The 144,179-nt window shown below is 43.0% G+C and overlaps 2 protein-coding genes across 7 annotated transcripts; one reads left to right on the top strand and one right to left on the bottom strand.

Annotated features, from left to right (window-relative positions):
• Positions 1-60,538: 60,538 nt before the first annotated feature.
• On the top strand, positions 60,539-63,518 carry wu:fj16a03 (uncharacterized protein LOC335475 homolog). Its single transcript, XM_039738721.1, has 3 exons — positions 60,539-60,724; positions 61,006-61,104; positions 63,311-63,518. Exons 1-3 carry the CDS (start codon positions 60,562-60,564, stop codon positions 63,394-63,396), a joined length of 348 nt encoding a protein of 115 aa, XP_039594655.1. The 5' UTR covers positions 60,539-60,561; the 3' UTR covers positions 63,397-63,518.
• A 2,816-nt stretch (positions 63,519-66,334) lies between these two features.
• Positions 66,335-116,615, bottom strand: LOC120516597 (echinoderm microtubule-associated protein-like 4). Of its 6 annotated transcripts, none has more exons than XM_039738381.1 (24): positions 116,151-116,615; positions 94,492-94,674; positions 94,084-94,213; positions 92,706-92,894; positions 90,898-91,029; positions 90,767-90,792; positions 90,528-90,557; positions 89,883-90,006; positions 89,647-89,796; positions 88,211-88,280; positions 87,267-87,377; positions 84,064-84,159; positions 83,822-83,956; positions 83,524-83,659; positions 82,700-82,851; positions 82,366-82,491; positions 82,145-82,276; positions 81,988-82,055; positions 81,722-81,810; positions 71,822-71,919; positions 71,636-71,723; positions 71,368-71,466; positions 68,752-68,882; positions 66,335-68,467 (listed from the first exon to the last, which is right to left on the bottom strand). In XM_039738381.1, exons 1-24 carry the CDS (start codon positions 116,173-116,175, stop codon positions 68,033-68,035), a joined length of 2,955 nt encoding a protein of 984 aa, XP_039594315.1. In that variant the 5' UTR covers positions 116,176-116,615; the 3' UTR covers positions 66,335-68,032. The 6 variants fall into 6 exon arrangements, with proteins under 6 accessions (XP_039594315.1, XP_039594314.1, XP_039594310.1 ...); XM_039738380.1 differs by lacking the exon at positions 116,151-116,615 and adding an exon at positions 95,292-95,477; XM_039738376.1 differs by lacking the exon at positions 116,151-116,615 and adding an exon at positions 94,912-95,149.
• Positions 116,616-144,179: the final 27,564 nt, after the last annotated feature.

Genomic DNA, 144,179 nt, shown 5'->3' with positions numbered 1-144,179 from the left:
CTAATTGCGTCCAAATAGGGCCATATTGGAATATGGTTTTCTTCTGTAAATAATCAGGAAACAACATTTTAATGAGCAGGATCCAATCTGGGAAGGGCTATGTAATACACACGAACAAATTAGAGCATGATTAGAGTCCATACTTTCTTTGAAAGTCTTATGTTTTCACCCACCCACAATGCAATACCAAGATGGCGTTTTCAGAAGTATACGCCTCTGGAGAGCATTGTCAGTAGTTTTTGGTGTTTAAAAATGCCAGGGTAGTATGAACGAATGGGGAAAGTAGAGACTGATGTCTGAGGTAATAGTAGTATAGACACAGCTTTAGGGTTTTTATGTAAGAAGGGGGATTTTGAAATTAGCCTTAGCCTTAACTGGCAGCCAATGGAAAAACAATGGAAGAACAGAAGTGATGTGATTATACTTTCTAGTTCTTATAAAAAGACAGAAAGCAAGGGAGAAATTTCACATTTTACAGAGAGGATGGGAGTATGCGCTGATTATTCGTTACCGCACCCACCACACAACAAACTACCTGAATTGGGACCCAAGTGCAGCGGGTGACACCTCCGCACCACCCTGCAACAGTGGGAGTTTTTTTATGTTGGCTGGAGTGCCAATCCTGCCACCAACCACCAAGTTTTCCCTGTAAATTGGAGGACCTGCTAGCAGCGCTGGATGCAGATTAACGTCATATCCAGGACGGAGCAATTGCAGGAGTTCAATAACAAACTGAACACTTATTAAACAACAACAACCCCCCCATCACTCTCCCAAATACAAACCAGAATTACTAAAGAGGTGGAAAACTTCTGAAAAAGAGCAGTCCCAGTCCCAAATGGGTATTATGCAGCGATTCCACTAGCGATTCTTCACACACTTCTGCTGTATTCTCTGTTAGTTTTTGTATCCGCATCATTTTGAAGGAACCGAAAGCTGCATATAAAAGAGATTGAAGAGCCTGTGAATAGCGCACTGCAGTAGTCAATTCTACTAGAAATACACACCTGAATAAAGTTCTCATGTCTCTCCGTCTTCTTAATTTTCGAATTGCAATTTGTTGAGCAAAGCAGAAGCCAGTACTGGCTGGGATGCCAACCTATCACTGTGCGCCCATGCCAGGTTTGGTCCATTGTGGATTTGCCAGTTAAACTAACACACGTGACTTTGTGATGCTGGAGGGTAGCAGAGGAAAAGCCCAAGCAAACAGGGAGACGGCGACCAAAGATATCATTTGAACCCAGGTCCTTGGAGCCGTGAAGCACTGCACCGCAGAGTCACCACATAGTACTCTGGTAGTTTTTCTTTTTTTTTCCCTTCTAAGAACAAAAGTGCAGCCTTACAGATATCAAAAAAGCTTTTGATTCCATTTAGCCCTGAGAGCTAAATTAGTACATTCTGAAAAATTGATACGCAAGCAGAATCACTCCAGTCAGAAAATAAATGAATAATTTAAAGACAAATGGGCGACGGACATCAAGGATATCTTTAGAAGAGTAAAGTGCACAAGTGATGAGATATCGTGTGCGGCGAGCATGAAGAGGACTTTGATCAATGCAGAAATCGGAGGTAAGGTGGGCTGCCAGAATGGGGTTTAGTGGTCTAGAAAGAGTTTGGGGATGATGACTGGTCACCTCTGGATCCAAGTGGACTGTGATTGAATGTTGTATTTCACAAGAGACTGGCTGAGCTGGGCAAGATTACGTAACCTGTTGAGATCCAAACTCATGTCCAAGTTTACTGTCATGCAAACACACTACACTGAAATTCTTCCTGGCATGAATTCTAATAGTGAGAGTAACACGTTACTAACAAAACAACAGCATACACAGATACATACTGTGCTCATATAAGGCACTGCAGGTCCCCACAGGGAAATGTTGGGGTGCCAACCTGGTTGTTTCTGTTTAATTCAGTCACAAAACAAAATAAAATAAAAGGGCCGCTACACACGCCACTATAAAGAACTGAAACAAAGAAAGCCATCTGGCTCTGATGACGTCTTCGACTAAGTTTTTAGGAGCTTTGCTCTTTGGTGCAGGTGGTGCAGAACTGACCACTTCCTTACGGCACCCATGCTCTTTAAAGGCGGCAGACCAGAAGGGGCGGAATCACTGGGCGTCTTCTCGGGTGCCTTAGAACAGGCATGTCAAACTCGCTACCATTAGTGGGCCGCTTCCACTGCCAGGGCCGCACTGTAACAAATACTATTATAAAATTAAGTTACCGTAGCTTTCTTTCCAATACTGAAAACTTTAAAAAATGTATCACTTAAAGTTTAAAGAAAAGCAATTTATTTCCATACAATCTCCGAACAACAGCGTACAATTGGAGTCTTAGCCTCTTAGCTAGGTCCTTATATTATTATATTATATTCATTGCTTATATAGGAGTCTTACAGTGTGAGATCGATTTCTTTTGTCCCGACACTTGGCATCTCTTGTTAGTAACTAGTTCGTCAATATCAGGCTGGAAATCTTGTGCAACTACAGCTTTTATGAGGGATAAAAGGTGCTCGAGAGTCAGTCTTGAGGAATGTGGGGTTTTGGTAGCTTTCATTAACGAAAACAGTTACTCACAAAGGTAAATGCTTCCAAACATAGACAGTACTCTCGATGCCAACTTACAGATCTGCACATACGAGGGTGGCAGGTAAGCATACAAGCCTGGCACACCAACTTTGTTGTATTTTGCCTTCAGAAAAGAATCTGACTGCAGTTCAATCAACTCAATTTGGATATTCTCAGGCACATTCTCAACGTTATAAGAAAACGGCGCAAAGTCCTGTTTGTGTGAACTGAAATCACGAAAACGCTCACTGAATTCATTGCTCAGTAATTCAAGTTGGGAAACAAATCCTCCAAAAATCAAATTTTACTTTACTAAGTTTACTTCAAAGTTTATATTTTAAAATAGGCCGATATGCAGAAAGCCCCCTGACCTACACTAATTATACAAACTCAAAAACACAAAAATATGTTAATAAACAACTCACCAACTTCTCGCATCCTCTTCAGATCTTCAGCTGTAGTCTGCACTAACTGTTCGTTACAATACTAGCACAAAATGACATAAAACTAGAGCAAAAAAATGTGAAAATATGTGAGCTATTACTACTCGTGATGGTCAGTGCTGCCCAGTGGCCAGTCTCAGCAGCCCAGCCAGTAGTGTAGCCTGCCAGGCTGCTGAAGCCTAGCACTTCAGTTGCAACATCGCGGCTCATTAACTTTGGTCAAGGCTCGTGAGAGTCATGCCTAGGGTATCAAGGAGCTGACGGCGTAGCTGCAATTATACTAGCAAATGATGTTTCCGGTACCGTAATGCCATGGGAAAACACACTTTTGTCACAAGGCGGAAGTAAGAAAAGTCAATAAGTAACGCCAAAGATGCAGAATGATTCAATCACAAACGATAGTAATCATTTCGTACAAGTTTAGTGCTAACTAGGATCTGTCATGCGGGCCGCGTGTTTGACATGCCTGCCTTAGAGGAAAGAAAAGAGGAGAAGGTTAGCACAGGCGCCCCCTCTCGACCCGGGGTGGTAGAGCCCAGAAGTTGATCGCTGATCACGTGACAATATACAGTCGGGCTTGAAAGGTAAGTGAATCCTTCAGAATTTTCCATATGCTGCTCTAAAACATCGTCAGATTTTCACACACATCCTCAGAGTAGATACGCAGAAGCCAACTAAAGAAATTGGACAAAAATATCATACTTGGTCATTAATTATTATTTTTTTTTTATTTAGGAAAGTCACCCAGTATTATGTTATCTGTAAGTGGCAACAGTCTGGGGACCTGGCAGGCAGTTTGAAGGTGAGATTAGAGTCCGGTGTTGTCAATCAGTGTGAATGGGCCCCCTGTTTAGGGTTCTGTCAAAAGTTTCATCTTCCAACATATCTGTGTGGTATCAGTCTATCATGCCACAGATAAAGGACACTTCAGAGGACCTCCGAAAAAGAATTGTTGATGCTCATCGTACTGGGAAAGGCTACCAAACCATCTCTAAAGAGTTTGAACTGCACCGATCTACAGTCCGGCAGATTGTGCACAAATGGAGGAAGTTTAAGACTATTGTTACTCACCACCGAGTGGTCGACCAACAATGATCACTCCAAGGGTAAAGCGTGTGATTGTCCGCGAAGTCACAAAAGAGCCAAGGGTAACTTCTAAGTAACTCAAAGCCTCTCTGACGTTAGTTAATGTTCATGTTCTTGAGTCAAGAGAACACCAAACAACAGTGGTGTGCATGGCCGGGTTGCAAGGAGAAGGCCACTGCTTTGCTTCCCAAGCTAATGGAGTAATGCTTTATGGACAGTTGAGACCAAAACAGAACTCTTTGGTTCAAATGAGAAGCGTTAGGTTTGGAGAAACAGCATGAGAACCTCATGCCATCTGTGAAACACGGTGGTGGTGGTATCACGCTTCAGGTCTGTTTTGCTACATCTGGGCCAGGACAGCTTGCCATTGTGGACAGGAAAATGAATTCTGAATGATACCAGTGAATTCTAAAGGGAAATGTCAGGACCACATCCGGCCGTGGGCTGCATCTCAAGAGAAATTGGGTCATGCAGCAAGACAACGAGCCCAAGCAGATAAGTCCTTCTACCAAAGAGTGGCTGGATTGGCCAAGTCAAAGTCCTGACCCTAACCCAACAGAAATGCCGTGGAAGGACCCAAAGTGTGCAGATCGTTTGAGAAACCCGCAAGCCCCTGTGCAGGACTGATCAAGGCAACGTTTAGTTGCAGTTATTATGGCTAAAAGGGGGTCTCGCCAAATACTAAAATCAAACACTCACAAAATTTTGTCACTCACAGATATGTAATATTGGGTGATTTTTGTCAAAAAATAACTGACCAAGTGTGATATTTCGGTCTCATTTATTTAGTTGCGCTTTCCATGTCTACTTGTAGCATGTGTGTGAAAATCTGATGATGTTTTAAATCATATTTATGCAGGGATATGGAAAATTCTGAAGGGGTGGCTAACTTTCAAGCACCACTGTGTATAATGTATACAGTATATGTATGTTTTGTCCTTTGTAGGGTCCCAGGGTGATCTCCCGATTCTCACTTTCCGTCTTTTCACTACACAGACTTTAGCAGAATGCCCCAAATTCCAGCTATAGGCCTTGCACATTTACTCCCACCACCTTCATCATCATCAGCGTTGAGTGCTATTGTAGTTAAATACTTGCCCCGTTATTTTACATCTATAACCCGTAAATGCCACAGGGGCTGGATGGGCATCCTGGTCAGAAGAGGGTATGGTTTCTTACCCGGACAGGGAAGAGAAAGGGATCAGACCAGGAAGAGAGGGCCAGATATGATGGACAGACAGCCCACCAGAACTGGAAAATGTCACTGGGGACAGTTTACTCCCCAAGCACGTTAGATGGCAGCAGCCCTGGACAACAGTACCCAGTATGGAACCAGTAGAGTATGCTGGGAAGTGTAATCTGACAACACAGCCCTGCTGGAACCCCTGGGTACTGCAAGGAAGCCCTGTATGACCCGGAAGTACTTCCATCGGGTGGTGGTCCTGGCACGAGAAGTATTCCTGGGTCCTTAATAAGAGGGACCATACTCCCTTGTCCAGGTGAGTCGGAACTGGGAAGATGAAAGGCAACACACAATTGGAGGAGGGCAGTGTGGTGGTAAGAGTTGGAAGGAGAGAGAGATTATTGTGAAATGTGGAGAGAGAAACCTGTGCTTGTGCTACTGTAGAAGGAATTTGGGTTGAATAAGTCATCCTTTTTTTGCACCCGGGATCCTTGGTGTGTTCATGTTGGGGGGTTTTGAGCCGTTGACGCCCTTGTTTTCCTTCATAAACTGTAGACAAGAACCAGAGCAGGCAGAAGAGGAAGGTACACATTTTATTCGTAGATTAACCTACGGTTTCAAATTGTGCTCAAAATAGAAGCAGAGTAAAACAAGGGTGACAACAATACCAGTGCAACTGGGATAATAAGCAGTACATCTTGCTTACTTTGGCTACCAGATGTCTCTCCGTCTTAGTATGTTGATTGGTCTCTGGTGTGATGAGGTCCAGCATGGCTTTTGGATGGAACGGTAAAGACACAGCATGCAACCCCTCCATGGACTTGATAGCAGAGACCAGCAGCATTGCCATCTGCATGAAGATTGCAGCAGAGACAACAACATGCCTCTCTGTCAGCCTCGATTGAAGTCCATCCTGATGGTCCTTGACGTGCCTCTTGTATCAGTGGGGTTGTATTGCATCAGCTCCCTCTCAGGCACGACTCAGCCCCCAATTCTATCCCTGGCCTTTCATTTCAGCCTTCTGCACTCCTACAGGATATCTTCTTGGAAGGGGAATGGATGTGCATGTTTCTAAAACTTGTCCTTCTTTGGAAAGCTCATAGCATCTACCTGTACTGCTAAATCTGTGCTTCTAACGTCCCAGAGAGTCAAAGCAGCAGCTTCACACTCAGCAGGGGCGCAGGTTGTAGCAAAGCACTCTTGTTCAGTTGGCTCCAATCAGACTGATGCAGACCCTTCGGCTCCTCAGGCACAAATCGCACACCCCAAAGTTCTTATTTGATCTAGCAGGGTCATACATGTGACAGAGAAGCAACTGGCCTGTTCAGCCTCCCTTCAAACATTGTTTTAAAAACCAAAAGTTTGGCTCTTGAGCATGGGAGAGGTACATAGTGCTGGTACACATTACCTGTTTTGCTCTCCACTACAATATTTACTAATACCTATATATACATATATACTGCTCACAAAAATTAAAGGAACACTTTTTTATTGGGCCTGGCATGAAATCAGTTAAACCTGTCTGAAAATTTTCTGGTTGGTTAAGCAGCTGAGGTCATTGTTAATCACTTTCAGCTGTATTGGTGTTCATGGACTTAACGACAGGTGCACTAAAGTGGCAACAATTAGAAAACCCTCAAAACAGGACTGGTTTTACATGTGGAGGTCATTTCAAGTTTCTCCCTCTTGATCTTTTTTGGCTGGTTTTCCACTCGTGCTAGTTTTGGCTTGAGTAATTATCTCTACTGGCAGTATGAGGCGATTCCTTAACCCTACAGAAGTTGCACTGGTTGTCCAACTTCTCCAGGATGGCACATCCACACGTGCTGCAGCAAGAAGGTTTAATGTGTCTCCCAGCACAATCTCCAGAACATGGAGGAGATTTCAGGAGACTGGCTGTTATTCTCGGAGAGCTGGACAGGGCCGTAGAAGGTCCTCAACCCATCAGCAGGACCGATACCTGCTCCTTTGTGCAAGGCGGAACAGGCTGAGCACTGCTCGTGCCCTACAGAATGACCTCCAGAGGGCCACTGGTGTGAATGTCTCTACCCAAACAATCAGGAACAGACTTCATGAAGATGGCCTGAGGGCCCGACGTCCTGTAGTGGGCCCTGTGCTCACTGCCCAGCACCGTGGAGCTCGACTGGCATTTGCTCAAGAACACCAGAATTGGCAAGTCCGCCACTGGCCCTGTACTTTTACAGACGAGAGCAGGTTCACCCTGAGCAGCTGTGATAGACGTGAAAGAGTCTGGAGAAGACAAGGAGAACGATATGCTGCCTGCAACGTCGTTCAACATGACAGGTTTGGTGGTGGGTCAGTGATGGTCTGGGGAGGCATATCCATGGAGGGACGCACAGACATCTACTGCGTAGGAAATGGTGCTCTGACTGCCATAAGGTATCGAGATGAAATCCTTGAACCCATTGTCAGACCCTACACTGGTGCAGTAGGTCCTGGTTTCCTCCTAATGCATGACAATGCCCGGCCTCATGTGGCAAGAGTATGCAGGCAGTACCTGGAGGATGAAGGAATTGAAACAATTGAATGGCCTTCACGATCCCCTGACTTAAACCCAATAGAACATCTGTGGGACATTATGTTTCGGTCCATTAGGCGCCGCCAGGTTGCTCCTCAGACTGTACAACAGCTCAGGGATGCCCTCATACAGATCTGGGAGGAAATGCCACAAGACACCATCCGTCGTCTCATTAGGAGCATGCCCCGACGTTGTCAAGCATGCATACAAGCTCGTGGGGGCCACACAAGATACTGAAAAGCATTTTGAGTAGCAGAAATTAAGTTTTTGAAAAAATGGACTAGCCTGCCACATCTTCATTTCACTCTGATTTTAGGGTGTCTACACAATTGAGCCCTCTGTAGGCAGAAAACTTTTATTTCCATTAAAAGACTTGGCATCCTTTTGTTCCTAAGACATTGCCCTGTCGTTATTTGTATAGATATCCAACTTCATATTGAGATCTGATGTATCTAATGTGTTTCTTTAAAGTGTTCCTTTAATTTTTGTGAGCAGTTTATATATATATATATCCATCCATCCATCCATCCATATTCCAACCCGCTGAATTCGAATAGGGTCACGGGGGTCTGCTGGAGCCAATCCCAGCCAACACAGGGTACAAGGCAGAAACCAATATACCATACCATATATATATATATATGTAAATAAAAAATAAAAGTTTTCTGCCTACAGAGGGCTCAATTGTGTAGACACCCTAAAATCAGAGTGAAATGAAGATGTGGCAGGCTAGTCCATTTTTTCAAAAACTTAATTTCTGCTACTCAAAATGCTTTTCAGTATCTTGTGTGGCCCCACGAGCTTGTATGCATGCTTGACAACATCGGGGCATGCTCCTAATGAGACGACGGATGGTGTCTTGTGGCATTTCCTCCCAGATCTGTATGAGGGCATCCCTGAGCTGTTGTACAGTCTGAGGAGCAACCTGGCGGCGCCTAATGGACCGAAACATAATGTCCCACAGATGTTCTATTGGGTTTAAGTCAGGGGATCGTGAAGGCCATTCAATTGTTTCAATTGTATATATAATTATATATATATATATAAAATCTTGATCTTTGTTTATCTGCGAATGAATTAGAAGAAGAAGCACTAGATGGCAGTAGAGAGACAGCTAAAACATAGGCATTGCATTAAGAATCTCCTCCAGGCTTATACTACTGAAGACTGTAGTACGCCAGTCACACCTCAAAACACAGACATTCAAACTAAACAAATTGTTGTGCTTTAAATTAACTAAAGAGATCTTCAGTTAGATCTTGATCTTTGTTTGTCCGCGAATTCCACGCATGCGTAGATCACCTTCCAGTTTAGTACGTTGTTGTTACTCACGGATGTCAACAATGTGCCGGAATAACGAAAGGGGTGGTGGACAGTGTTACGCTGGTTAGCTCCTGAGGCCTGGTTAGAGAATGAGATTGCCGAAGATAAAAGGTACGTGCCTACGTGACATATGAATGAAAGAAAGACAGTGGGTAAAATGAATGACAACATAACAGCACGTTTTGGAAATAATTATTGTTATGTTGTAGCCGGCGAGTGCCGCGCGTCTCACAGTTGTACCGTGGCTTGCCCACATGTCAGTGAAGTGATCCTATGTGTCCCTCTTTTATAACCATTGCTCCGTGTGTATTGCCTTACTCTTTGGATTGCCACAAAGCAACCTGCGAGATTGGAGAAAGGTTGAGAAGAGATCGTGAGAGGAAACGACAGCGTCGTGAAAACGAGACGGACTGTGAACGGACAGAAGCAGAAATTCTCCTACACCAGCACATAATTACTATTCGGACAGTGATTCCGAGTAGGCCGTTCCTATCGAATCAATGTCCAAGGGTTTTCTTTTGTAATTTTGTTTCCCTTATAAAAAATCATAATGCTGTGCGACGAAGGGCCCAGTTCATGACTGGCAGCCGCGTTTAAACAGGGAGCACTTCATAGACAACTTTAACACGTAGCGTAGTTAGCGTATATATATATATATATATATATATATATATATATATATATATATATATATATATATATATATATTAGCAGCTGGAGATCCACAAAGGGAGCAAATGAATCACGTATCATAAAGTAGTTTTTATTCCTGAGCTTTCAGCCCCTACCAGGAGCCTTAATCAGAGGATAATGCTGAAACATACAAGACTCAAAGGCAATATACAGTATAGCAAAATTAGGTAGGGGTGGGATATTAACCCAGCATATGCAAACTTAAGAAGAACATATTCATAATAAATAAAACGTTACGACCAATACCCCCCCCCCTTTTTTTTTTTGAAAGAATATGACGAGCAGACACCGCAGCAGGTTAACCTTTACACAGTACAGATTGTGTACAGACACATCACAGGTCGGCTGTGCAAAGTACACTTAGTGCTCTGAGCTCTGTGCTCCATCATCATTCACTTACTGTAGACAGCACTTTTAAAATGACTGCCAACATCAGGTCGCTGCCCCCCAGTCCTGAGCTGGATACTTGGGAGACTTTGTCCCTCCTCAGTTACTAGAGACTGGGCAGTGCAGCCTTGTGGCTCAGATGTGGGACTTTCAAGTGCAAGGCTGCCTGATTAATGCCAGCTTTGGACTCACAGGATGTCAAATGTAAACAGAAACAGACTGTAGCTTTGTGCTCAGAGAAGCATGGTGGCACACTGTATTCTCTTTGGGTTTCCCTCTGTTTAGCAGTATAATATAAAAGTGTTCATAACAGATACTTTCATCCATAAGGTTCTTTTAATACTGGTGGACAGGTTAATACTGGAAATGGGTAAATTATTAGATTTCATTTACATGCACACCCCACAATACTCTATCGTCACTGATTCTCATCACAGACAGCAGTGGCTGAGGCCTGCGACCTTAGCTTCAGTATCTCAGCGATGGCCGAAGCTGGCAACCTTGGCTTCAGTATCTCAGCGATGGCCGAAGCTGGCAACCTTGGCTTCAGTATCTCAGCGATGGCCGAAGCTGGCAACCTTGGCTTCAGTATCTCAGCGATGGCCGAAGCTGGCAACCTTGGCTTCAGTATCTGAGCAATGGCAGAGGCTGGCAACATTAGCTTCAGTATCTCAGCGATGGCCGTGGCTGGCGACCTTAACTTCAGTATCTCAGTGATGTCAGAGTCTTGCAACCTTAGCTTCAGTATCTGAGTGATGGCCAAGACTGGCGACCTTAGCTTCAATATCTCTGCAATGGCAGAGGTTGGCTACCTCAGCTTCAGTACCTTAACAAGGGACAGAAATCTCTGCTCACAACCCCCACTTCTGTTGGGACGTCCAAATCGCTACCCCTTGACAGGCTGCATTTTCAAAACGACCTCAGCAAAGGCCAGAAGTTGACTCAAGGGCGTTGCTCCTGCTGGGACTTTCCTTTGAAATGGCTGCACAGATCTAGTAGTTGAGCACAGCTTGCACCTGAACAAACATGTAAGACTTGCTCTAGCAATGGCCAGGAGGTTGTCCTGCTTGATTACCTTTATCCTTTGGTTTCCTGATCACTGCCTTTGAAAGAGCTAAACAGATAGCGATCATTCGAACAAGCACAGCTCGCCATTATATTCATTTCCGGTGCGGATGATATCTATAAATGAGGCAAGTTTCATGGAGATAACATTCAAATGTTAATGTTATCATTACTTATATTTATTGGCAAAGAAATCAGGCCTCAAATACTAGAAGCGAAAAGCAGAAGAAAAGATACAACCTGAACATTTCAAGTTGGCGTCCTTCCAGCGCGCTTCACTTACTGTATGTGTAACTGGCTGAGAGATATCCGTGCAGTTTAAAGAGTCCATTCGTCTTAATCCAACTGAGTCATTTTTTAACAGTATGCATCACCATGGTGCAGCCTTCGCTGTCCTCTCCTTCATTGGGGTGCATTTTCATTTTGTAGGTGGCGCTGTACTTTTGTCCCGGGACAGCATGGTGTTTCTGTGTGACTTCAGATCTGCCTGTGCCACCTGTCTCTCATATCAACGCTGTGTTCTCAAATCAAAATCTGCATGTCATCCCAGCCGTTTAAGCGCCATATGACATCTGTCTCACGTCTTACTCTCTCGAGAGCTGCGTCAAGCCAATAGAGGTGACTTCTTTAAGGTGACGGCTTGATGGCTTGATATCAGTCAAAAAAAAAAAAAAAAGAAAAACAACTAAGAGTCTCCCTTGATTTTGTTACCTGTCAACCTGAACTTATTTTAAGCTAATCTATATACAGTCGACCCTTGATATACGACTGGCCTGACGTGTGAACAACTTGATTTACAACCAAAATTTTTGCTTTGATTTACAACCAACATCTTGCGTTACGACCCGAATGCAGTCACGTGTATCCGCTTGTGCGATCGTAAATAAACAGCCGAGAGTGTTCGTAAGCATCAGTCGGAGCCCAGATACATGTGTTTGTAGACGTAATTTGGTCAGTGCAGTGATTTATCTATATATATATAATTCACTAAGACCATGGCAAGCAAGACACATAATTGCTAAAGAAGGAAGAGAAGGTAACGAAGGTAAAGAAAGTGATTGTTAAGGGATGTTAGCTAGCGGGCTGGCGCGGCACATGATGATGTCATCAGGCTGAGTCAGCACCGGCTTGCCTTGGAGTGGATTATTACAGCAGTTCACGACACGACCAGCTTTGAACTGAGTGCTCGACTACTGTCATTATTAACTTGTGAAACAGCGATCATAATCGAAATGAAGAAGGAAATTGTGCGGAAATATGAGAGTGGTGTTCGTGTGACCGATCTCGATAATATGTATAGCATGTCGAACTCCACCATCTCGACAATTTTACAAAGAAAAGATTTGCATAAGGAGGCTCCTTCTACACAATAACCACCTTCCGTTTCATTCTCCTCCTCCTCCCTTCCTGCAGCCCAAAGATGTCAAATTAAATGGTGAGTACAGTATGAAATTGTTGTTTCTGGTAGGCTAGACACTTTTTATAACTTTTTGGTTAGTACATTAGAAAAATTATTGGTGTTGTGGTAAATTATGCGCATTATACAACCCTTTTTTATTATGAAAAGGTTAAGTAAGTGTTGCTGTGGGAGGTTCAGAGCACATTATGGGTATTTCCATTATTTCTTATGGGAAAAATAGTCTGGACTTTGTTTCAGTATACTGCTGCTGGATTATGTGAATTTCCCCTTGGGATTAATAAAGTATCTATCTATCTATCTAACTTGAGTTACAACTAGCCCTCACGAACGAGTTGAGTTCATAAGTCAAGGGTCCACTGTATATCTATAAAATCCAATGTATGTCTGTCTGTATGTCTGTCCGCTTCTCACGAGAGAACAATTTAACAGATTGAGATTAGGTTTTTTTTTCCTATAATTTGCTTGAACATTTTACGACTTCTCATCGTATCATAGTTCAGTTGCAGTACCGATTTATTTGCGCGAATCGAAGGGAGAGGCTGTGGGCCGAGGGGAGGAAGAGGCGGGACTTTAGGAGTAGGGAGCCAGGCATGGCCTTCTTCATTCACTCGCCAGCCTGTGTTCGAGTCGCTCTACATCTCACCATGTGATGCAGCTTGCCTTGCCTCCGCTTAGCCAGCGATATATCATCTAGAGATTGTTAAGGAGTAACGTTTGATGTTTTTGAGAGAGAGAGAGAGAGATCAGAGCTACGTGTGTTTTAGGGGGTATCTGCTCATTGGTAGACGTATCACGGCCACGTGCTCTTCTCACCACGCGGGGGACGCTCTCTCGTCAGAGCTAAACACAATCAGATATACAGTGCCAACGTTTGACGATGCAGCGTACCTACCTTCCGTTTGGCCAGAATTACATTTTTAATTTTTTTTATTAAATTTTAAACTTTGTTCTGTTTCACTACTACGAGGGCAGAGCCACGGGGGGCAGCTAGTTATGAGATAAAAGTTAAACAACAACATTTCCAAAAGCCCCTATTTGACGTCGTCTTACAAGCATACGAGGTCTGGCTATTGAATAACGAGACTGACACAATGACTGACTTTTATTTATATAATGCAAACGTTTTTCATATCGAGATCCTTACGCTAAATTTTCCACGCAGTGTCTTTGTCAATGTTTATGGTTTCGGCTATCATTCAGACACTGAGTCGCTGGTCTTTCCGAACCACCTGGCTAATTTTTTCTATATTTTCTTTGGTTGAAAGCTCGACCAGGGCGCTCATCATCTTCCATGTTCTCATGTCCTTCAATGAATCTTTTGTGCCACTCAGACACATGTGTGCACGAGACATGCAGTCTTCCTCATAAGCCTCAGTAAGCATTTGAAAAGATTCTGTTGCTGTTGTGTTCAATTTTACTAAAAATCTCTAATTGAAATGCTGCTCAACTTTTAAACTTAGTGTGATTCCAGCACACAATTGCATTAAATGGTGGCTGACAATCAACTAAATGGCAGATAAGAAGACAGGTTTAAACCTGCTTGACAAGTGGTCATAATCAGTTCTCACTGCTTTGTTTAAGAGACAGGAACACAGTCTCGTTATTTAATAGACAGACCTCATATACACACTGGTTAGTTTATCACAGATTAAACATATACATTCTAACAGATAACATTTGTTCTTAACGTTTGCTTTACATTTGCATATTTTTCCCCAGTGTTCCTGTCTGCATCCCAGAATTCAACATTCCTTTCACAAGCAGTGTAATTCCCGTTAATCCGTTTAGCTGAAAAACAGATTAAACAGACCACTTATCTGAAATGTTCTCAAGCTTAGTCTACAGCGTCTTCAAAAACATTTCCATCTCTCACTAGCTCTTGTCTTCATTCACAGTTCAGCCATTGCAGCACCCCCATCCCCGGGTTTTCCCAGACAATATGATGCCATTGTCTGTAAAAAAATGCATTTAAACGAAATACAAAACTGAAATATCCCAATGACTTAGGAAATACTTTTCTCATTATTTTGTTGAAGCTCCTTTGGCAGCAATTCTAGCCTGTAGTCTTAAGGGGTCTGAAGTTTCACATGTCTGGCTTTGGTGATTTTCGGTCCTTCTTCTCTGCAGATCCTCCCAAGTCAGGCTGGACGGCCACAGCCAGTGAACAGTTAATTCAAGGTTCCTGGGTTCAGGTTCGGGTTCAGATGCAGGCTCTGGTGTGGCCACTCAACAACTTCCACATACAGTAGCTGTCCCTATGCCACTCCTTTGTTGTTTCTGCCCTGATGGAAGGTGAATCTTCAGTCTAGTCTGAGATCCTGATCATTCTGGAGCAGGTTCTCATTTAGGATATTTCTATACTTTGCTCCAATCAGCTTTCCCTCAACCCTGACACGTCTCACAGTCCTGGGTGATGCCCCCCCACCATTGGAATGGTCTTGCAGTGCCTGGTTTCCTCCAAATGTGACCCTTAGCATTAAGGCCAAACTGTTCACTCTTGGTTTCACCAGACCAGATAATCTTGATTCTCATAGTGTCAGGATCCTTTAGGTGCCTTTTTTGAAACACTAGGTAGGATTTCAAGTGTTCTTTGGCCATTGTGCCATAAGGCCTAGATTAGTGGAGTGCTGCAGTGATGGATATCCTTCTGGTAGTTTCTCCGATCTCCAAACAAGTAACTGCCAAAGTGACAATTGGGTTCTTAGTCACCTCTCTTACCAGGGCCCCTCTTTCCTGATTTCTCTGTTTTGCTGTACAACCAGCTCTAGGAAGAGTCAAAGTTGTTCAAAACTTAATTCAGTTTGTAAATTATGGTGGTCTCTGTGCTCTTGCAAACCCTTCAATGCTACAGAAAAGTTTTTGGAGCCTTCAGCAGATCTTTGTCTCGACACAGTCCTGTCTTGAAGCTCTGCAGGAATTCCTTTGACCTCCTGTCTTGTTTGTTGCTCTGATACACAATGTCAGTTGTGGGACCTTCCATGGACAGCCGTGTGACTTTACTAATCGTGTGCAATCAATGAATTTACCACTGGTGGACTCCGAGCAAACATCTCCGCGATGATCAACAGAATGGGATACAACCGAACCAAGGTTCAAGGGTCATAGCAAAGGGGTCTGACTACTTGTGTCGATGTCATATTTCAGTTTTTTATTTTTAGTTAGTTTGCAAAATTTTCTACAATCTTTTCACTTTGTCATTCTGGAATTTTGAGTGTAGTTTGATTAAAGGTGAATTATGGAACAAGATGGTCCACTGTGGCTACCCTAAACGGGAGCAGCCGAAAGAAGAAGAAGAAGTTTGGTTAAAAGTAAATTTAAGGCTGGAATGTAACCAAATGTATCAAAAGTCAGAATACTTTGTACCTCTGTATGATCCTACACAATTATATTATGTGCTGCAGTCCTAGTGGGGCAGCAAAGAGAGAGAGAAAAATAAAGAAATGATCCGGCGCACATGCGACCAACACTGCCTTACTACTAAACCACCACAAGTACAGAAGCACACCAGCAGAAGCAAAAATTGAGTTACAAGAGAATTGTTATTATCCAGTAAAATAAGGAATTGGACACAACAAACAAACCCCCGTATACATAGTACCGCACTATGGCACTTCCACAACCCCACACGAATCACGAAACAAAACATTCAACAACAAACACCACTAACACACAAATGTAAGAAAAAAATGAATGAAACCAGAAGGAGTAGAGTTGGCGAAGGTGGACAAGTTAAAATACTTTGGATCAACAGTACAGAGTAACAGGGTTTGTGGAAGAGAAGTGAAGACGAGAGTGCAAGGAGGGTGGAGTAGAGTGTCAGGAGTGATTTGTGACAGACGGGTATCAGCAAGAGTGAAAGGGAAGGTCTACAGGACGGTAGTGAGACCAGCTATGGTATATTGGCTGTAGACGGTGGCACAGAAGACAGAGCTGGAGGTGGCAGAGTTAAAGATGTTAAGATTTGCTTTGGGTGTGACGACGATGGACAGGATTAGAAATGAGGACATTAGAGGGTCAGCTCGGGTGGGACGGTTTGGAGACAAAGTCAGAGAGGCAAGATTGTGTTGGTTTGGACATGTGCAGAGGAGAGATGAGGGGTATATTGGGAGAAGGATATTAAAGATAGAGGAGAAGAGGAAGGCCTACGAGAAGGTTTATGGATGTGGTGAGAGAGGACATGAAGGTGATGGGGGTAACACAGCAAGATGACGAGGACAAGAAGATATGGAAAAAGATGATCCGCTGTGGTGACCCCTAACGGGAGTAGCCGAAAGAAGATGAATCATTTAAATGCTCACCATTAGGCATGGTCATCTACAGTCCATTATGGCATGGATACGCCAAGCCGTACCTTCTGTTCTGGTAAACGTAATCCTACATAGTCCCTTATGCTAGCCCGTTGGATCCTCTCCCGAATGACTTCACCACATTCATAAGAAAAGGAAAATGATTCTTACAGAAATGAACCGGGGTTCACCTGACTTCTTCCAACCAGTTGAGTAGCTTTCCCTTTGGCCTTTTTATGTGGCGTCTGCTTTCTCTTTTGGGTCTGGCGCTCTCTTCTCCTCCTTCACGAAAGATTAACATATGGTCGGCTCCTCCCTCTACAATTTGTTTGGCCCTCCAAGCCAAGCACTCCCTTCCCCATGGACCATTGGCCGGCCTGGCACATTCAGCCATTGCACCATTAACAGGACTAGGGAAAGGTACAAACTACCAGTGACACCCACACATATCCATGATAACTATTACAACTTTCTGAAGGCCCTGCACATATAGATTTTCCATTAAAAATGCTTAAATGGCCTCGGTAGGTTTCATAAAGTTATTACTGTCACATGGTCAACTTGCATCAGTATGACACATGGTATGGATTTTCACACTGGAGCAGGTCCTGATGTCCCATTCACATATCCTATAGTTTTCTCACCCACTTATACAGTTCAGGGTTGTGGGCAGCCGGTGCCTATCCCAGGGGCACTGGGTACAAGGTGCGGCAATTCAATGAAAGTAATGCAGATGGTATATTCGGGAATTCCAGCACACTCTCACCACCTCAGGGCGGTGCATCCTTTTGAGCTAAAGTGTGATTTCACCAGGACCATCTACTAGATGGTTTTGGCACAAATTCATCTCTCTCTGTACAGGATGGTAGAACAACAGCAGACAGAAGACCAACCAAGATGAGATGAGAAGCTGAGGAGATACAGTATGTGCCAGGGTAGGGCGACTGGTGAAACCAGTAATAAGTATCTTGACGTCAATTGCGTGACTGCTCAACCCGTAAGTGTCAGTTCGTTCTGAAATTTGAATTACAACTCTCTGCGGCTGAGGCTATTTATATCTCTTATATGACAGAACTGACATTTTGATGTGACCCAGGACTTAAGTAATGAGGTGGGAGACAACAAGGTGTTCACATCTTCCCTAAACAAATGCCAACCATCTCTTTACTGAACCTGTTTAATCCAGTTTACTGGGCATCCCAAACCAGATCTGGGCACATTCACTCAGTACAGGAGTCACCAGCCTGCCTAAACTTCATATGTTTGGCCTATGGAGAAACCTCACACAGAGGAGATGCAGACTCCACGCAGACCCTGACCAGCCTGGGATTTGAACCAGGATCTGTGAGGCAGAAGCTGTAACCGCTGCACTGCCACCTCTCGTCCATCTCAGTCAATGACAGCATGGACACTGTGTTTGAAGGATAATGGGTTTCGCTTATTTCTGGTCACTAGAGACACGTTACTCACTAAGCCAACACCTCTCACCTGCCCAACATGGGTGCCCACATTTCCTGAGGACATCTCCTAATACTGCGGGGACCTGAGCAGAATCCGGAGACCAGTATGACGATCGTTGGACGTAAGAGGCACAGTGAGGGCACACTGGTTCAGGAGATCCTGTTGTCTCTCCCAGCTGAGGTGTGCGCCACCAGCCCACTGCTTGTACTGTCGACTGGCAGCTTCAGCATCAGGATACGTGAGCAGGGATGAAAGAACGTTACATAAGCAGCCGCCCACCGGCAGAAACCATCTGCCACTGCTGTTTACATTGAGTTCACAATCAGCCAGGCCTTTAGCGTGTTTGCATTTAATTAAGGAAGGAGGCAGAAGTACAAGGGAAGTGCTTGTGTTTCAGTCTTACGCCAGCCATGGATTGGAAAAATAACGGGCAAGGAGTGGCAAACAGCCCTCCCGTATGTTCTGTGCTCTTTTAGAAGTATGAGGGAATGGTAATGTCTTGAATGAATGGTGGAGATCTTCAAAGAGGGCGATGCCGGTGGACCTTCATGGAGGGTCTTCCCCTGCCTCGTGCAGGCCTGGACTGAATTCTTCCTTGTTTCCTTGATGGAAGGTGTCCCTATTGTTTATCTGAATTCTTTACCAAGTTTCTCTGCTTCCGGCCGGCTGGGGGCTTCACGTAGAGTCCAAGGAGGCGGTAAACACCTTCATGATTCACAAGTGACTCTTTATTAGAGACGTTGAAATTCCGTCTGACATTTTGGAAGAGAAAGCAGTAGGCAGAGCACAGGAGCAGCAGGAACTGGACATGATGCTGTGGTCGATGGGAGACCCAATTGTCTTTGTAAATCCTGGCCATTCTTCTGAGTGCTTCAAAGGGCAACTTAAGTGTTGGAAAATCCTCAGCCGGTTTTAAAATACTAAGGCCTTACTTAACGCAGAGGTCAAGTAGTTCCAAGGGAGAAAGTGTGGCTAACGGTGGGTTTTCAAAAATCCTCTTTCTGCCACCCGTTCTCTTCTCGACTGAGAGACTAAACATGGAGAAACAACCTAATGGAACCTCCTGGGCTCCTCCTAACCAGTGAGAAAAACCATAAGAGGGGCACAATGGCCTATGGACTAACTCTACAGACATCTGAAGAGGCAGAGGGTTTAGGAGCAGACACTGGCATGGCGCATTGCCGCACCCACCACATGACAAACCAACTCAGGATCCCAGATTAGGACCCGAGTGCAGCCATGCAACAGGTGACACCTCAGCATCACACTAGACTGGCCTTACAATGGCGTCCACCTCATCCTCTTGATACAAGCCTGCAATGGTGCCCACTGGGCCCTTCAGACTAACTCCACCGTGGTCCCTACACAATCCTGTAAATTACATTTACAATGGTGCCCACCCAGTAATACTCCAGTCAGCCCACCAGCTCCTGCACGCAAAGTTTACAATGGTGCCCACCCAGTGTTTTACAATAACTGCCCACCAAATCCTGTGCAGGAACTCCCTAAAGGTGCTCACCCAGCCCGTTACACCGACTCCACAATGGTGCCCATCCAACCATTTATACTTGTACAAAGGTGCTCACCAGCTCTACAGTGATGCCCACCTACTTCTGGAGCAAAGCGTACATTTTTGCCCAGCCAATATGAAGACTAATTCTGCACTGGTGCCTACCCCACTCCTTGAATTGGCGTTATATTTTGCCCACCCAGCCTTCCAGCAGCCACAACACCCACTCTTCAGAACAGGAGACCCCCTAATCCAAAGCATATTTCAGCCTGGCCAGTACTTGGATGGCAGACCATCTGGGAAACACTTGAGATGGTCCTGGAAGATGGACCACCCGTTTACCAATGCCCCAGTGCAGTGATGGGGACACCATGCTGTACAAATGGCGCTGTCCTCCAGATTAGACATAAAACTGAGGTCCTGACTCACTGTGGTTATAAAGGAACCCTGGGCACACCTCAAAAAAAGAGTAGGGTGTTTCCCAAAGTCCTGGCTAAATCGCCCATCACAACATTACCCGTCCTGGCCCCCCTAATCATCCCCTGGTCTTGAATTGCCTGACTGTTTATCGCACCCTTTCACCACCTATTAGCTAACGTGTGGCGAGTGTACTGGCACAAGAATGGCTGCTATCACATCATCCAGCAGGTGGACTCTACACCCTTGTGGTACCTCATGTCTACGCAAAGCTCTTTGAGAAGGTTAGAAAAGCACTATATGAATTACTGGTACAAGCTAGCATGACAATAGTGCCACCCCATCCTTTGAACTAAGTCCACAGCAATGCACAACTGACAATATGGACTAACATCTCAATGGTATCCATGTCCACCTAACCCTTCTGTGGTGTCCACCTACCACTTTACACCAATGCTACAATGGTGCCCATCCAGCTTTTGAGCCAACTCTGCCATGCTGTCCACAACTCTGTTGTGGTGCCCACCTGATCATTGAATTTACTCCACAATGCTGCTTTACCAATCCTTTGAACTAACACTACAGCGCCCATGCACTAATTCCATGGTGGTGCCACACTGAGCTCGCCAAATGAAGCCAAATTTGAGGGGCTTAACCCCCCACCCATCGTTAAAAGACTTTTGCACTCAGTGTAGGATTCCATACCAAGTGGCATTGTGTGGTACCAACGATTAAACTACAGAAGGTCCAGCTGTGACTGAGAGTGAGGTGTTGATCAAGACAAAGCTGTGCCCTGCGATACCCACCGCTGGCAGTACTGGGTACAGAATCGCAATCTGGTAAACTCAGTGCTGCCCTCTAGTGCAGGGCAATTTCAGTTGGGCCAGACTTTCAAACCAAGACACTTTCAGCAGCGGGTAAACAGCAGGTAATGACAACTTCAATCAACACAAATGAGCAGATTGAAAAGCAAGTCATGTTTATTCATTGTTTCCCTTTTACATTTGGTCACATTTGGCACATCAAAAATGTATAAAATAAAACAACAGAAAAGCTACAAATGAACCTAATCTGAGGTACTAGCGATACCTTTTTTTCCCCACTTTTGAAATAAAACAATAAACAATTTGCTCACATCTGACCAGGCACATTTCAAAGTGCACAGAATCAAAAAAGTGCACAGAATTAGCAGTAACATCGGCTTCCCTTTTGAAATCTGAGATCCTCCCCCAATTGAAATGGGTGGTCATGACAGACAAGGGATTTTTTTTTTCTTCACAGAATTTAAACTGTTTCACTCCCACGGTTTTAATCACTCAGAGATTACATTTGAGTTCCACAACACAGAGAGCCTCTCCTGGTGAAATTGTTTCCCAGCCTGAGTAAATATTTAAGAGCAAAGCACCAGGTACGGCGTGAAAGTGGATTGGTACATTTATTGTAAAATGTCTTTGTACAGAGTTTTTAGGTGTCAAATAATTAATCATTAATTATAATTAATATTACTATTTTTTACTAAATCTAATTTCCCGCGGTGGGCTGGCGCCCTGCCCGGGGTTTGTTTCCTGCCTTGCGCCCTGTGTTGGCTGAGATTGGCAATCCAGCAGACCCCTGTGACCCTGTAGTTTGGATATAGCGGGTTGGATAATCGATGGATGGATCTTATTTTCCATGTGTCTTTGTTGATGAGCTCACGTTGATGAATTTATTGGTAACAGAACATTCAGCGCGCACGCCGAAACGACTTAAGTAACGACTAACAAAGTGTCATTTCTGATCCCATTTTAACAAAGTTTACTGTCCGCCGTCAATCACTGAGCAGCCCACTATAACGACGGTAATACAGGGTGGTCCAGATCTAATTATGCAGATCCAGATCGTCTGGATGACTTTGTTCCAGTTCGGCACGAAGACGATTGTTCAAGTCGTCAGTTCGCACACGTCTCGATGGTCCAGGATTTTTCGGGTGATTTTCTATGTAATAAACTTAATAAGTTATAGCGTAATGAAAATTGCATAATTAGATCTGCACCACCCTATAGACCTGAGACCGTAAAACGCAGACTTCGTCACATCGCTGTGCGTGGCGATACAGCGGGAAGGCCACGTGTCTACTGACGGAAAGGTAGGCATTTTGCATGGAGTACGAGTTAAAACAGAAACGGCATGAAAAGATGCGCGAACACAAGGAGATCGGTGACAATCACACCTTAGTGTGCCGCGACAAATCGGAAAGGACAACTGAATTCCACGGGGCACAGATATCTTCATAACAGTAAGGTAACCATCCGTCCCCGTTTTCCGGAGACAGTCCCCTTTTTCGCACAACTGTCCCCACTCATAAATATGTCCCCGTTTTAAGCTGGTTCACTGTTTTGAATGTATCTCATCACCACGATAATTTGAACTCGGCGCGCGTGCGCAGTGTTTTGACGGCGGTTATGCTTTTACCGCATCCTGCAACTTTGGCGAGAGATCATGTGATAAGCTTTCGCTTTGTACTCTGTAGTGTTTAGAGTCCGCTACTCGTAATCTGTAGATTCTAAGAGAGGCACGCCGTGCTCTGCCTCTGTCTGTGGCTGTGTCCACGCGTGGCCTGTTTCTGGATGCGAGAGCAGCGTGGCGGCTCTTTTCTTCCACCTGTCGTTTCTGCATTTTGGAGCGGTGATCCCTGTGATTCAACATGCGTGCTAAAAGGAAGTGTCAGTGCAATGGCGGGCTTCAGCGTGAATTTTCGTATTTGCGTCCGACCCAACCCTTCTGTTGTGATCTGCAGCGTGTGCGACTCAAAGTTTTCCATCGGTAGTGGTGGGAGAAGTTCAATCACGGAATACGAGGGGAGTAGTCTACCCCCACCCCCCGTCCCTGGATTGGCCCAAAAAATTATGGTCACCTTACATAACAGGAGACCTATGACGGGCAGTGGAATTTCAAATGCTTACCTTTTGTTCTGATGACCTGTTGCGTCATATTCAGCCTTCAGTTATTTATTCCGGCATAAGTATAACCAGCCTCTCGTTGAAATTCACGGCCGTCCAGTCAGCTGCGCCGTGTACTTTTTTTTCCCGCCCGCGCGTCTACAAGTCTGACGTCATTTTCGCCGCGACTCCCTCGCGCCAAGCGCGGGATATAAACCCGCCTTTATAGAGCTCAGGGATATGCGAAGGGGAGCCCGCAGCAACATACACGTTAACGGCGCATCCGCTTAACAGTAACAAATATGCCGTTTGCATCTGTTATAATATAATTAGTCTAATGTTCCGATGATTTCATTCGCAACTGGGGAACTAAGTATAGTAATCATAATCGCCAAGACCCATTTTTGGTTGCATTTGAGACCGTGTTAGTTGCAGTCTGGAGTTCGGGCTGAGTCGCTCGAAGGTCGCTTCTGGGCCGCCATTTGAATAGGCCTGCTTTAGACTTAACTCCACGGTGGTGCCCCACTGAGCTCAGCAAATGAAGCCGACTTTGAGGGGATTACCCCCAGTTACTAAACGACTTTTGTGCTCAGTGTAGGATTTAGTATGTCTGTACCAGGTGACAGCGTGTCCTGATAGGTCCTGCTGTGACTGAGAGTGAGGCGTTGGTCAAAGCTATGCTACATGAAGTGCCCTGCGATACCCGTGCCATCTGGTGAGCACAGTGCTGCCCTCTAGTGCACCGCCACTGTATTCATTACTACTCTTCTATCTCTGTGTCATCCATCGACAGTCCAGCATGGCGTTCACAAAGAGGTGAGTGCGAGACAAGGACTTGCACAGAAGTACCTTTAAAAGCTGAGCATGATATTAAGTGATGGTGTGTTCCCATAGTTACTACAACATGCGCTCAATTAGCCAATCACAAAGCCCTCCTTGGGCTGGCCAATGCCCAGGTCTTCCCAGCAGGTCAGACTCACGTGGAAGTTTCTCTTTCTGCATATGCTTTCCATCTCCTCGTCTCACAGCTCCATTTGCAGCGAGACCATCTTGCTTTCTGGGATTCTGCTTTCTGGGATTTGTTTTTGCTTGTGTGCTGCACAAATCCCGAGGCCCGTTGACCCAGCGTGGTGTAAGTTCATAAAGCCAGCTGAGCCACCTTTGTCCTCGTCTTCCAGTCATGTGCAATTCCTGTCTTTCAGAGTCGTGTTTGCTCTCCCGCCCTGAGTATCGGCGCCCTGAACTGTTAGCTCAGCTTTTTTTTTTCCAGCTGAATTGGAAGAAGTTATTTACAGTCCAAAGACATGCAGGTTAGGTGCATTGGTGATCCTAAATTGTCCCCAGGGTGTGCTTGGTGTGTGTGTGTGTGCCCTGCGGTGGGCTGGCGCCCTGCCCAGGGTTTGTTTCCTGCCTTGCACCCTGTGTTGGCTGGGATTGGCTCCAGCAGACCCCCATGAGTTAGGATATAGCGGGTTGGATAATGGATGAATATTTGATAATAATAGAGCACCTTTGCTTGGCACCCATTTTATTGCAACACTGAAACCTTGCTGGCAGACTCATCTCCGGCACCTCTTAAGAGTCAGCAACACAGGACGCTGCTCACAATTCTTCATCACTGTAAACGTCTGCCCAGTTTTTACTTCCCCTCTCACCTTATGATTTGTGATTTCATCCTTTGTGGTCATTTGTTTCTGAATCGCCCACCCAAAGACAAGCTTATCCTGCCAGCCTCCGAGAGGAGATTCACCCTGATTTCTCCCAATCTGATTCGTGAATTCCAGCTGCCTGTTTTCCGTGATCCCTGCATTGGGCACCAGCTCAGCACAGCGACACAGGGAGAACATACAAACTCCTCTGAGTCAGTAACCTGCCCAGGACCAGACTCAGGCCTTTGGAGCTGCTAGTCAGCAGTGCCACGCTTCCATGCCCAATACCTGTTTCCGTCTGTTTTTCTGAGTCTACTCTCTCCATGGTCAGGGGAATCTACTCTGACAACACTGAGCACAAGGCAGAAATGAGCCCTGGATGAGATGCCAGCCAGCCCAGATGTGTGTGGGCAAACTCGCATGCCCACACATACACACATGCTGATAGCCTCTCAAAAAACTTGACATACAGTTAGGGTAGTATAAGGAGCACTTGGGCAACACGTGCGTGGGCACACCGAAATTACTGAACGTGCCACCATGCCAATGATAGTGCTGTTTTTTTTTTTTTAATTCTCTGACTCCTGGGTCATTGGGAGTTGAAATCAGTCCTGGGAGATTTGGGGAGAACTGAATGGGATGGCAGCTTATCGCAGGCCCCTTGCGCCCATGCCAAACCCGTTTACAGTTGCTAATTAACCTAAACTGGGAGGAAAAACAAAGACCTCCCAGGAATTGTCCGCCCAGACACAAGGAGAACGTGCATACTACACCCAGCGACCGGGCTGGGAATCAAACCCAGATTTCTGGTCCTGAAGTCATCTAAGTGTGCCCCCTTGCAACGTAACTGATGTTTCCTAAAAATAATAACGGTTACAATTTTCATCGAGGCAAATGGCGCTGACGACCTGACACGTCTGCCATGCAGCTCTTTTCTTCTGACGTCTTGCTGGCAGTCACTCTGATCTTGAAAGGTCATTGAGGGCACCAATCATCAGCAGTTGGCACATATAGCTTGTGGCAGGAGCAAGGAATAAGCAGCTCCCAGTGTGGACTGGTGTCTCATCAGACCCCCGCTGCAGAGCCCAAATCTGGGGAGGTCAGACGCGCACTCGAGATGGAATTGCTTCTTTTGGCGGCAGCTTCCCATCCAAGGGGGTGAGACGTGTCTGGAATCTGCCATGCGGCGGTCTGATCTGAATGAAACCGCAGAAGAGAAATTAAACTAGACCCAGTGACACCTTACAGAGTTAGCAGGAGTTCAGGTCTGGGCAGCATTTGAACCCACCAGCTGCAGGGTCTCGGGGTGGGTTATGGCTGGAAATTGGTTTTCTGTTGTATTTTTGGAAGTCTAATGAAGGACCGAGTCTGAATCGGCCCAGTATGAGTGAGTGTGGGAATGGGAGTGATGGAATGCCACCTGAACTGAGTTAAGAGAGCTCACTAGTAAGTGAATAGTAAAAGATGCCCAGTGGCACAGCAGTTAGCTTCCAGGCGCTGAATTCAACTCTGTCTCTGTGAAGTTGGGGTTTTCTCCCGTAGTCCGATGTATGAAGTTTAAGGGATTGGGTCACGTCATGGCATCCAAGAATGGCGTTTGGGGGTGGCAAGAGGGGCAACTGCCCCAGACCCCGCGCCTAAGGGAGCCCCGCATTTGAGATCCGAGTGGATTTGTCAAGTTATATTCTCCAGTTATATTTTGATAAAGTCTGCATGTTGTCTTGCAAAAAATTAGCTGAATACTGTATGAGAAAATCTGGTGTATGTTAACTTTATTTTTATTAAATTCGCATGCAAGTTTATGCAGTCCAAACACACCGGTAACAGCGTTTGATGTAACCGGCCCCGCAGTGGGTTGGTCAGCCCGAGGCTCTGCACACCATTAAGGCCGCCTCTGATGGCATCCTGTCCAGCAGGGAAAGCATGTCAGAAATGGATGGCTGGATGACAGCATCACATTCTCAAACCCACTTCATCCAATTCAAGGTCTCGGGTAAGGATGGAGTCGATCACTGAAGCATCAGGCAAAAGGGCAGGCACCAATCCTGGACAAGGATGCCAGTCAATCACAGAGGTCCAGTTTTGAACTGCCAAATCTGTACAGACAGCATCCAGGCCTGCTGTGCTACCCAATCTGCATATTGTTCTGCTGAATTTACATAATGATGCATTTCATTTGCATAACGCTCTGAATTAAGGAACCTGACCAATCAGAATGTTTTAGCTACAGCGAGCACGTTCCACCTGGATGTATCACTCAAACTAACATTTTTATGAAGTACCTTTCCATGGTGAACTTCATCCTGATGAGATGTATAAATTCAGAGATGATTTTTTTATCATTTTAGTTGTGACTTCTTCAGCACCTCATCATGAATCAGTGTTTGCGCACTGCACCAGAGACCAGATGGTTTGCAGTCCAAGCCCTTAACTACTAGGACACACTGCATCTACCGTGATCCTGACCTTCACCCTCCCAACTCCAGACACCATACAGAATGTTTTTTCAAGAATGTTCTGCACTTCCTCTCCTCTTCCTCCTCCTCAGTAACAGTTATTTCTTTGGCGAGGGGACCCTGGGATCGGTGCAGCGTCCACAGTGATGCGGGCTCTACATCGGTCTGTCGTGGTGAAAAAGGAGCTGAGCCGTAAGGCAAAGCTCTCAATTTATCAGTCTATCTACGTTCCTACCCTCACCTCTGGTCATGAGCTGTGGGTAGTGACCGAAAGAACGAGATCGTGAATATAAGTGGCTGAAATGAATTTCCTCCGCAGGGTGTCTGGGCTTTCCCTTAAAGATAGGGTGAGAAGCTCAGTCATCCGGGAGGGACTCAGATTAGAGCCGCTGCTCCTCTGCATCGAGAGGAGTCAGATGAGGTGGCTTGGGCATCTGATCAGGATGCCTCTCTGGCATGTCTAACCGGGAGGAGGCCCCGGGGGAGACCCAGGACACGCTGGAGGGACTATGTCTCTCGGCTGGCCTGGGAACACCTTGGGATTCCCCCTGAAGAGCTGGAAGAAGTGGCCAGGGAGAGGGAAGTCTGGACATCTCTGCTCAAGCTGCTGCCCCCGCGACCCGACCTCGGATAAGCGGAAGAGGATGGATGGATGGATGGATGGGGACCCTGGGACCTCATGTTTTTGAAGATGTCCTCTGGAGGTCTTACCTCTCCAAACAGAGGCTGTATCTTGTCAGGCCGGAGTGGCTGAGTCAGAGCCGGCTCTAGGATTTTTGCTGCCCTAGTTGTAAATGGTGCCCCCATCACCCCCTTTTGCTTTGGCAGGAATCATCACTGCCAGACCTGCACATTGAGATTTGGAGACAGGACTGGGGACAGCTAATTATTTAGGACCTCAGATTCACAATTTGAGAATGTCCAGTTATAGCAACATCAGTTTACAACACTGTCTCAGAAAAATACGCTCTTGAGGGGTGCCATTTCAGAAAATAAGTAGGAATTGAGCCGTATTAATAGTCTTCATTTTTTTGTTCTTTTCTCTAAACCCGCCGTTTGTTTCCTGCCATGCGCCCTGTGTTGGCTGGGATTGGCTCCAGCAGACCTAAAGTGGCATGAGTGTGCCATCTAGGGCAGGATGATGTAGTCTACATAGACACCAGACCTCCTGTGAATCTGATGTGGTTAAATGGGTTATACAATGGGTGGGCTTGAGACACTCTGACTAAATGAGCAGTCATGCAAATACCAAAGGGAAATCACCTGACTGCAGCAGCCATATATATTCAAATTCAAAAATGAAGCTAAAGGGATAAAGGCAAATAGAAAAGAAATGAAGGACATTGGGTTAGCTGAGCCTTAAAGGCATAAACGTGATGCTGTCATAAAAAAAAAAATAAGGAGAGAGAAATGTGAGATGCAAGCGAAGGTGACGCCGAGCATGGACGATAAGTGGGGCACAGTGCTACCTGGTAGCACTCCCTCCTGTGACTCTGGGCAGTCTGGGGGGTAAGCAGTGGACTACCAACAGGTTTGGGCCCACCTGGTTCAAGGGTGTGGAAGCGAGGGACAGGGAGTCCCATTTGAGTATTTACATTAGCATGTGGAATATCCAGGACCATCCTGTAGGGTGCGCAGTAGGAGGCTGTTTGACTTCCATGTTCCAGAAGGTGAACTAAGCGGTATGAGAATGGGCAACTGACAGATCTGATGTGGTGAATTTGCTGCTTACGCTACGTCTCTGACACCAACCCAAAGGGACAGGACAAGTAAGCAGTGCACTCGCTTACTCCTGGCCACATAGTGGAGTCTGGCCACCCAAAGTCCATCCAGGTGAAGCCTGAGGGTTTACAGTAGGATGGCTGTTTGGAGGACTTTGCACAGAAATTTTGATCCACAGCTCAGCTCTGCATTACACCACATGCCAGCTGTGTCTTAAGGCATTAAAACCATTCGTTCTTTAGCAAAACTAGCTTGACAGCCCATTGCAAGGACACGATCGAATCAATACACGCTCATTCAGGAAGGCCGAGTTGAGAGTCAGAAATTTGAGTTTAATTGTGAAAGCCCAACACAAGTTCAATGAGATCATGAAAACACACAGAAGATCCCCAGCAAGAAACTGGGAAAAAAAAGGGCAAAGGGTGTGTGGTGGCATCTTTACCCACTGTGATGGCTAAAACAGAAAAAAAAACACCCAGCTGCCCAGTCATGAACCACAGGGTCCCCTTTAAAGCCGCTCTTCTTATTCTCACTTATCCCAGCTCAGTATGTTGATCGTGCCTAAAGGTGAGCAGACCAGCACAAGGCTCGGTAATAAGATTCTGGGCCACCACAGGAGTTTGGTGGAATTCTGTGGGCTGTGAAACGATTCTGGGATCTCTGTAGAAACGGGAGGATGGAACCTAGCTAGGAGTCCATCCATCCATCCATCCTTTTCCGCTTATCTGAGATTGGGTCACGGGGGCAGCAGCTTTAGAAGAGAAACCCAGACTTTCCTCTACCTGGCCACTTCTACTAGTTCTTCCGGGGAAATCCAGAGGCATTCCCAGGCCAGCTGAGAGACCCTCCAGCGTGTCCTGGGTCTTCCCCGGGGTCTTCTCCCGGATGGACTTGCACGGAACACCTCACCAGGAAGGCGTCCAGGAGGCATCCTGATCAGATGCCAGAGCCACCTCATCTGACTCCTCTTGTTGCGGAGGAGCAGCGACTCTACTCTGAGCCCCTCCCGGATGACTGAGATTCTCACCCTGTCTTTAAGGGAAAGCCCAGACACCCTGAGGAGGAAACTCATCTCAGCCGCTTGTATTAGCGATCTCGTTCTTTTGGTCACTACCCATAGCTCATGACCATATGTGAGGGTAGGAACATAAATCGACCGGTAAATTGACAGCTTTGCCTTTTGGCTCAGCTCCTTTTTCACCACGACAGACCGATGCAGAGCCTGCATCACTGTGGACGTCGCACCGATCTGCCTGTCGATCTCCCGCTCCATTCTTCCCTCACTCGTGAACAAGACCCCGAGATACTTGAAATCCTCCACTGGTGGCAGGCTCTCTCCCCCAACCCTGAGAGGGCACTCCACTCTTTTCCGGCTGAGGACCATGGTCTCGGATTTGGAGGTGCTGCTTCCCATCCCAGCCACTTCACAATCGGCTAAAACAAAGACAAAAGCTACAACATAGCATGGAGGTCACTGTTCACAATCATTAAGTAGTAGAGTCCACCCAAACCATGCGAACAAAATGCCCACCACACCAATACACACTTGGCATGATTCATCTGCTGAAATGCCCAAAGGCCCCTTCACGTATAAAACCCTGCTTAGATTCCATACTAAAATGTTGCTTATGCTAGGACGGCAAAGACCGCGCATGCGCAAATAAAAAATCGGATTTATAAAACCGTTGGTACGCAAGGTCCCAGGCCAAGTTCCTTTATAAATCTCAAATCGGCTTCAAACTATACACTCCTGCATATGCTTTTAGCCACTCCATGTCCACCCCATTGCTTTTAGCCACTCCCTGTCCCTGCCTTTGCTTTCAGCCACTCCCTTTTCCTGCCTTTGCTTTCGCCACTCCCTTTCCCTGCCCTCATTTTTAGCCACTCCCTATTTCCGCCTTTGTATTCAGCCACTCCCTCTCCCTGCCTTCATTTTTAGCCACTCCTTGTTTCCGCCTTTGTATTCAGCCACTCCCTCTCCACATTCACTTTTAGCCACTCCCTGTCCCTGCCTTCATTTACAGTCACTCCCTTTCTCCACCTTTGTTTTTAGCCACTTCCTGTCCCCTACTTCCATTGACCATGTATAGCATAATAACACCCTTTATAAATATTCATGATGTAATCACCATATAAATTTGGTTATGTTCCTGAGTGATGTATTTACTTTGAAACTATGGAAGAACACAGAAAACTGCCACACTTTGGCAGTGAAGGGTAGTAGATGGTCAGCTTAATTATTATATCAAGCCTTAAGCTGGTGGAACACCACCAAGGAATAACAGGCAATTCTCGATTCTCTTTCCAGGTGCCACTGAGGTTCAGCCATCTTTCACAGCCACTGGGCACAGTGATTACAACGAGGCCATACATGACAGCTAGGCACCCACCATCTTTACTTGGCACGGTATGGGCAGGTTAAGTGACGCCCCCAGTGTCACAAAGTGGATCAGAGCCGTGAACTGTATTGGTGACCTCGTGTCTTAGCCACGTGCCACTCCTCTAGTGCCCCTCACGTTAAAATTCACCATGAATTCTCACTTCCAGCCCGGCTGCTTATTCTTACTTTCTGCCAGTCCACTCCAGAACTCCCTCAACTCTTCTGAAAACATCACACTGTCATCCCTGAGGATGGGATGGTTTGTGCAAGCAAAGTTGTTACAAGATAAACCCGCCTTATCCACATTGCATATGGTCTTGCCAACTTTCAAAGGGGTCATCTGCCTGGGTATAGAGGGGTATATTTACACTTGTAGCAGTGCTGCCACTGAAAGGACTCCATTTTTCCAGCAGCCCTGAAGGGTATTCCCCTAATTGGAGGTCTGAAATGGATGCAGGGGCTGCTGGGGACAAGAAAGGCCAGCAGGAAACTTGGAAAGGTGGCCAGCAAATCAGGAAAAGAAAAAAGTCTGTGTTTCTGTGTATCTTGTGTGTCTCGTCCAAAATAACCCCTATGAACTGATTTGTACCATGGATCATTTCTCGTAAGGATAGATGGACTGTCTCATGCCTGCCTGTGATGTGAGTAGTGGTGTATTAGTTGTTGTGTGTCTTCGACTGGAGCGCGCCCACAAATCTCACCCGTCACCGCTCAGGACTACCGGTAGAACTGTTTAATTCATTTATTACGGAAGCTGTTCCCGGGATCATCACAGTCATCTTTACTCCATTCCATTTCATCCGTTTCCTTCGCTTTGGAACTCTGATAAGGACATTGTCATGAGCGTTTATTGTTTGGGGTTGATTGTTGTGTGGTAATATTTGTATCGCCGAAGGGGAAGGAGAGGGTTGTCTGATTTTGGTTGTTTACATTAGATTTTCCACTTAATATATTATTCACTCATTTGTTTGAATCGTATCTCTGTCTGTGAGTGTGTGCGGGTCGGCCCAAGGCTGGGTGCATTCCTTGAATCCCCACCAAAACAAATAAATAAATCACCGTTCTATCAATGGTGTGAATCTGAGCAACACCGGACCGCTACACACTACTTCTGATTAATATGTATTCAAACAAGAATCACAAGCACATAAAGAGAGGAGTATTATACTTGATTACGTACGAGCACGGTAAGGGTTAAACTGGAAAAGGCTTAGGCCTGCATATTTTTGATGCATCTGAATACCGTATATGCTCTTATAAACGCAGAGTCTCTTATTGTTGCCGGTCTCTAATAAGCGCCGGGCTTCACAGGGGACACAGCCAAATACTAGCCGGTCTCTAACACTAGCCGAGTCTTTGAGATTTGCCTACTAGATAGATAGATAGATACTTTATTAATCCCAAGGGGAAATTCACATAATCCAGCAGCAGTATACTGATACAAAAAAAAATATATAAAATTAAATAGTAATGAAAATTAAAAAAAAAAAAAAAGCACACAATAACTTTGAGTAATGTTAGCATTTACTCCCCCGGGTGGAATTGAAGAGTCGCATAGTGTGGGGGAGAAACGATCTCCTCAGTCTGTCAGTGGAGCAGGACGGTGACAATAGTCTGTCACTGAAGCTGATCCTCTGCCTGGAGATGACACTGTTAAGTGGATGCAGTGGATTCTTCATGATTGACAGGAGTTTGCTTAGTGCCCGTCGCTCTGCCACAGATGTTAAACTGTCCAACTTTACTCCTACAATAGAGCCTGCCTTCTTAACAAGTTTGTCCAGGCGTGAGGCGTCTTTCATCTTTATGCTGCCTCCCCAGCACACCACCGCGTAGAAGAGGGCACTCGCCACAACCGTCTGGTAGAACATCTGCAGCATCTTATTGCAGATGTTGAAGGATACCAACCTTTTCAGAAAGTATAGTCAGCTCTGACCTTTCTTACATAGAGCATCAATATTGGCAGTCCAGTCCAATTTGTCATCCAGCTGCACTCCAAGATATTTATAGGTCTGCACCCTCTGCACAGTCACCTCTGATGATCATAGGGTCCATGTGACAGGACCCCGAGTCATATTGGAAGTCTGACGTATATAGATTGAACAGGACCGGAGAAAGTACAGTCCCCTGCGGCGTCCCTGTATTGCTGAACATAATGTCAGACTTGCAGTTCCTAAGATGCACATATTGAGGGCTGTCTGTAAGATAGTCCACAATCCATGCCACCAGGAGTGAGTCTACTCCCATCTCAGTCAGCTTGTCTCTAAGGAGCAGAGGTTGGATGGTGTTGAAAGCGCTAGAGAAGTCCAAAAACATAATTCTTACAGCACCACTGCCTCTATCCAGGTGGGAGAGGGATCGGTGTAGCATGTAGATGATGGCATCCTCCACTCCCACCTTCTCCTGGTATGCAAACTGCAGAGGGTCGAGGGCGTGGCGGACCTGTGGCCTCAGGTGGTGAAGCAGTAGCCGCTCCATGGTCTTCATCAGATGTGACGTCAGAGCAACAGTCCGGAAGTCATTCGGCTCACTAGGACGTGATATCTTTGGGACTGGGGTGATACAAGATGTTTTCCAAAGCCTTGGGACTCTCCCCTGTTCCAGGCTCAGGTTGATGATGCGCTGTAGAGGACTCCCCAGTTCCAACGCACAGGCCTTCAGCAGTCGTGGCGATACACCATCTGGACCCGCTGCTTTGCTGGCACGAAGTCTTTTCAGCTCTCTGCTCACATGGGCTGCTGTAATTGTGGGTGGGGATGTCTCACCTATGCTGGTATCAGCAGAAGGATGGTTGGAGGATGCAGTACATAGTTGGAGGTAGCGTACATTGTAAGTGTCTGTATCCTTATAGACGTGTGTAATACATGTGCATGTCAGCACGTTGTATATATAAGAAATATGGATATACCGGTTTCTAAAACTGCTTCATTTTTGTGCCGGGTTGACCAAACTACAGTCGTTATACTGTAATAGCGTACGGTAGAGATAAACAGAGTGTGGTACAAATGCATTTTGCTATGAAGAGTCTCTGCGAAGATTCATCACTGTTAACCAGCTGCACATTCCTTATCGTTTTCGCTGTCGAGATTAGCCTAGGTCGTCGGACCCGGGACGCATTTACTTATTTTGGAACTGCAAGGCCCTGGATTACGAAATCTACCCTTTGGGCAGAGAGGGGATTAACAAAGAAAGAACTGCCGTCTTCGTATCTGCTAAAATGGAATTTTCTTGTCATTGTGGGTTCGGACGACGAATAGCAGCGAAAAGTACAGAAAGACATTGCCATTTATCTTTAACAGTCTTATGCAGCATGTGAAATTCAAATAAAGTAGCTGTTTGTAATATTAGCCGATATTTTTGTGTACCTACCTGTACCGACACGGCGAAAAAATATTGTGTTCTGAAGGTTTTTGTTAATAATGGCCGGTCTCTAATAGCAGCCGGTCTCTTTTAAGTGCCGGGAGCCAAGGCTAGTTTTGCAAATAAACGTTAGGGGCCTCTATTGGAGCATATATGGTAAGCTGAAAACCACCAACATATGATAAGCCAAAGGCCAGGTTTGCACAGAAGGGTGAGGGAGAGTGAATTCACCTCTTCTCGATAACAAATAGGAACTTGAGGTTGGAAATATTGGTGGTGACCACTGAACCGGTACTAGGCAGGAGCAGGCCTCGTCAAGCGTATGTGATGTAGAGTGAAAAATGCTACGGCCAGCACTTGAAGCTGTGCAGCACAAAGCAGTTAAGGTCTGGACGTAAGGACTCCAAAAATGAAACTTGTTTAGTTTCGAGGAGTGGAGGATCTAATCCAGGTCTTCAAAAATCCTTGACGGCATTGATAAAGTAGACTCAGAAGAATTCTTTCAGGTTAAGGGTAAATTGCGTGCTCGAGGACATTGGTAGAAATTAAGGTAAAGCGCATTTAGGACTTGAGCCAGGAAACACTTCTTCACACAAAGAGTTGTGGGACTCTCAAACTACCAAGACATGGAGTCAAAGCTAAACCTTCATGTCTTTTAAAAAGGATCTGGAGGAGAAGCTGGGACAACTTCATAATCAGAATGGTCTTCAATTGACTGCCAGACATTGGTGGTTTTGTGTTATTATTTAGCACATCACTTGATCTCAAATATCCAAACTGTGTTGTCCATCCTATAGGTCCCCTAGTGAGGCCTTTGAAAGTCTGAAATGCTTGGGCAAAAATGAACAAAGCGGGCTGTTTGTTCCCAAATCAATTTCAGCTCTTGTCACTTGAAGGCAGATTGGAAATAAATAGATTAGAGAAATAATTGCATCACCATCGACTGTACTTCTCTCTCCCTTGTTAAATGTCTTTGTAGTTTTGTTGAACGTATTGTTGGTACATAAAAGCTCATTTTTTTCAGTCACACCAGTCATTGCACAGACAAAGCCCTTTTGTTACTTGCTGTATTTGTTGGTATTGTGCTGCAGACTGCATGGAATCGACTCTTCATCCTAATGGTCCCCAGGCGTGCCATCAGGAACCTCGACGTGATCACACAACTGAAATGGCTTTGTCAATAGCTGCCTGTTGAACTCCACCGGAATATCAGCTAGAACAAAGGCATTGTGGGTAGCTGTGTCCCTCCTGCTCTGCACTCACTGGCAGACACCATGAGAGTGTGTGTGTGTGTGTGTCTGGTATACTCTGATGTCCAAACAAATTATTTTCTATAGAGCCTTTGCATAGTGAAGCCCACTCTGAGTGCTTTCCCAGGGTAGAGACCGTGCAATGTTAACCTGAATGTCTACAGGTTAATGTCCTGCCAGCCCACTCTGCTCAAGCTACTGAGCATCCTTACGTTTTCGGAACGTAATTAGACAGCTGAGGGTGTGAAGGACTTCCTGCTGCCTGTTGTCTTCTTAAGCCTTTGTAGCCATCTGAACGTAATAATCATAAGAAGAAGAAGATTCCAGACTCCTAATGAGACATGAGAAACAGAAGAGGAAGCACTCTCTTTTCAAAATGAGCGCTAAAATCGAGTGCAGATCCTTCAAGCCTTGTCCTCTAGTCTGGACACCATGAAGAGTAGGATGAAAGCCTTGCTTCTTCCTCTTTCTTAGCGTTTATCCTGCGTTGGCACAGGGTCCGCTTTCTACATGTTGCTCTCTTCTTTCAAGCGAGGGCATCATTGGGGGCCACATTGGCAAGTTGCATGTCTTCTTTAAGCCAATCAAGCCACCGTTTCCTGGGTCATCCACGAGACTGGCATCCATCTAGGCTGGGGCGGAGGCCCATCTCGGTCACCGACTGGTCGCTGCTGTGCATAACATGGGCATAGCAGCGCACTCAGGGCCTCCAGCATTTTCTCCAGTATTGGCACCACACCTGTTATTCTTCTCATATCTTCATTCGTGATGTGGTCGAGCCGCATGAGGCCAAGCACCCACCGGAGCATGTGCATCTCCATGACGTGTAAGGCTTTTTCATGCTTGGTGGTGGCTGGCCAGCATTCAGATCCATAGAGGGCGAATGGGCATACAACTCTCTTGTAGACCTTGGCCTTCAGGTGGACGGGTATCTTGTCGTTGCAGAGGCCTCCAGTGACCTGCGTGTGATTAGTACAGGATTCAACAGACGTTGAGTTATTACCTGGACGGGAGGCCTGAGAGGAAAAATGGATGGATCAGCCGAATGGACGGAAAAATAATTCTATGCCCAGCCGGAGTAAAATAATAAGGTGGACCAAGAAAAGCTGGAACTTAGGAGTAGTTCCATTCTCCAAGAGCTAGGTGGCAGTGGTCCTCAAACGAGAACCCATTCGGGACACCTGCAGGTGTGGTAGGGAAATGAAGTCCTGAAATGTATCCCTGTAGGGGTCGATAGAGGACGCTGTCATGAGAGGGTCAACCTTCGTTTATGGCCTGGTTGTGCTTCCTGCGGGTGAAAGAATGATACCAGAAGTACTCCTGGGTCCAACATAAAAGGAAGCCTGCCATTACACATAGGAGAGTCAGAGTTGGGAGGCAGGGGGAAAAACTCAAAGGGGGTGGAGAAGGAGGAAGGATTAATTAGATTTATCATTTATTGTATTATTATTGTAATTGTAATTGAAAGAGGGCTGAAAAAGTGCTTGGGAGTAGAATAAAAATCATTTATTTTATGCTATTTACATGTGGTGTATTGCTGGATCTGTGGTATGGGGCTGTCTGGCGCCCTTGTGTGGTCACACCTATCTCCACTTCAGCCAGGCCGCATTGACATGTGTGTTGGGACAAGGGAGCCAAGGTATTTGAATTAGCAGACTTTGTTGAGTTCCTGGCCATCAATTTGGATGGCTCCATCCATCTGCGTTCCTCAGTCCATTTATTCCGTCTTCTTGACATTCAGACGCAGCCCATTTTCCGCCAACCTAGCAGCCCGCTGAAATCAAAAAAAAAAAATCAAGAACCTCTTGTCAAAATCAATCCATGGTGGATTCTACATACAGGCAGACATTAAACACCGACTGCATGTCAGCACGGAACTGACCTCTGGATTGTTGCAAAGCTCTGGGCCAAACAGAGAGCCTCTTCATGGCAGCTGAGGGTCAGACTCTTAACATACACACTATCATCAGTAGAACATCCTCAAGATGGATGTTGACTAGCAGAATATACCAACAACAAGAAGAGCTGGATGCTCAGTGCTGGCATTAAAAGAATACACTCATCGCCACCTTCCTGCACTGGTCACACCTCCCAGGGCCTGGTCACTGGCAGCCTGAACAGGTCTTTGAGACTGAGGAGGACCCCACCATTATGTACGATATGGCTGTGAAGCATCCAAAGCAACTTATACAAGAGGTCAACATAATCGAGTAAACATCAGCCTGGAGGACAAGTGTCACGGGACAAGTTTACAAAACCAAAAGTGAAGAATCAGAACAATTTATAATCGAGGTACAATTCCCGAGTTACAAAACTGTAACATCTAATTCACCCGAGAGGAGAGTCTTCAAATACAGAAGTTTGAATGGAGGTGGGCAGCTCATTCCACCAGCTAGGAGGTACACGTGAAAAGAGTCTGGATTGAGATTTGATTGCCAACGTACAGGTGGCATCATCAGACATTATTCATCAGCAGAACTTAGTGGCTGAGAAGGAGAACAGGACCTCACAAGTGTTTCCATACCATGAATCTCCATGAATCTGCAAGAGCGAGAGAGCATAGCAACCACCCCAAGGTAGCATATTGACTTGGCAGGCGATAGCAAAAATGAGCCAAGCTAAACAGACAACAAACAAGTTGACCTAGAGATGGTGTTCTCTCATCCAATATTAGTGAAATATACAAAGATTCTAGCTGGTACATTGTGGGCCTCTGGAGGAAATGGCAGTACTGCCATGAGAGTAACCATGGGACTTGATAATAAGACCTAGTGAGGAGTGAGAAGAGGAGAGGGCCCATCACTGATCCTTGATGGACCCTCGTGCTTGCCTGGTGCACCCTTGACATCTCTCCACACCAGGATACATGGTAGGATCTGCCCACCTGAAGGAAGTCCCAGTGATGCCAGGGTCAGAGAGGGTGGCAAGGAACCCAACGCCTTTAGATCATACTGACCCGACCCTAAAATTCTTTTTTATAGGGTGATTTGTGCCCAGCACACTGATGATGACCCTGCAGTTATGTCTGCCAGCAACTCCTTCTGCGTCTACATTCAACTCCGCTCACTTCTTATTCTGGTGTGGTGCCAGGACATCTGCAGGCTCCGCTCAATGTTTTATTATTCCTCCATGGTTCATCTTGCATTTTAATTATCTTATTCTAACCAATGTGACAGAGTTCTCGTGTGTAATTATGTGAAAGGTGCCATATAAACCAAGGCTGCTTACACATGCACATACAAATATTGTCTAATAGAATTTCAGTGTCACGTATGCCAATGCCAATAGTTTCAAGGTTCAGTTCAGGACACCATGGAATTCAGTCATTTCCCTGCTGGCATTCCTTTGGATCGTGAATACACAGAGCACATGCAGACTCCACATGGCAGGCATTACGAGGACACAGTGCTGCCCGCTGCTCTGCCATGCCGACTGCAGTAAAAGTGAGAAGCGCACTCCATGACTTTGGCAGACTTGCTCGGTGCTGTTGCCCTGATTATTGAGCCGTGCTGATGCTTTGCCTTCCCTCCCAACTGAGTTGAAATTTCGTGGCCATCATGAAACTGCTCTGTCTCTGCTTTGCATGCAGGGAATAAATGGAATTTGTAGGAGCCAATCGCTTGGCTAGCAGCAGGCGAGGGCCACAAAGCCGCCGCTAATTAGGCCAAGCGCTCGCTTCACAACGGAGTTTCTTTGTTATTTTTAGCAGTGACACAGTATCGCAGATTCACGTGAAGCAACAAGGTCGTGTGACAGAGCTGGCGGCCCGTGGGCACCTGGGAATCGAGTGATGGCAGCTTTTGAGGAGTACAACAATGTCACAGCTCTGTCCTTGGGTGGCCTTTTTATGGGGAGGATGAGAGGCGGGAGACTGTGCCCTCATTTCTGGAAGGGACCTCAGGCACTTCAGATGTTCATCTGTTCCCATTTGTCACACGGCAAGTCTTCATGCACCTTGGGTTTGAGCTGCAGCCACACTGAAGTCTAGATGGATGACTGGGGGGGGGGGTGCTGCATAAGGAAGTGATAGACTGCACACTTTGGGGGGGTCGCTTCTAGCTTCTTCTGCTTTATTCACTGCGCTTATAAAAGCTTTCACCTTGAAGTTTTTCATGATTTGTTGTTTGAATCACAGCAAATTGATTTTGGTTTTTTGACTCTGGCCATTATGAAAAGACATTTAAAGGTAAATGCAAAAGAAAGTAAATTTTCAGCCCCTTCAACTCAGTGTTTATTAGATGCACCTGTAGCAGCCATGACAGCCTTGTGTCTGTGGGAACAGATTTCTCTATCAGCTCTGCACGTCCCCTCGTTCTTCTTTGCATATCTGCTCTTGTTCTGTCAGGTGTTGTGTTTAAGTCTATATTTATCAATAGCCCCTGATGACCCCGACTCTTTTGGCTCACTGACCCATTGTCTTACTTGTGTTTCTGGGTGGATGAGTAGTAATTTTCTTAAAATAAATAAGGAAAAAACAGAAATCTTAGTGATTGGCAAAAATAGATCTAGTGAGGGCATTAGAACTCGATCCATTAGGCTTAAAAGTTGAGACGGAGGTAAAGAATTTAGGGGTAATTATTGACTCTGACATAAATTTTAAATAACATATTAATCAGATTACTAGGACAGCCTTTTCACTTATGAAATAGAGCAAAAGTTAGATCCCTTATAACTATATGAGTTTACGCTTTTGTAGAGTTGACTAGATTACTGTAACGCACTCCTCACAGGACTTCCCAAAAAAAAGACATCAATCGGTTTCAATGAGTGCAGAAAGCAGCTAACAGAATCTTAAATAGGAAAGAAAAATCCGAGCACATCACACCAGTCTTGCATCATTACACTGGTTACCCGCACCATTTAGAATTGACTTTAAAATGCTGCTTATGGTTTACAAAGTCTTAAATAATCTCGCTTCATCTTATATCTCGCAATGCCTGTCTCCTTACACTCCAAATCGTAACCTTAGATCTTCATATGAATGTCTGCTTATATTTCCAAGAGCTAAACTTAACAGAAGTGGTGAGGCGGCCTTCTGCTGTTATGCTCCTAAAATCTGGACTAGCTTACCAAAAAGAAATTTGCTAGGCTATTATGGTGGAGCACCTTAAATAAACTGCTAAAAACCCCATTACTTTAACATGGCTTTCTCATAGCTTCATTTTAGTGTGACCCTGATATTCTGTATATGCATTGAATTATCATTTTTATCATGACTCCACAATCCGTACTAACCCCTACTTTCTCTGCTGTTCTTTTTCCGTTTTTTCTGTGGTGGCGATCTGCGCCACCACCAAATGATAAGGGCACCATACAGTCGCTACATTGATGGATGAAAGACCATTATTATCTATTTCTTCCAACCCAGTCGCAGGGGGTGTACAAACCAGTGTGTTTCTTTGTGCCGGTCCCAAGCCCGGATAAATGACATCCGGTGTAAACTTTTGCCAAATCAATATGCGGACAACAATACAAATTTCTATCCCGGATCAGTCGAGTCCCGGGTTAACAACGACCGCCACCAATACTGTTAGCCAACAGGGTGCTGGCGGAAATTGGGCTACTGTTGGCCAAAGTAGAAGAAGGAAAAGAAGAGGGGGGAGATATGTCTGGAGGCAGGAGGAGAGGAGGAAGGCAAAGAAAGTGGAACTGAGGGTAGGAACTTTGGACATTGGCAGTATGACTGGTAAGGGGAGAGAGTTAGCAGATATGATGGAGAGAAGGAAGGTTGATATATTATGTGTGCAAGAGACTAAATGGAAGAGGAGTAAAGCCAGGTTGATCGGAGGTGGATTCCAATTGTTCTATCATGGTGTGGATGGGAGGAGAAATAGAGTAGGGGTTATTCTGAAGGAACAGCATGTCAAGAGTGTTTTGGAGGTGAAAACAGTGTCAGACAGGGTAATGATTATGAAGCTGGAAATTGGAGGTGCAATGATGAATGTTGTTAGTGCATATGTCCCGCAAGTTGGGTGTGCGATAAGGGAGAAAGAAGATTTTTGAAGTGGGTTGGATGAAGTGATGAACAGGGTACCCAAGAGACAGAAAGTGGTGATTGGAGTGGATTTCAATGGGCATGTTGGTGAAGGGAACAGAGGAGATGGGTAAGTGTGGTGTCAAAGAGAGGAATAAAGAAGGTCAGATGATAGTGGATTTTGCCAAATGGATGGACATGGCTCTAGTGAATACGTATTTTAAGATGAGGGAGGAACATAGAGTTACGTACAAGAGTGGAGGAAGATGCACACAGGTAGATTATCCTATGCAGAAGAGTCAATATGAAGGAGATTGAAGACTGCAAAGTGGTGGCAGGGGAAAGTGTAGTTAAGTAGCATAGGATAGTGGTCTGTAGGATAACGTTGGAGATCAAGAAGAGGAAGAGAGTGAGGGCAGAGCCAAGGATCAAATGGTGGAATTTGAAAAAGGAAGATTGCAAGGTTGAGTTTAGGGAGAAGGTGAGACAGGCACTGGGTGGCAGTGAAGAGTTACCAGACATCTGGGAAACTACAGCAGATGTAGTAAGGGTGACAGCAAGAAGGGTGCTTGGCGTGATATCTGGACAGAGGAAGGAGGAAAAGGAAACTTGGTGATGGAATGGGGAAGTACAGGAGAGTATACAGAGGAAGAGGATGGCAAAGAAGAAGTGGGATAGTCAGAGAGATGGAGAAAGCAGACAAGAGTACAAGGAGATAAGGTGCAAGGTGAAGAGAGAGATAGCTAAAGAAAAAGCATATGATGAGTTGTATGAGAGGTTGGACACTAAGGAGGGAGAAAAGGACCGGTACCAATTGGCTAGACAGTGGGACCGAGCTGGGAAAGATGTGCAGCAGGTTAGAGTGATAAAAGATACAGATGGAAACATACTCACAACTGAGGAGAGTGTGTTGAGCAGATGGAAAGAGTACTTTGAGAGGCTGATGAATGAAGAGAATGAGAGAGAAAGTTGGATGATGTGGAGATAGTGAATCAGGAAGTGCAAAGGATTAGCAAGGAGGAAGTAAAGACCGCTATAAAGAGGATGAAGAATGGAAAGGCCGTTGGTCCTGATGACATACCTGTGGAAGCATGGAGGTGTTTAGGAGAGATGGGAGTGGAGTTTTTAACCAGATTGTTTAATGGAATCTTGGAAAGTGAGAGGATGCCCGAGGAGTGAAGAAGAAGTGTACTGGTGCCGATATTTAAGAATAAGGGGGGTGTGTAGGACTGTAATAACTACAGGAGGATAAAATTGATGAGCCACAGCATGAAGTTATGGGAAAGAGTAGTGGAAGCTCAGTTAAGAAGTGAGGTGATGACTAGTGAACAGCAGTATGGTTTCATACCAAGAAAAAGAGCACCATGGATGTGTTGTTTGCTCCGAGGATGTTGATGGAGAAGTATAGAGAAGGCCAGAAGGAGTTGCATTGCGTCTTTGTGGACCTAGAAAAAGCATACGATAGGGTGTCTTGATAGGAGCTGTGGTATTGTATGAAGAAGTCGAGAATGGCAGAGAAGTATGTAACAGTTGTACAGGATATGGACGAGAGAAGTGTGACAGTGGCGAGGTCTGCGGTAGGAGTCACGAATGCATTCAATGTGGAGGTGGGATTACATCAGGGATCGGCTCTGAGCCCTTTCTTATTTTCAGTGTTGATGGACAGGCTGACAGACAAGATTAGACAGGAGTCCCCGTGGGCTATGATGTTTGCGGATGACATTCTGATCTATAGCGAGAGGAGGGAGTAGGTGGATGAAACCCTGGAGAGGTGGAGATATGCTCTAGAGAGGAGAGGAATGAAGGTCAGTAGGAACAAGACAGAATACGTGTGTGTGTGAATGAGAGGGAGGTCAGTGGAATGGTGAAGATGCAAGGAGTAGAGTTGGCAAAGGTGGATGAGTTTAAATACTTGGAATCAACAGTACAGAGTAATGGGGATTGTAGAAGAAAAGTGACAAAGGGAGTGCAAGCAAGGTGGAATGGGTGGAGAAGAGTGTCAGGAGTGATTTGTGACAGACAGGTATCAGTAAGAGTGAAAGGGAAGGCCTACAGGACAGTAGTGAGACCAGCTATGTATTATGGGTTGGAGACAGTGGCACTGACCAGAAAACAGGAGACAGAGCTGGAGGTGACAGAGTTAAAGATGGTAAGGTTTGCATTGGGTGTGATGAGGATGGATAGGATTAGAAATGAAAACATAAGAGGATCAGCTCAAGTTAGACGGTTGGGAGACAAAGTCAGAGAGGTGAGATTGCATTGGTTTGGACATGTGCAGAAGAGAGATGTTAGGTATATTGGGAGAAGGATACTAAGGATAGAGCTGCCAGGGAAGAGGAAAAGAGGAAGGCCTAGGCGAAGGTTTATGGATGTGGTGAGAGAGGACATGCAGGTGATGGGTGTAACAGAACAAGATGCAGAGGACAGAAACATATGGAAGATGATGATCTGCTGTGGCAGGAGCAGTCGAATGAAGAAGAAGAAGATTATCTAATTCTTCCACGTGAAGCCTGAAAACCATGAGGACTGATTTCAATCATTTATGTTAAGTAGAATGCCCATTGGGGGCTGGGTGGTCTCGTGGCCTTGGAATCCCTGCAGATTTTGTTTTTTTTTTCTCTAGCCCTATGGAGTTTTTTTTTTTTTCTGTCCTCCGGGCCATCATACCTTACTTTATTCTTTGTTATTTAGTATTGCCTAATCTTATGTTATATTTATTATAAACTTTTCTTTCTTCATCTTTAAAGCACTTTGAGCTACTTCATGTGTATAAAAATTACTATAGAAATAAATGCAGTTGTTATGTTGATCATGAATGACCAACGTTTATCAAGTCTCGCCACACATTCGCAGTTGGCCTGAGATCCGGACTCTGACCAGGTCACTCCAGGACATGAACATTCCTGTGTAGTTTTCACATCATACTCTGGGTCGTTATCTTGATGGTAAGCAAGTTGCAGGATTCTTGCCGACTTCTTCAGGTTCTTCTCCAGGATTTCCCTGTATTTTGCATTCCCAAAGTTTCACAGTGGGGACAGTGTGTTTCTGATAAGGTGCAGTGTTCAAACATAGTGTTAAGTCTGATGGTCATAAATCTGCATTTTCGTCTCATTAGACTATAGAACCTTCCTCCAGCTGACTTCAGCGTCTCTTTGTGCCTTCCTCTGAGATGTCAGTTGCCTTCACGTTGCCAGTCTCTCATAAAGCTGCAAGTGATGAACGCTTGTAACGAGTCGGATCCGATATTCTGAAGCGGGCTGATCGCTAGCACTCCCCTTCCTAACTGTAAAGTGACTGATAAAATGAGAAGCTAACATCACTCCCTGAAGAGCCCACCCCTTTTTGAAATAATCAGCTCTAACAGCCAAGTGAATATATACAATATATGAATACAAAACCAGTTATAAGGCAATTTCAGTGAGCGGGGAGAAACATACAAAAAAGAAAGACAAGAAGATGAAAAACAGCAATGACCCCTTTCCTCATCAACACACAATAACCCCTATACATGTAAATAAAATATATGCAGTAGAAAAAAAAATCACACCCCCAGCCCCTTACAAAGTTCACAGACTAGTCCAGAGTTCGAGTCGACTTTTAATAACAGGTGAATGCATGGTAGGTGCTGGCTGACCCTAAAAAGTTGATGTCTTAAACGTAAAATGATTCACATTCAGTCTGTACCACTGTAAAAAAAAAAAAAAAGGAGTTCACCAGAGTTGTAGTTGTAACAGAATGCAGGATTCACATTCCTGGGTAGAATCGCTGTCCTCCTCCCTATATAGATCGGTCTTTTGGAGCTGTAAAACCTGGCCAAGGCTGATTCTGCCTGGTTTAGTTGGGTTTCTTCCATTCCTTGATGGCTGTTCTCCCCTCCCTTTTGAAAATGACGTGATTTATGTAGCAAAATAAAAGCAAAATCTGGATGTTCCGCATTCAGGGGCCACCTGACCATTCCTACACAGGATGTAAAAAAAAAATTGTTCCAAAAGAAGTAAGTGTGAAAATGCCCCTCGTCTTGGTCTGCAGCTCGGAGTGAGGTGCACTGTAATGGCGCTAACCTGAAAGTGAGAGCTGTTACCATCAATATGCAGACCCCAGATCAGAGCATCACCGCTAATGAGCGATGCAGTCTGCAAACTTATATACATACATATGCTATATAAATAAAATGTATTATTATTATTATTAAACATCTCTCTAACTCAGGCCCCAATGTTACGATAATTTTACTTTTGGTAAACTCCTATTATCATTTTCAGAACAGCTTCAGAAATGGCCAAACCAGTGCAGAATATACAATGAGGAAAAAACAGAAATGTTTACAATTATTAACAATAAAATATACATATCTAACACTTTATATTAGTGTCATTAATATAGCTGAACGCTTTTAGAGTCGCCATTATTCAGTAACCTTCATCCTTCCTTAAAAATGAACACAGAAACCGGCTGTGCCAGAAGCAGAACTGAGCAGCCGTGAAGCAGCCATTGACTTTTTTACCATCTGTGATGGATTTGTTTTGGTTTTTTTTTCTCTCTTGTTTATCATAAACTCACTCGTAAGTTGAAGTCACACAGAATAGTTCTCCATTTTAAGACAGACGAGTTCACTGTTTTGCCAATGCTCATCAATATGAAATTTTGAAACTTTAAAACACTGCACAGTTTGTGATCCGTTTGGGATCTCCGAACAAAAGTCAAACGGTCTCGACAGATTTCTTTGAAGAATACTAGCAGGCTCCGCCCCCTACTCACTTCGCTCGCCAACCCCCAGGTTTGGTTAACCAGGTATACAATTTAAAGACATTGTTATTTTCAATGGAATTGTTACACATGCATTATTTTCACTTTTGACAACGCAACGTATAAATGCCTGTAAGTGAATATCGTTTCTCTCTAATGAATAAACCGACTTTTTCGAATGTTTGTCCGTGCTCTTTCTTCTTCGCTTACTCGTTGATGTGTTATCTAGAATGTATAAAATGACTGTCCTGATAAAATTTAGAAGAGCTGAGAGCACAGGAAGTTTGTCTGCCAAAAGCATTCACATAAATAGGAGCTGAGAGCACAGGAACTGTGTCTGACAAAAGCATTCACATGACTGAGGTTAGATGACCGTGGTCTTGATTGAAAATAGTTATAAGTAGGACGTGACTTGAAAGAATCGAATGGCCAAAGTCACTGTCTTGCGGGACTTGCTTCCAAAGGTTGTAAGTATGGTGTGACTTGAAAAAATATCATGTTAAATGTCTCCATCTCACAAGTCTTCCAAATGTTTTTGGAATCTTTTAATTCTCGCTGGCAACACAAATTAGTCGACCTGTAAGTCTCCGACTTAAAGTTTAAATAACAACATATTCAATCGCTTTTCGCTGTTCTATTATTTCACCAAGAAATAATTTCCATTTGTTTGCGCTAATGCGATCTTTCCTATCCTTTTTTTGACTTTCAAATTTTTGTACTTCCATTACCTCTAACCTGCTCTGCATGTGTACCGCGCCAACATTTTTTTATTCTTTACATCGTTCTACTTTGTCATCTACTCTTTGTCTTTTATTTCCGGCCCTAGGTGTGGTTAAATCTCTTGGCACAAAGACTTGTCTCGCAGGACGTGTAAATGTCTCTCCGAGAAAATCACATCTCATCTCCTTCCAAGCTTTTTTCTTATAAGAGAGAGATATGTGCGACGTTTCAACAAAAATTTTTTCACAGGGTTGCGAGTTGTTTCATGCAGGCCAATAGACAGACAGACAGACATGGACATTTTTACAATAGTTGCTGCGTGTATTATACGCACCTAAAGAAAGGACTGAGCACCCTGCCCTTGAGCTGTCACACACTATTTGATTGCATTTACTGTATTTCAAACATCTGCTACGGTTAAGCATTTGCTTTGAATGATGGGTCTGCTGTTGTCCCAAATTAGCTTAGCCGATTGTCCTCACCTGTGATTAGGGGGACCATTCTGATCATTAGTGGAAATCTGTGAGCTTCTTTCTCGATCAGTGGAATCCCCAGGACCTTACTGATGATCATGTGAACCCTGTAGGGCGCGATGATGGTCAGATCTCCTTGGCCTTGCTGACAGTTTCTTTTGAAAAACAGATCACACTGCATTCTTCTGCATTGAAGCCCTTCATTTTTTTGCTGTGGAACTAAGAAGCTGGCAAAGAAATTTAAAATGGCACCCCAACCCCCGAACCCATACTTCACATCTTTGAGCTCTGGCTGAGTAAGCTATGGGTTCTGAAGATCCTTGGTTGACGTAGACCAACCCAGCCCAAGAAGATTCTGGTAAGTATGGAAGAATATTGGCACAAGATCGCTTGCACAAAGTTGATATATTAAGGTTGACAGGGGTGACATCAATTAGAAGGGCTGTCCAAGAGAACAGTCAAGCAATTAGAGGTCTGTCACGGCCACTTTGTGTTCCAGGCAGCCAGGGGCTAAAAGGACGCCTGCTGGGACTGCAAAGCAGCTGCTTTAGGATGTGCTCAAGCGCCTCCCATCTAAACCGATGAAACTGATGTGCTGCCATTATGCTCTGGGCTGACTTTACTGAGCATCCCCCCAATGCACCCTGGTGGTCACCTGTCATGATCTTCAATGATACTACTTTACATCTGCTGTCTTCTGAGGAAATCATAAGCATAGGATAGCTCTAAGATACACACTTTTGTTGGTTCCAGTGTTACCCTGGTTGGCATCCAGGGGGCTGCTGGCCACTTAAGGGGAGAGTTGTGAAGACTACAGTCTTTGTAACTCGGTCTTTTGCTGCACTCACACATTTCTTCTTGGTGTATTTAGGGGGCTTGTGTGTCCTTTAGTTACACCAGGTTTTCCCTGCATCCTGTCTATTGATTACTGTCCACTGAGGGTCTTCACTGTTTTTTTATGACATATCTGATTGTCTCGCTTTTTGAGAGTCCTATCAGTTTTATTTGCTTGTCTGCAGAGATCTTACTTGAACCTATCAGATGTCTGAGGGTCCAATCAGTTTCTTGATAACTCATCTGTACTGTATATGTGACAATATTAACCCTAGAAACCTATGGGTCTTCCTGTTCTCTTAAGGTCCATTCAATCTCTCTCTCAATCTGTCTGGGGTCTCCTCTATCTTCATACTATATCTGAAAGTATAACCAACTACTAACTCCACAATAGAATCTGAGGGTTCTCCTTCACTCTTGCCGGTTTCTGTGTTCATACAGCTCCTCGAGGGGCCAAAATTTCTTCTAATAATCCATTAGTGGGGGGTCATCATAGTCACGTTGGTTTCTTTTTTTAGTAAGGGTTTCATCCTTTTTTTTAGTACCTGAAGGACATTTCTCCCAGTAATGTGTGGACCCTTTCTCTGGATGGCCACTGTGAAGGCTTACTTGGGTACTTGAGATCCAGCCCTGTTTTCTAGGGGTCTTAATAGTCCTTGAGGGTCCGTTCTGTCTCCCTCCCTCATGTTTGTGGCTTCTTGAAAGGGTCTTCTGTCACTCACTGATCTCTAATGGTCTTGCTTCTTATGTCTTTGTGATCACTGAGGGTCCAGTCTCTCTCTTTTTGGTGGCAAACTCTTTCCTGAGGCTCACTGGTTCCACTAGTTCCATGGTTCTGTTCTTCCATACTCTGATTTCTCCAGCTTGGGCGCAGTGGGTCTCTAAGATACATTCCCCTTCCTCTCTCTCTCTATCTCATTTCCAGGGTCTCTCTGGGGTCTCACTCCTCCCTCTAGTAAACTGGAGACGGAGTGTAACTAATGTAATAGTTCGTGCAGACCTTGGCAAGGTGCAGAGGTGTTTACAGATTACAAAGTTAAGCTTAATCCAACCTTTATGCCCACCATTTGGTTGTCTGCAGCACCTCATGATTCATCCTTCTTTGCTCTTTTATGTAACATAAGGAGGACTTTTAAGGGAGTTTCATAGGCCACCTGGTCCTGATGGCATTTCAGGATGTGTTTCAAAACCACGTAGCAACCAATTAGCTGATGTCTTCAGTGTCATCGTGAATGGTTTGCTAAAAGTGTCTGTGGTTTCCTGTCTGCTTCTAAGAAACCACAGTTATCCTGTGCCAAAGAAAATAAAAGTGGATCGTCTAAATGACTACACACTAGTGGCACTCACTCCAGTCACGATGACGGGCTTTGAGGGACTGCAGCAGGGACACAGCAAGTCACAATCACTTCCATTTGGCCATATTGTCACCAACGGTTCACAGAGTATGCTATCCATATCCTTTGTGCTCCATACCATGCTGCCACATCTGGATAATTCAAACTGCTATGCCAGGGAACTATTTACAGGTTACAGCTCAACATTTAATACTGCAAAGCTGCTGGTCACACTCCTTAATTCAGAACTTGGTTCCACCCTCAGTAACTGCACTTTGGATTTTCTAACCAGCTCCATGCTGGCCCTCAACACAGGCACTCCACAGGGTTATGTGCTGAGCCCTCCTCTCTACTCCTTGTTCACCTCTGTGTGGCCAGTTAGAATAATGGATGAACCAAAGACGGCACCATACATTTTGGCTCTTGTCAGGAAGCCCACCCCAAGTACCTCTACTTTCTCAGAAGTAGAAGGGCAACTCACATTTTTTCCGCATGTGCCCACAAACTTCTACAGGTGCACAGTGGAGTCCATCCTCACTGGATGCATGCCATCTTGGTATGGCATCTGCTTGGCTCAAATTTGTAAAGCCCTGCAGATGGTGCTGAAGGCAGCACAGAATATTAGTGGCACCCAGCTAACTCTTCTTCAGGACATCTATAACACTCGCCGCCTTAAGAGAGCCCACAGGGGGTACTTAAAGACCCTCAGCCATCGTACACAGCTGCTCTCCCACTTCTCCTCTCTGACACATATAAAGAGACCACTGGCACCAGTAAATTTAGAGACAATATTTACCCCTAAAATTTAGCATACTGTCAACAATGGTTCATAGAGAATTCCATATCCCTTGTGCTCCATACCATCCTGGCTCATCCAGCCAATCATAAGAAATCAAATATGGCAACATAAGAAACACAATAAGCATGCTTGACAGCAGAAATTGCATATCATCGATTATGATGCATGTATGTTTGATCCGTGTCTGTTAGTACTGATTATGGGCAGATGTTCTGAGGAGAGAGGCAAGCAGGAATGTCCTTGTAATGTGCAGCATACCCACACATGACAATAAATGTAATTATAGTCCCTGGTCCTTGGTGGTCTCGCGCGCACACACAAACACACTAATATAATGCACTGTGGCTGCAACCTATCCCATTACAATGATCTCGGACAGGAGGCAGACAAGAGCCATGGTCCTGACTATGAGGGTCCAGGGGAAGATGAGTATGTGGACTTTTTGCCCGGGAGTAAACACAAACAATTCCAAGTCTTTTGTCAGCTGTTTCAGTTGGTGGGTGGAAGCCTTGAGATAACTGTGCTCAGCCATGGTCTTATATGGACTTCAGTGGCCCTTAAGGGTCCATTCTGCCTGTCTCCATTCTCTGAAACTTTCTGGTCAACGGAGGAGTTGTGTACATCTTACTGGTTTCACTCGGCCCTCTAGTGGTCCCTAGGGGTCTGCAGCTAATGTCTAGAGGTCTTGTCCATGTGTCATTGGCCATGATGCTCTGATCTTTCTTCTGTTCATCTTTGGAGGTCTCAAGAGTCCCTGAGAGTCCTTTTAATGATCTCTGGGGTCATACCTGGGTATCCATGATCTCAGAGTGTCCATCCTGTCAGTCTCCAGTTTCTGAGGGTTCATTCTATCTTTGGCGAGTCCCTGGTGGCCTCCCTTGGATTGCAGTGGTCCTGATGGTCTGTTCTATCTCCTTTTGGTCTATCGAAGTGTTCTGCCTGTCTTATCCATTTCATTCTGTCCTCTCTTGGCCACTGAGGGTCCATTCTGTCTTCTACTAATGGTGGATTGACTTGACTGTGCCATATTTGCCTTGATGGTTCCATTCTGATCATCTTTAGCTGGTTCAACAGTCTTGAAGAGTCCTTCTGGTCTCCTGAAGGGGGTCTCACCTGGGTCCATATTGTCTGTCTCCAGTCACTGAGGGTTCATTCTGATTTCGGTTGGTCATTGGAGGCCTTCCTGGGTTACAGTAGTCCTGAAGGTCAGTTCTGTCCTCCTTTGGCCTATGGAGGTTTCACACAAATGGTGTCTTGTGTGACTTACTGATTTCTTTCCCATCTCTTTTAATCCCCTGATGGTTCATTCTGTCTCTTGCTAATGTACCACCTGGGTATCCCTGAACTCTCGGTGTCCTTTCCAACTGTCTCCAGTCTCTGAGGGTTCATTCTGTCTTTTGGCTAGTCTCTGGACCCTGGGTTTCAGTGGTCCTGAGGGCCAGTTCTATCCACTCTGGGTCTCAGGAGGTGTTTTGTGGCTTCATTGTTGTCCTTTTTCCAACCCCTAATGGTCCATTCTGCAGCTGACATTGCCCCCCAAGTCTTCCTGATTTCTGAGTGTCCTTTCTGTTTTGTATGTGTCTTCTGTGGTAATTCTTCCTCCTGCCAGTGTCTTGGGGAGGGTTGGGTCTTGCCTGCATATCCCATGATTAGTCTGCCTGCCATTATGTGTCATGAAGGGTTAAAGCGAGGACTCACTTGCTCTTTTTCTTATTTTAAGCACAAACTGCTGGCTTTGCCCTTTCTTGTCTGCAGTCAGCATCTCTTCTTCTCACAGGGCTTTGTGCCCGCACTCATTTTTTGTGTCTTTCTTGTCAGCGCAGAGTGGCTTTACCGGCCAGGCCTAGGCCTCAGGGGGGCACTTCATCACTGGCCCGCTGGCAGCTCCTTGATATACTCCTGGTGAATGACACAAAATCGATGACAGAAAGAAAGGCCCTGAAAACTAACGGCCGCCCTGCTGCTGAAGGGAGGCGGAAGCGACAAAGTAATGTCCTGCCATCAACCCTTCACCCCATCACTCAAAACCCCCCCATAATGCCCCAATTACCCACACATGATGGCTGACCTGACCCTCCACACCACACACATTCAGATGTGCCTCCTTTGCTTCCTTACTTGTAATCCATGCCTCTTGTTCAAGTAAAACATGATTATTAAGTGCCAGGCTGGAGGGGTACCTAAGAGAGGGCACCATGATAGCTTTATCTTGCTGCCTGATTCAAAGACCACTTTCAAAACGAGATGTCTTCTTCTAGAGTATCGGTTGGGCATTGACTCTGGTGCCTGTATGGGCACTTGCTATTCTCCCTGCCAGCCTGCAATGTGCATTTCTTTTATTTTGTTTAAGTGGGCACTGCTGAGTAGATATATTTGGACTAGTTGGTCCTCATCAACGTCCTTCACAAAGTCCTCCCAGTTACTCTTTCTGGCCAGTCCCATATTCTTCCATAACACATCTGGTCAGTCGTGCCCATTTAATTGTGTCTCACTGTTGAGGAACATCTGGAAAGCTTGCTTTCCTTGCTACCTAAAGGGATGCCTTCTTTCTGCTTTCCCCTTCATAAACCCCCGGGCATGCCCACAACAAAGGGGTGTTAGCTGATCTGCAAAGTTTTTGCCCACCTCATTTACAGGCATCTTTATCTGCAGTATATGAGCCAGTCGTGCCAGACAGCTTTATTGAAAGTGGTGGTGGACAAAGGCAAAGAGGTTGACTTGTGTCCCAGAGTGGAGGTTCAGGCTTAAAAAATTATTTGTAGGGCCAGGCTGGCACTGCGGCCCAAATCCAGCACCCTGGCATTTCTTCTTAATGGCACTGCTCCACCAGCTGATATAGATCTTGTTCCAGCTATCCAGCAGATTTTGCCTTGTTGGTTGGTACCAGCACACGATGAGAATGTGCATTTCTGGATGCAGACTGGAAACTGAGCTACATTTAGGAGCTGTGCCCAAGCTCTGGATGGCACAAACAAGAAGCAGACTGTTAGACTTCTACTGTGACAGTCCAGCCCTACCTCACCAGACCTGCCTGCTCTTATGGAGCTCACTGGCACACCGACCGCTTTGCTAACTTGAGGAAAGATGTAGAAACAGACAGAATGAGGCCAATGGGTAGTAAGGGGCATGTTAACGATGTGCCAAAAAGACAAATGCCTTTCCCCTGCTAATGACGCAGACTTCCTGCCAAAGCTCCTCTGGAAATAGAAAGGCAATTAAAAATGACAAGTGTTTCAGATACCCCACCCCCCAAATCTAAGTCCAGTCTCAGGTGCCAACATACTTCTTATAGAGGGTGAACCGCTCCAGGACTCAACACTTACTAGGAAACAAACCGAGGGATGTCATATTCCTGTGCAGCGTGCCAGGGGTGGACTGCTACGAGACTTACCCGCTCAGTGGGCTGCCTGAATCCAGGGATGAGAGAGATGTGTGTGCAACTGTTGGGCAGTAACCACCAGAGCCCGGCGTACCACCTTCTGTGTTCATTTTCAGAATGGACATTTCTGTTTGTGTTCACGTTTTCGCGTCTGCACAGAACAGAAGACCACTCTTTGTTCTTCTCTTTCTGCTCATTTTTCTTTCATTCTGCCAGTTTACCTTTGGTGCTGGTAAAGGTGGAAATGCCCCTTCGGCAAGTTAGAACAACTGACCAATCAACAGAAGCCCCTGCCTTACACTGGCATGCTGATTGGCTTATAGCAACTACCAATGGTCACCATCAGCACATCGGGTAACTGTAAGTGGACCCAAGGAATTGACTGGTCATTACAAGATGGCACCTAAATATTAACAAGTCACCATAAGCATATACCGGACAGCACACTGACTACTCCCTGTTGGCACTCTAAATAACCTAGACACACTCACTGATCACTCTTTTCATGTTCCCGTCATTATAACCACAATCTGTACATAAAAAGCATTCTCTACAAGCTGGTGGTCACTGTAGGTATCTGTACTGGCACATGGGCTACTGTTGTGGGATAGTCAGGGTTTCAGCTCTGCCTCAAGGTTAATTTCTTCATCTATATCCACCATAATAAAAGATGTCACACACGCGCACATGGGAGGCAGCTAAAGGGCTCAAAAGAAGGTAATTCCATGCTGGAAGGAGATGGCAGAGTGCACAGAGTGTCTAACCACAGTAAATTCTGCCTGGGACTGATGACATCACTTCTGTTTCAGCTGAGGTTATGGTTTTTGTCACGTTGGGGGGGTATGGGGTGGCCGAGGGGGTTTAGCTGTCCGATCACGTCACTTCCGGTTCCGGGCTTGTTGACACCACTTCTGGTTCAGGGGCCTGGCAACGTTATTTCTGGTTCCGTGCCCCGATGACGTCACTTCTGCTTTAACTGAGGGGGATTACGTTTTTTGTCACAAGGGTTATGGGTGGGTGTCCGATCACGTCACTTCCGGTTCCAGGCCTATTGACACCACTTCTTGTTCCAGGCGCCGATGATGTCACTTCCAGTTCCTCTCCAGATGGCATTGTCTCCCCTAAACAGCTTTAAAACCGCCATATTCCTTCCGTTACCTCAGTTCTGTTTTGGACTCTTGTTTGCAAAGGCCAATTACTCAATTCTGCCTTTGTTTTTAGCCAAACTTTCAAGCATACGAGGTGGCTGCCCCACACCTTTTTGTGGTGTCAAGGCATATCATTTCACAAAGGACAAAAGTCTGTGTGCCTGTGTCTGTCTGGCTATGTCTCTGTCATTCTAACAGATGGTGCATCAAATTCATTAACACCCCTTTTAAGCACCCCATACCAAATGGCTGATCCTTACAGACAAGCTGACAGAGATGGGAGTAGATTCATACCTGGTGGCATGGATCATGGACTATCTTACAGACAGACCTCAGTATGTGCATCTCGGGAACTGCAGGTCTGACGTTGTGGTCAGCAGCACAGGAGCGCCGCAGGGGACTGTACTTTCTCCAGTCCTGTTCAGCCAACATACATCAGACTTCCAATACAACCAGGAGTCCTGCCACGTGAAAAAGTTTATTGACGACACTGCTATCATGGGCAGCATCAGGAGTGGGCAGGAGGAGGAGTATAGGAACCTAATCAAGGACTTTGTTAAATGGTGCGACTCAAACCACCTACACCTGAACACCAGCAAGACCAAGGAGCTGGTGGTGGATTTTAGGAGGACCAGTGCCACTGTCTCCAGCCCATATAACATAGCTGGTCTCACTACCATCCTGTAGACCTTCCCTTTCACTCTTGCTGATACCCGTCTGTCACAAATTACTCCCGACACTCTTCTCCACCCATTCCACCCTGCCTGCACTCTCTTTTTCACCTCTCTTCCACAATCCTCATTACTCTGTACTGTTGATCCCAAGTATTTAAAACTCATCCTCCTTCACCAACTCTACTCCTTGCATCCTCACCATTCTACTGACCTCCCCTTCATTTACACACATTACAATACAATACAACTTATTTATGTAGAGCCCAAAATCACACAAAAAATGCCACAATGGGCTTTAACATGCCCTACCTTTTGACAGACCCCCCAGCCTTGACTCTCTAAGAAGGAAAAACTCCCAAATAAACCATAGTAGGGGAAAAAAAATGGAAGAAACCTTGGGAAAGGCAGTTCAAAGACAGACCCCTTTCCAGGTGTGCAGTGGGTGTCAAAAGGGGGGAAATACAACACAATACATGGTAACATTGGCTTCCCTTTTGAAATATTGAGATCCTCCCCCAATCTAAATGGGTGGTCATGACAGGCAAGGGATTTTTTTTTTTTCATAGAACTTAAACTGTTTCACTCCCACGGTTTTAATCACTCAAAGATTAAATTTGAATTCCACAACACAAAGCCTTTCCTGTTGAAATTGCTTCCCGGCTTGAGTAAATATTTAAGAGCAAAAGACAAGGTACAGCGTGAAAGTGGATTGGTACATTTATTTTAATGATTTGTCTTTAAAATGTACAGTGTTCTTGGGTATCAAGTAATGGATTGTTAATTATAATTATTAATTGTGTTATTTCTTTTACTAAATCTTATTTTCCATGTTTCTTTGTTGATGACCTCCCGTTGATGAATTTATTGGTAACAGAACATACAGTGTGCACGCCAAATCGACTGAAGTAAAGACTAACGAAGTGTAATTTCTGATCCCATTTTAACAAAGTTTACTGTCCGCCGTCAATCACACAGCAGCCCACTATAACGACAGTAATAGACCTTCGACCTGAAAACGTAGACTCCGTCACGTCGCTGTGCGTGACGATACAGCGGGCAAGCGACATGTCTACTTGCGGGCAGGCCGGCATTTTGCATGAAGTTCGAGTTAAATGACAAGAGAAACGGTATGCAAAGATGCGCGAACACAAGGAGATCGATAACAATAACACGTTAGTGTGCCGCGACAAATCAGAAGGGACATCTGAATTTCACAGGGCACTGATATCTTCATAACAGGGGACCTATATGACGGGCAGGGGAATTTCAAATTCCTACCTTTTTGTTCTGATGACTGGTTGTGTAATATTCGGCCTTTCGTTCATTATTCCGGCACAAGCGTAACCAGCCTCTCGTTGAAATCCACGGCCGTCCCGTCAGCAGCAGCGCGTGGCCTACTTTTTTTTCCCGCGTGCGTGTCTCGAAGTCTGACGTCATTTTCGCTGCGACTCCCTCGAGCCCAGCGCGGGATATAAACCCGCCTTTATACGGCTCAGGGATATGCAAGGGGGAGCCCGCAACCACACACACACGTTAACGGCACATCCGCTTAATGAAAATGCCTTTTGTATCTGTTAAAATATAATTGGTTTAAAATTTCAATGATTTCATTCGCAACCGTTTCTCTTTTGATTTAACTCGAACTTCATGCAATTTTCGGAGTGGTGGCTCTGAGGCTAGGGATCTCCACTGACAATCGGACGGTTGCCGGTTCGAATCCAGTAAATGCCAAAAGGGACTCTGCTCTTTTGGGCCCTTGAGCAAGGCCCTTAACCTGCAATTGCTGAGCGCCTTGAGTAGTGAGAAATGCGCTATATAAATGCAAAGAATTATTATTATTATTAACTGACGAACAATGCCTATTTTTGGTTTCATTTGAGACAATTTTAATTGCAGCCCTGGAGCCCTAGACACATGGAGGTTTCACGTGATGAGACTTTAATGTTATGTGTACCTGATGAACAAATTAACGAGAGACTGGGTTCTCGCTGACAAAAGAGCAGCTGTGCAGGCTCAATGTCGTGATACTGAGTTCTTGTTGGAAGTCAAGCTTAGAACCTGAGGATATGGAACCTTGGAGACAAAGACAGTTGTGAGAAACAGAAAAGAGCACAAGGCAGAGGCGGAGGCTCAGAGACAGGGTAGTGAGTTCTCAGAGATAGCAGAATGTCTGATAGGGCAGAGTATGGTAGCAGAGGGGGTGGAGACTGACAAACACAGCTCTGGGCACTCAGACACGGAGGTGGAGCCTCAGATATAGCGGTGGCACCCATAGGGCCAAAGATGATCAAACAAAAAGAAAGAGGCCTCAGAGACACTCTATTGAGCATTCAAAGACTGAGAGTAAAGACTCACACAGTGTAGGGAGGGGGCTGTCCCATGCAAGTCAGAGGGTGCTGATCCTTACCAATGCATCTGTGAGCTGTCCGAAACAAATGGGGGTCCAGGCAGTCAGAGCCGGATCGAGTTTGGTTGATACAGCATTAAAATTATAGAGCTGGATTCAGAAACCTAGGATCAGGGCCTCATAATTACATACATTTGGTGCAAGTATAGGGTTGTGCCTTGTACCTAATGCTACCAGGATAGGCTCCAGCTCTTTATGACACTTGGGCTACATTCACATTCAAGGCCTCATTGCTCAATTCCGATTTTTTGCTCAAATCAGATTCGCCAGTCTTGACAGTTCACATTCAATGTGAACGCATCTGTCCTACAAAATGGCATGCATGCACACATTGATATGTTTGTGCACAACTCATCTGCGCCACCAACGGAATGCATCATATTTGTGAGATGTCTCATGGTATTGTGCAAAATTACATTTACCTCAGAAGTCGGATATTGGAGCTGGGAATGACCTCACTCTTGAGTTTTCCACGTTCCAGTAATACATTCAGAAAATCAATATGGATACATCCAGGAAAACTTTTGTTGTGCTTTCTCCATCAGAATGAAAGGCAGTCGATAAGAACACATTATATGGTATTTGGCATATCCAAACACCGTGGTGACATGTCCACAGATAGAAGTTGCAGTTACTGTGTGTACGAGTGATTTAGTGACATACAAATAGACAAACGTGCTAATAAACTGTATGATAGATAGATAGATAGATAAATGTAAGACACTATATGATAGATAGATAGATAGATGTAAGACACTATATGATAGATAGATATAGATAGATATATGTAAGACACTATATGATAGATAGATAGACAGATAGATAGATGTAAGACACTATATGATAGATAGATAGATGTAAGACACTATATGATAAGATAGATAGATAGATAGATACTACAGCTTTAATTAAAGTTTGTGGTGCACATCACCATTTTGGACTGATGTCATAATCTGTAGTTGGACAAACTTCTGACAGACCTGTCCTGAGCTTCAGAGTTGGAAATCTGACTTAAGAGGGTTTTCCAGTTGAAAATTCCAACTTGGAAATTTTGACTTCTCTCTTTAAATGAAACATAGCATTAAAACCAACAAAATGAACATGCTACTAGCTAGTGCATGCATTACATTTTCTCTGGAGGATGGCAAACAGTTTGTCAGCTGTACATAATTAGGTCGAGATGACAAAAAAAAGCCAGATGGGTAGCTATTGCTGTTTACATAGCAATTGCTGGCACTGCTGCACCAAGAGATGTGTGGGTACAAAAAGAAGCCAGCAACAGTAAGACTGTGACTGTTGTCACAGCTGTAGCTCTTCTCCATTGTTTTGCCACACTGCCAGTGCTGGCTGATGACGACAGCGCTCAGCACCCGCATACAGGCAAAAAACCCCATGAATTCCGATCTGACCGTTCTCATTAATGCCGCATGGCCATGAATTAGATAAAGTATGTATTTGATCTAGGACCACATATAAAGGTGACTCAAATCTGATTTGAAAAGATCAATTTCCCATGCCCATACAGCCCTGAAAACATCAGACTTATGTCACATCAAGTTAAAATATTGGATTTCAGTTACTTCATCCTGGTAATGTGAATGCAGCCCAAATTAAAGTAGTGTTCAGAATCAGATGGATGGATGAGAACAGCTGAATGATATGCGTAGCCTGCAGCAGAACCTGAACTTGACTTCATGGCCCATGGTCACTAACTGTAAGAAAAAACATCATCTGACTCTGAAGTGAAGAAGCAGGAGAGCAGGCCAGCAGTGTAACTGTTAGTGATCGCTAAATCCACACAGCTATCATCCAGATTAGCTATGGGGCTGTCCAGCACTAATTCATGGCTAACATATCTAGGCTAAGAGCCAAAATTCATGCCTGTGGGAACACAACACGGCACACCCAACAGGAAGCCACTGCTATTGGGACCAGCTGTCACGCCCATCAGCAAAGCAATGCCAGCTTCCACACCAGAGTTTCTGGCAGCTCAGATAGGACAAACACTGTGCAACATGAAGGTTCTGCTACTGCTGCCCCTTCTCCTGGCTTCCATCGGCATCAGCGCCAGCCACCCCGGTGTTGATGCTGCATTTAAACGGATTGAACGTGCTTCCACAGGTGAGTAGTCAAGTAATCCAGACATAGACCCAGCTGTCCTTCATGTAGGGCCATTCAGTTGATCATTTGTCTTATTTTTGTGGACCACTGTAAATATTACGCTCCATTTATTTGCATTTCTTAGAGTAAATCCATTAAAGGCTTTCACTGGGTATAGCGCCAAGGAGCTCATGGTTTTCAAAGGGCAATGCAGGTAGGGCATGTGAGAGGGTGGGCTGCAAAGAAAGAAAAAACAAAAAGGCAAACGTTTCTAACCCAGGATGTGAATTTTCTCCTTGCAGCGAAGCACACCATCAGGTGCATCGCAGAGGACTTCGTATTCATCAATAACTTGGAGCTGACATGTTCGGGGAGCGTTCCTCAGTTTTGTTATACAACAGGTGGGTGAATGATTACTGCTTAGTCTTAAAGACCCCTGCGATTGTAAAATTATGTAATGCCAATCTGTGTAAACCATGTGGGAAAATGTGTGTTAAGGGATGATATTTTATTACGAACACTGGAGCTTCTGTTGTGTGTGTGTGTGTAGCTTTGCTTATTTGATTTTCATATCCTAATTGTGATTCACTGCAAGTCACCTAAACTTTGGCTGTCCACTATATCATAATGCTTAAGACTCACATCCAGAAGTTAACCGCAGAGCAGACAGACCACCTTTGTATTTACGGGGATATTAGTCAGATCTGCTCTATTGCGTGCCCAGCCGTATCTTATGAGTATCCCTACAGGCATTTGGAGCCACCACTGTTAGCCATTTGGACTTTGAAATAGAAGATCAAGAGCTCTGCTCACGTTCTTGATGTTAAATCAAGTTTGTTCAATGCGGCTATGGGACTGAACCAACATCTTGTTTCTGACATTGGTAAGATATTTGGAAAGCACTCTATATCTAGGAAGACTTGAAAGTGCCTATCTCATCTGTAAACCCTTGACTTTTGGCATTAGACTCATCAAATATGAAATCACCTTGTAAATAATGGGCTGCCCCCAATGAATGCTACACACCTTGGTGTCTTACCCATAACAATGGCCTGGGGTGGTTGGCTTACAGTGGGCTTTGCAATTGACCAGTAGATTGGTATAGCAGGAGCAAAAATTTAACACATAAGTTTTGGATTGCTGGCCATTTTCCTGCCTCATCTTTATCTGTAATAATCAGAAAGATGAGGTTACAGCTTTAAAATAGAAAAGGTACGATTATAATGCTTGTGAAAAACACAGAGTGAACCCAAGGCCCCTCACGTTCAGAATGAGTCAGATCACCTGGAGGTCTACCAGATGCTCCCCACTAGGGGTGGACACGACGCAGTGTCCCTAAACCCTCCTGGGAGATGAGCAGCCTGCTCGGCTGAGCTCTTTACCAGTGCTAGTCTCGTCAGCATAAGAGGTTGAGAACGACTAGAAAAAATGCTATTGCTTGTGTGACAGGGTGTGTAGTTACAGGTTTGTCATCGTCTGTGCTTACTAACAGTCAAAACTGCAGACTTATTTGTGCAATCCCGGCTGCAGCTTTTCCACAGAGTACTTGTGCAATCGATTCTTTCCTTGTGACTGATTGCTTCACCGTTACTTGCACAAGCTCGTCTGTATTTGCGGTTCATTCACCAGCCCCCCCTGACATGCCTGTATGTGCACGACTGTAATTTGTTCTGTCCAACGGCTTCATTCATCAGTCACGGCTTGTGGGTCTCCAATACTGCTTCCATGAATGTGGCTGTGATTGTTTCGCTGTTTATGTTTAGAGTTGTCTGCCCTGCCCCTAGGGTGGACGAGGTCATTCTGAGCTGTCCCAGCTCGTTTACCGCGTGTCTGGATCTTGAAAACCAGAGACTTGCGGAAACAAGCACCTCCTGGCTGGATGAGCCACTATTTCTGTCCAACTTAAGGTCATACGCAGGTCACGTTAAACTATCTATCCATCCATTATCCAACACGCCATATTCTAACTACAGGGTCACGGGGGTCTGCTGGAGCCAATCCCAGCCAACACAGGGCGCAAGGCAGGAAACAAACCCGGGCAGGGCGCCAGCCCATCGCAGTATCATATCTTTCAGCTGCATCAAGTAAACACAGCCGGAGAAATATTCTGTGTGCGTGTCCCCATTTCAGGCTGCAAAGCAACAAAATAGAAATCTTTTCAAAGGTGGGTGACCTGAGTCTGTGGTTTGTGTCAGATTGCCTACCACCAGTGGACACTTATTGTAGCTAAATTTTCCCAAAGTTAGAGACGGTCAGCCTATGGCAAGATGACCAAAGATTTTTTCAAGTGTAATAAAAGTAAGAGCAGTACTTTACAATAATGAATTATGAGGTTATGGCTTTAAAATAGAAAATAATAATAAACATAAAAATAAATAAATAAATAAATAATAAAAAATAATAATAATAAACATAATTTAATGTTAATTTCCCCTTGGGATTAATAAAGTATCTATCTATCTATCTATCTATGTGCAAGATTAGAAGAAACTTTATCTGAATTTTGAATCCGAGGTTGCCTTACGTTAAACGAGATCCATCTTTACAACAATGGAGAACCAGTCACCAATGCCCACGTAACATGCAGAAATCTCTTTGTATTTACAGACAAAGGTGGGAAAGGCTGTGCCACCTTGGAGATATGCCAGAAGATGGGCTGGAAGTGCTGCAACAGCAACCTGTGTAATAAGTGACTGACGTCTAGTGCCGAAGGCACGGCCCAAATGAACCTGGCAGCATTAGGCCTGGGAGGAACCTTTTAATTACTAATCATTTTACTGCTCATTTAATAAAGATACTATTGCAGCATTCTAAATGTGAGACTGACTCCATAATTTGGGAGCATAATAAAAAGACCTAAGTAATATGGTGTCAAGTGCTAGTTAAGAGCCACGAGAGAAAGGAACACACACAAAAATAACAAAATGTGTACTGTGGTATCTAGATTAATTTGCAAATTTAATGTAAATTAGATCATGTTGTGATGTGGGATTTTGCATATAACTTCATAAATGTTTTGTATGTCTTTATTTGTAATCTAGGCGAGGCAATGTAATTTAGTGTTTAGAGGCATTCGTGTTTGCCTTTACGACTGTCTCTTTGTAATTTTATGACAGGATTTGGGGGGGATGTGTCTTAAACCAGTTTGATGAGTATTTCTCTGCTAAAGTCTTTGAACCCCCTGCAAGGAAGCCAGAATGTTTAACATATGGTTTTGGGGCAGGAGATAAGATGATCTAATCCACCCATTGGTCTGAGATATGGCTGTCTGGATTGGCTGGAGGTGTTGGACAGAAAACCTATAAATTTGCTTGCTCAACCACATTCTCTCTCTCTAACCAACATATGATGAAGAAGCATCACTCTTGCTAACCTGTTATGATGAAGACATCACAATGAAGAGCACAGCTTCAGCCATATCGAACAGACATGTGGCTGAAAGCTGAGCACCAACGATGCCTTAACTAGAGACATTTTAAGTAACTAAAAGTCTGTGTGCCACCTGAATTACACATCACCATTTTAGATATAGAAGGGGAAGTGGGGTTAAGTTATAAACAATAATACCTTATAAACAGTGGTAAGTCTGTGAGATTAGGCATTGTAAGGCTACATATTAATAATACAATAGGGGAAAGTAGAGCAATATATATATATTACGCTACCAAGATAAAACAATTGGCGTAGTCGGCAGGATTTTGGGGTAACCATGTTTTGCACCCTGTTTGCAAATACTGTTTTGATGTATGTGTTTATGTATGTAAATTTTAGGGCACCCACTGAACAAATGCGGTGGAAGTAAAACATGGTTTGGTTGCTGAATTGAATATAACCAGCACAGTGTAGAGACTTCATGTGTGTCACAAGGACACCCGCATGTTTGTTAGTGCTGGTGTAGTGAGTCCCTAATTAAAGTGTTAGGGAGTGGTGAAAGATGCATGCGTCATTCATACTGCATTTAAGTGGTTAAAGTGTTAGGGAGTGATGGGACATGTATTCGTCATTCATACGGTACTTATTCGTTTAGGATCTTTTTGTATGTATGTGTATGTTTGCTTACAGGGGAAAAAGTAGGCCAACCCATAGCGAATTTGGCAAATTGTATTTGAGTAAAATTGTAGACTCAGAAATGCCTAAGTTCATTTTAAAGTCAGCCATCTTTCAGTGGAGTGGCAGAGGGAAGCAGGCTAAAGCTAGGAAACCTGTAGTGCAGGTTGAGAAAGCAGAAGCTGAGCTGAGTGTGCCACAAAATGGAAGGGGGCTGGAAGGATTAAAAGTAAGAAAACAGAGATCAGGTTTAAAGACGACAGCTGCTGTTATAAGAGGTTTACTGGCTTGTATTACTGGTAATAAGGAAGATCATGATGATTTATGAATATTATCAGTAATACATTATTTTATGTGTAACTTAACTCCTGCTTGTCTTTTTACTACATCTAATTGCCTGAGGTTATAGATATAGAAGGGAAGGAGGGGATAAGTTATATACAGTGGTAAGTCTGTGAGATTAGGCATTCTACGGCTACATATTAATAATACAATAGGGGAAAGTAGAGCAATATATATTACTCTACCAAGATAAAACAGATCATAAAGTACACTCACACTATATCACACTCATCTATACGAAGGGGATCTCATGGACAACTGCCAACTATTGATTTCCACCTCAATTCTAGTCCTCTGTCACTGAAGGAGCAAGCAGAAGTGACATCAGATGGCAGGACCTGAAGCAATCTCAAAATTACACTTGTGTCACATGCAGCCTGTCCAAAAACAAAAAAAAAACCTTCAGAGAGAGCAGAAGTAAAAAAATGACACAATAAAGGTGGCACATATTTAAAGAATTTAAATTATAAAAGCGCTCTGGAAGCTGTCATGTCATCACAATTCAGGGACTTATGAAATTCAGATCCATACAACTTACTCTTACCAAGCTCTAAACTTGTAATGTTGCTCATCAGGGAAATTTATATAAAAATGCTTCTGCTTGAGTCAGCACACCTACTGAATTCAAATCAGGCTGGCAAATAAGTGAGACGACAACACAGTAAATGACCCAGCAAATAAAATGCGCCTCCATCTAGCACGATCTCAGACTCAGAACTGGCGTGCTTTTTATTTGTTTTGTTTTTTTCTCTTTTCCTTTTCATTATGTTCTGTGGGAAATGTTTCACATTGAAAGGGGTATTATTCACATAGGAGTGTCATTGACAATGGCAGTTCTTCCCAATAGTGGTTTTAAGTTAACCATTCAAAAATTGACTTAGTGTGCACCAAGTCTGTGGATATTTTAGTGCACATTATCTCATAAGATTTGTTCCCCCGTAAACACTGGCAGGCCTCACCTCTGTCAAGTGTCCACTAAGAAAACAATTCCATGCTCAGCTTGCAAGACCACGTACAAAACAAAACTAAATGGCAGAAATGTGGCAGCATTTACACCAAGGGTGGGTCTGATGAGTATCACAAATACCATAAGCAAATCTGTCAATAGATAAGATCTGCCACAACACTTCAAAAGCAAACAAAACCAAGACCCTTCTAGTAAAGCTGTGCCTTATGGGGGCCATGTTGGCAGGAGGGATTCCAGTCCCAGCAGTGAACATGATACATGCCTGACAAATTCTATTTCCTTTCATTTGACTCTTTATTTTTTTTTTTTTGTTTTTATTTTTTTGCTTACAGTAGACGGGAATGCGTACGGGGCACTTCTCTCCAGCAGAGTACCAAAAAGTGGAACCCACCAGCAAAATCCCCCCCAAGTCAAATGAACACATTACCGGGGTGCTCCCCACCACTCTAGAACTTCCAAGAAGGATGAGGACTGCACCCTATAAAGCTGTCACAAAGCCCAAATGGCAAATGAGACATTTCAGCGCACCTCAATGAGAGTCACGCCACCCCCACCCAACCCACCCCCACCCCTTCTATAGTACTGTGGACATACACCACACCACTCTCCTCCCACATGCCCCCATCCCCCCCCCAGCTACTCAGCAGTAGCCCTAGTCCCCAGTGCTGCCCCTTCCCATTTAGGACTTCATGATTCCCTTTCTCCCCACCTAAATACCCTGAGGGTGTTGCCCCTCCTAGCCTGTAAGAAAGTCAGCCCTTTGGCCAGGAGAAGCAGACTTATATGGAACTGCTGCTGCCCCCCACAGGTTCTTACTCACCAATGGGTGAACGCCTGTTAAAATACCACCCAGCAAATAGTCTCCAGGACTTCATGCTCTACCTAAGGAGCGGTCAGAATAAAGCTCCCATTTTCTCACATGGTGCCGAGATGTTTCAAAGAACAAGGATGCACTTTCTCACTGTAGCATTTTTCACTATAAAGCACAGCTCCTTTCACAACATGTAAACCATTCCATCTACGTCACGTCAGTCCAGCAGCAACACCAAGCAACTGCTCACCATAGGGGAAGTTATGATAGTTATGCGGTGACCACAGAGATCTGGACACTGGAATGGTGCACTTGTTAAGACTTTTATACAAACCCATGCTGGACAGTACCTATGGGAGACCAGGTCTGCCACACATTTTATCCCAGTACTACACTGGTAGGCCATGTTAATAGCTGCCACAGCTTTACTGTACTGGGTTGCCAATTTTCACTGACAGCCGTATAGCACAACAACCTTCCAACCCAATGACAGTCCTTGTTCATTGAAACCATCTCTTTCTGAAAGACATACTCTTCCTCCTTCACTCCCTCCCACCAACCTTTGATCTCCTCAGATGTAATGGCCGCCCTCTAATGCCAACTGCCTGCAGTATGAAGATGCTTACAGGCAACAGCTCTTATGACAGAGGTCATTTGTAATTTTTTTGGACATCTAGAGTTAAAACCAGTGGTCAGGTTGCCCTGCTCTTACGATAAGCAAAATAAACCAAGCAGGAGGTGCTAGGTGGTTTTGCTGTGCTATACAGAAGACAGAAAGACAACACTGACCCAGTATTAAAGGAAATTATGGCACCTCTTTTTACAAAGACAAGATTCAGAATCCCGCCGTTACTGATGTGAGGGGGCAGTTAAGGTGTATGCAGAAAGCGTCTCACTGGTCAATCAGCATTGATTCCTGAGACAAGAAGAAACAAACCAAAATATCCCACAGCATAGGGCCTAGCAGGAAGGCTGACTCCTGAACCCCCTGCTGTACAATACCTCAGGACCCCTTAAACCAAAGTAAAGTAAACATTTGCCTTCAGAGGCTGACCGGCTCAGAAACCCCCATCCTTTCTTACAAAAAAATGAAAAATAAAAGAGAGAGAGAGAGAGAGAGAGATGTGCCTGGCCACGTGGACAGGAGGTATAAGAGTGACCCTTAGGAAGGTATCAGACAGGCAGCATTGGATGGGAGCTCTTCAATAGGAGTCGAGGCAGGCTGAGGTGTAGGGTTTTCCTCACTTGGTTCAAGACTGTCATCAGGGCTTAGGGTGCTGTCAGATGGAGGTGGGGTGCCAGGTGAGCTCTCCTCCTGTCCATTGGGGGTGTCCACCTCAGATTCCGAAATTACAGAGTGCATTGTGACAGACTGTGGAGCCTGCACTACCCCACGAGAGGAAGGGCTAGTGATATGGCTACTGCCCACATCTGTCAGGCTCAGAGTATCACTGGAGCACAGTGGAATCTTCTCGATGAGCCGCCACTGAATGATGCTCATGTCTTTCCCACCAGTAGAGATCAAGTGGCTGTCACTGTGAATGAAGCTCACGTTTGTCACATGACTGCTGTGGGCACTGTATTTGTGGCTTGGTGCCTTGAAGAAAAAAATAAAATAAACCGTCAAACTTTCTAATCAAGCTGTGATGTGACTGAATGAAACAAACTAGAAAAGAACAAAGTCATCCCTATACTACCAATTTCTCTAAGCAAACAAAAATGTAATCAGATTTGTAACAGCAGAGTCACTGACTCCATGTATTCAGAAGAGTTACAGAAAATTGTTAAGGGGAAGATGGCTCAACTTCTAGCACAGCACAGATTAGGGGATAAAAGAAGAAATGCTTTCTATTTCAAATAAAAGGTTCACTTGGACCTCACCTTAGGTTTGGAACAGGGATACTGGAACAAATGAACCTTGCAGAAATCATCAGCTAATGCAATCACCTTCCTGTTATGAGACCTGACCAAAGCATTGATGTCTGTCCCATCTGAGCCTTCAGGCCACACACCTACAAAGACACAGCATGAATAATTGGGTAATAATAATTAAGAAAGTCATACAATGTCAATTTTTCAATGTTTCTAATACCTGTACACTTTTGCGAGTCAAATTCAGAAATGCAATTCAAATTTCTCCATGAAATAATTTTTGGATAACAAATATTCCCACTTTCAGTAATTGTCTATATGGCACAAGTCCAGAAGAAAATGATAAGGTTGAGCAGATGAAGACTGAAACAAATCTGGGTAGTAATCAGATTACTGAAGCTGTCTTCCCAGTTTCCAAACCTCATCAATTAACTTTAATCTAAACTTATCAAACAACTAGGCTGACACTTTAGTTTCATGAATGGCAGAATGAAAACTTTTACAACAGGGCAGTGAAATATGTTGCCTTCCCAACTGCCAAGAAGCATTCAAAATATTTTCTCTACCAAGTGTGACCTACTTTAACGATATAGATTCTCAATACAGACTTTTAGGTAGCAGCACTATACAATGGAATGACACCTTCTCACCAGTTCTGCAATGCTATGTATTGCTATATACTAGAAATGAAGATCTACCAGTACCACTAGCATACATTTTCTTCATTCGTGCAGCATGAGACAATATGAAACTACACTTGACTAAAAATAAGAATGGAAATTATTCTTGGAATATCCATGGGGATGTGAAAATTACTCCTGCATTACTTGTTTTACAGCTTGGTTATATCAAGTACTATTGCTTTCCTTTCAAATGGGACAACAGACGTTGGGGAAAAAAACAAAAATCAGTAGTCTCATAAAGAAACTCAGTGATTCTATGCAATAAAAATAAAGTCACAAGCAAGACACTTCTTAGTTCCAAAAATGTAACAATTACCATTCCACTGTAAGTTCCGGTTTATGCTAAACATTAAACTAATGAATCAAAATGGTGCACTGAACAAGGAAGATTTTTCTTCCGGAACACTTTGAAGAAGGCTGTGCACTATACTGGTACTGAAAAAGTGCCAAAAAAACACATTTTGAAATGGTAAGGTAGTAACAATTCAGGATATTTGGCATAGGAAGTAAATATCAACTTTTGTTGTCTTCCCCTCCCTTCGACATTCTCTAGTGTAGATTTGGAAAAAGATTCACTCTGTAGGTTTCACAAAACAAAGCTACAGGCTTTAACATGATCAGGACTTGATAGTGAATAGCCACACATCCCTTGTTGCTTTGATACGAATGGGACCTCACTTCAGACAACCGCTTATTGCTTGTTTGAGACTTCACAGGTGATTTTCTCCCCCGTACCATAGGTATTAATTACATTGATGATTGCACACTTCATACTATCAAGATGGAAGTGGTGTGTAGTGTGGAGTGATTTTTTTTTTTTTTTGTGATTTCTTCTTATATTACATTGTCAGTATACATATCCTTTTATATATAATTTGATATTATCCATATGTATGGTGTTCGCGTCAATACCTCAACTCAATACAAGTTAGAACCATGCAATGGGACTCTGCCTCTATAATTCGAACATAAAGTGGCAAACGCGGACGCAGTATTGCATGATTGGCTTAGAATGTTCGAATGCTTCAGTGACGCCACTGGATGGCACTGTATAGTAAGTCGGTGTTGGCTCGAGTAGATGACAGTAAGTTCGGTTGGTTTTTGGAACGTTGGTTTGGTGGGGCGTACTTTCCAGGCCTAACATCGTCGACTGACTTAAACCCTTTGACAACTCCAGAACCGTAAGTAATTTAGAGCGTATCGCCATTTGCTTGGTACGTCAAAATCTATCTTTGGGCAGTTCGGTTTTGGCATCTGTCCTTCTGACATCTATCGGCAAACTGAGTAATGACGGCTGGGTATTGACAACGGTCATTGTTTAAATTTTAGCCGATCTCAGATCTAAAATGACCACGCCAACATAATTATTACTCCAACTCTGATTAGAGTGGTAAAATATGGTTTGTTTTGAAAATTTGTCTGCCGGAAAAAATCAAATGAGGTGCGCCGAAGAGCTGAGTTCATGTCTCACAGCCCCGTTTAAACAGGAAGCTCTTCACTACATTGGCTGAAAAGGTCTATTTTAAGCACAAATCAGTGCCATGATAACAAAATCATTTCAAGGACTTAAAAAAACAAATAATTCTTTGCAGAGAAAGTATGGATTTCACAAATGTAGAATTTCGCTAGTACTGTATAATATGACATCTAAAACTGGATCATCTGTAGTGGCACTACTACCATGAATGCAGCTCGAACATACCAAGTACTGTTGTCTCATTTGGGAATGAGACAGTCATGCTAAAAAGAGTCTCAGTACATTAAAAAGAATTTGGTTCCATTTCAGAAAAGTGTGAGAAATAAACCACTTGTCGATCCAACAAAGATGTGAATGCCTTATGCTGCTAACGCCATAAGCAGATAACTGGTCAGTGTCAGAGATGCACGCATTATCCAAATACTAACAAGTGACAGTCACTCATCAGGCTAAGAAAAGACTTACCAAAAACCTGAAAACCCAGCACACATGTGTAGGTGGCCCAGTCAATGTCTTTGCATTCAGACCGGTTCCGGATAAGCTTGCAGCCACTTGGAATGTCCCCTTGAAGGCAGTGAGATATATATAGGTTAGAAAAAAATAACTACGCAACAATAACTAACAGGCACAACAGAGATCTTTCCATTATTATTTTAAAGCAAATATCTTCTACAAAATAAAATCTCCAGAGAATAAACTTCTTTTTAATGCAAAGACTTTAAGGCTCACTTACAGTACAGGATTTCATAGTCTCCAGAGTTCGACATGATGAACTTGTTATCTGGAGACCAGTCCAGGTGAGTGATATAGCTGGAATGTCCCTAAAAAAGACAAAAAAAAAAACAAAACCAGTTAGAGATTGTTTTCTAAGAGGTGAGAAAGCCAGGCTAGGCCAGTGCCACTCCTGGGGGTTACTTACACTGCATTTTCCATATCTGCTATATTTGCGGCCATTTTCAGACACATTGTAGAGATAAATGAAGTTGTCATGGGATCCGACTGCTAGAAGGGAGCCATCTAGTTAGAAAATATAAGATCAGGTTTTCAGTATTACAAACCTAAAATTTACACAAACTGCAAAACTATACGTAAAAAATATAAACAAATAACATTTAGTATTTATATTAAATTCAGTAGTAAGCCTATGCTCTGTGTTTAAATAATCTGAATGCAGGTATACACAACACAATCCTTTATTCTCTTTTATCTAACACAAGCTCAACAATTCAGATTTGATTGTATACTTAAGGACCAAGTAATTCTTAAACACACCCCACTTGGCAGACCTTGATGTGACCCTGAGCTTTAGCAACCGACGTTATTCATACTTCTGTACTGTCACATGGAATTTTTACTAATAGAAATTGCCACCTAATTCCATGGCAAAATGTCTCAACTAACTAGGCCCCACAAAAAGAACAAGCACGAGTTAAAATGCCAAAAGAATAACAACACATGCCATCTGTTATGTAAAAACTGATGCTGATGCATCAAAGCAAACAATAAGCAACCATCACACGCTCTAGTGGGTTAAGGTTTAACATAATAAGTTAAGGTACATACAGAATTAGCATAGCACAGACGTGAATCTGTATAATCTGGGTTAATTCTGCAATCTGCTCTGTGCTTTGAAATAAGTGGCAGTTTTTTTTCTGCCACCGAAAGCACATTGCAGAGACAAATGGAAAAAACACTGCTTGAAAAAAGTTTGGACAAAAAAGGTTAATGAAAATTTACTTAAGAATAACTATTTACCAATGAAGGTAGAGCTATACAAATTGTTCTTTGTACTTTAACAAATGAAATCAATCAACACAAGGACCAGCAGATACTACCACCTCACTAATAATAAAATTATAAAGAAGTCAAACGTTTAGCAAAACTGCTAAACAATGTTGGCTTTGCAGAAGTGTTTGTCTTTTATGTTTAATAATGGCTAATTTTTTCAAAAATAAATGACATTTTTATACATAAGCATGTGAATCTCTCTCATTCAAGTAGTATCCCTGATGCAAGTAAAGGAGAACTCTAATAGCAGAACATAAAATAAAACAATCAAAGTTAATTATTTATTATTTGAAGTTTGCTATAAAATGCACGCATCATAAATTTTGTAATTTTCTCTCTCAAATTTGTACATGTTATGCTGCTAATGTACTATGATGGGAAACAAGACTGATGCAAGGCATAGATATATACTTAATAATCTGAGCAGAGCCAAGTGTTAAAGGTGCTGCAGGAGAACTTTGCTGGAAGCTGTATGCTCAGTTTACATGTACTAAGCTTTCCAAATCAAAAGAAAAATAAGAGTATCTGCAGTCCAACAAGCAAAGTTACATATGGAGGCTATCCTACACTGTTCTGCAGGATGGAATCTCACTTTTCTCCTTTCATTACCCAAACAAACTTCTATAAAACAGTCCTGTTGTGCCATGTGAATGTTGTCTTTCAGTCAAACAAATTTAATTTCTGCCATCCGTTAAAACCTTTTCTTCAAAATCATCGGATTTTCTTGCAACCTTATTTATTTATGTCTGTTCAAGTACAACTAAATGTACACATTCATCTAATTCTCCAACTTTTATACCACAAAGAGGTCATTATTAACTAAAGAGCCACTGTTCACTGTTGATAGAACTATTTCTGTTATGATTTGCAAAGAGATAATTCATTTACTTTCACAGAGTACAATCTAAAGAGAAATTGCACTCATTGATCATTGTTGGTCACACAACTACTTCACACTTTGCTTAACTGCACTCTTTCCATTGCTAATACTTACATTAAACTATTATTAAATAAACCATAAATTTAATAATGTGCTTTATTTTAAAGAACAAAATATTTTTAAGCATCACACAAGAACGACACCTTTCTCCCTCTTTACTTGTCGACTGCATGAATAGCGCCTGCCCTTTTATTTTAAATGTTATTATATTTCACAATGTAATACAAAGCAAAAACATTTTAACATTCTCAATTTTGATAACATGGGCCAGTATGTTTCTCTCACATAGTAATTGCCATAAAACAGTAACACTGCAAAGGAATAACCTTTCTGCACTTCTTCTGTCTACATCAGGTTATCAGAAACAAACTTGATGCATTAGGATTAAAATTTAAGACGGAAGTAAAAAACTTAGGGGTAACCGTTGACTGTAATCTGAATTTTAAATCGCATATTCATCAGACCACTAGGACAGCATTTTTTGACTTAAGAAACATAGCATAAGTTAGACCTCTTATATCATTGAAAGATGCTGAGAAATTAATTCACGCTTTTGTTTTCAGTCGACTAGATTACTGTAACGCACTCCTCTCAGGACTACCCAAAAAAGACATAAATCACTTGCAACGAGTGCAGAATGCAGCTGCTAGAATCCTAACTAGGAAAAGAAAATCCGAACACATTTCTCCAGTTTTGATGTCACTACACTGGTTACCTGTGTCATTCAGGATTGACTTTAAAATACTGCTTATGGTTTATAAAGCCTTAAATAATCTCGCTCCATCTTATATATCGGAATGCCTGACACGTTATATTCCAAATCGTAACCTTAGATCTTCAAATGAGTGTCTCCTTATAATTCTAAAAGCTAAACTTAAAAGAAGTGGTGAGGCGGCCTTCTGCTGTTATGCACCTAAAATCTGGAATAGCCTGCCAATAGGAATTCGCCAGGCTGATACAGTAGAGCAGTTTAAAACACTGCTGAAAACACATTACTTTAACATGGCCTTCTCATAACTTCACTTTAACTTAATACTGATACTCTGTATGTTCAATTCTTCATAATAACTATTCACAGTGACTCCAAAATCCGTACTGACCCCAACTCTCTCTTCTGTTTCTTTTTCCGGTTCCTTTGTGGTGGCGGCCTGCGCTACCACCACCTACTCAAAGCATCATGATGCACCAACATTGATGGACTGAAAGCCAGAAGTCTACGTGACCATCATCATCAAGTCCTTCCATGAAAACCCTAAATACAAAGAGGACTGTTTGACTTATGTTAGGTAGATTGCCCAGAGGGGACTGGGCGGTCTCGTGGTCTGGAACCCCTACAGAATTTTTTTTTTTTTTCTCCAGCTTTTGGAGTTTTGTTTTTGTTTTTCCTGTCCACCCTGGCCATCAGACCTTACTTATTCTATGTTAATTAATGTTGACTTAGGTTAATGTTTTATTGTGTCTTCTATTTTTCTATTCATTTTGTAAAGCACTTTGAGCTACATTTTTTTTGTATGAAAATGTGCTATATAAATAAATGTTGATTGATTGATTGATACATCCGAGTATTTGCCACATAGCAGGAGCTCACCCACCTTCTATATACACCCCCATTCTGCATTCATTACTCTACAAACAACAACATTGTCTAGTTAAAGAACAGAAAACTAATAGCCAGTATGTTTTTTTAATATAGCAATTACAATTAAACACAATCAGACAGCCAATGAACAGCCTCTCTCAGTAGTGACTCTCTCTGCTTTAGGTTCACTGCTGTGCCGCTACCCACTTAGCTATCGTATGCACACCATTTCGCACACACTTCTCTAAGAAAAACAAAACTGTTCCAATTAAAGTTATTCAAATGTCAATAGTAATTTTGTTTTTTTAGTTTGGCTTGACTGGCTGCCTAAACAGATGAGAGTTTTCAAGTAAATAAGGTCTACTATTGATGTTATATCATCTTTTGTGAACATAACTGCTATGGGCTATGTACTCGCACTCATTTTTACATGCACTGATGTGTCTTCACATTGCTGTCATTATATCCATTTTCTCAAAAGGGGAAATGCAACATGAATTAGGCTTATTTCTTGTTGGTTAAAAAAATAATCAGCTGCAGGTGACAAGAAATCCAAAGTAAAAGAACCAACATGGAATTTTTATTAGCATAGTCAACTGGCAAAGCATAGAGCAACTGTGCTTGAAACCAGTCAGTGAGGCATCCTATAAAAAAAAAGAGTAGAAATGCCAGTAAGGACCACACCCTTTAATTTTTGTAATGTTTGTATGCATATATATAAAGAAACGTCCTCTGACTTTCAACTGTTTTTACTTTCAGTAAACTTAATGTGTAAATATTTGTATGAACACTAAAAGAGTCAACACCATAAGACATAAACTAAAAATGTTTCACAATGTGTCCCTGAATGAAGGGAGGCTCAAAATCAAAAGTACCAGTCAGTATCTGGTGTGGCCACCAGCTGCTTGAAGTACTGCAGTGCATCTCCTCCTCATGGACTGGACCAGATTTGTCAGTTCTTGCTGTGAGATGTTACCCCACTCTTCCACCAAGGCACCTGCAAGTTCCTGGACATTTCTGGGGGGAATGGCCCTAGCCCTCACCCTGCGATCCAACAGGTCCCAGACGTGCTCAATGGGATTGAGATCCGGGCTCTTCCACTGCGAGGATGATCATCTGTCCTTCCTGTCTCCCTGTAGCGCTGTCTTAGGCGTCTCACAGTGCGGACATGGCAATTTATTGCCCTAGCCACATCAGTAGTCCTCATGCCTCCCTGCAGCATGCCTAATGCACGTTCACGCAGATGAGCAGGGACCCTGGGCATCTTTCTTTGGGTGTTTTTCACAGTCGGTAGACAAGTCTCTTTAGTGTCCTGCGTTTTTAGAACTGTGACCTTAAATGCCTACTTTCTGTAAGCTGTTAAGGTCTTAACGACCATTCCACAGGTGCATGTTAATTAATTGATTATGGTTAATTGAACATGCATGGAAAACATTGTTTAAACACTTTACAATGAAGATCTGTAAAGTTATTTAGATTTTTAAAACATTATTGTTGAAATACACAGTCCTGAAAAAGGGACGTTTCTTTTTTTGCTGAGTATATATATGTATAAACCTCAAGAATGCATAAGCAGGCAGCTCAAAATGTGTTTATTTTTTAAACATTCACCTTCAGCCCTCAACAGATTGTACACTATGTTCCCAAAGTGGTTAGCCACTCACATTGAACACAGCATAGCACTTTGTAAAAGCCAATATGTCAAAAGCATTATACAGTCATTCAGAAATGGGAGTGTAACCAGGGCTTAAGTTAAAAATATCTGAAGCATGGTTGAAGAAAAAAACTCAAGTTTTTCAAGTTTAGCATTTAAATTTATAAGTGCAGAAATTGTCCACTGTTATACATAAAAGAAGTGGACTTTATTGTGCAACATTAAGTTTTTCAGATATGACGAGAAGTTCAACAAGGTTGAAGGCTGTAACAAATAATTACATTTTGAGGCCAGAAAGCCACTTTTAAACAATAAAATAGGAAATCAGACAAAAAATGCGTCTTGCTTAATATATGTATCAGAGCACTGGAAATCTGCTCTGTCACACAAATCCGGTATATTTCATATGACATTTTTTCCATTGTGTTCAATAATTACCAGCTGACACACATAAAATAATTTGATTACTTATCAACCAAACAATTATCCAACGTATTAAAAGGAAAAGTGTCTGTGTATCAGTCAGGTTGCTATGTCTCTGTCATTCCAACAGATGACACATCACAAACATTAACACTGCTTTTATGAATCCTACACCAAATGGCATATAAGGTAGACACATGCATTGCATTTGTCATTCCAGCAGATGGTGTATCATAAACATTTGCAGTAATGCATTTTATTACTGCAAATGTTTGTGATACGCCATCTGTTGGAATGACAAATGCATTGCATTTTACTACTACATGCATTACAAAACACATTCCCACAGATGGTGTACCGCATGAAGCCTCCATTGATTACTTAGATTTCAACCAGTCTTAGATAGATAGCACAGCTTGTCTAGATTAATATGATATGTACATTTGTACATGGTGGTTAGCCCTGCCATGCCATATACACCATTGGCACCAGTTCCAATCCCCCGTGACCCTGAATTAGATTAAGTGAGTTTGAGAATGTTGTGTACATTATATTTGTATATTGTATACACCATAGAATGAGTTGGTTTATATTTGCTCTGCAGAACTGCTTATATATATATGACTAGCAAAATACCCGCACTTTGCAGCGGAGAAGTAGTGTGTTAAAGAAGTTATGAAAAAGAAAAGGAAACATTTTAAAAATAACGTAACATGATTGTCAATGTAATTGTTTTGTGAGTGTTATGAGTGTTGCTGTCATCAAGGATTTGATAATCATTATTTCTTTCAATCAGGTTCGTATTTGGAGGATGTGTTGTGTTCAAGTAATATTCCGTGTTTGTCAACCATTGTAAAGATAACAGGTTTCATTCATCGAAGTGTTCACTACCCAAATCAGTACTCGTGAATCTAAGATGTTTAACAGGCATTCGCGGTATTAAGTTGTGGATTTGCTTGTGAACATTTAGCGGCAGCGTGTCTATGAATGTAATTTAAACTTAAGCTTTACACCTTGCTTTCCTATTGATATGTGTACAAAGGCTTGTTCAGCATCAGAGGGTTTCCGCAGTAGCTGCTTATGAATATGCCAAGCACAGTATTTCACCCGCGAATATTTAGCGGAAGCGTGTCTGCCTGACCATCTCATCTTCGTCTGCATAAGCACAGTCCTTCACCCGCGAATATTTACCTTATATGGGCAGGCATTCAATAATGTGGGAAGCGTGATGATGCGGGACGCAACTCCGTCTCACACGGCGATCGAGCTGCAGGCTATGGCCGTATATATGGACAAAAGTAGGTTCCAGTTATGACCGTTATGCATAGAATTTCAAAATGAAATCTGCCTAACTTTTGTAAGTAAGCTGTAAGGAATGAGCCTGCCAAATTTCAGCCTTCCACCTACGTGGGAAGTTGGAGAATTAGTGATGAGTGAGTGAGTGAGTGAGTGAGTGAGTGAGTGAGTGAGTCAGTCAGTGAGGGCTTTGCCTTTTATTAGTATAGATACAGTACCTGCCAAATAATACAAAGAGAGCAAGACATGTGTTTTGCCCTAATTAGGGCTCATGAGGCGTATGCACCTTTGCTTCCCCTTACGGGGACTGAACCTTGGACATCAGTGCCTAAGGTGAAGCCTGACGTTGATCCACTCTTTGTATTATTTGCCAGGTACTGAATCACATATCTATGACCTCTTTTCTCGCAAATGAGAGGACAGGCCGGATGTTTGCTGATTGGCAGACCAACCGTACGTATTACCTGGTGGTAACCATCCATATAATCAGATTGTGATTCAGACCTATAAATATACTTTATATACACACACACACAAATATATATATATATATATATATATATATATATATATATATATATATATATATATATATATATTCAGTTTTTACAATTGTTCTTCAGTTTTAGTCAGTTGAAATGCAATGAATGACCTAAAATGGTGAAAAGGTAAGCAGTACACTACCAGGTTTATATTTAAAGTTTAGGTTAACAAAAACTGAAAAACAGAAATTTCCAAATATCAAAAATGGGCCTTCTTCAGGGAGCAGCTAATAGGTCACAACCTACAGATGTTCTGCAACAATTAAAGTAAATTAAGCCTTGCATGTTGATATAAACAATTTGTACAGGTGTCCAAACTTCTGTTGATTACTTAAAAGCCATCTGTCTGTCTTAAAGCAGAGTTGGAACAGACTCTGTTACTACACTCTTCGAAGCACCACTTGGACAATATTACACTGTAGAAATTTGTAAATTCCAGTGGTAATGGCAAGAAAATGGCAATAAGTAAATGAAATGAGACAAAGCATTATTACCCTTAGAAGTGTAGACCTTTCATTTAGAGGAATTACAAAAAAAAAGTGTCAGTGAGTCCAGTGGTGTGTCCTACACAATCCAAAGGCACTTGGAAATTGGAAGAAACTGTGAGAAAAAGAGATCTGGCAGACCCAAAGTCACAAGCCAATCAGAAGACAAGTTTCTGAGGGTCACCAGCTTGTGTGACAGGCGCCTCACAGCACAGTAGCTTCAAGCACAGCTTAACGGCGGTCAAAAAGAGGAGACTTGATGCTGCAGGTATGACAGGGCAAGTGGCAGTAAGAAAGCCATTCCTTAATGGACCACACAAAAAAGCCCAAAACATACCTAATACCTCCAGGCTATATCAGAACTACATTAAAAGAAAAGAACAAGGTAAACCTCAAAACATGGAATGGCCATCACAGTCTCCAGACTTAAACCCCATTCAGTTAAATTTGGAATGAACTGAACAAAAGGGTGACAGGAAAGCAACTTACATTTGTGGGAACTTCTGCATGAGTGTTGGGAAGATCTTTCTGACCAGTATGTGACTTCCCTTATAGAATGAATGCCACATGTGTGTTTGGCTGTTATATCAGCAAAGGGTGGCTACTATGTTAAATCAAAAATCTGAATGAAACTTTGTACACTTAATGATTCCTTGACATTTGCTATTGTTTATTTCTTTTATGCCTTGATTGGTTTCATGAAACATTAAGACATTAAACTGTGTGCATTTCCATAAAAACTGAAAAAACTGAGGTGTTCCAAAACTTCTGACCAGTACTGGCATTTGTGTTTATTTTTAAAAGGCTACAGCAGAGCCTGATTACCACTGCTAGTAAGAGGCTGCCCAAGACTATGTAATCGTGAATTTCCCCTTGGGATTAATAAAGTATCTATCTATCTATCTATCTATCTATCTATCTATCTATCTATCTATCTAATCAAGATAGGCTTATGGCTAGGTGTATACTATATAGTATATCAATATTCAGCTCTTTATCTTTTAATGCTGGGTCTGCAGCACAGATAATGTTGTATCTATAAAGATATGAAGAAACACCTTCATAAAATGAAACAGAAATTCACATGGCAGTCAAATAAGATCGCAATGTGCTAATTACCTCTGCTTAGAATTTGAGATTCCAAATACTACTCCTTTAAAAAAATAATCCAAATACTCTTCACTGCTCCATGAAACAATACTGTAAATAATGTCAAGGAACTACATCTGGTGAATGCTATTAAGATTAGCAAAATGGAACCAGCTAGAGTTCTACTAGTTTGCATTGCAGATGCTACATGTGAGTGTAGATACCTATCCCATTTTACTTTGGACGAAAGCTCATTACAGGAAAAAAGAGGGATTTTTCTTTCCATCTTACCTCCCTTCTCTTTTGGAAAGCGACTGTCCATTATTGAATAAGGAGACTGTCATTTCTATGAATTTGTATGAAATAAGGAAAATAAACAGTTTCTTATTCATTATTTCTTCACCAGTTTTATATGCCAGGTGATGCACACCATAGCAGGGCACTTATTTATTCTAAATCTACTGGCACAATACAATTACACTTTTAAAGCATACACACTCTGTGTCTCTCTCTTGTGTATCACTGGTTCTGGGTAGTGTTGGTCCACTCAACAAACAAGGCCCTCTCAACTGTATCTCTGTTACTGTCCTTTATTTGATGTAACTATAATTTTCATATTTTTTATACAAGCATATGTGGATGACCAAATAAGTGACTAATTGTAGTAAAGAAATTACTAAAGGAAATTACATAAATATACCACATTAAGAAAACAACATGTTTAGCTGCTTGCGAATTTAAAAAGAAGCTTATTAAAAGGTAAGATTTGGCTTCTGATTATAAAATATTTGGAATAAAAATAAACATAGATTCTTCTCTTTGGACAGATTTGAAAAATTCCTACCTTTTAATTTCATTCAATAAAGGTGAAAGATATATTCTGGTCTACCGCAGACCAGCCAAGCACAGCACAGTGATACAACTGGCAAGTCCAAAATCACTTTAGAAGCAGATGCAGCACACTTCCACAAGCCATTTCTCTACATCAAATAGTCTACTGTACAGATAAACTAAAGTACACACCTACAGAATAGCGCATCACAGACAACTGCTCATTTCCATCAGTATGTATTGCCACCAGATCCCGAGTTTCAGCATCAAGAACATACCACCTGGAACGTAAAGAGTGGTCAACATGAGGAAAGTTTCAAGACAGCTACACATCTTAAATAACTTTGCAAATTTCAGAACATTAGTTTAATTCCCATAAAACGCCTCTCACTGCACATAACTTATAGTGTCAAAACTTTACTACTGATTGTATGTGCCAAAGTAAGACTTGAACTTACTTCCCTGAATGAGTCCCAATTGCCACAACTACTCCACTTGGATGGAAGTCAGCACAGTGTCCTGGTTCCTGGAGACAGAAGAGTTAATCAGACAAAACCAGCAATGGCTATGATGTACTATGAAGTCACCAGTAATGTAAATGATTTAGTAACTTACATCTAACAGCCTGGTCCACTCAAGTGTGTGGTCAGCAGAATTCCACAAACACACCTGCCTGTCCTGGGCACAGGACAAGAATAAATCTTTGAATGGGTGTGTTGCCAAGCCCCAGAGCTCATCAGTGTGACCCTGTAAATAAATAGACAGTCAATATGTTCAATATTCTTGTATAAACTGCAAGATAAGTGACATAAACTAAGTATAAAAGTGAGTTCTACCTGAACTTCCACCTGAAATCCATCATTAAATGTGCCTCTTAAAATAAAGTTGCGGGACGTTCCAACTAAAAACTGCTCCCCTTTCCCCTCAGCCACAGCACGAATAGTTCCATACTGCTCAGGAACCTATGAAGAAGTCAAGAAAGGTGTAAGCAAGTTCCTACTGAAACCATTAATAAACACAAAACAGATCTATGCCTCAAACAACTGAAATAAATCAAGACAAGGGCTTTGCTTGAAATTCAGCACAGAACTTCCCAGAATGAGCATTGGCTATTTCTTTATATGCCAATTCAATTTATGTGTAATCCACACAAATCAGTCAAGTTCCTACCTCAATGTCCCTTTCAGGATTTAGGTCATGATCCCAAAGAATAACTTTCCGGTCCTTGCCCCCACCGGTCAACAGTGTACCATTCCTCATTTGGCATAACGTGAACACGCTGCCATCATGCCCTTTGATTTGACGGCTGATCTGATAAACACCTGCAAGTAAAAATACACAGTTTTTTAATAGACCAGTGAGAACATAATACCAAGAGCATCTGCTTCAATGTCAGATGTTGAAGAGCTTACACCTGCATATGTTATTACACATTAAGCAGTTATCCACAGAGGAAGGATTGCCTCCAAGGCCTCGGTACTGATTAAACTTCAAAGCAAATTTGGAGCTAATATGTTTGGCCTGGGTCTAAGCAAAAAGGAAGATAACAAAATGCAGCTAGAGAAAAAAATGCAATGGACACTAATGCAAGTTCTGCCCAATTAAGAACGTTGATCTCTACCCTGATGGACAAGTTAACTAAAAAAAGTGTGTCCAGTGTAATAATATCAGGACAGGCTCTAGCCTTCAATAAGCATGAGCTGGATAAGCAATGTCAAAAAATGGATGGACAGATGGAATCTTTTGTAATAGTTGCACTTATGTCAGGCTCCGTTGTAAAAATGAATGACAGCTGATCAACCAGAACTTAAGACTTCTCCTCTGAAGGAGAAACCGTGAGTTCCATTGAAACAGCAAATTATCTAAAGTGGATGTTGGTAATAAAGAGACAAGGATACCTTCAACCATCCTTAACATCCACACCACTGTGCAGCTCACTGCCCACGTTAGGAAAATGACTGCTTTAGAAATTTCAGGTGAGTCAACCCACATACCTTTGGAGCTTTTCCCTTGTGTTGGCTCAGTTATGCATTTGCTCCAAATAAGAAGGATACCTCCCGAGTCTCCAGTCAGAACATCACCATTGTTCAGGAAAGCTAAACACTGAACAAACTTTGGTTTTTCATATTTCTAGAATTAATGAGGAAAAACAAGTTATTAAATGTATTGACTAAGCAAGATGATCACACCTAAAAAGAGTGCCCATGTTAAACTACAGCACCTGCTCACTCAAAATTACCACGTGCAGTCCGAACTGGTTAAGATCACTTCTCTCTGGTAAATTTTTCTTACCCCAAATATTCCTTGCTTCCGTGACAAAGCATTGCCACTCCACGTCCAGAAAAAGATGTGGGACTTGCCACATGTAATAATAGTGTTGGCATCTGTTGGGTGGAACTCCACTGCTAGCACCACTTCATTTGTCGTCTATGGATCAAACAAGTATATTGTTAATGAAGCAGAAAATAAAAAACCTTGCACACTCCTCAGTGACTCTGTTGCCTGTGGGGCAGCAATATCAACACAAACCTCACCTTAATTTCAGCAATTTTGGACTTTTTCTGCCAGTCCCAGACAGTCAGCATGTGTTCATTTGAGTCATCTACAACACAAAGATGGACTCCTGAGTCCTGCGAAGGAGAAATTGTAAGTCAACCTAACAGGGCAGGTAGAGGGTAAAGAATAAATATGTGATGAATGAAACCGTGAAATAAGAAAAACAGCCTGTTTCAGTGATGTGCAGTTATCAGAATTCAGCCTAGATTATTGCTTAACTAAAAATGACAGCTATCAAAAAATAATAAAAATATCATTTATGTTCACTCTGATAAATACTGCATATATTTGCTTAATTTGATATTCTACAAAAAAAATGTCAGTACAGAATATGTTTCTGAATGTCTCTTAATGGTAGATAGTGTTGTAAACTGTGTTCTGAGATTTTTTAGGTAAGGAAGACAGAAGTTTTGAGTAAGGCTGTTATATTCACTAATAACTGCAGCAGAGAGTGGTAATGTTTTGCATGTTCATTGGCATGTGCAAGTAAGAAATTCATCGCACTCTGCTTGTGAGAATAATGACCCTATAAACCCCATAATCACACATGAAACCTCTGTAAAGTCAAAAATCAGACAACTTAACATAACTTTAAACATGTGTCCTAAAATCTGACAAGATTAAGTCACAGTATATAAAACTGCAAAACCAATTCAATTCAAATAAAAAAATACCAATTATTATTGTTCAAGTCATAATTTTATCTACTCGTGTAAAATGGCACTTCAAAAAAATGAAATTTAACAATACACAATAAAATACTATAGCGTTTACCCTTTCCATTTTTATCTGTATTATGAACCAACTATTTTTATTTCATAGGCCATATAAAAAACAAAGAATTTAACAGATGTTCAGTGAGTAATCATTCTAAGGCCAGGTTTATACTTCAAGCAACATGTGCTCCAGCGAGCGCTCCTGCTATGCAAGCGTTCTGAGCGTGAAGTATAAACGAGCCCTTAGGTGTTATATAAGCATTTGCTGCTCAAATATTGCTTTCCCAAAGCAATTAGAGGCAAAAAATGGGGTTGATATGTTCTGTTGCTCAGTGCCTATGGGAATGGCAGTCAGATTCTGGTTGATTATATTTTCTCTAAAAACAAAATAAAGAAGATCAATCAACAGTAAATTCATTCATGCATCCATTTTCTAATTAACTTATCCAGTTCAGGGCAATAGGTAGCCATCCCCACAATACACAATACAAACCATTTTTTTCATAACAAATAACAATGTGGTGATGCTGAATAACATGTCTACCTGTCTGTGTCCGGGGCTCATTCCACTATATATATATATATATATATATATATATATATATATATATATATATATATATATATATATATATACTCAGCAAAAAGCGTCCCTTTTTCAGGACTGTGTATTTCAACAATAATGTTTTAAAATCCAAATAACTTTACAGATCTTCATTGTAAAGGGTTTAAACAATGTTTTCCATGCATGTTCAATTAACCATAATCAATTAATTAACACGCACCTGTGGAATGGTCGTTAAGACCTTAACAGCTTACAGAAAGTAGGCATTTAAGGTCACAGTTCTAAAAACGCAGGACACTAAAGAGACTTGTCTACCGACTGTGAAAGATGCCCAGGGTCCCTGCTCATCTGCGTGAACGTGCATTAGGCATGCTGCAGGGAGGTATGAGGACTGCTGATGTGGCTAGGGCAATAAATTGCCATGTCCGCACTGTGAGACGCCTAAGACAGCACTACAGGGAGACAGGAAGGACAGCTGATCATCCTCGCAGTGGAAGAGCCCGGATCTCAATCCCATTGAGCACGTCTGGGACCTGTTGGATCGCAGGGTGAGGGCTAGGGCCATTCCCCCCAGAAATGTCCAGGAACTTGCAAGTGCCTTGGTGGAAGAGCGGGTAACATCTCACAGCAAGAACTGACAAAGCTGGTCCAGTCCATGAGGAGGAGATGCACTGCAGTACTTCAAGCAGCTGGTGGCCACACCAGATACTGACTGGTACTTTTGATTTTGAGCCTCCCTTCATTCAGGGACACATTGTGAAACATTTTTAGTTTATGTCTTATGGTGTTGACTCTTTTACTGTTCATACAAATATTTACACATTAAGTTTACTGAAAGTAAAAACAGTTGAAAGTCAGAGGGCGTTTCTTTTTGCTGGGTATATATATATATATATATATATACACTATGTATATTGTAACTGTCGACTGTGATGTTTTCCTTTCCAACACATTATGTGTCACAACAAGCTGTGATAAAGCCTGAAATAGCCATACTGTATAAAAATTTAAATCACCAGCACTTTCCTGACTAATTCTGGAGAAAAGAAAAATTACTATTATACATATAGCAATGTCATAATCAGCTGTTACAGCCTATTTAATATTAATTAAAATATATCAGAGACCAGGCATATAAAACCTTTCCTTTTGAGGAAGGGTGCTCTTTTAATCATTATGCACAAAAACAATAACACAATATTAGAAAGACAAAAGTAATTTAAGTACTCATAGGTTTTTCTTTATAAATTAGTATTCATTCTTAGTTGCTGATATAAAATCAGTATCATAGATGCAGGGGTGGGGGAGGTCTATATTGTAGAAATATATGGCATTTATGGCTCTGGTTGTGTCTGAACTATCTGTTCTACGTGACAATGTATCATATCGTGTTTGGGTAGTTTTACAACATACATATTATAAATAATAGTCAGTGCTACATTAGAAATTGTCAGGGCACAAACAGGCACACTCTGTAATACTTCATCGCAATTTATACTACAATCTCAGCTGTACTGTGCAGCTGGAACTAACCAGGAAATATAAAAAGTGGGTCATTCACACTGTGTCCATAATATTAAATTATAGCGTACAGCACAGCTAGCTATTCAAATCACAGCAATAACATGAAATGAAAATTGGAGCCATGCAAAATTGAATTAATTTTTATACAATAAGCGTTTTAAATTGACGCCGCAAATAAGCACAGTTAGTAAAAATGCTATGCACACATGTAAAGATTTAAAACCGCTTTGCCGAAGCCATTCATGTTAACTGCATGAAATATGAGGCATTTTCCTTTCACCACACAATGTTCATCACACAAAACAGACATTATTTACTGTCCATTATAAGTTCACATATGCTTTTGTACCACACCAAGCAATCTGAAATGACCTACCGCTTTAGAGAAGGCTAATGAGCCGACGCCACGTTCAAACGTGCCCAAACCAATGACCTGAAGTGTTCCAAGGCTCACCGAGTCCCAGACCCGAACATGAGGCTGTAGAGCCTGTGGAGGCAAAAGTAAAAAAAAAATTGCAGAACAGCAAGGCACTTTGTAATACGATGCCAACTTTGAACTGGCAACAAGCTCTAAGTCATAAGCCAATGCAGTAACATCCTTTGACCACCAGAGGCCACCTCCACATCACTTTATTTAAGTTTGTGTTTAAATCTTCTAGGTCACATCCTCCAGTATTTCAAATTTGTTGCAAAGGCCAGCCACTTTCATACATTTACTTCATCAGATACCAAGCACAATTACTACATGATCTCCTAATGACACTGGAAATCTAGTTCCTTTACAGTGAAGTTGTTCTTACAATATAGAAATGTTGAAAATAAAAATAAAAAAAAATGTTTTTGATGTATAAACTGAATACGAAGAAGCTAATATTGAATTGAAACCTATAATTAAACATGACTACTTTAAGAAAATATAAAAACTTTGGCAAAATTACAACAGCAATTACAAATCCTGTATCACAGATTTTTGTATCTATCCATTTATTGTTTGAAGCAGTTTATCTACGTTAAAGGCATGGAGAGCCAGAATCAATACTGAAGTCACTTATTACAAGAAAATATTAAACATACATAATGTAGTGTTGCTCCTCTCTGTACAAAATTATTGCAAGAGCAAACATTAATTTAAGGAGAAGCTCAGTAAGAGACAAGAATTGACCTCTTGTACTCCACCAGGAAAAAAGAGCAGGCAATGTAATAATTTCAAGATCAGAATTTGACCATTTTTATCTTGAGTGACAAATGTTACTATAATTAGGGGTCCAGGTAACAGCTAGACATCATTAGTCAGCAGCATTTCAACATCAGCAGACTCACCCTTCCATCTTTGTCCACCCCAGCAATCTGCCCAGTTGCTATTCTAATCTTGTCTGGATGAACTGCAAGACTGTGTCAAAAAGAAATGAAAACTGGGGTGAGAACACAAGTGCCAGAGAGTCAGGTTTACAATCCACACTCATACTGATGGGAGAATCAAAAACAGATGAACTTGCATTTTATACAATCTGACCTTTCAAAAAAGCTGTGCTTCAATGATGAAAATACAATAAGCATTGCAGGCAGTTGAATGAGAAATCAATAAAAGTCACCAGGAACAAAACAGCTGTCAATGAGTGTTTTACCACTTGAAGTAGACAACCAGCGTGCAGTGAGGGCAATACAACTATAGATGCAAACATATTTTACATGGAGTCTTTCTTAAACCAATATCCTAATACACAAATACATATAACAAATTGTGTTCCACAAATTTGACACAATCTCTAGATTCTGGGTTTCATTTGTAAAGATATTAAGGCTAGCATCACATTTCAGAGTGCGGCTGGAAGAGGTTCGCTCAAATTCAGTCCTTGGAATTACGTCAGATGGCAAGATTTAGTAAACAACTTGGTTTCAAATAATTTTGTAAAGTATAAATGCAACTATGTGAAAGTTTAAGCTAGTACGCATCTTAGAAAACGTTTATTGGAAGTGTTATGACTGCCATTAAGTGGTCACAAAAAGAAAAAAAAAAAAAGAATGGTTAATTTCCAGGAGATGGATTTACTGTTCTGGAATAAAATACATCAACTTGATATCCTGTAAAAGTTAGGCAGTGACCTGATATTTTGTTTTAGAAATTAAATTGTGGTTTCACATTAAGATAAGAATTAACTTTCAATTAAGCAATAAGTTGTATTAAAGCTTGCAGCCACAATGGGTACTCCAGGATTTAATCTGTAATCTATGACGCCATAAAGTATAGCAAATGTAAACACAGCTATGAATCCTCGTTGTTCATCAGTAAGACAATGCAATTGGCTGGTCCATGGCATTTATGTTATTCTAGAATATGGCAGTGTCCTTAAAGGACACTTGGTGGTGCAGTGGTAGCACTGCTGCCTCGCAGTAAGGAGACCTGGGTTCGCTTCCCGGGTCCTCCCTGCGTGGAGTTTGCATGGGTTTCCTCCCATAGTTCAAAGACATGCAGGTTAGGTGCATTGGCTATCCTAAATTGTGCTTGGTGTGTGAGTCCTGCGGTGGGCTGGTGCCCTGCCCGGGGATTTGTTCCTGCCTTGTGCCCTGTGTTGGCTGGGATTGGCTCCAGCAGACCCCCGTGACCCTGTGTTAGGATATAGCGGGTTGAAAAATGACTGACTGACTTAAAGGATTTTTACCAATTTTGATCATTTCAGGCACAAGAAGACAGAAAGAAAGCCAAAGTACTTAGCTGAAAGACAACAGTATTTTTTATAAATACTTCCTATACTAACCATTTGACACAGTCTGTGTGACCAAGATAGTGACGTTGTGTCCGCTCTTCATAGTTGAATAATACTACCACTGAAGCAATGAAGTAGACAACCTCCCCTGTAGGCAGCAGGTAGACATTGGCACGGCAGTCACGACCACGATACCCAAACCTGGGTCATAGGAGTCAAGAAAATGGAACCATGGCTAGAAAAACAGGCACACAAGGATGGTGCAAGCAACCATCATAAAAGGATACACCCATTCCAGACGGAGCCTCTCAGGGGGCAGTTCTGCACGAATTTCATCATAGTTATTTACATCTGAAGGAATAAACATGGTGATGGGCCGACCACGCATGAACATCTTGATGTAGTCACCATCTGGCAAGAAGAGTTAAACATGTTTGTAAGTGTACAAAAAAAAAAATAGAAATAAAAACATAATATCCCTCACCACCAAACTCATGCCAGCCTATCCCAACCAGAGCGGGGCACCCAGCCCCGTTGCTGGTTTTAGCACTAAAGCAAAGAAGAAAAGTGCAGTAAAGTGAAAGAGCCAACATGTATTTCCAACACAAGGTGCATCGCCAGTCCGAACACTTTCTCAGGTGAGGGCAAACACTCATGCAGTATATTGTAGGATGAAAAATTGAAGACTCCCCACAGAAAACGCAGGAACAAAGACCCTGCTCATGCTCATCACAATAAGGAAGTGTTCAGCCGTCTCTGCACCCCAGTCAAAATTTTCCTATCGTATCATTCTTGGCAGGCACAGAAAGTCATTTAAGGGCATTTCAGACACTGCAAAATCATCTGGAGTTGAGCGGCAGAGGATCATGAGTTAGTTAGTGAACAGAAGAAATCAGCAGAGAGAAGCAAACAGCGGCCACTGGAGGGCTTACCTTGACTCTTCTCTCGTGCCGACCCTTTCACTATTTGAGACAGAAATAATGTGCAATTAACAAAAACAGTGCGCACGAGTCATCGATCAACCTCCCATTAAAAACCCCCTTTCATCCCTTCACTATTTCCAAATAACATCAATTGGCCAAATAGCCTTAAAAACTGCCAAGGCACTGACAAAGATAGAGGACTTCAGATCAGTAGATGGCAGTAGAGCTTCAGGAAGAATACAGCTTACCTTGACTTATTACTGTCTCCTTTTGTCTGAAAGAAATAAAGTGAAATTAGAATAAGTAGGGGGAAAAATACATTTACACAATGTAAGCTATCCTACATTTCTGGGCAATATCCAGTAAGAAGGCCACTCACTTTTCAGTACTCCGCGTTACCTTGGAGATTATTCTGGATGTGGATGCTGCCTTTACCAATTTGTTGCGGGTCTCTTCTGATGACTCCCAGGTGCTACTCTGTGAACGTTCCATTGCAGAGTTTCGCTTCACACTGTGAGCAGCAAGAGTTGGGAAAAGATGTCAGAGAGAGTACACTCACACTGTTTGAATTCAGAATGTTCTTCCAGGAGTGAAGAGAAGCACCAAGGAAGCAGAGTTTGCGAAATTCATCAGGTTCATGTGATTAAATGGCAAAAGTGCACACATATAAATAAAAGAACATACTCATAATCAATCAGGCCTTTCAATACTCCCTATTCACACAGGTTAATCAACAATATATGCATTAATATGCAGCTTGACTGCACACACGCAAGGCCTCACCTACGCCTATTAACAATCTCTCACAAGAGACTTGATGTCCACACATACATACTTTCAGGGACAAGGATACAAAAGCATGGTCAGGTGCTCTTTGAAACACACACAGTCACACCCATTACACACATTCAATTTAGAAGCACACACACACAGATAACACCACAGGCCTGATGCCACAACTCCCCATCGCCAAACAGAGACATAAGCATCAAACTGCACAGCTAGATAAATGATAAATAAGGAGTTCCGAAGCAGAGACACGCAGAGTCTGATGAGCAGCCTGCAACCTGCTAGACCACTCTGGCTGAGAAGAAGTGAGGAGAAATTGAAAGAACAGTTCTTCATGCAGGCCTCTGTCAGTAAGTAGGTGTTAATAGCAGTAGGCAGCTCAGCTTCCAAACAGCCTGGGATCAGTTCTTACTGGACAAGGAGGTGCTGAAAGTGGACCCTGCCTGTCTGATAGCCAGCCAACATCATCAGTTCCTATTTCACAGAGACCCATGCACTATCTCCTATGAGACGTGTTGAAACTGGTAGGGTGGGAATAGGGAATTATCTGAGCTCAAATTCCTTTGAAGGGGTGGGAGGTGCAAGAAGTTCTGAACCCTAGAAGGAAAATGCCCAGCTTGAGACCATGGGCCTCAATAAAACCTATTGAGAGCATCCCTAGCAACGCAGGTTCCTGAAAGACACCTTTTTAAGATGGACTGGTCCAGCTGAATAAACATGAAACATGTGTAAAACATCTGCAAGCTAACATACAATCCAGAAATGAAACAGACTAACTGGAAACCAATGCAATTTCCTGTCAACACCATACACCGGAGAAACAGTCCCTTCAGCCCTTAAAGAACTGATCCCAAGCACAGCCAGCTGAAAGCAACACACAGGTTATTGTAAAGACAGATACTTACAGGGATGGGCTTGGAATGCAAAACGGCTAGGTAAATGGGGTCCAGATAAGCTTCACTAAAAATGTGTCAGTATAAATGCATCCTTTCCTGCCGAACACTGTCAACTAACCAGTGGATGAACCAAGGCTCTCTCACTAATACTAGACTACTCTAGTTTATTTAACGCTCCTTTAGCTAAATAATTTAGGGCAAGGGTTTACAGGAAAATGATTAGTAGGACCAAGCAGTGGCACAGTTTCCGGCTACATCCTATACCATTTTTTAACAATAAACCATGCTCTGCCTCCCCACCCCTTTTCCACTATGCCTATGAAGTTAACAAAAATCCATCTAAACATATGCCACCACTGATTCCTACAACTTATGAAAATGGGCATTAGAAAAGCAACCGGTCATTAATCCTGCAGAGTCAAGATGTCTACATCAGAGATGTTGAATGTAGCATTCCAAGCCCAGCTCCCGTAAGTGGGAGGCAGCAGGGACTAGGGAGGACCTTTTGGCCGCAGCCAAGCTCTTGCTTTCTTGGGTCTGTTTTTGTGACTGAGGGGCTTGGGGGGAGGGTGATGGTGGCATGGTGGGCATGGCAGATAGGCCGGATGAACTGATGCCACTTTTATCATCAGATGGCTGCTCCTCTTTTACTCCTCCCATTTGCTCTTTTTCCTTCCGTTTCTCTGTTCCGCTGCAAAACAAGAAGGTGGTCAGTTGAATGAGGGAAGACGTACCATATGAAATGGAAGGAGAAGAAATAACGCAAGCTGCCTAAAGAAGAATAGCTGATGGCCCCAGATGTGACTTATCCCAGAAGCCATCTGACTAATGAATCATGAGACCTACATCAGTACCAGCTTTCTGTCAGCAATAGAAAAGGTCAGTCTCATCCAGTAGAGATTGGTTGTTTCAGTTCAACCCAGACCCCACCAACCCCACCTCGCAACAAATGAACCAAGGCCACTACCTTTCATTAGACACATTCTAATCAAAATATTCTCCAAACCTGTGAAACAGACCAGTCTCATGCACAATATTATATAAATAAATTGGACTGGACTGCCAATACTGATGCTCTGTGTAAGAGAGGACAGAGCCGATTATATTTCCTTAGAAGACTGGCATCCTTCAACATCTGCAATAAGATGCTGCAGATGTTCTATCAGACGGTTGTGGCGAGTGCCCTCTTCTATGTGGTGGTGTGCTGGGGAGGCAGCATAAAGAAGAAGGACACCTCACGCCTGGAGAAACTGGTGAGGAAGGCAGGCTCTATTGTAGGCACGGAGCTGGACAGTTTGACATCCGTGACAGAGCGACAGGCGCTGAGCAGGCTCCTATCAATCATGGAGAATCCACTGCATCCACTGAACAGGATCATCTCCAGACAGAGGAGCAGCTTCAGCAACAGATTGCTGTCACTATCCTGCTCCACTGAGACTGAGGAGATCGTTCCTCCCTCACACTATGCGACTCTTAAATTCTACCGTAAACGTTAACATTATACTGTACAAAGTTATTGTCTGTTATACCTGCATTTTTATCATTCTTTAATTTATTATTATTTTTTTATCAGTATGCTGCTGCTGGTGTATGTGAATTTCCCTTTGGAATTAATAAAGTATCTATCTATCTATCTATCTATTGCTGACAACCCCTTACTCACAAGGCAAGTAAATAGGCCATCTTGTCACATATATTTACTGGTCATTACTGGGAAAGCAGGTTGCACTCCAACATATCACACTGCTTGCCATAAAGATGTTAACATATGGAACATTTGTTTCATGAGAAAGGTATCTATGCAATGATTGCTGGCCCCCGCTGGGCAAATGCAAGAAGGGTTATTGCTGACATTAGCCCACCCACGTAACACAACATACCTCTTCGCTGCAGAGGAGAGTGTTTCTTTTCTGGAGATGGACATGGATGACCCATGTGAGGTCTTCCTTCCTGAGCTGCTGCCATTGGTAATACAGGACATAGATATGGCCTCCCTGAGAGTAGGTTGGCCTGAAAAAGGAAATACAAATTTGTACAAGGGTTAGTTTATGGAGGTCAGAAGAGGTCTTGACATTTTGGTTATCAGGACCACAGCATGTGACCCCTTTAAAATGTTCATATACACACCATATTGGTAGAGAGTATGACATGCACCGGCTTAAATTATTGTTGCAACCCCAATTAACTGTAGTGCAGTGTCCCAAAATGCTGATTAAAACCAGAACCACGGACCCCTGAAGACAGACACAAATTTAAATTTCTGCTCAGCTTCAAATAAAAGGCTTTACCTTTGCCAGAAGGCATCTTCCTCATGCTTGCAGCCTGGTCCTCTGACAGTGCCAGGCGTCGCAGGACATCCGCCAGGGCAGCTTTGAGCACAGTGATTTCATCTTCCTGCTGCTGGACTCGGAGCTCTAGTGCTGACAGGCGGTCCTGCACATCAGAGGCACTTGCCCCTGAAATGCTGTCATCTGAGTGAAAGGTTAAAGGATATGAATGAAGTAAAATTTAAAGCAGATTTCAAATATACCATTCAGCTTGCTGCATGCCATCTACTACATCCCCATTTTGCCACAAACTGACCACCTGTTACCATTACGCACCCTAACTACTTGTTCCTAATGACCATTTTGTTCACCTGTCTGAAAAGTCTATCCTGAAGAATTAATAATTCACTTCCTGATAGAGAGAGAACAGAAAAATAATACCACAGGAAGTACAGCATGGGGTCCATCCCCCTACTCTAGAGGAACAAGGAACACCGACTGGAGGGCAGAACTGCGCACATGTTTGTCCAGCTATGGCATGCACAGCAATTGAAGCTGTAAGATAAGCAGGCAGCAGGAAGCCACTGAGGTGACTCAGCCTAATGCCTCTTTCTTCTCGCACATGGTAATCTGGCCCAGCCAAGACAAACTTCTCATAGCGCATGCCAAGCACCAAAGCAGAAGAAAAAAAAAAAAAAGCAAGCACAAAGGTGAAACCATAGGTTGCATCCTGTTTGTAGTCGTTCATCTCTGCCTGGCACCACTTGTTTAAAATAAGGCCTCCCAGAGGTACCCTCTTGCCCCCAGATCTGGCAGGTTACCTGCACTGATATTGTTACAAGCAGCGGGTAGAACAGCAGTGCCACCTTCCATTCTTTGCAGGCAGACAGGTTGTCTTGCTTTTCACTTGCCAACAGTCCAGCTGGCACACCCTTGAGCAGAGACAGCCAATTACTCACGGCCCAGGACGGAAAGCGGGAGACCCCGAGCACTCATGAAGCCCTGAAGCCCGCGCATGCATGCACACACACAGGAAGCGTGCTGAGCAGCAGCCAGAGGGGGGGAGGGGTTAGTAGACTTAGCAGTGCAGGGAGGGGCAAAGCCAGGCACAGAAAATTAACTCTTTCTGCTCCTTTGCTCTGAATGGCACATGGGCCTGGGAACTAAATGAACAAGGTCACCTAAAATGAGCAAATAACAACCCACAGCATCTCAGAAAGGTCTTGTATAGAGTAAATCTCCGTAACTGGTCTGTCATATCCCTGAGACAAAGTGGGACTGTCAGACAGGTGGCGAGCTACACGCCCTCTCAGTCAGATACTGGATACACTGGTTTACGCATGTAACTGCCTGAGGGGATAGAGAAGAGCTGGCAGGTTCCTTTCCGAGTAACTAACAATCATTTATAAAAAAAAAAAAAAAGTATTAGCTTTTAAAGACAAAATGATCTTCTCTCATTTCTGGCTGCAAGTGAAGAGGCCAACAACCTGCCATCATTCCTCAAAACGTAGTGCTTCTCATGTAGTATCTAGTCTGGTGCAGTTGCATGAAGCATGAAGGAAAAAAAAAAAAAAAGAAATGAGAGGATCTGAGTTGGCCCCCTCTGATTAATAATTAGTTATGGAGTGGCTTCTTCATTACAGTTTAAACAGTCAAACCTTTTGACACTACTGAATCATATGGTGAAATCTCTATAGGCTGGAGCAGCACCATTTTACTCAGCATTTTTAGGGCAGCTTGATTAAAAATGTAGGCTACAATGATTCAAGCAGATTAACAAAAGTCAGCCTGGATGTATTTGTACTCAAGGGGGAAATTTCTGCTATGTAATCACCAGGTAATAGTGGCACAAGGAATTTCCCCTGAGACCTGCCAGCAGGATGCAAAAAGAAATTTGTAATTCGTCACAAAAGTATCTTGTGTACTTGCTGTAAAATGTGTCTGTGATATAACCTGCAAGTCGAGCTGGATACAGCTTTCGACGATCAGTATCTGCTAAGAGAGCAGCACAGGAAATTTCGAGAATAATACAAATATCTATGCACAAAATATGTGATTTTCTCTGCGTTGGTAAAGATGAAGTGTGCGTTTCATGAGTATCTGCAGGCAATAACTTTTGAGTGCAGGTAGGTAAAAGCCAGTAATGTTTAAAAAAAAAGAAAAACTGAGTACAGGTGTTTGCACCCTCTAATTTCATCCATCCATCCATTATCCAACCCGCTACAGTATATCCTAACTTCAGGGTCACGGGGGTCTGCTGGAGCCAATCCCAGCCAACACAGGACACAAGGCAGGAAACAAACCCCAGGCAGGGCGCCAGCCCACCGCAGACCCTCTAAATTTCAACGCTTCCCATACATTCTGCGTTTGCATCTGTAACCTTTGCAAACCAAAACCTCCCTTCTGAACCTTTGTATTTTTGCAGGAATTGCTGAAAACACACGATTTTTAGGTTGTTTCAGATGACACCATCCCCTAAATAAATACAGGAGCTCAATGCAACTGCCTCCATATATGCCTCCACATATCTACAACTGGAATATAGCCAGGTTAAGTAACTTACTTGAGACCACAGTGTAAATAAACTTGTCCCGGGTTGTCTGGGAGGCACAAGTGTGCAGTGCTGCAGCCTCACAGCTATAGAATATTTATTTAAATCCTGGTTTGGGCACTGTGTGTGTGTGTGTGTGTGTGTGGAATATACAAGTTGTCTGCATGTCTGTTTTTTGCTGGATGGTCAGGTTTTCCTGCAGATTCTACATTGGCTCAGCGTAAGTGATTGTGGGTGTATGTATGAGTGTATCTTGTGCCAGATCAGTGTCCCATCCATTGCTGGTTCTGCACTCCCACCCAAAGCTGTTGACACAAGTTCCCTTTAGGGGGATAAACAACAGATGGATTTATAGTGCAGTGTTTTGTTTTGTAAATCATGCTCCTGTTAAAGGATTAGGGTTAGGGTTAGGGTTTGGTTTTTGGTATTTTTCAAGTCGCAGCTACTTCTTCACAAACAAAGTTATGTTCTAAAGTAAAGCATTTTCTATAAATTAAAAAAAAATATATAGCCACTCCTGGCGTTTTATAATGGAAACTTATCCTTTAAGAAGTAAGACCAATCTGTTCTATGTTTTATTAATATTTTGCTCTCGCCATTTACATCAAGTCGTAAAAATTTTGCTGTCTTATGTATGTCTTCTGCTCCTCCTGTTCCATTGACATGCCGGGAAATAAAAATCCAAAGGCCTTATGAAATCATATTTGCATTAAGCAATCAGCCTTGTATGCCTCAATTGTGAAAAACTGGGAACTATTTACATTTTGGGAGCAGAGGCGAGAGGAAGAAAAAGCAATTGGGCAGATGACAATCTGCGACAGAGATTGGTGAAATGTGTCCCACTCTGCACCATCGTGAAAGATTCCCAGATCAGGATTTAACTTTTATACCCCTTCTCTAAACTCTTTCAAAACCTGGAATGGCAACCAAAATATTGCTTCAAGACCAGAGGCTCAAGTCCAGTAGATCAGAGATGCAGCTGTGGCATTAACAAGAAAAACTCTTAGCCTGATAGAAAAAAAAAGACAGCAGCTGTCTCCTTGAATTTGTGATCTAGCTCTTCATTTAGGGACACAAGTTCACTTGGTGGTGCCACAAATTAATTTGTGGCATGAGAGCTGGAGGTGCTGTTTAGACTTGCCTTGTACCCCTCTAATTTCACACACTCTTAAACTCCTGCCTCACTGTGCTGGTCCTGGCCCCGCCCCACCCTGCAGGGCAGCAGGTCTGCAGAGCTGCCAAATATGAAAGCTCCCAGTCCTGGACACATTTTTGTGGTTTTGCTTTTGTTTTATGAGCTTCACAAGATGGCTAGGTGCCAAGTGCCCGAGGCGGAGCTCTTCCCTCACTAATTATTTTCAGTGTGCAGATCGAGACAGACGGGTCCTGCTCCTCCTGGCAGTTGGCTTGCATGGCTCTTCCGCGGCTGCTGAGTGCAAGGAATGACAGTCCATGTCTAGGGAGGAAAGGGGCAAGTGTGCAGTACTACCTCATTGTGACATGTACTCCAGCAAGATGAACAGCTGGACTTGAAAGATACAATACAATACAATACAGTTTATTTTTGTGTAGCCCAAAATCACACAAGAAGTGCGGCAATAGGCTTTAACAGGCCCGGCCTTTTGACAGCCCCCCAGCCTTGACTCTCTGAGAGGACAAGGAAAAACTCCCAAGAAAAACCTTGTAGGGAAAAATGGAAGAAACCTCGGGAAAGGCGGTTCAAAGAGAGACCCCTTTCCAGGTAGGTTGGGCGTGCAGTGGGTGTCAAAAGTAGGGGGTCAATACAATACAATACACAGAACAGAACAATTCCTTAATACAGCATAATATCTCAAGATCATTTGATTAAAACATCAAGCTGCAAGTGTCACCTTCATCCCTATTGTCAAAATACTTTGGCGCACTAAATAAAGTCATTTCCATGTAGTGGGCCTTTCCTTTCTGCCAAGCAGCAGGAAGTTCATAGACCAGCACAGAGTGCTGCAGCACATTAGAGCTGCATCCTGGAAGGCCTGCCTGCCCCTTCCTTCCTACCCAGGCAATGCTCACACAGATCAAAGTGCAAATAAAGACAAGGAAGCCAATCCTCCGCCAAAAGAAGTCATATGCTGATTTCAAAAAACAGAAGAATGTAAACCTTACATTCAATCAGCCAAGCTGACAGCTCTTCTTAGGTTGTCAGAAGGAGCCAACTATAACTTAGAGGCAGTGTACCTAACTCAAGGGACAGAGAACTGCCCAGATAGGTCCATGAAGGTCAGTATGCCATTAGTTGAAAAGAAGTTGAGGTGGGCCACTGGAAGCAAGGTTAGCACTCAGGGATCAGCAGGCGTTGAAGCAGTATGATCACTACAGAGGACATGATAACTCAACTCCCTGCAATAGCTGTCATTTTATTTTCACTCCCTACTGTGCAGGGGAACTCAAAAGAACAAGCAGCTATGAAATATGCAAATTCATATAAAATACTGCCTTAGTGATGGCTCAACGATCAGCTGCAGATCTAAACTGACCAGTTTTCGCTATAACAGACTCGATCAGCGATCGGTAAATTGGCTGATCACAAAAACTGTTTTTAATCATCTTCTTTTCAAAGCTTTACAGCAATTTAGTTGTACATGAGGTATTACAGTAGTTGACCTAGCGTACGTCTTTTGTTTTTTGCCACGAACTTCCTGTAAACTGAGAGCAGCAAGGCAGACTATACCAGAAATAGAGGAAGACTGGAATATTAGCCTTTATATTAAAGAAAGTGGAGTAAATAACTAAGAAAAACAAATCAGAGGAGTCGTCCTGTGGAGTTAGACACTTGGCAAGAAAAGCTGTCCTTTAATTAAAACGAACACTGCTTGTCTGAGCAAGCTTGTGCTAAGCGCAGCAGCTCACATTTTCAGTTAGAAAATGAAGAGATAAAATAGAATTTGAAATTTCTGCTTAGTAAACAATAGGCTTAAAAGCGTTGTGAAGGACAGCCGGGTCCCATGCCCGGCAGGGACGCCCCTGCTGCTTATGTTCCGGGGGAGCCACCATGGGCACTCCAGTAGCTCCCCCGGGAGGCTTGGTGGCAGCCTCCATGGCTGACGGTGATTCCCCAACCACCCGCAGGGCTCCATGGGAGATGGAGTTCTCCACAGCCTGGTTGGGGGCTCGGATGGCCGCTAGGGGGAGCTGCATGGACTCAGCAGCCTGGCTGGACGAATCTTCAACCCCACCCGGAGGTGCAATTAGGACCAGGTGGTCAAGCAACTGGAACACGTCCGGGTGGGTTATAAAAAGGGCCAGCCACCACCACTCGAAGAGCCAGGGTCGGGGAGGAGGAGGACTACGCTTGCGGAGGAGTGGTGGTAGAGGAAGAAGAGTGTGTTGTGCTTTAGTGTGATTGCTGGTGAGGACTGTGTATTGCCTGCGGGTCACAGGGGAAGACGTGTGCCCACGGGTGAAGAAAAATAAAAGTTTGTTTATTTTTATATGTGCCTCCGTGTCCATCTGTGTCGGGTCAGGCACCTATATAGCGCCTTTGTTACACGTAATAGCAAAATCTGTTGATTTAACTTGTAAACATGTTAAGCACATTAGCCTTGTTACTGCTTAATAAACATCTTTCAAAAATTTGATCGATTTGCAGCTTTTTTGATGGTTTGTATCGTGCATCTTATTTCATTGTGTTTTTGGTAATAAACCAATACTGCATAATTAAAATGATAATGCATATCAATAATTACACCACAGGAATTCGGAATGTCTAGATGCTACACTGAGAAAAAACAAAACGCGTATATAAATATAGTAAATGCATATGTGAATAGCAAAAAAAAAAGCTGTAGTGCAATTAAGGATTAAAAATCATTAAAACATAAAAATCTGATCTGAGAAAGTCAATGTGTTAATTTGGGCTGCTGTATTGTATTAATGTAGCCTGCTTAACACCTTAAAAAAATGTTGTCGCATCCAGGGCCGTCAATATGGCAGTGCGTTTGTCAGGATGGCATTTTCATTTATTTTTTTAACATTACAAAATAATAATACTATAATGATCAGGCTGGAGATGCAGAGTGCCATTTGGCTGAACAGTTACTTTCGGAAGGTGCAGTGCATTATACAAATGAAACATCTGAGCAAGAGGGGGAAGTCCTGATAGAAGAGATGGGTTTCAGTGTGAAGAGTGCTGGAATGGAAGTGCTTTTGATTGGCATTGGGGCATGGGGCAGCTGCAATGCAGGTGTGGATGAGATAGAGCAGAGTGGTGTGCACAAACATCACAGAGTAAACGAGTGAGTAAAGGAGAGCGAGAGTGAAAGAGCGGCGTGCTTCTGGGCCGTCGACACTGAAGTGGGAGATAGTATAGAGGAGTTAGACGAGTGAGTGCGATTAAAGCGAAGGCAGTCACTGAGCTGCTTTTATGTTGGCTTCTCCAGGTGGTCCCATCCACCTCAGACAGATTTCGACCACCTGAGGAGCTTGGCATTACACTGTTATTTCCACAGTGCACCAGTTGAAAAACACTTGTGTAGAGTATAATTATCAAGTTGTTGATGGTGATGAACAATTGTGGATAGTATATGCAGAGTTTGAAAACAAAGTTTTAATGTACGCCCACTTAAGAGATGTGCATTCTTTCAATTAAATCAGTCATCAGCAATAATGCAATCAAAGTCAACAGTCGTTTCGATCATTTAATTTTTACTTTGACACATCTATGTCTCATATGTTATGCCAATTTGATAATTCATATATTGGCTTTGTTTTCTTGTTGCCTTCTTTTCAGCTTGCCTTTTAGGAAGGCCTTCAAATTCAGGTTGTTTTTGCTCAAGTTGTATTTTGCTAAAAGTTCAGGTTTAAGGTCATTGTTTAAGTTTAAACTATGCCAGCATTTTTTTTTAATTCCTTTGTGTTGACTCTACATTAAATGTGTGATTCAATTTTATAATTACATGCTTTAATATTACATGCATATTTACATTTATGAAGTATTTAACTGCCAATATAAATTAAACAAGCAGTGCGAGAACGTACATATTTTTTGTTACAGAAATGGTGAAAACTACTTTTTTAAATTAAGATTTGTTTTAGATAAATACATTACAGAATAAATTAAACAATATGACAACTTGTAATTATGAGAAACATTTTATTGTCTTTTATGCCAGATGCATTATAGATAAATATTTTCCGCACATGTTGTATTAGTTTAAAAAGTGCATATCTTAAGGGAATTTCATTTAATTTAGTATTTGTATGGTCACTGAACAACAAGCCTACAGAATTTCAGTTTTGTTAATAATAAATGAGCAGGTAGTATCTGTGGTCTACAGTTTAATTATACAAATACCAAAGTTAAGGCATTGGGGTTCTATACGTCTGGTTATGAAGGAGCTTAGTGTAAGTCAAGTCAAGTCGGTGAGCATGCACTGGTACAGCGCGTTGTCGCACCCACCACACGACGAAACAGCTCGGGATCCTGGTTGGCAACCCCCCAGGCAGACACGCGGTCCAGTCCCTCCAGAAATGACCCTCTATCTGCTGCAGCCAACTGTTACATGGGTGACCCATTGACCTGGTCCAGCCACTCGGCTCCCCAACAATGAGGATCTTACGAGCCGGATCACCATCGGGGAAACGCGCCACATGGCCATAGTGCCGTAACTGACGCCCCCTCACAATGTGGGTCATGTGCCTCATAAGGGACTCCATGGGCAACGTCTCATTCAACACAAAGTCAAACCAATGGTACCCAAGGATTTTCCGGAGAGACACAGTACCAAAGGAGTCCAGCCTTCATCTCAGGTCACTGGATAGCGTCCATGTCTCGCAACCATATAGCAAGACAGGAAGCACCAGGACTCTAAAGACTTGGACCTTTGTCATTTTGTATAGATATCGGGAGCGCCACACAGCCCTTTCCAGCGACTTCATGACCTCCCATGCTCTCCCAATCCGTCTACTGACTTCATAGGGAGAGTCACTAGAGACATGGATGTCGCTGCTGAGGTAAGTAAACATCTCAAGGAGGTCAACACTCTCTCCGCAAACACACACTGCTGATACCTGAGCCCAAGAGGTCATTAAAGGCCTGGATCTTGGTGTAAAATGTTTTTTAAAGAGAAAAAAAAAAAAAAAGAAAAACTGGAATCTGTATCAGAATCAATTCAGCAACATGACATCGGTTTCGGCCCTAAAACAACATGACGGGAGCATCCCTAACTGCCCTATCTAAGCTAAAAGGAAGGTTCTGCTGCAGTTACCAGATCTGCAGCAAGTCTGACAGCTGTCCTCTCCATTTTACTAAGGAGGATGAGGATGAGTTGAGGTTGGAGATACAGGTATACTGTATTCTAATAAGGGTGCACTGGTTAGCACTGCGGCCTCATAGCTCCAGAGTCCTGGATTTGATTCCTGGTCCAGGCACTATGTGTGGGATTTTCACATTCTCCTAATACCTGCAGGTTCTTCTCCAGCATCCCAAACGTGGTGAATGTTTTGTCCTACGTTGCCCCCATAAGAGCGAATAAGTGGGATTTGTACCCCATTCTTTTTGGCTCTTGTCCAAGATAGGCATTTTCCCCTACAACCATGAATTAGACTTGATGGATACATTCAAATGCGCCACAGAACAAGTTAAAACCCATCAACTAGGTGTGCAGCTACCAGACTGTTTCTATTATGAGTACTCTGTTCTTTCAATTAACCATATCTTCCACTCCACCCTTAGTCGGTGGCCAAAACTAACCAGATTGCCAGGCCAGGTAACACGTCAGTGCCAGAAGAAATTCAAATACTCATCCGGCATAATTTTAATGTAGCATCACCTATCTTATAACCATTATTTTAATGTATTGACTCAATCCACTAAATAGAATAATAAATACAGCCATACTTGTGAAACAGACCTTACAAAATCATTCCAGGAAACAGCCATATAGGTGTTCCTATCCTAAGAGATCGTAGCAGAGTACAAGGGGGTGCTACACATCTGTAGCTTCAAACACTACAAGCAGGCTAAGACAGAGGTCTGGCCTGGCACTTTCTAAAATGACATGTCCAAGAACTGAGCACAGAGCTGACTTTATCCAGTTTGGCATAAATGTAACAAAATGCTGGGACAAAGGAAAGAGAGGAAAGGTCAAAGGCAACATTCCTCCATCTGGAAGCATTCAAATTGTATGCCCCGCCCCCTTCGTGCAGGAATTTCGAAACCTAATACACTTCTCGTGCTTCGCGTAACATGTGGCAGGATGGAACCTGCATCCCCAGCCGAGAATGCAGACAAGCACTGCTGCAACATAAATACAGGCTAATCGAGAATCACAAAGACAGGGGTGCCCTAGGGAAGGTGCTCCGACTTCCAGCCTCAGATTTAGTGGAAGACTCATTTCCAGCCTTGTCCACTTTTTTTTAGAGCACTGCGCACGCGTGCCACCAGTTCTCAGTGAGCAGGCGTCTCTTGTGACAAACTGAATTTCAGAGGCTTTGCTTAGCATCTGGTGTCGGCTTTCTTGTCTCCAGCGAGTCTGCGGTGCACAGAGGGTCTGTGGGACGGGGGTTTGGGGAGGGTAGACGTCTGTTCATGGAGGATTAAGAGTAGTGTGCCCAACAACATAGGCACATGCAGAGGGGAGGAGGAGGGGTCTGCCCAATCACACATAATCCATAGTAAATGACAGGGCTTGAGTGTACAGGCAAAGCTTAAGGTCTAAGAAAAAAAAACAAAAACATAAAGAGAGCATTTGTACAACCATCACTCCAAGAATGATTAAATACAAGTGTTTTAAGGTATTTATAAAAGTCTGCAGCAATACCGCAAAAGGGCCACTCAAATTATTAACACCAAAGTAAAGATTAATGATTTTTTATTACATGCAAACCACTTGGGTTTCAACTTTAAACTGGAGCTTCGCTGCTTTGCCCAGAGAGATGACTGGGGGTCAGCTGGCCAAGGTCTGCTATTTCATTAAACTAAAGAAGGTTCATTTTTTTGATAATATTTGTATTAGTCTAAAATTTCTGTTTACCTTTTCTCCACTGTCATCGGATCTGAGGCTCTCTGGAAAATAATATTTGGTTGTAATTTACAGTGTGTATGAATATCTTCTTTTTATGGTAACTGCTAACTTTTGTATCACTATGAATTGAACTGAAAGACGTGTGCAAGTAAATGTGCTCTCTCCTAGGATGTCTCATGTCTTGCGCTCAGGACTGTTGGGATAGGCTCTGAACTACATGCCAATCTAGTTAGGAATAAGCAGGTACAGAAAAATCCAACGATATGCACAGCATTCTGTGCAATCTTTTGTGAATAACATTTGCAGAGGCCCAGCAGCAGTAGCTGCAAGACATGTTAAGAACCGGAGGCCACAAATGTACTGTGGAGCTACAGAATGATATTCTAACTGCAAGGTTACCAGGGCACCACGGGAAATCCAGGTTTAAGAAGCAGCACACCACTATACAAGTTACGATGTATAACACATAAGCCTTCAGATGCAGCTTTTGTTTAAAAAATACAGAATACATCTAACAATTCTGTACTTTCAACTGTATTTTCTCTCCCCACACTCTTAGTCTATGTGGAATACTTGTATTCTGTTTTGTGTGTTGTATTGTATTTGCCCCGTATTTGACACTCAACACACACCCAACCTACCTGGAAGGCAGTCTCTCTTCGAATTGCCTTTCCAAGATTGCCTCCATTTTTTATTTCAAGGTTTTATTGACAGTTTTACCTTGTGTTCTTACAGAGGCAATAATGGGGGGCTGTCAAATAAACCGAGACATTCTTTGCATGATGTGATTTTGAGCTATACAAAAAATAAGTTGTATCTGTTTTGATCATTAAATAAAATCCCACTACCAGGCCGGGAAGTCAAAAATGATGCCCTCGCATCTCTTTCTGTGGACAAAGTCCGACACTCATTCAGTTGAGAATGTGCAGGGCTTAACCTGAAAGTTCAAATCAAAAATCACTCCATCACAACATAAGCATTCTTTTGGTCACCTACAGTTGTGCTTGAAAGTTTGTAAACCCTTTAGAATTTTCTATATTTCTGCATAAATGTGACCTAAAACACCATCAGATTTTCACTCAAGTCCTAAAAGTAGATAAAGAGAAACCAGTTAAACAAATGAGACAAAAATATTATACTTGGTCATTTATTTATTAAGGAAAATGATCGAATATTACATATTTGTGAGTGGCAAAAGTATGTGAACCTTTGCTTTCAGTATCTGGTGTGACCCCCCCCCTTTGAAACAATAAACGTTTCGGGTAACTTTTGATCATTCCTGCACACCGGCTTGGGGGAATTTGAGCCCATTCCTCTGTGCAGAACAGCTTCAACTCTGGGATGTTGGTGAGTTTCCTCACATTAACTGCTGATGTTGGTGGGTTTCTTCAAATGAACTGCTCGCTTCAGGTCCTTCCACAACATTTCGATTGGATTAAGGTCAGGACTTTGACTTGGCCATTCCAAAACATTCACTTTATTCTTCTTTAACCATTCTTTGGTAGAACGACTTGTGTGCTTAGGGTCGTTGTCTTGCTGCATGACCCCCCTTCTCTTGAGATTCAGTTCAGATGTCCTGACATTTTCCTTTAGAATTCTCTGATATAATTCAGAATTCATTGCTTCATCAATAAAGGCAAGCTGTCCTGGCCCAGATGCATCAAAACGGGCCCAAACCATGATACTACCACCACCATCTTTCACAGATGGGATAAGGTTCTTATGCTGGAATGCAGTGTTTTCCTTTCTCCAAACATAACGCTTTTCATTTAAACCAAAAAGTTCTATTTTGGTCTCATCCGTCCACAAAACATTCTTCCAATAGCCTTCTGGTTTGTCCACGTGATCCTTAGCAAACTACAGACGAGCAGCAATGTTTTTTTGGAGAGCAGTGACTTTCTCCTTGCATCCCTGCCATGCACACCATTGTTGTTCAGTGTTCTCCTGATGGTGGACTCATGAACATGAACATTAGCCAATGTGAGAGAGGCCTTCAGTTGCTTAGAAGTTACCCTGGGGTCCTTTGTGACCTCGCCGACTATTACACGCCTTGCTCTTGGAGTGATCTTTGTTGGTCGACCACTCCTGCGGAGGGTAACAATGGTCTTGAATTTCCTCCATTTGTACACAATCTGTCTGACTGTGGATTAGTGGAGTCCAAACTCTTTAGAGATGGTTTTGTAACCTTTTCCAGCCTGATGAGCATCAAGAACTCTTTTTGTGAGGTCCTCAGAAATCTCCTTTGTTCGTGCCATGATACACTTCCACAAACATGTGTCGTTAAGAGCAGACTTTGATAGATCCTGTTCTTTAAATGACACAGGGTGCCCACTCACACCTGATTGGCATCCCATTGATTGAAAACACCGGACTCAAATTTCACCTTCAAACTAACTGCTAATCCTAGAGGTTCACATACTTTTGCCACTCACTAATATGTAATATTCGATCATTTTCCTCAATAAATAAATGACCAAGTATAATATTTTTGTCTCATTTGTTTAACTGGTTTCTCTTTATCTACTTTTAGGACTTGAGTGAAAATCTGATGATGTTTTAGGTCATATTTATGCAGAAATACAGAAAATTCTAAAGGGTTCACAAACTTTCAAGCACAACTGTAGACAATGCAAGAGCTAAGAAAAATGGTAATTCCTCACTGCTTCACAGTTAGCAACATTCTCTTCTCTATACGAAACATTGCTGGGTTCCAGACTTCAGAATCAAGACAGTCAAAAAGACTCCTCTGGTATATGAAAACCAAACAAATCAATAAAATGGGATAGAAGTGCAAAAATCTTGAAAATATCGATTTAGTACATGGTTAGTGGGAGTAGGTGTCATTCATTAAGAGCCAAACTAAAGGTTGTTTTCCATGGCAATCTTGGCTGAGCAGAATTTTTGAATTTCTAACTGAACTTCCTTAAACAGTAAAACGAATAACAAACAGTTTTATTTTTCTTGTGCTTCATTTTTAAAACACTTCTTCAACAAATAGTATGGATGAGAGTGTAATGGTATGGAGTTTCTCGCTATACAGATCATTAAAAAATATAATGCATTTAACAATTTTGTAGTTGAAGCTGGGAAGAGAGGTGCAAGAATTGTAAACATTTTAATAACTGGGCAGCCGGACAAATCTTAGCGAAGGGATTTTCCAGCAGATGAAGCTGGTGAACTGGATATAAAAAGAAGTAAAACTGAGACTAACTAGTCTTATACAGTAACTCTGATGAATCTGCAGTCTCCAGACACAACTTACAGTACATACCTACAGGTGTAAAAGCACCAGTGCCATTTCATTATGATGCACCTTAATGCACCACTGCACAATTATTGTAAGCAGCTGCTTGACTGACGTGCATCTCCTTGACTATAATTTCTCTTTTTCTCGCTCTACTCAGCACTGTTTCTTGCCCGAGTAACTTCTGCTAGCAAATGGGTAACTGCTTGAAGGAAAATGGAAGACACACCATTAAATGCTAATTGTACAGCGGAACCTGCCCCATTGCTTCACATATCAACGTTGCACTCTGGAGAGTTTTGTCAGTGTACTGTTAAAATGCCCAAGGAGTTGTTAGGTGGCCAAAACCACAAGTGGGTTGTTGTTCTTTATAGTTTGCACAATGCTGCATTTTTTTTTAACTGCTTGGTTCCTTTGCTAATTTTTAATCTGGATAAAATAAGTTTTTGTGTGACGGCTTTGAAATTGGTGGCCTGTGCAATGCGCTGAACCAACCCTCTGAGAAGGGAACCATAAAAGATACCCTGCTGTTGTACAGACCTTCTTGATACATCTCAAATTGGTTTTATACACCTGGATGGGTAGATTTCTAAATTAGCTGGTGCTATAAATTTGCATAAGAAATTTGACTGACAGTCATTTTCCAACCCGCTATGTCCTAACACAGGGTCACGGGGGTCTGTTGGAGCCAATCCCAGCCCACTGCAGGACACACATACACACAAGGGACAATTTAGGATCGCCAATGCACCGAACTTGCATGCCTTTGGACTGTGGGAGGAAACCCACGCAGACACGTGGGAGAACATGCAAACTCCACGCAGGGCGGACCCGAGAAGCGAACCCGGGTCTCCTTACTGCGAGGCAGGAGCAGCACTACCACTGTGCCGCCCTTGACTTTGCATAACACTGCTAATAAGCATCTCCTGAACACAGTGAAACCATGCAGCATTCCTCCGGACGCAGAACCAGCCACCGAGGTCCACTCTCCCGTCACAAGGTTCTTGCACAATAGCTCGATCACATACGCACTTCAAAGAATCAAATGCTTTCACTTTTCCATAAGTCTTAATCTGACGACTTATTATCAGACACCACTTAAATTATTTTCAGTTTTGCTAGCTGCAGGCATGCTTTGTAGTTCTAATTAAAAACACTTTTTTTTTTTTTAAAGGTGTTCTTTCAATTTGAAAAAAAACAAAACAAACATGTCTTCATATTTCCCTTGGAATCTGCTGTACAGTCACAAAATGTCTGTCCTTCCATCCACAGTCTTAGCTCACTTAATCCAATTACATGACTGCAGATGGCCGGAACCGATTCCTGCAGACTGGACTCAAAAGAGGACACAGGTCAGTCCACTTCTGGGCACACGAAAACTCGCCCTCTCTGGACCAAAAACCGGAATACATGGCCACATAGCTATACTGTAGCAGCTATGACCACTGCACCATCACGCCACCTTTCCAAAAAGAATGTACCTTACTTAAAAATAAAACATGAAAAGGGCTATTTCTCTGCGGTGGGTTGGCACCCTGCCCGGGATTGGTTCCTGCCTTGTGCCCTGTGTTTGCTGGGATTGGCTCCTGCAGTCCCCCGTGACCCTGTGTTCGGATTCAGCGGGTCGGAAAATGGATAGATGGATGGATGGGGGGGGGTGGCACGGTGGCGCAGTGGTAGCGCTGCTGCCTCGCAGTTAGGAGACCTGGGTTTGCTTCCCGGGTCCTCCCTGCGTGGAGTTTGCATGTTCTCCCCGTGTCTGCGTGGGTTTCCTCCGGGCGCTCCGGTTTCCTCCCACAGTCCAAAGACATGCTGGTTAGGTGGATTGGCGATTCTAAATTGGCCTTGTGTGTGGTGTGTTTGTGTGTGTCCTGCGGTGGGTTGGCACCCTGCCCAGGATTGGTTCCTGCCTTGTGCCCTGTGTTGGCTGGGATTGGCTCCAGCAGACCCCCGTGACCCTATTCGGATTCAGCGGGTTAGAAGATGGATGGATAGATGGGCTACTTCTTCATCATAGATATACTGTATATTAATGGCTTTCTTTTCTATAGTCAAGTTATTTTACAGTTCTTTTTGGCAAACATAAAACATGTGCTTACATCACTGCAGATCATAAAATAAAGTTCAAGTCACAATTACAATCAAGATTAAGATGTAGTCATTACACGGCTTAATAATTTGTTCTTAACTCTCACATTTATTTTCCCTAAAGGTGATAAAGCAGTGCCCATAGTTTAATGCTTGCCTACTTCTCACTCAAGATTACACTCATGCGGTACATCTGAGATTTGCAGATCTCTTTGAATAAAAGCAGCTACTCGATACTTTAGTGCAATTATAAAATGCACTGGCATGAAGATGCTGAAAATAGAAGTGTTTTTGCTTACTGTACAGACTAACGCATATTACTAATGCACATATGACAGCTCTATAAAACTACTAGATTACAGCCTGCCACATTCACGTCTCACCTGATATAAAGCACTCTCTGCAACAGAAACTCAGAAATGGAAGCTCGCTAATATAAATGTTCAGATCATTATCATCTAAAATAATAAACCGCTGGCAAATTTGCTGCTTCTGCTGCAACAATTGTGCTAAGTGAAAAAATACAAAACTCCAGAATCAGTGACTTAATTTATAATATGAAACAAGTTGAGAACTGGAGTAAGCTCCATAAGCTTTGTCAGTGAGCTATGGTGTAGGAGCTTGTTCTAGATCCCCAGGAAGACCACACTCCCTTCCAGCACATTGTGTAGCAAAGCCATAACTAAACATAATGTGTTTACTATCTCAAAGTAGTAGTTCTCGAAACATGGGTCAAAGTGTGCAAGCATAATGAAAGGGAAGTCTTGCGCAACGCAAAGATAAACTATCCATTATTGTGCATTGTCTACAAAGAAACTACTGCTATAAAATGACGCAAATGTAGTCCGTTTAGCCATAAAACAGCAGAATATAAACAAAGGTTAAGCAGGTAGTTGCTGAAATGGTGAAACATTACAATGCCATTACTATCAGATGTGAACACTGCTGAAAAATCATAAAAAACATTTTCATTGGTCAAGCTGTCAGTTTTTCAGTTGCAAGTTTGGTTAATTATTCCCCAGATTTTTGCTTTACAGTTTTTTCTTACACAAATTAATTCAATAACCAAATTTATCTGGTGGTACATAATAGACAATAAGAAGAAATGAGTATTTAAACAGTAACACGAGTAACAACGGGCATTAAAAAAAGAATAATAATTTGCTTCATACCAAACCCACTATCTGAAGGCACAATAAAGTATGGGGAAGTTAAAGTGACGGGACTTGTAGTCTGCCGGAGGGGCGTTTTGTGCAGTCATTACCAGATGGGACTGGATGGAACAGAAACGTTTTTCCTTCTATCCCAGGGGTCCTCAATCCCAGTCCTGGAGGGCCGCAGTGGCTGCAGGTTTTTGTTCTAACCCGGTTGCTTAATTAGAAAGCAATTCATGGCTTGTTGGTGCTTTAACTCTGTTATGTCAGGTCATTCTCATATCCTAGATTTTCTTCCCCTTTCTAAAGATATCATCCAAATGATTTGAAGGCTAAAATGGACGAGTAATTCTCAGTCCTTCACTTTTTTCTCTTCATTCCATTTCTTCAGTCTATTTCATTAAACCCAATAGTGCATGATAAATACACACAGAGGTGTCAATGGTAACAAGCTAAATGAAGAAATGTTGGCCTCTTTTGTTATGTGCATGTTATTGCTAATTAGGAGCAATTTAAAAACCGAGACTACGGCTATTTAAGACTAAAATAAGCAATAAGGGTTCAAAATCATAGAGCGAGACAACTAAAGTGAAGTAGAAGTGTTACTTGAGCAGTAAGTGCTTCTCATTAAGCAGTTGGGTTGGAGCAAAAACCTGTAGCCACTGCGGCAATCCAGGACCGTGATTGAGGACCCCTGTTCTAACCCAACCAAGACCATCTACACTAAAAAAAAAATAATAATAATAATATTCTGAAATGTCTGTCAAACCATCTGTCCATTTTCTGTTCTTTTCATACCCATCACAGGGTGCTGAAGCTTATCTGAGTAATAAGAGATTCAAAACAAAACAACTCTAGGAGTGCCAGCCCACTGTGGGTTTCGTTCAGTTACAAGGCTTACCATCTGCAACTGTGCCAATTTTAAGGAATACTGCACCGAAAAATGATATTTTTGTATGTAATGACCAAGAATCATCCATTATCCAACCCGCTATAGCCCAAGAACAGGATCACAGGAATCCTGCTGGAGCCAATCCCAGCCAACACAGGGCGCAAGGCAGGAAACAAACCCCGGGCACACCCACACACCAAGCACACACTAGGGACAATTTAGGATCGCCAATGCACCTAACCTGCATGTCTCTGGACTGTGGGAGGAAACCCACGCAGACACGGGGAGAACATGCAGGAAGCGAACCCGGGTCTCCTAACTGCGAGGTAGCTGCGCTGCCGTGCTGCCCACCAAGAATCATTTTTAATCTCAAAACTTCATACAGAACGCACTGAAAAAAGTTTACGATATAATAGAAGCCAATAGTGGCCAATGAGGTGCAACGGCAAACGAGGTGAAAAACATTCATGGAAAAAATTAAAAAAAAAACATCTCACGTTACTCATGTTGCATAGTCCACAAGTCAGCTATCCAGTCATATGCACAAAACGCACGCTTTTTATCCTAAACTATATTTTTGCTAAATACATACTTTCAGAATTATCAGCAAAACCTTGTTTTTTGGAACTGATCTGTCCTTTAACTATGCACCTGTCTAACTTTGGTTTTGCACAATAATCACTGCACTATTGGACCTTAACACTTAATTCTGTTTTATTTCACTTAATGTTATTTATTTATTTATGTTCTATTATATTGTCATCTTTCAATCTAGGGCTTTTTGTTAATCTAACTGCTATTCTTCTAATTTTGCACAGTTTTTGAGAAGCGGATCAGGATGCATTTCACTGCGTGCTGTCCTAGATAACTATGCATGTGACAAATAAAGAATCTTGAAAACTTTAGAATAGGACTCTTGATTAACAAATAAGGGGGGAAAAGGTGGGCCTTCAACTGAAAAAGTAATTCCCATGAGGCTTTAGGCTTCCTGTTTATAATGTTCACTGATAATTTAGGAAGTACACATTTAGCAATATTTTAGCAAAAAAGCACGCGCATTTTGAGCATACGGCTGGATTAACTGACATGTGGATTTAGCACTACAAGCAAAACAAGATTTTTTCCTTCCCCATGGACATTTTTCACATAGCTTGCCACTGTACTGCATTGAAAAGTATTGACTTCTAGTAGATGATTAACTTTTTTCTCTCCATTCTGCATGAAAAGATTAAATTATATTTTAACATAAACATAACATATTAAAAAAAAATATTATTTTTGGAAGGAGTATTTTTTTTAAAGTTGCCAAATAACCTAAAAAGAATTTCACTGGGAAGTGGGTGTAGAACGGCATACCCAGAAAGGCAACAAGGACAAGACGGTAACATGGAAACACCAAAGTGACAGTGACTGGGCTTGAAATGAATCCTGGTTCATTAGTGGTAGCCACTGCACCAGGGTACCAAACCTAATCCTACCCTGCTCATGCAAACTAACTGAACGTCAAAGAAACACTACATGTAAAGACAACATAAGTAATGTTGAACTAAAACATTTTCATTTAAAAACACTTTTTTAAAAAGAAAGGAAATCTTCACCCACACTAGCATTTTCACATTGTTTACAAAATTATTTTCATTACATACTAAAGCAACCAAAAATGCGTATCACGTAATTGTTCACGTATACCGGGCATGCACGTAGCATAGACATCTTAAACCGGGCATACACTGTGCAGTGCTGGCAAGATTTTAAGCCTGATTTACAGTTGCCCAGTGACTTTCTGGGTCGGCCTGAATTTCAGCCTCATCGATCGTCATTTTACGTGTAGTAAATTTCTGTCACGTTTGAAATTTAAGTCGGCTGTCTTGATTTTCTGATGTCACCATTAAATTTCCTGAAATTTATTGTGCCGTGACTACAGTCAGTGTGCATCATACATGTATAGTCTGACCACCTGGAACATCAATCGGGCCAAAGGTGCTCATGCACTTTGAGCATGTATACGAACGGTGAATCTGTTGTGCATTGTGGGTAGTCACTTGACAATGATTTCTAAAAATCACACAAAATGCAATTTTGATGCGTACGGGCACAAAAAAAACAACAGGTGCCATTGAAAGCAATGTTTTTGTGCTAGCTATGTTGGAGCATGTTTTCCTTCCACGATGGGTGGTAATGAGACATAGTAATGAACAGAATCCAATTAGGGAAGAGCAACGCAATAAGCACAAACCAACCAGAGTGTGACGCAGTCTGCATTATTAGAATTTTTTTTTGTTTTTTTGCCTGTTTCAAAAATCTTCGTCTCTTGAGAGAATTTTGAAAACTATTCATTTTCATCGGTTGTACTATAGTTAGCCAATAAAAGATGTGATTTTCTTTGACTTCTTATTTTCATCGGTTGAAAGCCCTGTCGTGGTGTGGACAAAAAGGCAAAAAAAATGGAGTCAAATGCTTGTATTTTTCAATGGAAATGTACTAGTGTAGATAGGACTGTAAAGGAGTAACATGTTTATGTTGCTGCAATATTCTTATCCTCTGGACAATACACAGAAACAATTAAAAAAAAAAAAAAAGGGTAATGAAATGAAGACAAAACATGAAAGCTCTGGTGGGAAAAGCTCGTGGGACACTGTGATTTGGCAAGAGACAGAACACATTCTGGTTACCATTAGACCCCAAAAAAAAAAAAAAGAAAACTTGGCAGCACTTGAAGAAGATCTCGAGATAATTTTGTGTTAAACTGAGATGGAAAATTTTGGATAAAATGCATATTTTCAAAATCCTATAAGGTATTGATATAGGAGATGTGCTTTAACAAACGTAACAACTCATTGAGCTGAAGCAAATCAAATGATGGCTTTTAAAAACAATTTGAAAGAGCCCCCCAGTTTGATGGGCTGAAGGGTGGTCTACCATTAGTATGTGATACTCTCATATATATTCCTTTCCAGTGGAGTTATAAAATACACCACATATTTATAATATCACATTATTTAAGTTATATAAGCATATCTTGTGGGTGCATATCACGGTAAATGTGCCATCTGTGGATTTGATCCTCCAACTTCTCGCCCACCAGATTGTACTGCCTACCTTGTGTAGCACCTCTCACACGTTAGAGGCTTCAAACCGTTCAATTTCCTGCCTTTGAAATTCTGTCCTTCTATTATAAAACACGCAGCCACTAAAAATGTCTACAAGGATCGTGCTTGCATGCCAATCCCCTAAGGGCTCACTGGTGGAGGGCACCGCGAGCGGCTTCTGAGCCTGGGATGGCACTGGCAGACAAGTGCGTTTATGCTCGTGGGGCTGCCCACTGGTACACGAAATGCGGCACGATGTATACCAGCGGCCCGATCACACCGGTGTCTACGTTTAACACAAGTGGTCTCGGTCTCCGCACCACGGGTTCAAAGGTCACCGCTGGCCACTCACACGCTCACGTTATGCGCTTCGTGGCCTGCAGGACAGCAGCAGCGTGACCCCCAGCGTCACTACAGCCCGCCTCATATAAACACCCCCAACAGCAGGCTTTTCTTCGTTTAGGATTTTATTCCAGCCTGCGTCGCCTCGCCTCGGTTCCCTCAGGCATTATGTCCCCAATGCGGCCCGCCACGCTGTCCCCCAAGTCCCGGTTACGGCCCGTCTCGGTTCCTCCGACCCCGCAGCGGCCCGATTTGTCTACCTTGCCCCGCGTGCAGGGCTAGAGTTGCTTCTATTAATAGAAGCTCGATGTTTCACTCACCCAAGCTTCCGGCGAACCCGTCCATTTCTATTCCCAAGCTTGGCGCAGCACGTCCAGGTGTCCAGTGGGCTGGCAGAGATTTGGCGTCCGGTTTGACGGGAACTGCGTGTCCGGCCTCGGCGTCGGTGAGAACCCGCCCGGCGCCGCTTGATTGTCCGGCCTCGGCGGTGCTGCTCCCCTGCCTGGCGAGGACTTGGTGTCCGGCCTCGGCGGCGCTGCTCTCCCTGCTGGCTCTCGGGGACTCGCTGCTTTTTCTCTCACATACACTCTCAGTAGGCTCCCACGACCGGCCGAAGGAGGGAGGAGAAGACGCGGCTTTCGCGCTCCTGACTCCGCCCGTTTTTGGCAGGAAGCTTCTCACGATCAGCGGCGCACTGCCAGTCAGCCCAGTGCCAATACGGAGAAAAGCGGGGCTTTCGCGTATGAATGGCTGTCCGTGGCCGTTACCAACCTGACGCCTGAATAGCAATTACTCGACTAACAGGTACGGATGGCGCAATCAATGCAGGATGCCCGCTTACCGTGCCAGGACGCAGTTGGCATAACCATGCTAGACGGATGCAACGTTAGAACATTATGGTGTATGCCCCAATCCTTCTGTTCTAGACTGGCTGTTATACCATGCCATTTTGTAAGCCCACTTAATTCTGAGCAGGGCTGGAGATGAACCAACAAGCACTGGGCACGAGGTAGGAACAATCCTCTGAATAGGGTGCCTGTCCATTGCAGGGTGAACATACTTATAAACATCTCCTACAACAGAGCCAGCTTAGGGCTGCCAGTTCACGTAACTTGCATGTGTTTGGACTGTCTGACGAAATCCACACAGACACAGGAGAAAATTCAAACTCATGTGGGGGGCCCAAGATGTGACTACTGGTCTCAATATTGCCCATTGGTTCGATTTCATTACTGCTATGTTTCCCCTTCCTCCTTCCATAAAACACTGAACAGAGATGGGGCGTTAAATATGTGGGCATGGTGGGATAACAAGAAGGTCCATCTTTGTCAGGTTGAGCTGGAAATGGTTTTCCTTCATCTAGGTTACAATATCAGTGAGACATGCAGAGATTCCAGCTGATACCATGTGGGTATAGCTGCATATCATTGGCATAGCACTAATAAAAAAAAAAAGGGAAATAATGATTGAACCTAATGAGAATGTGTATAGAGAAAAGAGAAGAGGGCCCAGCGCAGATCCTTGGGGCACCACCATCCTTACCTGGTATCCCCTGGACATCTTTTTCTCCAGGACACATGGTAGGATCTGCCCAAGAGGTAGAACTCAAATCCCCCGAGGGCAGTTCCAGTAATGTAAAGGTCAGTGAGGTTAGCAAGGAGGATCTGATGATTGTGTCAAAGGCAGATGAAGATACAGTATCTAGCAGTAGGCAATCAATGTGGGGAACCTTATACACTTGTCAGGTCAGGTTTTGGAGCATGCACTAGTACGACGTGTTGCTGCACCCACCACACAACAAAATAACTTGGGATCCTGGTTGGCGAACTCCCAGGCAGACATGTGGTCCAGTCCCACCCTGCAGAAAAGACTATCTTTCTGAAGCATCTAGGTGTTCCATGGTCGTCCTCTTGACCTGTTCCCGCTACTGGAGTCCTCAACAATGAATCCCACCATATGGCTCTAGTGCCATAACTGGCACTCCCTCACAATGTAGGTAATGTTCCTTATTCAGGACTCCATGAGCAACCACTTATTTGATACAAAGTCAAACCAGTGGTACCTAAGGATTCTTCAAACAGACACAGTAACTGTTCTCTGAATAGTGTTCATGCCCTGCAACCATATAGCAAAACAGGAAGCAATATGTCTGTAAAGACTTGAACCTTCATCCATTTGCAGAGATATTGGTAGCGCCACACACCTCTTCCCAGCAGCCCCATGCTCTCCCAATCCATCTGCTAACTTCTTAGGAAGAGTAACCAGAGACATGACGTCACTTCTGAAGTAAGTAAACCTCTCAGCGCTGTTGACATTCTCTCTACAGACAGACACACTGTCCAGGAGGTCATTAAATGCCTGGATCTTGGTTTTTATTCAGGATACTTGCAAATCCAGACACTCAGACTCCTTACTCAGTCTCTCAAGAGCACCAATCAGAGCCTCCATTGACTCCGCAAAGATCACAGCATCGTCAGCAATGCCAAGATCATTGAATCCCTTTTCACCAACAGATACCCCACAGCCACTGGACACCACAACCCTGCCCAACACCCAGTCCATGCAAGTATTGAACAGAGTAGGAGCAAGAGCACACCCCTGACAAACCCCAGAATCAATTTGGAAAAATGGAGATGTTCTGCGTCCACGCTGCAAAGCACACAGCACATGATATCTAACAACGTGAAGTCTCAAGATGTCCCACAGGGCAGCTTGATCAACTGAGTCAAAAGCATTACAAAAATTGACAAACACTGCTGATATTTGCGTTTGCGCTCCATGAGAACCCTTAGTGCCAAGATGCTGTCGATGGTAGACTTCTTAGGTGTAAAACCAGACTGCTCTGGTCACTTTTAGGTGAGTAAGTGATCAAGGATCCTATTGAGGATGATCCTAGCAAAGGACCTTACCCAGCACCAAGTGCAATGTTATCCCTGGTAGTTGCCACAGTCTATTCAATCTGTCTTCCCTTTCCAGATAGGGATGATAAGTCTGGTTTTCCTGTCAGTTGAGATGATGCCCCTCTCCCAAATGGAAGCAAAGATTGTTTGCATTGCCAGGAGGACAGCCTTACCACCAACCCCTTCAGTTCATCCCAGATGTCAGAGATCCCTGCAGCTTTCCTTACCCTCAGCTGGTTCACCACTTGTACAATCTCAGTGAGACTGGGTAGTTCACAACCAATTGGAGGGTCAGCCTCAAGAACTGTGTACCCAGAGATATCCAACATCCTAGCAGGAGGATCAGCTCTAAATTGCTGCTCAACGCAGCCAGCCCAGTGGGTTACAACTACAGTGTCATCCATAAGAACTGTTCCATAAGCTGCCCTGACTGTGACTCTCTGAGGATTCCTCAGTAAGTAGGACATGGGTCACTAGACCATGGATGGTGTGTCACTCTCTCACAGATTCCTCTAACAAAACCCCTTCTTATCTGCCCTCAGAGCCCTCATAGCCATCCTTCTCAGTTCCCGCTACAAGCTACAGTGGCCATCAAACCTGTGCACTGCAACTCATCTCGATGATATCCAGGGTGTCCTGCGAGATGAAACACCTCGCCCTGGGGACACCGTCAACACAACTCTCAGCAATCTTCAGGGTTGATGGACGTTTTACTGCTAATTGGTCACTACGCCCACAGATCTCATACAAGCTGCCTGGCTATGGGGTGTACTATCACTAGACTGCCCAAGAAAATGTTCAGTAACATTTCATTAAGGCACAAGTCATCTGTGATGCCAAGATGACACTGGTAAATGTTGTGGTTCAGTGACTTGGGCCAACCTGTGATTCATGTACTTTGAAACAAAGTGGCTTTGGCAGATGTTATGGTGTTGTACATGGTGGCTGGGTTGTTGGTAAGGTAATTATCTGATCCCTTTACTTTTCATTCAGGCCATACTATTCATTGTAACAGCAGTCATTGCATTACATGCACCGGTAGTTGTGACTACCTGCTCAGACACTGGCACCATACGCCTTTCCCCAACCCCTAGAATACAGAGGAGAGGAGCTATAATGCTGCACATGATCTTGTTCTTTGAGCTGTGGCACGCAGCCAGAAACTCTTGAATGAAGGTAGAGGGGTCTCAATGCATTAGGTGGGATGCTGCTGTATTAGTGAATAGCATCTGCAGGGCCATGATTGCATATGTATGTGGTTGACTAGCATGCTCTATATACTGTATGGATGTTTCAGTGCGGAATTTTAGGCGCGCTCACATATACACGTTTACAAGGTGATTGTCAATCAGTCATTTTCTAAACCATTTAGTCCTGAACAGGATCGCGGGGGTGCTGGAGCCTGTCCCAGCTAGCATAGGGTACCAGCCCATCACAGGGTGAACACACACACCAACGACACATCAGAGTCAACTTAGGATCAGAAATTCACCTAATCTGCATGTCTTTGGACTTTGGGAGTAAACAGAGCACCCATAGGAAACCCACGCAGACACAAGGACAACATTGTGGTTTATACATTGTGTGGAAAGTTGCATACGCCAGGTTTTATAAATCTGTTTTTTATTTTCCTGTTTTTTTTTTGGACTGTGCACATTTTCACACTTGAATCCATGCAACGTTTTATTAAGGAGGCCCCTGGTCGTTAGGATGACAGATCTGTATATTTCTCAGGCTACCTGCTTACTACTCTCATCCTCTAACTTGCAAGTGATATGACACTTCACACAGGGTGCCCGTTAACCATCTTGGAATGCCCTCTGACACTGCCATTTACAGACTACCTGTTAGCTCTAATAACATGTAGTGGATATCCCTACACTCACTGTACACTAATCTACCTAAACGTCTTGTTCACATAGTAAATGATTTTGGGTGGCCTACTGACAAGTAAAGGGTGAATCTCACCATTTGTCCCATCACCTGACCTTGAATGAGTCATTTAAGCTGTCTCTGTGGCAGTGAAGCACTCTACGCTGTTCAGTTCATTCTAAGTAAGGTGTTCACTAAAATAGGCAGCAAAAAGATCGACAGATTCAGAAACGGAGATTGTCGCATTTGGGTTGGTCAGAAAGCCAATATCAAATTGCAGGTTCTCATACTTATAACTACATAAACAGACAACCATACTGCCACTGGTCATTCAGCACAAGCAGTTAATGCTGACAGCTTGCATGCCTTGAACAAGTACTTTCATGTGGGCACTGTGAGGGCAGAGCACAGTTAATGTACATTACTGACCATCAACCAAAGCACATCACCCACAAAGTTCCTGCTCACTGCCCGGGCTCATCTGGTTGCCTCAGCCCCTCATGCATGCGTCATTAAGACTGGACCCTCGTCCTCCAGCTTATAGAATGCTCTTAAAATATGACTTATGTTTATTTTTTATTTTTTTTTTTTGAGGAGGGAAGAGCAGGGGAAATGTGTCCGACTATATATGCTGCTGCTTTATTTTTTCATTTTCAGAAGGTCCTTGTCACCTTTGCTAGTGTAAACCAAACTGTCAGACTCCTTCAATGGGATTCTGATTAACAGAGTCCCCTCTTTCTCCAGCTAAGCCCACTTTTGAATGATATATTGTCTGTGAGTGAACGAGTTGAGATGATTCCTAAAGACTGCTAGACACATGCTGTGCATTTCACAGTTAGTCTCCAGTATACAGAGCCCTGTATGGCGGGGGGATTTGCGTAGGTCAACAAAGGTGCCATTTGTAGCGGTTTTTTGTTTAATTTGTAAACCTCAGCCATGCTGACTGTAATCTATTAGATTGTACCAGACCAGCCTTTAGGATCAAGTGATGACCATTAAAATACAATACGACTGTTATGGCCAATTTATTAGGCCTTAGACTCTGCCATAGATTACACTGTCTATAACAGAATAACATGTTTGTTTTTAATTGTCTATACTGTATGGCGCTCATTTTTCAGTTACAGTGCTTGACTTGCATGTGGGGTTTCTTGTCTTATTTGACAGCTACATTTTATTTAGCGACTGACTCTTGCTCATGCGGAGCACTGATCACAGGCCTCTTGGGCTGATTCCTGTAACTATAAAGAGCTCCGAAGCAACATCTCTATAATTATTGGAAGCCAGATGTGCCTGCAGGACGTGTGCATGCACATGCAGGGTGGGGGGCCTGACTGGGGCGGCACATCAGAGAAGAAGCCAGTGTCTCAGGATAGATTTACATCTCCGTGAATGGCCTCTGCATCCTAACCCCATTTACAAATCTTTACACATCAAACTCCCCTTCACTTAATATCTCTCCAGTCTCCAGTGTTTTCTCTCAATCTAAATTCTGGCAGTCATGGTGGCTGTGCAGGTTGTGCCACTTTTTCCACGAAAATTACATGGGCCATCAGTCCTAACCTGTCAGGCATAATTATAGCTATAACAGCAGTTGTAATCATTTTAACTGTTTTTTTTTTATTTATTTTCTACTATTGCCTGCTTTGTATGGATGACCAGCTGCCATTGATGGGATATCTGGATCAATTTGAGTTACAAAATCTCTCAGGTGAAATAACCTCTGTGTTAGAATCCTAAATCTTGAAATATGTCTTCCTCCCCCTTGATGTGTTGCTCATGTCTCAAGATGCAGTTCAATGACTCTGGTCACCATAGTAACCAAAATGATTTTTTAATAAAAGAATAAAATGGCCCTCAGGTTGAAAAGGAGGTAAGTATTCAGCAGGCTTTGTTACATTCAACACATCTCGGAGCACACTTCCAGAAGCCCAAGTGGGCACAGGCTGGATGGCCAACCTTAGCCATCCTACCTTTATGATGCACACCAGCCCCCTGTTTCATAGTGTACACCAATCTGCTTACAGACCTGAAAACTGCCAGAGTATGTAGTAGGAGTGGAGGAAGGCATGACACTCACAGAGCAGTAAGGGTTCATCTCAACACAGAAGAGAGTAGTCAAAGCTGCCTGTGATACCCCAGTAAAGCAAGTGGCCAAAGCCAATCTAATCTGAATCGTACATCATAGGGTAGCCATGGATTTCAGGTCTGAACCTCTTCCTAAGGTATTTTATGAGAGTTCCAAATAATTGATTATACTGTGAATGGAATTATATATAATATAATTATAATTATATAATGACTTGAGCATTCCTAGTTTTCATCCTCTTTCTCTGTCTGTATGTTCGTTTGCTCAGAGGTTGATGCGCTTGCTGCTTCCTGAGCCGCTCTTCTTGTCTCCACCCTAGCCCGCTTCTTTTCTTCTTTCGTCAGTATCTTTTCACGTTAAAACTGATTAAGACAGTGTTTGTGTTGCAATTACTTAGTACGTTTTCCTTAATTTTTCACTTCACCTGGCACTTAAGTCTTCAATCTGCCTCAAGAATAATTTAAAATATGAAGAGGTAGGGGAAGTGACGGCGAAGGTGGTAGGGATGAGAACAGCGCCCGTATTCCTGCTGGCTGCTGCCAAGAGTTGATTCTACAATAAAATAAAATAAAAATAAAAAGAGGAATAACCTTGGAGGTCAATCATCACCCCGAAAGCGGACAGTAGACATCACGTGGTATATGTGTACCAAATTTCAGGTCAGTGGGTCAAACGGTTTGCGAGCTACAGGTGATTTAAAATCCTGGACAGACAAACGGACAGCCACGGTAGCGCATTATATAAGACCAGTAACGATGCACTGCACGATAACATGCAGTGAATACACTTGACTTGAGCATTTCTAGTTTTCATCCTCTTTCTCTCTGGAGAGATCTTAAAATCGCTGTTAGCATTTGTTTGCTCAGAGGTTGATGCGCTTGCTAATCACCAGGCCAATACCATCCCTACAGTGAAGCATGTCCATTTTGGAATAAGGCTGCAACATAACAAAATGTGGAAAAAGTGATGCGCTGTGAATACTTTCCGGATGCACTGTATGTGTACCACATTTCAGGTCAATAAGTCAAATGGTTTGTGAGCTACAGGTGATTTAAAATCCTGGACAGACAAACGAACAGCCACAGTAGCGTATTATATAAGAAGATTTGCTACACTTTCTCATTCCCCCTAAATTTAATTCCTAGCCAAGACCCTGTCATACGTCAACAGCATTTATTTATATAGCACATTTTCATGCAAAAAATGCAGTTTAATGTGCTTTACAAGAGATCGGAGAGAAAGTTACATGAACATAAAAACAATTAAGATTAGGCAATAATATTAAACAATAAGTAACAAAAGAAAATGGTAAGACAAGATAGCCGTGAGGACAGAACAGACAAAAAAAAAAAAAAATCCAAACTCCAGTTAGGCCTGAGAAAAAGCAAAATCTGCAGGGGTTCCAAGGCCAAAAGACCACCCAGTCCCCCACTGGGCATTCTACCCAACATAAAAGTTCTAAATTCATCCCTCTTTGTTTTCAGGCTTCATGAGATGGGATCTGATGAAGCTGGTCTCGTGGACAGCTGGGGCAGCCACCTTCACTCCATCATCACAGGTGCTTGCATGGTGCGTGGATCAGGTGGTGCTGTCGTTAGTACCAGAAAAGACAGCTGAGAAAAGCAGAGATTAGTACAGATTGTGGCTCCCTGGAGAATACGATAATTCTATGCCAATATAGTTCATTAGGAATACTGCTAAAATGCAGCTATGAGAAAGCCAAATTAAAATAGATAGATAGATAGATAGATAGATAGATAGATAGATAGATAGATAGATAGATAGATAGATAGATAGATAGAAGGCACTATATGATAGATAGATAGATAGATAGATAGATAGATAGATAGATAGATAGATAGATAGATAGATAGAAGGCACTATATGATAGATAGATAGATAGATAGATAGATAGATAGATAGATAGATATGAAAGGCACTTTATAATAGATAGATAGATAGATAGATAGATAGATAGAAGGCACTATATGATAGATAGATAGATAGATAGATAGATAGATAGATAGATAGATAGATAGATAGATAGATAGATAGATAGATAGATAGATAGATAGATACTTTATTAATCCCAAGGGAAATTTCCATACTCCAACAGCAGCATACTGATAATAAACAATATTAATTAAAGAGTAATAAACAATGCAGGTATAACAGACAATAACTTTGTATAATGTTAACGTTTACCCCCCCCGGTGGAATTGAAGAGTCGCATAGTGTGGGGTCTCCTCAGTCTGTCAGTGGAGCAGGACGGTGACAGCAGGTAATAGGTTTTTAACGTTTTTTTTTTAAATATTCCACAGTATTAGCCCGCTCTATTGGTAAAGTGTTCCAGGTTTTAAGTCCATAACAGCAAAAGGCCGCATCACCACTTCTTTCACCATTAGAAGAGCTAAGGTTACGACTTGGAGTGTAGGGGGATATGCATTCCAAAATTTGGGACGGAGCAAGACTATTTAAGACTTTATAAACCTTCTTCTTCTTTTTCTTTCGGCTGCTGCCGTTTGGGGTCACCACAGCGGATCATCTTCTTCCATATCTTCCTGTCCTCGTCATTTTGCTCTGTTACACCCATCACCTGCATGTCCTCTCTCACCACATCCATAAACCTCCTCATATAAACCATTAGTAGTATTTTCATGTTGATTTTCAATACCCATGTCAGTCAGTCAGTCATTCTCCAACCCGCCATATCCTAACACAGGGTCACGGGGGGTCTGCTGGAGCCAATCCCGGTGTAATGAAGCTAAAACTGGTGTGATGCACTCAGATTTTCTTTTTCTAGTTAAGATTCTGGCTGCTGCCTTCTGCACTAATTGCAGCCGAATGATGTCTTTCTTAGGACGTCCTGTTAGGAGTGCATTACAGTAATCTAGTTTAGTGAGGTAATTTTTCAGCATCTTGTAAAGTTATAAGAGGTCTAACTTTTGCTATATTCCTTAAGTGAAAAAATGCAGTCCTAGTAATCTGGTTAATATGTGATTTAAAGTTTAGGTCATGTACATGTAGGATGATCAAAGCTTACTGCTTTCTAGTGTTCTGTATCCACACTTTCCTACAGTATGGGTTCAAAAAGAAAGACAGGCAACTTTACAAGAAAGAAGATTTCTCAGTTTTCAATCCCTTTCCAAAGCAACAAGATATAAAAAAAACACCTTGTGATGGTATGTGTGAAAATGGTGCTACATAAAATAGATTGGTCTATGAAACTGACAGCAACATCAGCAATTACATTATTAAACATTAACTCTGATCTTAATCATCATATACTAGGGTAAATCAAAAAGTAAAGGCAACGGATGCAAAAGAAGCTGGTACAATACAACACGTCCGCCATGGCTTCATGGATGCTCTGCTGTGGGACTGCACCATTGTTGAACAATACACTGTAGTGAGATTTCTTTGGGTAGAGGGAGTGGATCCTACTGAAATTCCCTAAAGGATGTTGCTTGTGTAGTTCAGTAAGCTGTTTGGGTGTCCATTTTGTGCAAACTTTATGGTACCCCAAGTCATCATGCACTATGATAAGTGCAGATCAATAGCTGCAAACCAAACGTGAAGCAACAGCAGTCATCTGTCTTCGCCATGTTGATGTGGGCTTGTGTGCACGATGTTAATGGTAGACCAGATCGAGCTTCTTTGGTTACACTTGTTCTTCCCACATTAAACCTTTCTACCCATTCATAAACTTTTCCTTGAGTCATGCTGTTTTCATTTCTGTACTGCACCAACATCCTTCTGTTAACATGCCTCAACAGAAGTGTGGAAGTTACACAAGCCTTAGAGATGACTGAGGGGGTTCACACAGCTGCAACATCAGGGACCCCATTCCTTTAATTTCAATATACAGTAGGCCAGCAAAATAATGACATAAATAAAAGACCCAAAGAATGTTACAAAATTAACATTAAACAGCCAGTCACTCATTTTCCAACCCGCTATATCCTAACGCCTGCGGTGGGTTGGCACCCTGCCCAGGATTGGTTCCTGCCTTGTGCCCTGTGTTGGCTGGGATTGGCTCCAGCAGACCCCCGTGGCCCTCTGTTTGGATTCAGCGGGTTGGAAAATGGATGGATGGATATATCCTAAAGCAGGGTCATATGGGTCTGCTGAAGCCAATCCCAGCCAGGACAGAGCACAAGGCAGGAACAGGGTGCCAGCCCACCGCAGGGCACACACACACCAAGGACAATTTAGAATCGCCAATGCACCTAACCTGCATGTCTTTGGACTGTGGGAGGAAACCCACGCAGACACGGGGAGAACATGCAAACTCCACGCAGGGAGGACCCGGGAAGCAAACCCAGACGGGTCTCCTAACTGCGAGGCAGCAGCGCCACCACTGCACCCTAAACATTAAACATCCATCCATCCATTTCCTAACCCGTTGAATCCGAATACAGGGTCACGGGGGTCTGCTGGAGCCAATCCCAGCCAACACAGGGCACAAGGCAGGAACCAATCCTGGGCAAGGTGCCAACCCACCGCAGGACACACCCAAACACACCCACACACCAAGCACACACTAGGGCCAATTTAGAATCGCCAATCCACCTAACCGGCATGTCTTTGGACTGTGGGAGGAAACCGGAGCGCCCGGAGGAAACCCACGCAGACACGGGGAGAACATGCAAACTCCACGCAGGGAGGACCCTGGAAGCGAACCCAGGGTCTCCTAACTGCGAGGCAGCAGCGCCACCACTGCACCCTAAACATTAAACAAAAAATAATTAAATACAACAGAAAAGAATGTAACCAAAACATTTATATTAACACATTTTCCAAAATAAATGAACAGTTGACTGAGCAGTGTATAGCATATAAGTTCAAGTTGATTGTCATGTGTACGAGCGTATATAGCGGTGATTTCCAACGTGGGGCGTACGCCCCACTGGGGGGCAATTTGATTTTTTAGGGGGCAATTCGAGAATTTAGGTACGTTAAACAATTTATAAAATGAAAAAACAAAAATTCACTGTTAAAAATGATAGAAGAACATTTTTTACAGAGACATTTCTATATTTACCAGTAACGGCGCACTGCACAGAATACACTTGACTTATAGTTTTCATCCTCTTTCTTTCTCTGTACGTTTACCATTCGTTTGCTCAGAGGTTGATGCGCTTGCTCCTTCCTGAGCAGCTCTTCTTTTCTCCACCCTAGCGGCCCGATTCTTTTCTTCTTTCGTCGGCATCTTTTCGCGCTAAAACTGATTAAGTCAGTGTTTGCGTTGCAATTGCTTAGTACGATTTCCTTAATTTTTCACTTAAGCTGGCAGTGAAGTCTTCAATCTGCCTGAAGAATGATTTAAGATTTGAAGAAGTGATGGCGAAGTTGGTAGGGATGAGAACGGCGCCCGTACGCATGCGCCACACGGCCACCCTGCTGAGAGTCGATTCTACAATAAAATAAAGAGAGGAAAAACCTTGGAGGTCAATCATCACCCCGAAAGCGGATAGTAGACGTCACATAGTACATGTGTACCAAATTTCAGGTCAATAAGTCAAATGGTTTGTGAGTTACAGGTGATTTAAAATCCTGGACAGACAAACGAACAGCCACGGTAGCGCATTATAGAAGATATAAACATAGAAGGGATGATAACGAACCCTTTAATTTAGATAGATAGATAGATAGATAGATAGATAGATAGATAGATAGATAGATAGATAGATAGATAGATAGATAGATAGATAGATGGATAGATACTATGATTTTACAACCGGCTTGGGTTTTTCTACTTAGAAATCGTTTTATACAATAAAATAATATGAATTGTAACAATGATTATAAAATTTTGCAATACAACAAAAATATGAAATGATCAAAATATTACAGAAAAGGCTGTCATTAAAGTTATTTTATATTTATGAATATTACGTCTCTCATTAAATGTTTTCAGACTGTATTTGCTGTATTTTCATATTACTTCATCCATCCATCCTTCCATTATCCAACCCGCTATATTCCAACTGCAGGTTCACCGGGGTCTGCTGGAGCCAATCCCAGCCAACACAGGGAGCAAGGCAGGAAACAAACCCCGGGCAGGGTGCCAGCCCACCGCAGCATATTACTTCATATTATATCTTTTGTTATAACAATTTCTTAGTAATTTCTTTGTTAGTACTTCAAGTATCCTTTCCCTCTTTTGTTTCCATGTTCTTTGGACGCCTGTTTAGACCAAATTAATGACAATTTGGGTTTCCTCCACGTGAGTAGGAGTTCACTTTTCGAATAGGTAATAATAAGAACAAGGTATATGTTACAGTGGGGGACATCATAATTTTAGAGAGGCCTAGATGGGGCTTGGCCAAAAAAAGGCTGGGAACCACTGGTATATAGTAAAGTAACATACTTGTGTATCTACTTACAGCCGTGCCAATTACAACAGTAGTGCAATGCCAACAATAGACAATAAAGACAAGTGTAACATCAAATTTTGAAGACACATTCACGTAGTATCTGCTGTACATACAGTATACATATGTACAGATACAAGAATATGCAGTTGTCAGTATGAGTAACTCTACGACCGACAGACTGAAGCTGCCCCTGAATCCAGTGGTGGCAGGGCTAATGGTCCTGTACCTTAACCAGAACAGAGGAGGAACAGAAGTGACGGCTGACATCTTTATTAACACTCTTGACCTTTCCATAGCAGTGTGTTGCATGTATCCTGAACGCAAAACAGCTGTGTGTCAGTACTAGAAATATAGCAAAAGTTAGATCCCTTATAACTTTGCAAGACGCTGAAAAATGAGTTCACGCTTTTGGTTTTAGATTACTGTAACGCACTCCTGTCAGGACTACTCAAAAAAGACATCAATCGGTTTCAACGAGTGCAGAATGCAGCTGCCAGAATGTTAACCAGGAAAAGAAAATCCGAGCACATCTCTCCGGTTTTGATGTCACTGCACTGGTTAGCCGTGCCATTTAGAATTGACTTTAAAAAACTGCTTGTGGTTTACAAAGCCTTAAATAATCTCGCTCCATCGTATATTTCGGGATGCCTTTTCCCCTTACACCCCTAATCGTAACCTTAGATCTTCAAATGAGTGTCTGCTTAGAGCTAAACTTAAAAGAAGTGGTGAGGAGGCCTTCTGCTGTTATGCACCTAAAATCTGGACTAGCTTACCGACACAAATTTGCAAGGCTAATATGGTGGAGAACTTTAAAAAACTGCTAAACCCCCATTATTTTAACATGGCTTCCTCATAGCTTCATTTTAGTGTAACCCTGATATTCTGTATATGCATTTAATTATCATTTTTATAATGGCTCCACAATCTGTACCAACCCCGACTTTCTCTGCTGTTCTTTTTCTGGTTTTCTTTGGTGGCAATCTGTGCCCCCACCACTTGGCACTCAGGGCATCATGCAGTCCCTACATTGATGGATTGAAGGTCAGACTTTCACATGCCCATCATTATCTAATTCTTCTACGTGAAGCCCAAAAGCCATGAGGACTGATTGAGATCATTTATGTCAGGTAGAATGCCCTGTGGGGGCTGGCTGGGTGGTCTCGTGGCCTTGAAACCCCTGCAGATTTTGTTTTTTTTTTCTCCCCAGCCCTCTGGACTTTATTTGTTGTTTTTTTCTGTCCTCCCTGGCCATCGGACCTTACTTTATTCTTTGTTACTTAGTATTGCCTAGTCTTATTTTTATATTTTTCTTTTTTCTTTCTTCATCTTGTAAGAACTTATTAGCTACATCATTTGTATGAAAACGTGCTATGTTGTTGTTATTATTCTGTGCCACACTTCACCACCCTTTGCAGTCCTGTGCTGTTATAAATCCAGAGAGTACTGTTAGAAGATGCCGAGTAGATGGAGACATCCGGGCTTTGGATAGACATCTGAGCAAATAAAGCCATTGTTGAGCCTTCTTCAGTATAGACAGATGGTTCTGTGTCCACATCTAACTGTCACTCCAAGAAATTTAAAGCTGCTGGCCTCTTTCTCCATCATCTTCTCTGATGTGGAATGGGCTGTGGTCTGCTGCCTCCTTCCTAAGGTCAATGACCAGCTTCTTGGTTTTGCTGACAATAGTGGAGAGATGTGATTGTTTCAGTTAAATAGTGACTCACACCGGTGGAAGTTAAGGGGAAGTGCTTGTAAGACGGAAACCAGAAAGCACTCCTTCACAATACAGGTCATGGGGATCTCAAAGAAATTACACACAGAGTTCTGGGTTCAAATAATGAAATGTTTATTAACCAAAATCAATTCCAGAAGTAGCACAAGCATAAATCGCAGGTTCTCTCTTTCCACAATACTCTCTCTTTTCTCACCACCGCACCACCCTTCTCCTGTCGAGTGTTGCTCTCCGTCCTCACAGCTCTGACTCGCCTGGATAAGGGAGTGCGGTCCCTTTTATTAAGGACCTGGGAGTCCTTCCGGTGCCTGGATCACTGCCCGATGGAAGCACTTCTGGGTCATATGCCCCATATTTTGGGGAACACATCTCCGTGCAGAGCCCACATGTGGCACCCATGGACTCCAGCAAGGCTGTACTGCCAAACTACAACTCCCAGCATTCCCTGCTGGATCCTGAATGGGTACCGATACAGAGGACTGCTGCCATCTAGCACCTGATAGTCTGTCGTGACCAGGGATGGTATAAAGTTCATGTCTGGTCAGGATGTCTGTCCATTTATTCAGGGTTCCCATCTTTAGGACTCCTGGCTGGGCTGCTTGTCCTACACTCTCTATATGAGCTTGGTGGACTGAATGGTGTCTGCTCCTTTGACAGACTTCATGTGCTGTTAGGTCTGACTGCTATCATTCTTCTTTAGGCCACCGCTATTGGTAGTTGCTTCTACTGCTGAGCTCTTTAATCAGGTCCATTCAGGTTTCATTTCCTCAAGCCTACCTGAAAACCAAGAGGTCCTTACAGATATAAGATTCTGGATCATCTGAAATGATGAATACTAGCATTAATTCTTATGTTGCCATGGGCAGGTTGCCTCACATCCCATCAGTTTCTCACCTTACTCAAGTGTCTCACATATATGGACTCAGATTACTTTACTACAAATTGCTGGGTAAACCGAGGTGTAATCATTTGTGTTGGTCTAACTTGGTGCATTATGGGTAATAAAGCCAGTGACAATTTGGCACTCAGACTCATATCAGTGCAGGCAGTTTTCCCCATCACATTCCGCTAGTTGGCACTGGCGTCTACCAATAGGGGTGTAGAGTCGGCAGATGGTGCCCTAACAAGCTCTTTATCCAGCTGCTCTAATACTGGACTTTCACTACACAATGACTGAGGAGTCACAGGGGATGATGAAATGCATGAATTACTCAGGACTTCTCAGCGCAAGTTCAGATTTCCCAGTATTGTAATGTCAACACATTTTGGCAGTCAATTATTAACTATTCCAAAAAGATTTTTTTTTTTTAACTGTATGCCTCAAACCCTTGAAATTAGACACTGAAGTTACACCATTTTTCTGTTATGAAATTTGTCTCCACAAGACTCAAAAAATGACTAAGTGTTGTGAGGAGTCTCAGTCATGACGACAAGGAGAGTGAGGCCTCCAAAAATGCTCCACTAAACAAGCCGGGACCTTTACTAGCCAACTCAGAAGAGACTCACCCAAGTCAGCCAGTCCCCCAACTGCTCTCTGTAGGCTTAGGCCTAGACAGGTCTATTTTTCAAAAATCAGTGCATCACAGAATAAAGTAAGAAGGTCAGAAGTCAGACCAGAACACGTAAGCCAAAATGAAAGACACAAACTGCAGCCATGAGCAGGAAGGATTCTTAACCAGTAAATCAAAACTTGCAATGCTAAGTTTTGAAAGCAAATCCATAATCTCGGACAACCAAGAAGATTGTGACCCAGATCTTTATACTGTAGTGGTAATGACATCACATACTTCCAGCTGTTCTACCTGCCCACAAAAGCACACAATATCGTGCCCATTACAATGCAAAACTGGGTTGTAGGTAAACCTATTTTATTTTTAGTGTTTTTAGAATCTAATTAAACAATGCATATGACCAATGAATTGGTGAGTTTTTAAAATCCCAGTTGAAGACATTTTTAAAGGCCAGGAAATGCTGAAAAAAAATCATGACATTCTCACTGTAAGAGCCACAAGTGATGCCACCAAAACAATAAACCCACCTGTCCCTAGAGCCTTGATCTGCCTTTGCTCTGTAGGCACTGCACCTTGTATGCCTCCTCTGTGCCAGTCTAGCTGGTATTTTATGGTATTTTAGTACAAGAGATTTATTTTGTTCTGCTGTGTGCATATCATGGCACCCACTGTGCTTCTTGTGACAACCATAGGCAAGAATCCAAAGGTTAATTAACATTAAGAAATGATGGATTCATTGGTTTAGGAGCAGCTAGGCTTTAGATAGATAGATAGATAGATAGATAGATAGATAGATAGATAGATAGATAGATAGATAGATAGATAGATAGATAGATAGATAGATAGATAGATAGATAGATAGATAGATAGATAGATATAGTGGTGTGAAAAACTTTTTGCCCCCTTCCTGATTTCTTATTCTTTTGCATGTTTGTCACACAAAATGTTTCTGATCATCAAACACATTTAACCATTAGTCATATATAACACAAGTAAACACAAAATGCAGTTTTAAATGATGGTCTTTATTATTTAGGGAGCAAAAAAAATCCAAACCTACATGGCCCTGTGTGAAAAAGTAATTGCCCCTTGTTAAAAATAACCTAACTGTGGTGTATCACACCTGAGTTCAATTTCCGTAGCCCCCCCAGGCCTGATTACTGCCACACCTGTTTCAATCAAGAAATCACTTAAATAGGAGCTGCCTGACACAGAGAAGTAGACCAAAAGCACCTCAAAAGCTAGACATCATGCCAAGATCCAAAGAAATTCAGGAACAAATGAGAACAGAAGTAATTGAGATCTATCAGTCTGGTAAAGGTTATAAAGCCATTTCTAAAGCTTTGGGACTCCAGCGAACCACAGTGAGAGCCATTATCCACAAATGGCAAAAACATGGAACAGTGGTGAACCTTCCCAGGAGTGGCCGGCCGACCAAAATTACCCCAAGAGCGCAGAGGCGACTCATCCGAGAGGTCACAAAGACCCCAGGACAACGTCTAAAGAACTGCAGGCCTCACTTGCCTCAATTAAGGTCAGTGTTCACGACTCCACCATAAGAAAGAGACTGGGCAAAACGGCCTGCATGGCAGATTTCAAGACACAAACCACTGTTAAGCAAAAGAACATTAGGGCTCGTCTCAATTTTGCTAAGAAACATCTCAATGATTGCCAAGACTTTTGGGAAAATACCTTGTGGACTGATGAGACAAAAGTTGAACTTTTGGAAGGCAAATGTCCCGTTACATCTGGCGTAAAAGGAACACAGCATTTCAGAAAAAGAACATCATACCAACAGTAAAATATGGTGGTGGTAGTGTGATGGTCTGGGGTTGTTTTGCTGCTTCAGGACCTGGAAGGCTTGCTGTGATAGATGGAACCATGAATTCTACTGTCTACCAAAAATCCTGAAGGAGAATGTCCGGCCATCTGTTCGTCAACTCAAGCTGAAGCGATCTTGGGTGCTGCAACAGGACAATGACCCAAAACACACCAGCAAATCCACCTCTGAATGGCTGAAGAAAAACAAAATGAAGACTTTGGAGTGGCCTAGTCAAAGTCCTGACCTGAATCCAATTGAGATGCTATGGCATGACCTTAAAAAGGCGGTTCATGCTAGAAAACCCTCAAATAAAGCTGAATTACAACAATTCTGCAAAGATGAGTGGGCCAAAATTCCTCCAGAGCTGTAAAGACTCATTGCAAGTTATCATAAGCGCTTGATTGCAGTTATTGCTGCTAAGGGTGGCCCAACCAGTTATTAGGTTCAGGGGCAATTACTTTTTCACACAGGGCCATGTAGGTTTGGATTTTTTCTCCTAAATAATAAAACCATCATTTAAAAACTGCATTTTGTGTTTACTTGTGTTATATTTGACTAATGGTTAAATGTGTTTGATGATCAGAAACATTTTGTGTGACAAACATGCAAAAGAATAAGAAATCAGGAAGGGGGCAAATAGTTTTTCACACCACTGTAGATAGATGTAAGACACTATATGATAGATAGATAGATAGATAGATAGATAGATAGATAGATAGATAGATAGATAGATAGATAGATAGATAGATAGATAGATATGCAAGGCACTATATGATAGATAGATAGATAGATACTTTATTAATCCCAAGGGGAAATTCACATTTAACCAACGCACACAAAACATTAGAGTGGCAAACCCATTTGTGATGCCCATAGCAGATCTTACTCAACATCTTTCTTTCAACATTTTCATAGCAAGCTCCAGGCTTGAATTAAGCAGAAGGTTCATAAAGAAATGGCTCAGAGGCCTCACAGGCAGATACATTTTGGCACCATTAATAAAATAAAAAAGTGCCAGCTGTGCCACTTGAGTGACAGGAACAGCTCATTCATCACAAGTAAACTTCCATGTGAAAGAAAATAACTGGCAAGTTTGCGAAGCCCAATAGGCCTGGAAGTTATTAATCAAAATGTAAGTAGACAGGAAGGAACAAAGAAATACGAATACAATAACAAAAAGAGTGCACGGCCCCTAAAACATGCGGATGGAGGACAAAAGCATTCAGGAGACATGCAAAGAAGAATCTCATTGCACTGTGTGCATGGCACCATTACATTGAACTCGATTCTGTAATTAGGCATGAATTAGTACAGAATAAGCTCTTCAAAATATGCAGTAACTATATTAAAGTGTTATATTATTATTATTATTAGTTGTTGTAGTAATAATGTTATTCCATATACCTACGTTGTTCATTACAGGATTGCATTTGGTGCAAGGTAGATGTCAACCTTAGATGGGACAATCATCATTATTACTGTTATGTTAATGATGATAATAGGAATATTATTATCATTATCATTATGCATCCATTTTCTAAACTCACTTATCTGATCAGGGTTGCTTTAGTTCACTGGTGCCCAAACTACGGCTCGCGGGCCAACTGTAGCCTGTGGTCCAACTTTTATTTGGCGAGCAGCAAATTCTAAAAGTATAATGAAATATGGTCCTCACAGGAACCTTGTTCTTAACTGTCTTGTACTTCTTCGGTTTAACACAAGGCGGAGCTGCTGTCTTGATCAAGGCAGGGTCTTCACAAACAAGCGCAACCAAAGAACAACGGCAATCAGAACGCTAACGTGACTCGTGATACAACGTGATGGCACTCGTGATAGCCATCTACACAAACATTATTCTCAATGAAATGTTCACGAGATTATAATATTTTAATTGCCCCAACTCAGAAATAAATATTAGTGTTAGATTGGCCAAAGCCTATTGTGTTTATAAACAGTGGGTTACTCAGACCTCGTTGCTGGTTACAAAGGGGCCCACACAAAGTAACAGTTCAAGCTTCAGGGCCCCAAAAATGCAGGTCCGCATGTGCGTATATATTCAATTTTTCATCCGTTTTTTTTTTTTTTTAACATTCCGAACTGCCGTCTCTCAAATGACCTGGACCAAGTCAACCTCGGCATGTGAGGGTAGCTGTGCCCAGTGACTGACTGGCATTCTCTCACGCCTGCCTCGCCGACTTCTCGCCGTCCTACACTGTACAAGGAAAGATAAGAATGGACAGCAATTCACAGCAGGCGCCTTTACCTGTACATGCATAAGGAGAAATAAATACACAGGCACCCTGTTTTCATGACCACTTTGTTCTAATGGTAAATATCACGCTAAAGCGGCATGCAGCCCTCCGATCTTTCCCGGTCTAACCGCTTTTGGACCATCTGGCGTAGCTTCCCGGACCGTGATGGCCGTCATTTACAGGCATTGTGACTCAATAGTAGAGCAGTGCTGCCATCTACTGGTGATGACCGGCGCGGTATTTTTTTTTTCTGGAAAATAAGAAAAAGGTAAATGTGTTTTATGAGACCCAAGATCATAATGTAAACGGCAGGGTTAAAAGAAAAAAGGTAAGACACCTGCCATTCGGATCTGTGCGTCTGATAGTGGAGAGGTGGCGTCGATTCACCTTATTGTGACGAACAGATCGAAATGACCGACCTTTTCTACTCCTTTCGGAATTTACTCTTCCTCATAAAACAAAGCCAATAAATTCATCAACTGATCAATAAACCGCAATGCAGCCTTTTGATCTTCTTCTATTTCTTTCGGCTGCTCCCGTTAGGGTTCGCCACAGCAGATCATCTTCCTCCATATCTTTCTGTCCTCTGCATCTTGTTCTGTCACACCCATCACCTGCATGTCCTCCCTCACCACATCCATAAACCTTCTCTTAGGCCTTCCTCTTTTCCTCTTACCTGGCAGCTCTATCCTTAATGTCTTTCTCCCAATATACCCAGCATCCCTCCTCTGCACATGTCCAAACCAACACAATCTCGCCTCTCTGACTTTGTCTCCCAACCGTCCAACTTGAGCTGACCCTCTAATGTCCTCATTTTTAATCCTATCCATCCTCATCTCACCCAATGCAAATCTTAACATCTTTAACTCTGCCACCTCCAGCTTTGTCTCCTGCTTTCTGGTCAGTGCCACCGTCTCCGACCCTTATAACATAGCTGGTCTCACTACTGTCCTGTAGACCTTCCCTTTCACTCTTGCTGATACCCGTCTGTCACAAATTACTCCTGACACTCTTCTCCACCCATTCCACCCTGCCCGCACTCTCTTCTTCACCTCTCTTCCACAATCCCCATTACTCTGTACTGTTGATCCCAAGTATTTAAACTCATCCACCGTTGCCTACTCTACTCCCTGCATCCTCACCATTCCACTGACCTCCCTCTCACTCACACACATGTATTGTGTTAGGGTGGTCCTACTGACCTTCATTCCTCTCCTCTCATATCTCCACCTCTCCAGGGTCTCCTCAACCTACTTCCTCCTCTCGCTTAAGATCACAATGTCATCAGCAAACATCATAGTCTAATCTATCTAATCTGTCTAATCTCGTCTGTCAACCTGTCCATCAACCATTGCTCTGAGCCGATCCCTGATGTAGTCCCACCTCCACGTTGAATGCATCCGTCACTCCTACCGCAGACCTCACCACGGTCACACTTCCCTCGTACATATCCCGTACAACTCTTACGTACTTCTCTGCCACTCCCGACTTCCTCATACAATACCAAATCTCATCTCAAGGCACCCTGTCATATGCTTCACCAGGTCCACAAAGACACAATGCAACTCCTTCTGGCCTTCTCTAAACTTCTCCATCAACATCCTCAGAGCAAACCTTACATCTGTGGTGCTCTTTCTTGGCATGAAACTATACTGCTGCTCACTAATCATCTTTTGATAGACCTGTTTTATCCAGGTGTAGTCCCGCGAAAGTAGATTTTGCCCCATTAGGGTGCAGACGTAAAGTCTTAAAACCAAAAGTGGTGGAATGGTTCTTCAGCGCAATGACTCAGAGCAGGGGGTGTCAAACTCCGGTCCTGGAGGACCACAGTGGCTGCAGGTTTTCATTCTAACCATCTTTTTAATTAGTCACCAGTTTTTGCTGCTAATTAATTTATTTTGCCTTGGTTTTAATTAACTTGGCCCCTTAGTTGTTTTTTTTTTTCCTTAACTAGCAGCCAAACAATAATGAGACACAAAACAAGCCGCCACATGATCAACTCCCCTGTGCTCATCACACAATATCTGAAAATAAAGAAAAGTGAAGGTCTCAGCAAAGTTGATCTCGCAGGTCACCAAAACATCTTGATGGCATTCTTAGAAAAAACGGAAAATCAACAGTTTTGGAAATAGATAGATAGATAGATAGATAGATAGATACTTTATTAATCCCAAGGGGAAATGTCCGCTGTGGCAGAATGAGAGCAACAACAAGCCATGGAATTAAATAACGAGTTTAATTATCAGCAAGAATTGACTTCTCATTAAGAGATTGGTTGGATTGAAATTGGTTGAGTTTGAAATCCCAGTTTAGCTGGTCATCTGCTGAAATGAAATGGAGTTTGAGGCCAGACTCAGCTTGTCATTTATTGGCTCACTTCAAATCTCATTTTTATTTGGCTGTCATTTAATGAAAAAAAGAGTAAATTCAGAGCACTAAATCCTTAAAAACAAGGCTATTAAAAGGAAGGGAAAAGAAGTTAATTATCAGTGTAAACTGATCACAGATTAAGAAAAGGGTTAGAATGAAAACTTGCAGCCACTGTGGCCCTCCAGGCCTGGAGTTCGACACCCATCCATCTTCTAACCCACTGAATCCGAACACAGGGTCACGGGGGTCTGCTGGAGCCAATCCCAGGGCACAAGGCAGGAACCAATCCTGGGCAGGGTGCCAACCCACCACAGGCCACACTAGGGCCAATTTAGAATCGCCAATCCACCTAACCTGCATGTCTTTGGATTGTGGGAGGAAACCAACGCAGACACAGGGAGAACATGCAAACTCCACACAAGGAGGACTCGGGAAGCAAACCCGCATCTCCTAACTGTGAGGCAGCAGCGCTACCACTGCGCCACCCACCTGTGACATAGAGGGATCTATTTTTGGTTCCCAAAAGAACCATCCGTATAAAAGTTCTAGAAAAAAATGATGATCCATGGGATACTTAAATAACCATGAATAGCCAGTAACAGATTTGTGAAATACCAAGGGGTTCAGCATTTCAAAGGAAATCTTTTGCTGATAACACAGAATAAGTTTGGGTTTTCTTCATCCTGTGATGTCATATACTCCGCATGAAATATTCCGCCTTGTCCACATATTCGGAAACTTTTCAAAAGCTAAAGATCCGATTTTATATCCAAAAAAAAAAAAAACCCTTCCCTGAAGAAAATAATTCTTTGCCCAGCTGAGGTTTTATGAGGACCCACATTGTTAGGAATGTAGCTGGGACACTTCATTCTGTCATCTTGGGAGGAAATGAAAGGCAACACCAAGAGAGCAGGAAACTTTAAAGAGTGAAATAAAACTGATGTAGAGGCCCTGCAATGTGGTAATTCCCTTTTATGTCATCAGTATATTTATATATTTATCCATCCATCACCCCATTTTTAGACCTGCACTTTTTATCCTTCAGACTACTTTGATAATTATCCTCTTTTATCATATTAGGAGCTTCAAGAATAACGGAAATATCATTCATAGTTATGCCATTGCCTTATTTTAAGCCTGCATTTCCATAGTTTCCAGTCCATTCTTTAGCTGATTGGCTGCACAATTGACAGAGAGACACCTGCCCCGCCCCCCATTACTGAGACACATGACAGCCAATCAGCACATGAATCAAAACCACATGACGGAAACCAACACTCCCAGATCATAATACCCAAAGCATGGCTTGTTCATTTGAAAAAGACTGACTTCATGAAGAGACCCCATTATAGAATTTAAATAAATAACTCTTTATGTTATACTAGCCAACCCGCGGCGTACCATACGCCGCATAATCAGGCCCGTTTTTTAATGATTTTTAAGCACAGGGAGAAAATTAACATTTGACAAATCGGTAATGTAATAAATAAGCAAGAAAAGCAACATTGCAACCATGCATGGCACGAACCAACACACAATCGTCCGTGACTGAAAACTGGCGGACCGCCATCGCTCATGTGCCCACCTCCAACTCGTCACTTGAGTCGTTGTCGTCTGTGCACAGTCCAGATGCACCTGTGACTCACGTAGACTTTCCGGGTTCCTTCAGGAGCATCTAAGACGACGCACGTTTGTCGCGGATGTGAATTGCTGTATGTAGCGTGTAAAACAGTTTGCTATGCTGCACGCGCGTCGCGCGTAACGAAAACTCGGTTTTTAAAGACTGCTTACTTCATTGTGTCTTAACCTCAGTTGTAAAGGATTGTTTTAAGGATCCCATGGGATACCACTCGCAAAACGTTAAACACGCTGCATATGGCGATTCACCTCCGACGTGGCTCCTTCCTGCGTGCGCCATAGGTGTCTTACTTGTTGGCGGATTAGTGAATCCACGCCCCTTCCGGCGTGCTTTCCATGGTTGTCTTGCCTTAGTGAATTATATATATAGATAGCGCCTGAGCAGTGTCTTCCTGCACTGGCAAACGGAAGGTTGCCTGTTCGAATCCCGTAAATGCCAATAGGGACTCTGCTCTGTTGGGCCCTTGAGCAAGGCCCTTAACCTGTGTGACAGATTAAGAGCTCTCTCGCTCCCTTGAACCCTCAGACACCATGTCAGACACCAGATAAAAAGTCCAATTATTATTTATTATAATAATAATGTGCACAAAGCACGCTCCTCTCCACATTTCTCATATAAATCAATCCAATAACCAAATCACAATCCTCCACTCCCAGACGCTTAGCCACCCTGCCTCCCAACTTAGCTCAATCTTCTGGGGTTTCCCATAATCATTATATAGTCCATGACCAGGAAATTTTTCTTTCCCTCAGTCCATGTGACTTTCTATCACTTCCGGGTCAGGTAATACCTTCTTTTCTTCATCAGCCCGGAAGCACTTTATTTCTTCCAACCATGTGACTGGGATTTACTTCCGGGCTGTATGGAAAATAAACGTTCGTGTCTCCCTGCAGCGTCCCCTGGCAACCCCGACGTTATCCAGCAGGGCTGTGTATTAAAACTCCATAGTCCATGATGCCCTGCTGGAATTCGGGGCATCTCCACGTTGCAAGGAGTGCTCCATCTAGCGGCCTGGGGTATTGGCCGGGATGAATGGCCGGCCATATAACCACACCTGCCATTGCTGAGCGCTTTGAGTAGTGAGAAAAGTGCTATACAAATGCAAACAATTATTATTATTATTATTATTATTATTATTATTATTATTATTATTAATGCATTTACAGAGGGTTCTCATAGTTTACACTCTGGGCCCAGTCATTTGGGACTGGCGTTGAATCCTGTGACTCTATCGTTTCTGTTTACCTACAGTTTGAAGCCAGTATGCCATCCTACCATCTGACCTCATATTGTCTGGGCCACCCGTATGTCTTATAGAATCTTGTATTGGACAGAAAGGGCCTCTGGGTGACAAGAATGCATTGTTTAATGGGAGCGCTACACTGTTTTTTGATGCTGCTTCATACAGTAGCTTCAGGATGTTAGGTTCAAATCCTGGCCTGGGAACTGCTTATATGGAATGTGCCCGTTCCCCTCTGAATAATGGGTGGCTCTGAATTGAGGATGGCAGCAAGGGTCCCTTGTGATGCACTGGTGTCCCATCCAAAGCTGGTTCTCTGGGCCCAAACCTACTGCTATAGGTATTAGGCATTGAGTCTCTAAGACCCTGAGTTGGATACGCAGGTTAGAAAATGGATGGATGGACCCCTCAAACCACCCCGGAGCAAATCACAGGCTTATTAAATGATGGTTTCACTTAATAATATTTTTACATTTGGAGAATCTGCGGGTTAAATGACTTGCTAAGGGTCACACATTTAGTCACAGGAGGAAATGGCAGCCTTCGATTATACAGTCCAGGTCTCAAATGGCCACTTTGTGTGACAAATCCTTCATGGGTCAGAATGGCAGACCCTTTCGAGCAGACTGATCTGCCCAGGATGGCGACTGTAACCGAGACCCTCTGGCCTCAGATGACAGTCTGGTTCTGTACTCCAGTCACTTGATGTATGCAACATGATAAGGTGTACCGCTGAACTCAGTTATAATATAAGCACTTGTGAGGACAGACATAACACAGCAACCAATAGTTTAAGACTCGCTAGTCTGGAGATCCAAAAAAATGCAAAAAAGAAGGAAACACGACTCGATAAAGAAGCTCTGATTTCAGCAGACTGTTTAACCTTTTAAAGGAAGTCGGTGTTTACTGAAATGAGAGTCCTGCACTCCTGATGTTCTGCCCCTACTCTAAACCCACCTTTGTTTCACTGCTCCTTAGGCCCACTTCTGTCAACAGTGCCTACTCCCCCTGGCATTGCAGGCCCCAGACTCATTTTGATGCCCAGACCCACAACTCATGACTTACTTATCACTCCACATTCAGCACAGCCTCCCCATCTCTCCCAAGCCTTTGGTGTGAATACCCCACAATTACAAGTTACGAACAGAACTAATGATAGTCATCCAGTAACACCGACCAGGAGATGCTCTCTAGCGTCCATGTGGGGCATTCTGAATCGGAGGGTCTTCACTTCTGGATTCCCAAGCCTTTCCTGTAAGAATACTTGCTGGACACTAGATGTCAGTGTCACTGAGCAAAGAGGACCGACTGATGGCACTCTTTACACTACTCCTTGATTCTCAGGCCCTTGGAGGTAAGGAGGCAACGTAGACTGCACACCCCAGTGGGACACTTTATGACCCTGTCACTTGTATCATCGCATTCTGATAGAAAGTGTGGGCCGAGCAGCAGTACTACATGGTCATGGCCATCAGATTTCCTGAAGGCACTAAAAGGTTTTCTTGCTTCTCTGCCGCTCACAGCTAAGGAGGTGAAATGGCAGCAGAATGGCATGATGAGACGTTTCCGTACCTGTTGGACACATCTGAATCTGTTGACCCTGCTGGAAATTCTAATCATTCTAGCTGTCTGTGCCAGTCTGGCAGTGACATACAAGCATCAGTGTTCACAAATGGCATTGCAGTCTTATTATGCCCATTGGCTAACTGCACTACTGTATATGTGCCCTCTGTTGGAGCAATATATTCATAACACATTATTGTTTAACTGTCTGATGCCATACTGCAGTCTACTGGCCACAGTGGCACAATGAAATGTAACTGCCACACCAGTCACACTACTCCATGACCACACTCCAGTTTAACATTGCATACTTACCAACCTCAAAGCCACAATACAACTGCCACGCTGTACTTTAACTAAGCCATGTAGTTTAACTGCCCAGTGTCACACTGCAGAGTAACTGACCCAGCGCCACAGTGCAACGTAACTGCCACATTGCAGGTCATCTGCATCAAGGCCACAATGTGATCCAATCACTCCAAAGCCCAGGTACAATACAAGTACTATGCTGATGTTAGTCCAGTGCCACCCTGCAGTCTTCCTGAATCAGAGCCACGATGCAATATATGTGCCACACCACTGTCTAAGGACGCAGTGCCACACTGCAGTCTGCCTGCCTCAGAGCCACAGTGCAATACAAATAGCACAGCGCTGACTGAGTGTCCAGTGCCACTCTGTATTCCTATTACCCAAGAGCCTCACATGACATCAGCACCACATGACAGTCCAAGTGCCCAGTGCCACACTGCAGTCTAACAATTTCAAAATTATAATGCAATATAGGTGCCATACCACTGTTCACGAGCCCAACACCACACTACAGTCTAACAGTTTCAGAGTTACAATACCATATAAGTGCCACATCATTCACTGTCCAAGTGTGCAGCGCCACGTTGCAGTTCAACTACCTCAGATCCACAATGCAATACAAGTAGCACACTGCAGTCTAAGTGCCCAGTGCCACTCTGTAGTCTTACAA

The sequence above is a fragment of the Polypterus senegalus genome, chromosome 16, assembly GCF_016835505.1.
Source record: "Polypterus senegalus isolate Bchr_013 chromosome 16, ASM1683550v1, whole genome shotgun sequence".
Lineage (NCBI taxonomy): Eukaryota > Metazoa > Chordata > Cladistia > Polypteriformes > Polypteridae > Polypterus > Polypterus senegalus.
This window is presented reverse-complemented; position numbering and strand designations above follow the sequence as displayed.

Bases quoted from the DNA above. Each gene is read 5' to 3' on its own strand.
- wu:fj16a03 (XM_039738721.1), top strand. From the start codon at position 60,562: ATGCCAGCTTCCACACCAGAGTTTCTGGCAGCTCAGATAGGACAAACA. The intron at 60,725-61,005 runs GTGAGTAGTCAA...TTCTCCTTGCAG, and splicing joins GATTGAACGTGCTTCCACAG to CGAAGCACACCATCAGGTGC. The intron at 61,105-63,310 runs GTGGGTGAATGA...TTGTATTTACAG, and splicing joins TCAGTTTTGTTATACAACAG to ACAAAGGTGGGAAAGGCTGT.
- LOC120516597 (XM_039738376.1), bottom strand. From the start codon at position 95,134: ATGCGCTATGAGAAGTTTGTCTTGGCTGGGCCAGATTACCATGTGCGA. The intron at 89,797-89,882 runs GTATCCTTTTAT...CCTATGACCCAG, and splicing joins AGGCTCCGTCTGGAATGGGT to GTTTGGGTATCGTGGTCGTG. The intron at 68,883-71,367 runs GTAAGTCTTTTC...GTGTCTTTGTAG, and splicing joins GCTGGGTTTTCAGGTTTTTG to GTGTGTGGCCTGAAGGCTCA.